General features: G+C 38.2%; 2 protein-coding genes and 1 long non-coding RNA gene across 6 annotated transcripts; 2 read left to right on the top strand and 1 right to left on the bottom strand.

The window, feature by feature from the left end:
- Positions 1–28,014: 28,014 nt before the first annotated feature.
- LOC148132100 (uncharacterized) lies at positions 28,015–77,535 on the bottom strand. 2 transcript variants are annotated; one of them, XR_015747585.1, is made up of 4 exons: positions 77,259–77,535; positions 69,909–70,097; positions 57,736–57,887; positions 28,029–28,088 (listed from the first exon to the last, which is right to left on the bottom strand). It is a non-coding gene; the product is annotated as an uncharacterized LOC148132100 (long non-coding RNA). The 2 variants fall into 2 exon arrangements; XR_015747586.1 differs by lacking the exon at positions 57,736–57,887 and having other exon boundaries at positions 28,015–28,088.
- SLC25A48 (solute carrier family 25 member 48) lies at positions 70,396–109,252 on the top strand. Its single transcript, XM_026686989.2, has 7 exons — positions 70,396–70,686; positions 75,967–76,010; positions 82,762–82,833; positions 92,879–93,131; positions 94,685–94,942; positions 102,251–102,384; positions 108,773–109,252. Exons 1-7 carry the CDS (start codon positions 70,569–70,571, stop codon positions 108,890–108,892), a joined length of 999 nt encoding a protein of 332 aa, XP_026542774.1. The 5' UTR covers positions 70,396–70,568; the 3' UTR covers positions 108,893–109,252.
- A 9,967-nt stretch (positions 109,253–119,219) lies between these two features.
- On the top strand, positions 119,220–137,599 carry LOC113425004 (F-box/LRR-repeat protein 21-like). 3 transcript variants are annotated; one of them, XM_026686980.2, is made up of 7 exons: positions 119,220–119,326; positions 121,277–121,383; positions 124,433–124,560; positions 129,900–130,359; positions 131,622–131,744; positions 132,977–133,148; positions 135,835–137,599. In XM_026686980.2, the coding sequence occupies exons 4-7, from the start codon at positions 129,988–129,990 to the stop codon at positions 136,476–136,478; spliced, it is 1,311 nt and encodes a 436-aa protein (XP_026542765.1). In that variant the 5' UTR covers positions 119,220–119,326; positions 121,277–121,383; positions 124,433–124,560; positions 129,900–129,987; the 3' UTR covers positions 136,479–137,599. The 3 variants fall into 3 exon arrangements, with proteins under 3 accessions (XP_026542765.1, XP_087811406.1, XP_026542764.1); XM_087955280.1 differs by having other exon boundaries at positions 119,220–119,645; XM_026686979.2 differs by lacking the exon at positions 124,433–124,560.
- Positions 137,600–144,179: the final 6,580 nt, after the last annotated feature.

Here is a 144,179-nt window from a genome sequence, read left to right as displayed (position 1 = left end):
TGTATACTGAATATTACTGAAATTGGAATTTAAATGGCAGGACAGTATTTTTATTCCTGATTGTGATGGTTGTTCCAAAGTTTTCTGTCCCAGGAACTCAGTAAGACTCAGTTTTATAAGAAAAACCCAAGAACTGCATTTCTGATTCTGTGTGCCAGGAATAATTTTCCTGCAGAAGACTAGCAGTCTTCAAGATCCAGTACTTATTTTCAAATTCTCTGGTGAGGTTAAAAGAAATAATTATATACAAAACAAATCTGAAGTGAAAATACCTTAAATGTTCCTTTTTTTCAATTTAGGTTATTTGAGAGAATTACACTTGAACTTGTCTTTCAACTGCACAAAAATAATTGAGAGAACATTCAAATATATATGAGGACTAGGTATTAGACTGCTCACTCAATCAAAGCATGATATTGGAGGTGAATGGAGTGGGGAAGTGAGAAGGTTGGGATTTAAGCGGTGTGGATGAATGGATGGGTTGTGAGAGAAGTTCTGAATCCTAGTCTTCGGAAAGCTTCATGTGAAGGGATAATTTGTGCTAGATTACTCAAGTATTTGTAAGGCATTGTAATATTGAGGGAACCTGTTTATTTAATAAACATTAATTAAATTCTTTGTTTAAATGTTACAAAGTAACTGTGCTGTTCTGTGATGACCCGGGACAAGGCATGAAGGTCACACAGTCAGCTGAGAGTCCCCTTTAATGCTCCAAATTCTTTCACAAATGCTCCCATATTCTTGGCAAGTCCCAGAGCAAAGCGTGCACACACACACACGGCAGCTTCTAGCTACACACAGTCCATGAAGCAAGGAAGAAGCAATGAATCCATGAAACAAGGAACAAACAATGAGTCCACGAAGCAAGGAAAAAGCAAGTAGTCTTGCAAACTCCAAATGTCTGTACTGGCACACCAAACTACAAATTCAGCATTTGTTCTCGACAAACGGCCCTCCCTTCAGCATCTCCTTAAATCTCAGTCCCCAGGTGTGCCTTGTGAGGGGTGGGGCGCTCTCCTCCTGAGTCGTTGGGTCGGCCTGCACTGTTCATGCCTTGTCTCCACTCTCTGTGCTCGGGGATTAGGAGGGGGTGGTCCTTGCTCATTGCCTGAGCTCCGTTGCTCCTCATGTCCACTGCTTGCCCTCTCTTGGTCATCCTTCCCCCATTCCTCCCTGCTAATAAGCCATCCCAATCCTGATGGGCCTTGGGCTGCCTCGTCCTGCTCCTCCTCACATTCCTCCAAAGCCAACAAAGCTGCCCCATCGATGTCCGTCGGCTCCAGCTCCAGCTTGTCCTCCTCCGCAGATTCAAGCTCCAATGGGGGCATGACACCCCCTTCTATTTAGTCACATTACTTCTAATATATAAATTGAGGAAAGAAATTAAAAAAAATATTTCCAAGCTAGGAGGGAGTTTGATGGTGCCAGGCAAACCAATAGACCCCCAAGAGATCTGTTTTATGGGATTATGTTTCAGTTTTGAAAAACAAAAGATTTATGGAGGGTGCAGTATGCCAGCATAAAATTAAGACAATAACCTTTTTTAAAATACCAAAGTGAACTTTCTGTATATGCCCTAGCCATATGGGAATGCCTGGGAACAGCATTCAAAGCAAAAAGGTACTTCATTCATGTTTCTTTGGATGCTGAAGAATTTCATATTTTTATGAGCCAATTCTGAGTGAGATTGAAAGATCTGACAAAGCAAAACATTGCTCTGAAGACTACAGAGATTGAATATGAAGTAACATCTGTTATTCAGTAATATGGAAGAGAGAATTTATTTCTAGTCCAAAGCTGCATAAGGGAAGAAAGGTGAGAAAAAATCTTTCAATAGAAGAGAATATATGTGGCTGATATATTGTTGAATTCTGGAGTACTTGGTGCTCTCTGAGCTTGGTAGTTTGCTTGCAGGTATTTTGTTACCCAACTAAGTAACATCAGTGCCTGCCAGCATCAATATCTACTGACAATCTGAAGTAAGTACAATATCAAAGGTTATTTAGATACAGTAAAAAGTTACATCTTTTTTTGCATTAGGAAACTACTTTTCAGAGTGGCATCAAAGTTGATGAAGTTTGTTTGAGACTTTAAATACTTTTCTCTAGTTATTTGCTGGTTATATTGTTACACTTTCCTCATATTTTTTTTCTCTTGGCATCTCTCTGCTGATAAGGAGAATGGAAAGGAGAGGAAAGAGATTCTCAGTAATCAATCTTCTTTCTGTAGGTCATCACAGCTTTCTAATTATGTTCCATATTTGAAAGACCTTTCAGAAGGCCATGGGCATAATTGATGGAAGTTTCTCTTATTGCTCTGAATTTAGAAATTTATCCAGCTTGAATTCATGTACATTCCTTTTTTCTCCAAGTATATCTTGGATTCTGCACCTCACAACTAATTCCAGAAACATAGCACTGCTGCTTGATACAAGGGTGGTTGAGTCCAGATTTCTTCAAGAAGTAAGACATTTAGGTGTTTATCAAATTAGATCCAAATTCCTTCCAACCTGGAAGAATACAGTAACTTTTCTTATTAGTGAAACTAATTAGCGAAACTACCAAGTGAAAAACTTGGAAATGTGGAAATCACAAATCTGCAATGATTATTGTGATTTGCTTTAAGTGGGTTATCTTGATCTTGATCTTGCTAGCAACAGTTAATAAAAATTAGAGTTTAGTTTCTTTTAGAACTTTACACATGCATGTCCCTACCTTAAATCTAACATGGCTAGCCAATATTCTAGTCCAAAATCAAGTACTTTAGTGTCCTCCAATATGTTGAACAACAATTCCAATGGACACTTGCCATCAGTCATGTATAAGTAACATTTGATGAGTATAGGTTGCTTTCAATTCCTTTGGGTCAATATTTGAGTACTGTCCAAGGTACTGAACCTGCTTTGCTCCAGCTTTGTAAGAGTTGCCTATCACTCCACTACACAGAAAAACAACCCTGTAAAGAATATAATTGTATTTTTGTATTAGCTGCTTTGAGGGTCTGTTTTGAGAAACAAAACATGATGCATGGACATGTTTGAAAATGAATGGGAAAATTTTGTTTTGACCTTGCACCCAACACAACACCTCTCAGCTACTCATTAAAGCAGCCACATTTCTCCCACAAAATGTTCTGCTTTAACAAATCCACTCATCAAACTCAATGGGATTCCTAGGGAAGTGGTACCATCTCTTCTTCCAGATTTCTACTGAAAGGGAAAAAGTGGGGCCATTCTAAAGAATTGTAGAGAATGCTTGCATTCATATGACATCATTTTTCCCCAAATCTTTTCCCTGGGTACTCGGCTCTAATAAATAAATACATAAATAGTTTAAAATATATAGTACAGTTTAATCTGTCTATTAAAATAAATATTTTAAAAAGAACTTTGGAATTTTCTGCTCATGCTTGCTTGCTAATTCTGCAAGTTCCTGCCTTGTGATGTGATGCACTCCAACAAGTAATTAGTTGGAAGAAATAATTTAACAGCTGATGCTCTTCAGATGTGCAGGCATATCAAGTTCAAAAAGGAAAGAATGCCCATCTCTCACTAATGAGAAGATCAATTCCCCTTATTTCCCCAAATTGTTGCTGAGACATTGATGACTTTGAGAAAACAACAGTTTAGTATGTCTTCGTTAAATAATTGAGAATATGGTGGACTTCTCTATTACCCAGCTGTTTAAATTTCAATCTGTCTGGTATACATTCATAAATTATTGATGCTTCATAAATCTCACTATTGTGTTTTCAGGCTTGTTATATCCTTACACAAATCAACAGACCAGCAAGCCCCAGTCTAGGCACAGCAAGTGATTACATGTTTTTATATCAATGCATCCTGGCTTATGGAAGTTATTAATGGTTTAAGTTTTTGCCTTGCCGTATGTGAAGGAACAAATCAAAAGATGACCAATCCAAGGGAGAATAGGGCAGGAAGACAAACCTTAACATTACAGCAGATATTACAGCAATTGATTAAGTAAATGTAAACAAGAAATATATCAGCCAATCAAACCTAGGCCAGAAACCTTCCTGTGGTTTTTGATATCTAATAGGATGTGACCATAGTCAAGGTTGGAGTGTTCTAATCCTGTGATGACCCATTGCCTTCTGGAGTATGTTCAGAGCTTCTCCACTACCATGGTTGAATAAGAAGAATCAAGAAGCTCATATCTCATGTGTTTTTTCTTAAGAAAGAAATAGCAGAGGACTGAGGCAATAGCATGTCCAGGATTTCTCTTCATGGTCCTAATTAAACTACCTCCCACCCCAGCTTCAATTAAAGGCAACTTCTGTTTTGGAAAGTCTAGCAATTTTGAGGTTGCACCTTTCATTAGGCTATGGACTGTTTTCTAAACCATGACCAGATACAAACGGGGTCACTAAAAGTCAGGCCCCATAGAGAATTTTTAATATAATTTACATTAAATGGTCATATTCATTGCCATTTTCTTCTAAATATTTCCTTAATTAACACATTACTTTTGAATGTGCCTAAGAGCAGTAACATTATCTCTAAATATATCAATAAAATGAAATACTGTCATTGGCTTATGGGGTTTGAGGTTTCATATACTCTGTGTATGTTTCTCTCTCTCTCTCTCTCTCTCTCTCTCTCTCTGTGTGTGTGTGTGTGTGTGTCTGTGTCTGTGTCTGTGTCTGTGTCTCTGTGTTCAATATATGTTTACAGCAAAGGAAGTAGGAATGTCATTGATTATACTGACTTAATCAGTGAACCCGATTAAGTAAATTTGGAATACATTAACAAATAATCAAGAAAAAAGTGGCAGAAAACTAACACTGAACAGGAGTTTTAATTTAAAAACAAAGAGGGGTAAGTCTGTTCTACCAATGTTCCCTAGGTGGTAAAATCACTTCTTACTGATGTAATAATTTGAACAAAAGATATAATTACTGTATGATCAATTGCAAGGTATTAAAAGGAAATCTGCTGCTAAATGGGAACTCTACTGATTAGGAATTTATATAAATCTATCCATGCAATCCAGAGGAAATGAAAAAGGGGGGATGAGATACTGACTTTTGCTTAGTAAAGCCATACATGGTTGGCTTAGAAATAGAGAAAGATGGAATCCAGTCACAAGACAAGACATCTTATTACACCTGTCTGTATGCTCAAATGAGGCTACCTTATGGGAAGTTCAGCCCAGGAGCAAGAATTCTGTGGACTCAGCACTTGTGATGTAATTTAGTAGACAAAATAAGCACATACATAGCACCTAATCTGGGTCACTTTAAGTCAAAAGCATCTTTTCCCAGGAATATATACCAGCAGCAAAGGGGAGCTAGACAAGTCCAGGAAAACACGTGGCTGCCTTGTAGCATTCCAAATAGATGCTCTGTGCAAAATAATATGGGCCTTAATCACATATTGACCAAGTGGCAACACCCAGCTGATTGATCTTGAAAAAAACCCAAGAAAGATTAGTGAAACTATTTAAGGAGGTGATCTGGAAACCACAAGACAGTAGACTAGACTGAGAAAGCAGTGTTGACAAGAAAATAACATGGGTATTAGGAGTTGCCAGGAGTCAAACAAGTCTTATCTATAACTTCAGAGATTTGGAAAAGATAATCTGAAATAAATACCTCAATTTAGTAGTGGAATCCCATGATCAATTCTGTGCTAATTTTTCAAGTAACATCGATCAACTATCATTTAGAATAAATTCCCTCTGCTTTATGTGTGGTCATATTATTTATTACAAACTGACTATGACTCTTTGATTCAAGTTTTCTACAATTAATAATATCTGAATAACTAAATGGCTTTCCTTACACCAAAGGAACCATTTATTCTGTTAGCGGAATAAATATAAAACCTTTTATGCAAAAATAAATCACTCCAATTGATGGTAAGAAACTGGACACACAGATAGTCATTCCATAGGAACCAGAGATGTATATTTGAATGTACACCTTAAACTCAATAATTGAAACCACTTGGGAGAAATACCCACTTCTCTTGACAGCTCTAATTACTACATGTAATTCTCTCTCAATGACTAGAGGTGGACCAGAGCCTGGGCCTGAATATGCATGCAATATTCCAAATGTTACCATAATTCTCTTTCAAAACATAGTACGTCATGAAAGAAAGGTCAACCATTATTTACCCAGTTTTTCAAATTGATAAAATATGTGTCCCACTCTGTGTCGCAGTGCAAAATTTCACAATGGGTTCACCACAAATATGCAAAAATGGTGACCTCCAGCTCTTCACTAATTATGCCACCAGAACTTTTATGATGTGATTGGGTAGTTGTTTGGAGTATAAAAATGTTAAAAGCACCAACTGTTTCAACGCATTCAGGCATATTCAGGAGGGAGATTTTTTTAGTTGTTACTGCAATATAGGTAAGGATATGAACAAAATATTCAGTGTTTGGAGGACATGGTGCCTCAATGGAGACGCCACCATTACATATGTGTTTAAATTGAATTTGCTCATATTGCCACAACATGTTATTTGAAGCAGTTAACAATTGTTTGGAGGGTGTATTTGCAAATTTGGTGGATTATATCTGTTGGTAACAGTTTCCATTTTTAACAGTACTAATACTGTTTGCCTATAAAATCTAGTTATGGAAAATTAAGAAACTGCAGGATAACCTGATTGCACATGCTCAGAATATACCTCAGAAATTAAACTTGGATTGGTAGTTGTATAGCTATAGTCTCCTTAAAGCTTTTGCAGTTCCAGTTGAATACCATTAGACTAAATATTCCACCCAATGTGATGCTCCTATTTAACCTGTTAAACTACTATATAAACTCTCCTATTACATAAGAAGAAAAATATGGTTTCCACTTTTTTTTCCTGTAAGTTTCTGAATATATTGCGTGTCTAAAACAGAGTGTGAAAATAGCAATAGAATTTAGACTTATATACTGCTTCACAGTGCTTTACAGCCCTCTTTAAGCAGTTTACAGAGTCAGCCTATTGCCCCCAACAATCTGGGTCCTCATTTTACCCACCTCGGAAGGATGGAAGGCTGAGTCAACCTTGAGCCGGTGAGACTCAAACTGCCAAACTGCTGGCAGCCAGCAATCAGCAGAAGTAGCCCACAATATTGCATTCTAACCACTGTGCCACCACTGCTCTTAATGGCATAATGATGAGATATATAGACTAAGAAATGTCAGTGGCCCAATGCAATAGGCATTGCCTCGGCATTGGCTTCTCTGCATATTAATGTGTGTGTTTCAGGTTTCCCCATTAACAATCCTACCTGAAAGACCAGATCTCATGGGTGAGTCAGAGTAGCTCTCAAAGAGGGTATCATCTCAATGAAAGAAGTTTAATAATAATGTAAACACCTGAGGATTATTTCTAGGTGTTAGAATTACACTTGTAGTGCAGGTGTGGTGCTTTTATAGTCAGTGCTTTCCTGTTTGAAAGAAAGCCCACTGGTTTGAAGAGGCTAAAATTTAGTTCCATATCTGGATGGCTCTGACTTGGACTAATTTAAAGATAAAAGGAAACAAGGAAAAGAAGTCAAACATCTTCATGCTGAATTGTAAGTTTATCTAATGTAAGCAACTTGGCTGAGTGGTACAAAGAGAAAGGAAGGTTAAAAAAATATGATGGTATTAAATGAAGAGGTGGCTTATGAAAACAGGAGCTGAAAGAAAAAGGAACAATGGTGACCTTGTCAGGACAGTGCAAATAGCTAAGCCACTAAGCGGGGAGACTAAGATGCTCAGGCTGCATCTGCCAGAAGAATCCTGGGTCTTCCTCCCTTGGTTCCATCACCTGATTTGGGATAGCAGCTTAGTAGTTCCTGTTACTATCATGGAGAGGCATCTTAGGTGGTGCCCTGGCATTTATGTGAGATAGAGTGCCCACTCACCCATAGAAAGACATGGTGGTCCCTCCAACCAGTTATTTAATTTACATAGGTTTTCCAGGTCCACAGTACCACAGAAGAACAGCAGCCTTGTGTGAGAAAAGAGGGGAATATTCATGCCCTGTCTGTATTATTTTAAACATTGCAATAATCTAGGAATAGATCATAGGAAAACGGCAGTTCCACAGCTGCCTCAACGTAAAACACTTCTAATCTAAAAGTTTTGTCATTTTGATAAGATCAGAGATCTTTCCTTAATGCTACTTTGAACAGATTTAATCAAAAACCAAAAATAAGAAAAGGAAGAAAAGAATTGATGGAAGATTTACAACTCATGCAGAGTAATTTTGAGTTGCTAATACCATGCAATTAAAATTTGGGCATCAGTTATTTCTTTGGAAGCTTACAGAAGAGCTTTCAATAGACCTGTCATTTCAGCAAAGATCTGGTTAGTAATTTTACAATTAGCTGACTCATAGAAAATTACCAAATCCTACACCCTACATATGATTCTCAGCAAATTTCTTAATACCTGTTAAATGTTTATATGTTTAATTAATGTATTTGTTTTATAAAACATATTCAAGGTGTGAGAAGTAGGAAACAAGGCCCTTGCTGTATGGGCTTTGTTGTATCTGTTAGTTGTTCCAGTCCTTTTCCTTTGAAGTTCCATAAAAGCAGAAAGATGCTCAGGCTTGTACATTTCTCAATGTTCAAGTTAAAATTAATAATGCCAAACTGTGGAAATGATTGTTTTTCTTTTTCATAAAAGGTTCTTTTAAAATACTTTGCGGAGACAGCCCCAAACAATATTAATTCTCTGAACAGTCACATTTCTTTAAATACTTCTTACGACTGGTAAGCAACAAACTGCTAGAATTTCTTACAAATTATACGGTCGTAACATATTCTGCAAGTAAACAATAATTATAATCAACTATTTTCTCCTAGCAGAATAATTTCCAGTTTGGTTGAAGAATTTAACTAATTACTGGTAGATAGCTGCATTTGGCTTCTCTTTTTACCTCAGGAGAAATTGAATAAATGTTTTAACATCTTCACCCTCACTGTCATTGTTTTAGCTTTTAAGAGCCTCCTGCTGCCCATATCATGTAAATTATGACACTGAATGTAGTGGCTGTGTGGAAGTGTAATGAATATACTTATAAATGTTCATACCAATCACATAATATTCAGTTTTCTATTTTAAGCCATAGGAATTGTTCGTTTCAGCATATGTTCAAGAAAATTACTTTTTTTTTTCTAGCCTAACTTTAAGCAAAACACTCCCTGTATTCTTCATATTTTGCTCTTTGTGCTTCATTAATTAAAGAAGTGCTTATTGTAAAGGATTTAGATGTAGTCTGTCAGCAGTGGAAAAGAATCTTCTTAGTGAACCCTTAGCTCAAAAAGTAATTGTGTAGCTACTTTGCACTGATTCGGTAATTCTTCCTCTTTCCCATTTTTGCAGTGTTACTCTGAAAAACTGGATATTTTTTTTTCCTCTGGGTAGAGTTTTCCCATTATGAGAAAAACATAAATATCGAATAGAACCTATAACTGAAATAGACTCTCTTTCTACAATGTTCCAAAAATAAAAAATAAACAAAACGAAACAAAACAAAAACATGCAGGTGGGACAACCAAACAGTTTAAAGCAAAACAAAACTCAGGGCAAACCTACATCTAGCTTGTCTGAACTAGAAATCTTGTCTCAAACTCTTCCTTGTTGTCACTGATTTGTATATACAAGACTCCTTTTTGAATAAGAGATCTTTCTGCTACCCCGACTGCTATCCTATACAAATTTACATGAGAATAATTCTCCTACTGAATATGGTGTGGTTTACTACTAAGTTAACATGCTTCAACTGTGCAAGTCAAATTCTTTGTGGTCAAAGGAAAGATCCTATGGGGTTTAGGGAGGAAGTGAAGGGAGTGCTAGGGAAAGTAACAGATGATTAGAAAACAGCTGTGGTAGCTATTGGCACATTATATGGTGCCACATTATAGTAAAGAATATATGGCATGCAGAATGCCACCAATGGCTCATGGCTCACACAGATAACCTACTGGTTTAACGTTTAGGTATATATTGGTGACTAACCTGAAGGGCAATAATAGAAATGAAAGTGTCATCTTGACCAATGACCAATGTAGCTTGACCTTTAATTTTCTGAAATTAAAGTAAAGAACCACATGTTCATACCATCTGCTTTTTCTCCCTTGCTAGCTGAATATTATAACAATCTGGAATCTCTTACTACTACCTCTGAGACGGAAAGACAGAGAACGGCATGCCCAGAAAAGAAGTAAACAGGACAGCTCTTCTGGTTTTTGTTTTCTTTAAAATAGGATATCTTGGAAATCTGAGTCTCCTTCCTGAAAACCAGGCTGTTTCTTATTTAGCAGGAACATGGAAGCTTTCTATTTGTTGCATTTTCTGAATTTTGCTATTCATCCTAAATGTCACTAATTGTTTTTCCCTACATTTGTGACTACTTGAATACACAAACCAAAAACAGGCAACTCCCTGCAGACCTCTCTTAATGCTTGCTAAGGTTCATGGTCAGATTCATCATCTGATAGATCCAGGACAGATATAATCTCATCTGGAGCAAAGGTAACCCACCTTCATTCAAAATTCCATATTTTTTTTCTGAGATCCACTTGGGCTAGATCCATGAACTATATGGAATGAATGTGGATTGCACAGAACATAATTGTTATAATTATATTTGTTAAATTTATTTAATGGCCTATCTTGCTGTGGGGCTATACTTAGGCAGCTTATAACAATAAAAAGGAAGAAAAATGAAAAGAGATTAACCAAAAGTAAAATAACAGAACAATAAAATAAACAATGACAAAGGAACACAATCATTGTTATGGAATTGTTAATACTTATGACAACACAATTGGTGGCTGTGGTTAAGAGTCTGATTAGTGACCCTATAGAAAGAACAATTGCTGCTTGAAGGATGTGGGCATTTGAGATATATCTTCTGGCAACTTGATAAGAATGAGATTTATGCCAAAAAGGGGGGAAAAAGAAGACTAGTAGAGCAGCTATGGAAATGAAAGCTCCTTAGGGTGGGAGGCAGGATCGAACTACAAGTTCTTAAAATGATTCTGTGACATTGCTGAAGGATGATTGTCTGGGGATGATTTGTTTTTTCCTGTTATCTAGTAACTGCTTTCTGCAAGTAAACTGTCTGAGTCAAATGAAGCTTCTTTCTAGGTTAAGTAAATCTAGCATTGCAGATTTAGACTAATTTCTTCACATAATTAACTGAATGTAAATCTTGGATGCTTACGAGTGGCCTTAACCACTATACCAATCTGCCTCTACTGATTGCACTAGACTCCAAATAACTGGATTGCTTCTCCCAATAGCTCAATATAAATATTCCAGGGAGGAGAAGGGGAAGAGAATAAGTTTCTCCACTACTTAAAAGGGAGCAACCACTAAGCTGCTCTTTTTCCTCCAACTGACTGTTACTATCCTTTAAGGCAGGGGTCCTCAACCACCGGGACCACTGCTCTAAGGAAGGGTGTCCATGATTGGCTAGGAAATTCTGGAAGTTGAAGTGTACAAGTCTTAAAGTTGCCAAGGTTGGACATCCCTGCTCTAAGGAAAGAGCAAAACAAACAGCTGATCAACAAGCCAGAAGCAGTGACTTCACACCTGTCGCTGGTCCTCCAAATAGTTTCTTCCTTGTTATCCCCAACTCATTAGACAATATACCCCTTAATGCCTACACTCAAGATAACCTCCTCTCCATTGACCCACCCTTGATGTCCCACTAATATGGATATGGTCTTATTGGAGGCAGATGTGGAGCTTTCCAACAACAACTGAGACCAGGTGTTCTGACACCAGATACCTAGGATTAGAAAAGGAGGTAAAAAAGGAATTATTTTGATGATTTTTCCTCTGTTTCAAATATCCATAAATAGAAATATTTAGACCTCTTTTGTGAGTTAATATCAGAGAAGAGGAAAGGGATGAGAACTTGGTTTTGTATGTATGTATCCTCAATGTTTTAGTACGTAATTTTTTAAAATAGATAACACATAATAGAAACACAACTGCTGTCCCACAAGGCATTTACCAACAATAGACTTTTGTTTGCCACAAATCTCCATCTTCTGTTTCTCTCTTGGGTGATTACTCATAGACTTTGTGTTCTTCAGCCAGGTTTTACATTCTTGATATTGAATACATTTTGTTAAGAAGCAAAACACACATTGGGACTTGAGATCAAAGTCTAGGACTTCTAGCATTTGGGTGGTCATTTATAACCATTTAAGTCTTCAGGTATTTAAGACTTCTTTTATTAAGTACAACATTCTTAAAGATGAATGAAAAATGCAAGTGAATATTAATATTACACTGCTCAAATGGGTGACTTCTGGGGATTTAGTGGAGCAAAGACCCAAATGCCGAGGGCTTTAGGCTGAATTTGGAATTATAAAAGAAACATCCAGAAATTAACAGTAGACTTGGCCCAGTTTATTTTTAAATGTTCAGGTTTCTCCTCTTTAAAATTATGAATAACTCAAGTAAATGACTGATAGCTCATGATGGAATTCAAAATAATAGTTTTGGGTCAGCTTGTCCTTGATATAAAGGTCAGTGAGTGGAATGTGACACAAATAGATTAGCACTTCAAAATATGTTGTGAAGAATTACATTGGGTCCTCTCTTCCTCCCTCTGCCTCAATATGACACAACATCTAAGTACTGTAGAACTTAGAATTACAATTATCTTTATAATGCTGGTTTTAACATCTATCCCTTTAGTCATTTAAACACACTTTGTGATGCATGAACCTACTTAAGGGCTCAAAAATATCACTAGATAATATAATGGTTAATACATGATTATGAGAAGAGCAGCTGTCATGATTTCTGGAATATATATATATATATATTTATAAATTATGATTGGTGTAGGCTGACATGTTAACCATAGGTATCTATTGAATTACTGTTGTGTTAATATGCATTGACTGTTTAACAACAGACTATAAATAGACTACACTACTAGAGTAGGTGTTTATAATTCTATTCACCCATTAATACTTAATATATGTTTTACTTTTAGAAGGATATACCTTATGTGTGCATGTGCATGAATGCAAGTGTGTGTGTGAGAAGTTATTGCCCAATGAAAACACAGACATCTAGAAACATTAGTGGTTACTTAGAGATCCAATTATGCTACTTCAGGCATGTTTTAAAAAGTCTCAAGAAAGTAGGAAAAATGTAAATGCTGTATGCCTTCATTCCTTTTCTGAAGACTGTATTATAGTTTGTCATTTGTGCCTGATAAATAAACATTAACCAAAAATAAGTCTATAAACATCTTCAAGATGATTAAGACTGGTGACGTCTGAAAATGGTTTATTTTGGAAAAACAAATGTTATGCTATTTGAGGATAGATTGTTTCTAGGTGATAGGAAGACTTGAAAAAGTCTTTAAAAAGTAACTTGGGCATTCAAAATCCAGCACAATAGGGGTTTGGTTGTGTCCAGCTTTAGCTCTTGTGCAAAACCATCACTAAATTATGCTGGTAAATTGAAAAGTGATATAATACTGACAAGCCAACAAGGAGAAGCCAAAGGACAGCTTTCCTAGCTGATACTCACAAGTGAAGCTGAAGCTCTTTTGACTGTTATGTTGAAAACACCCCATGTGTTCATATGCTATGGATGTTCATGGAAGTGGCCTTATGACAATTTGACACATGCCCAAATAATGCACAGGCTGATGCATCTTAACAATGGAATTAAATTTGTGCACAAGCACAAATTGTTATGATATACAAAATAATGTATTTCTTCCTAAAGAAAGCAAATTTGGAACCTAATGTACTGGGGCAAATTTGAAAAAAAAAGTGGTTGCTGTTTTAAAAAAAATGGCTGAAAATGTATTGCGTTGATGTTTTTTTCTTCATAGTGATTGTTTATGTGCCATTACATCAATGCAACCACATAGATTTTCCCCACAATAATGTATTCCTAAACTGGTTCTCCAGGAATTCTACAGCTATAGTTTTTCTTGCAAAATTGGAGAACAAATTTTCTAAACAGTTAGTCCTCATCTTACGACCACAATTGAACCCAATGTTCCTATTGCTAAGCAAAACTGTTGTAATGTGAATTTTGCCCCATTTTATGACCTTCCTTGTTCCCGTTGTTAGGTGAATCACTGCAATCATTGAATTAGTAAACACAGTTCAGTGAATCTAGCTTCCTCGTTGATTTTGCTTGTTGGAAGGTTGCAAAAGGTGGATCCCCTGATCCTGGGACACTTCAAATGTCATAAAATACATGACAGTTGTGAAGCATCTGAATTTTGATCACATGGTACATGTCAGCATATAAGAAATTATGAGCTGGGATAGTGTTGTGGTTAGCTGGCAGCAGGTGCAGATGGCTGAGGAGAGTGAGGAGTCAGATGAGGGGCCAGGACCATTAGGGAGTGGACTGCTGCCTTTAGAGATTGTGGGGGATGGCAGCAGTGATGAGGAGGTTCCCAAGGAGCCTGTGCCAAGTGCGCATGCGTGCAGGATTGCTCGTAGGAAAGAGCAGTTGCAACAGCACAGGCGACTTGGGAGAAAGGCTGCAAGGTAATGGTCCCTCCTTCAAGAAGATAAAAGCCAGCTGTGAAACGAACATACTTTGCAGAAGGCAAAGACATTTTGAAACTAAAGCCTCGTGGACATTCCAATATCCTGAGTTTGTATTTGAAGATTCTTATTTTGCAAATTATTTCTCTGTTATCTTTTGGCAAGTCTCGCTCAGTTTGGCAAGGCTTGTGCTTATCACAGCTAATTATTTTGTAAAAGCATTACAAGGTTTCTGTTCTTTTTGAATTGTGTTTGATATGTTGGAATAGGGCGTGGGTCAGAACAGATAGCCATAACAACAAGTCAGCCAATGGGAACCGTTTGGTGACTAAGAACCAGCTCCTGTTGCAAGCCAGACGGCTTGGACCCTGGGCATGGCTTAGCTTACTGATCTGTATATAAGAGTTAGTTTGTCCTTGGATCTTTGCTTCTGTGTTTATATTGCTTCTGTGTTCTGGATTCTGAGTTCCAGTTCTGGGTATTGTATACATGCATCATACTTTATATTATTGAATATAAACAAGTTTCTTCTGTAAATGAACCCTGCTGAATTATTTACTTGTGTGCTGGTTGGATTGTTGCAAACTCTGACAGCACGGGGATGCTACAACAGTCATAAACATGAGAAATGGTCATGCCACTTTTCTCAGTACCGCTGTAACTTCAAATGGTCACTAAATGAATGGTTGTAAGTCAAGGGCTACCTGTAATGGTATGTGTTGTGTTAGAAGACGGACACACGAGGCAGCAGTGTCTGTTAGGCAGCGCCTGTCTCCTCAGCTGAGGAGGCTTTTTAAACTTGGCACGCGCAGAGATTGAAAATGTTGTTGCCCAGGACTTGGGTACAATAGACAGTAACCAAGCAAAGGGAACTTACATAGATATAAGGAAGCAGGATTCTACCCCTTCTTCTCTCAGGGTGACAATACAGCATAACATTCAGGCCATGGGGCAAGAGAACCATCATTTCAGCAGCCTCACCAATCAGTCAAAACATTTGCTTCTCCTGTACACTTATGAATCACATGAATAGAAAACAACTGCTGTAGCATAAGGCTTCAGCCAGAGGTTTAATATTTAAAGGCTTCTTTCTTTTCTCTCTTAGCAGAGGATCGGCTTTAGGCATTGATTAAGAGTTAAGAGCTGTTTTGATTTGATGCCTTTGAGTCCGTGTTGATTCCTGTCAACTACCAGACAAGTCCCTACAGTTTTCTTGGCAGGATTTCGGAAGTGGTTTGCCATTGCCTGCTTCTTAGGGCTGAGAGAAAGTGAGTGGCCCAAGGTCACCCAGCTGGCTTTGTACCTAAGGCTGGATTAGAACTATTTCGGTAATGCATGAAGCAAATTAAGTTGTATTTCCTGTCAGTGAATAGATTGACACAAGCAGATCACAAGCCAAATGGTGCAGGTGGCTTTTCTATTCACAGGTGATATTTACTACACATAGTAAAAGAAGAAGAGGGAATGTGAAATCCCAAGAATGCCAAGATTTGGATCCATGAAGATGCTTTTCCTGACAACATGCCATGTCTCTTTGATGTCTTTGTAATTCCACACTTACCTGAGATGGGTGGATTCCAAAGTTTTCAATGGCTTTGGAAAAGGAAGGGCCCCAACTATTTACACCTATGTATGGTTTCATACTGTGGGAATTAAAGATGTAGATTATGATCTGGAAAAGTGGGATAGTACACTGGAAACAGTATGAATTAGAGAAGTTAAATGACAGAAACAGATATATGCATAGTCAATCTTGGGTGGCAAGATTCTATGGAGATTCTTAGTCATCCAGGTCATGGTTGTCCCAAAGGTGCTTTTTCAAAAGGCAACTGGGCTTTATTTTTCCTTGAAGACATTTCGCTTCTCATCCAAGAAACTTTTTCAGTTCTGACTGAATGACTATTCACTTCAGTCAGCCCTGAAGAAGCTTCTTGGATGAGAAGCAAAGTGTGTTCAAGGAAAAACAAAGTCCAGTTGCTTTTTAAAAAGCACCTTTGGGACTTGGGTGAGAAGCATCAATCTAGGTCCATAATATTATATGCAACCATATACCATAACAGTATATCAAATCAGTAGTCACTTTAAAAAATAAAGATTCCCTCCTCCTCTCCTTTCTCCGTTAGGACGATATTTGGATTAATGAAGGTGACATCTTTCTCCTCCATCTCAGTATCCATGTTCTGGTATGTTTATAATATTTTCATTTTCACTGTCATGAACCCTAAGCACAAGGCAACTAATTTTCTAAAGAATAAATTAAGTATAGTGGATACTAATGAAAGCAAGTTTAAGGAAAACAATACCGTGTTGCCGGCGTATAAGACGACTTTTGCCCGAAAAACATGCCTCCAAGTGGGGGGGTCGATCTTATACGCGGTATATCCACTGCCGGCTTTCGGATGCTTGTTGGGCCGCAGCGAAGCGCCTCTGGCTTCCTGGATCCCTGCGTCGCTTCGCTTCATCCGCTCGCCTCGCTCCGCCCGAGGCTGCAGCCTTCCTGCTCTTCCCACGGCCCCTGGCACTCCGCCCTGCCGCTGCAGCCGGGGATTTCTGGAGCGTTCCGGTGGTGGTGGGGGGTCGTCTTATACGCCGGTCGTCTTATACGCCGGCAAATACGGTACTTTCAAGGTCCCAATGCATTTCAGATAAGCATGACCACATTTATTTGATTGTCCCACAAAAGAGGACTGATTTTAAAAGGCAATTATTACGGTAACTTCTTAATTGCCAGGTTCATATCTGGTTTCCTAAGAATAATATTTTTATTAATGGAATTGGCAGTCATAAATACAGATCTACTTGTAAGTTTAAAAAAGAAACCCTTCCTCCTTTTCTCTATCCACCCACCACCCACCTTAATTGATATCAGATGAGTAATTACTTCTTTGATGTTAGAGTTCCTTTGGTCCACTTGCCAAAGAGGTGAGGAGCAGTACAATCACTTTTCCGCCTACACTCTGCCACTCACTCACAATCTCTTTCTCATGTACTATATTTTCTTTGAATTTGTTTTTTGGCAGAATGCCATTTTGTTATTCATTGATTACGGTGTACTTAGTACATCATACCGATACTGGACAGCTGTGTAAATACAATTAAACATTTTACTATATAGGATTATGCTGGAGAAGCATTCATTTCCACAGTATTACAAAACAAAATGATTTTGGAGGATCCATCATGTAATTGTGGGACAACCCCCCCCCCCCGTAATACTATTTTTGAATTTAATTTGATTTTTTTCCTCCTCTTCTTTTAGCTCCTTGTTCTTTGACCAGTAAGTTGAACATCTTCTGGGTACAGCCAAAATTAGGCAGAAAGTGACCACCCAATCTGATTTGGTCATCCTATCTGAAACTCCAGACTGGGATAGATGAGGTTGTAATTGTAGTTGTAGTTCAGCTGACTCTGGAGCCAGGTTTGGGAAGGAAAACTGTAGCACCTTCTTGGAAACCCCTTATGCTTTCAGAGTAATTTATTAAACTGTCCCAAAGTATATCAAGTAAATGATCAGCCTTTCATTGCCTTCTGGATGACAGATCCAGTTCTCAGATTTTGTATATGATCCAGTCCCTCCTAGGTGCGGTTACTGCCAAACCACATAGAACAGGTTCTTAAGTAAACAAAGACAGCTTGGGCATTTGAGCATGGTGGCGCAGTGGTTAGAATGTAGTATTGTAGGCTAATTCTGCTGACTGCCAGCAGTTTGATTCTGACCGGCTCAAGGTTGACTCAGTTTTCCATCCTTCCAAGATTGGCAAAATGAGGATTGTTGGGGGGAATATGTTGACTCTGTAACTGCTTAGAGATGGCTGTAAAGCACTATAAAGTGGTCTATAAGTCTAAATGCTATTGCTATTTCTTGGGGTACTTGTCCATTTTACATCTGCACCAGAAGGCATTTAAATCCTGGCTGAAAAGGGTTGTTTGGCATGAAGGAATGCTAAGTCAGGCTGGCTTTTCTTTTCGTTCTCTGCTGATGTACATTGGTCCTTCGAAATTACCATCCAACAAGGAAAACCAGTAGAAGAAAGAACAGTATTCAGACAGCTGCAATTTTAGTAAAGGGTTCTACAAAAGGACTAGGTCAGTATATGTCCATAGTAATTATTAGCAAAAAGATTGAATATTGCCGTACAGATACAATGTCCTTATTAGGCTGGAACTATAACCTATAACGAATACATGGATTTGCAAAAGCAAATTGCATGAAGTTTGCAAGAGCCACCACATCATCAGTATGAACTAAATAAATGAATAAAACTAAGCCAAATATGGGATATGATCAAATTGATCATCAACTCAACTTCAATCTAATCCAAATTTAGCCATAAGAGAGACATCCTTTCAAGTTAGAAGACATTGTAACTATTTTTGTACGGATAGTATAAATTCTCATCCAGAAATAGTTGATATCTCTGAAACATAATATTCATATGTACATTGCATACATTTATATATTGATTCATATACATGTATAATTGAAGAGTTCAATGTCATACTTTTTCAATGAAGCTCTATAAAAGTTTTTATAAGCTTCTATATATTGTAATCAGTTTCCTGCTGCAATGAGAGAAAACATAACAATGTAACAAAATATTTCTGGAGTTAGCCAGTTCTTTAAAGCACCCCAGTGCAGACTCCATTATGAATAAACCAAGAAATGCTACAGGTTTTGTTTTTGCACACAGGGCATGTAAACACTGGTGGTTTATACAAGTGCTACCTTGTTTTGGTAGAAGCTGTTCCCATTGGTATCCATTAACTTCTAAAAATGTTAACCTAATGTAAAATGAAGGCCTACACTTAAAAAAAAAAACCTGTGGTACAAAGGCCAAAAGCTATTCAGCTATGTTTTTATAGGATTGGGATTTCATTATATATATATATCAATGATACTCCAGAGAGATTCCACCAAATGCTGCTATAGGTATCTCTGTCACCAGTTTCAATCCTTCTGTCCACACAGAATACATTTTGAAAGTTTGGAAAAGAGAAACAGAAAAATGTTTACTATACTGAATGTTAGCAGTCAAAAACATTTTTAGGGAGAGTGTATTCCATTTAAACCGGATTTTTTTCTCCTAGGAATAATATCAGAAAGATGTAGGAAGGATTTAATGTATCTTATAGTACATGTATTGACGGCGGCTAGAATAATATATGCACAATACTGGAAAAATGAAAACATACCTCCAGAAACAGACATAATGAAAAATAATGGCTTGTGCAGAATCAGATCGGTTAACTCTAGAAGTAAAAAACAAAGGAGAATCTAAATATTATGAAACATGGAATAAATTTTATCAATGGTTACATAGAAGAAGGCATGGTTGGATCATTAGTAGATATGATGATTAGAATAATTAGTAAATAATATATCAAAAAAGGAGATTATAAATGATGAAGTACAATGCATATATGTATATCAATTGTAATGCTAGATTGGCTGCACCATGTTGTATTCTTATAATTAAAATAAAAAACATTTTTAGGGTTCCCATTCCACTGTGGCAGGAGTCAGTTGCTTTCATGACAAACTGAACCTACATAAGCAATGTCTCATTATTCAAAATATTTCAAGGTTTTGAACATTTGCTAAGTGAGGTGTAGCAAAGGTGCAGAGGAATCCTCAAATGCAAACAGAACAGACAGGGCCATCAAATACAGGTCAACACATTTTTATTTATGCATTTATTCTTAAAAAAAGAACAAACAACTCCACTATCCTCATCACCAGCAACAGTTTAAAGGCATTTGGAGCTCATGTTTTTACAAGGTGCTGAGAAACAAGCTACATTTTCAACTGAATTGTATTTAAAACATTAAGACGTAGCATGAGGACCATCTGTTCAAAGAATAAAGTGAAAATAGCCTTTAATATTTTAGATCTCTGGGCAGATGAAGCTAATCTTTAGAAGCCAATCTCATTAATGTTCTGTTTCACAATGATGGAGAGATGCCAAAATACTTAAGAATAATGAGATATATAACACTTTTCTCCTACAAGGAAAGATTGAAGCAGCTCAGTCTATCTTTGACTTATTTGGAAATATATTCAGTTGGTGCTCTTGTTTTATTGCATTACTCACTCAAATTTGTATTTGAACACAGATCTTTTTAACATTTATATTTTATTGTGTTTGACTAATCTAGGTGAAATGTTAATATACAGTATATTACTAGATCATGTATGATATGCTAAATAAATAAATGAATACTTACACAAAAAGACCCCAGAATAATTTATATGTAAACAGTGGGAAGGGAACAAGAAATAATTAGAAATCTTAAAGTTTATTAGTCATTCTTACCAGTTAAAGGTAGAGGAAACATTCAAGAATCCTGAACTTAAAGCAGAAATGCTCTTTGTGGCAGTAATTTGAAACTTCTGTATCACTATTCTTTCCTATATCTTTCCTGGAAGATACTGGCATTTTAGGCCATCAAAAGCATTATCAAGATCAGCTGAGAGTATTGACTTGGGACTGCTAGTTATCATTGTCACACTACTGTGCTTTCTTCCAGTCCTTCAACTGGTAGAAAAACATGCTGGAATAAAATGCTCTGAGTGTCAAACGCTAATCTGCCCCAGCAATAAGAGTGGGCATGGCACTGACCTTATTGCCTGAAACAAAATAATAATTGAAAGTCAGTGAATGGCAGATTCCTCAGCTTCATTGCCCAGTTGACCCAGCATAGGAAAACTATTGGCTGTTCTGTAGAGATTCTCAGTCATCCCTGGTTGCCCCAAAGGTGCTTTTTCAAGAGGCAACTGGACTTTGTTTTCTCTTTGAAGATGTTTCGCTTCTCTTCCAAGAAGTTTCTTCAGTTCTAACTGAAGCAAAGTGTGCGCTCACTGAACCGGTTGTTATGCCGGTAGGATACCACCCCTCCCTCCACTAGTCCCAAAGATGCTTTTCAAAAAGCAACTGGACTTTCTTGGTTCTTTTTTTCTTTGGAAACATTTTGCTTCTCATCAAAGAAGCTTCTTCAGTGGATGAGAAGCAAAACATTTTCAATGAAAAAAACAGGAAAGTCCAGTTGTCTTTGGAAAAGCACCTTTCATTTTTAATCAAATTCAGATTATTCACACATATCTGCCTACCTTACCTAGAAAATGTCAAGAAAGAAAAAAAAGCTTTGTGACAATTGGGAGGAAATGGGAAACCAGAAAAGTTGTCCCAAAGGTACTTTGTCAAGAGGCAAATGGACTTTCTCATTTTTCTTTGAAGACATTTTGCTTCTCATCCAAAAAGCCTCATCAGGGACTTCAGCTCAGGGGAGGATAAACTAGTTCTTGGCAAGTCAGGAGCTCAATTGATGACTCTGAGCATCTGGCTTCAGCTGGCGAAAGCATGTAGTTGCAGATGTCAGTGAGGAGGAGGAGGAACTGCCTTCTGTACCTGATCCAAGAACACATAGGGCAGAGAAAAGGCAGGAGCAGAGAAGGTCAGCCAGACTACTCGAGAGGAGAAAGCCTCATCCTTCTTGATTGGCAGCACTAGAAGCTGGTTATTTAGCACAACAGAGACAGAGGGAGGCATTACTGGGAACAACATGCCTGTTTCCTAACTGTGTATTTTCTGGTCATTGTGATTCCTGACTCACTTTGGATTGATACCGTACCATGACTTGAATCATGCCTTGGACTTTTCTTGACTCGTGAGCTCTCTTATGCTGTGGGTTTAAGTTTGCTTGGGGGATTTATTTTGTTTGAGAAACTTCCAAGTGCTCTGTCGACTTTTTGGATGTCGCTCTGTGGACTAACATTGGCCTGCTTGTGGCTGGACTTATTTGGGACAGTTCTGGTTTTTTTTTGGTGAAGGCAATTATTGGGGAATATTAATAAACTCATCAACCATGGGTGTGTGTGTGTGTGTGTGTGTGAAAGGGGCAGCACACTATTAAGAGACCTATGCAAACAGATTCATTGGGGGGGGGGGAGAAAAGGGGCAAGGGGAGCCAGACTCCAAGACAACCGCCTTTGCTGCTTCACTAGTGGTATAATTCCCATTGAGTAGACTGGACCCAGATGTAGAAACAATGTTATGGTTCCCTTCAGATTTATTTCCAATGCAGCTAATAAAAAAAGATAACAATCCCTATATATTAAGTTCCATGTCATTTGAATGCTTGCAATATATTATAATCGGATAATGCTGGAAACATGTCTTCTAAATCTTATAAGGGAGTATATAAATCTCTTCTGATTTTGCACATGTCTTTTTGGGAGTGGGTGGGGAGGGGGAAAAGTAACATGTTTTTACAATTTTTTTCCCCTATCTCAACTATCACCTGGCCCTAACCCCGAGCTATGTGAGTCCAGAAACACACACATGAAACAGCTTGTATGGATGCATCTCCTTGACATCCAGGAGACATATATTTTCCTCAAGTCATCAGGACTCAGCATGCACTTTATCACTGATCTTCACAGAATGCCAACTTTCATAAAGTTTTGTTTGGAGTCAGCAGGCTAAGGCACTGGGGCGGTGGGGGGGGGGGAAGTAGGATCTGAATGATAATCATACAAGAAACATGATATAGAGCAGTAGAAGACATCATATTAGCACAGCTATTATTAGTCCCCTTCTTTTTCTTTGGGCCAACCTTAAAGATGGAAAAGAATCCCAGGATAGATCAGAGGCTGGGTTGCGTGAGGGACCTGGGAGGCAAGGAAGTCCTGGGAGATGCAAAGCCAACAAACACTGATTAAAATATTTAAAGCATCATTACTTTGCACAGGTGAGTAATGGAATCCATCCTCTATGATAAGGGTGTGAAACTGGTGGCCCAAGGACTGGATGTGTCATGTGCAGGCCACGCCCACCCCAGCTCCGTGAAGGGAAGAAACATTGCAATGTCACGTGATGGCAACGTGATGCCGTGAGTTTGACACCCATGGTCTATGACCAATAATCTTTGCTCTTGCTGTTTTCTTTTGCCTTCCTTTAAGTCTTGGCATGTTTGCTTATTCCCTAGTACAGGAAGTCCTCAACTTACAACCATAATTGAACCCAACATTTATGTTGGTAAGTGAGAAATTTATTAAGTGCATTTTGTCCCATTTTATGACTTTTTTCACCACATTTATTAAGTGAGTCATGTTCTTAAATTAGTAACAGTGTTGTTAAGTGAATCTGGTTTCCCCATTGACCTCGCTTGTCAGAAGGTTGCAAAAGATGATCCCATGACCCATGCAACCCATGCAACATAAATGTGAGTCAGCTGTCAAGCAGCCAAATGTAAATCATGTGCCCATGGGGATGCTGCAATGGTCATAAGTGTGAAAAATGATTATAAGTCACTTTTTTCAGTGTGATTATAACTTTGAATGGTCACTAAATGAACCGTTATAAGTTGAGGACTACCTGTAATAGCATCTGACTTTGAGATATACAGTGAGGTTTTGTCATTTCAGAGCCTGCTCTGGACCTGTGAGATCATATGGCAATACTATAACTGTTTTTGAGACCTGAACCAACCAACTAACCAACCAACCAACTAACCATCCTTCCTTCCTTCCTTCCTTCCTTCCTTCCTTCCTTCCTTCCTTCCTTCCTTCCCTTCCCTTCCTTCCCTTCCCTTCCCTTCCTTCCTTCCTTCCTTCCCTTCCTTCCTTCCTTCCTTCCTTCCTTCCTTCCTTCCTTCCTTCCTTCCTTCCTTCCCTCCCTCCCTCCCTCCCTCCCTCCCTCCATAATTTATATGTATTTTGAGTTTGAATGGAAGTTCTTCCTTTTCGCAACTGTTTGTGGGGGAGTTTTTGTCCAGTCAATGATAATTGGACCTTTGAAGCCAAGTTGAAGGAGTTAAAGGGACTTCACCTGTTTTTGTGACTTTGTTGCTTTTGTATCTCACCCTGGGTCATCACACTCAGCTTGTAGTCATCTCTTTCTGGAATTCACAGCTATTAAAAGATCCAGCAGGATTGACAGAAACAGACTTTTTCTGCAAGAAGTTATCTGTCAGGATCACCATAACTTTTTCTTCCGGGATGCAACTGCTCTAGTAGAATGTTCAAGATGAAAGATCATTTGATGCATTTGCAGCTTCCGTTCGTACACTGGTTGTTGTTGGTTTTTTTTTCATTCATTCAAGCATAACAAACTGAGGAGAATTTGTAACAGTGTGTAAGTACCCTGTGTTTGCTGTTCCCTTGGAAATTAACCTTCTAAATTGTTTACAGTGATCATCACGTATACAAACATACCAGGAAAACCCTAACAGATTAAACACAATGTGCTATAGAAAATAATAAGGGACAATTTAACCCAAATTTTCTGCCCATACCTTAAATACTATCTTCTGGGAAACCACCCAGAGATGGGATGCTGCAGGTTTGCACGGGTTCAGGCAATCCTCTAGCTAAGATTCTGTGTGGTTCAGTAAACCCACAAATCCCACCCCTGGCTGGCCCCACCCGTCCTCCCCCACCCCTCCCAGGAGTCCCCACACAGCCGGTTTTGGATGCCAGGTAAGTACAGGGCCTGCGTGGAGGCTCAGGGAGGGTGAAAAATGGGCCTCTCAAAAGTTCCGAAGGCCAAACACAGGCCTGTTTCTGGCTTCTAGGCCAGGGAGGCCGTTTTTGCACTCCCAGAGGCTTGAGGAAAGCCTCTGGAGCCAGGGGAGGCTAAAAATACCCACACACACACACCATAGTGCAGGAGGTGACTAGGCCACATTCACCATGGTCACACCCATCCAAGAACCTGGCAGAGAACCGGTTGCTAAAAATTTTGAAACCCACCCCTGAAACAACCCCTTCCTAAACATGCAGCTCAAAAGCATCTGTTTAGAAACACCATGACACAAAATGCTGAACTAGATGATGCATTTAAGTTGATATTTTTGTTAACAGCTGGATAGACAACAATGGGGAAAAAAATCTTCCCTCTACTAGCCTCATACCTGAATGCAAGTTCAATCATTTCTCTGGCAACCATTTTTCAACTTTTAATGTAACATCCTAAGTATATAGAAGAAAATAGAGTCTCAGCTGTAAATTCTGTGTTTAGTATTCAATTTATTTTGACTAAATCAGTTCTTAAATTGAGAAGGATTTGTGGACTAATTTATTTATTACCACTGTATCTTGATGAAACTGGAGCAACTCCTATTTTTACTCTCACCACCATCATTTAGATAATACAATACAGTCAAATTGTCATGTTATGTATTTAAGGAGCATAAGGTTTTGGAACTGTATTTGTGGTTTGTCCAGTTACTTGATAATATTCAGCTTGGGTCAGTATGTCATTTGTTAATTTTAGCTATACTCACTGAATAGTTAATTTAACAAAGTTAGTTTTAGTGATGCAAGACAAACGGGTAGACAGCGGATGGGTAGTGGATGTGGTCTAAACAATAAATGTTTTCCCTTAAAACATCTGGTATTCAGCAAATGGTTTTCCGGGAAACCATTTCCATAACAGTCTAGAATGCCTCTCTTAATTCTCATTGAGAACCTTAACATGTTGTGGCAACAATCAGAGTTCAGTGTCTTTTTAAAACAAAAAACACTGTTGTATAGATAAAAATGGCATTCTTTGTTAAAGTGCATGTATTTAAATAAATAGCATGATTTAACATGGAAAACATTACTGGAATTTATTGCAGCATGGAAAAAGTCAAACATGACAGTAGGATTTAAGGCACCATTTCAAGGAACAATTTGCGTACAAATTTAATATTTAAAGATCCAGTGAATTACTGTATTTTACAGATTAATTCAATTGGAAGTATTCAAATGGGCTATGGATAAAGCCTCCCTAAATATATACATGGTAGAAGCTAAAGTTACTTTGATGGATAACCTAAAGAAAGGGTTTCCCAATATCTATCAAATGGATAATAATTTTATGGCAAAATGACACAAAAGATTTTAAAAATGTACCCAAAGTTTTCATCTATGTATGATGTCTGCACATCAAAATCAGATTCAAGTTGTTCTGAGTAGTTGTTTAGAAAAAAAGGTTATACAATGATGTTCTGAAACATAAAGGAGTGTGTATGATTTCTTAGAAAAACCATGGGATGGCTTCCTCCCAGACTTGGGAAGTCCTCGTGGCTACTTTAAAAATTCAGGAAAGGGTGCTTTATTCACATTCCTGCATTTTCCAAAGCATCTTGTTCAAATGTTTTTCATAACCATCATTAGAAAGATGGGATACATATTTGTATAACAATGAATAAATACAGAGCTTGTAGACTGAACAGATTAGTCATTGGTAGGTTTTTTGATGTCAGGTTCTACCAGCAAAGACAAAAATAATGGGTAACTTTCCTCTCTCACTTTTGAAAATACAAAAGCATGTGTCCCCTTTTGTCTTCTGTGCTGGCATGACAGCATAGAATATGTTACTAGATGAATAGGTAAAGATTACAATAGAGCGAGCTGATTTTTTCCAAAGTACTTGATTGCTGGCTTTGTGCATGCAATATTCTTATACTTGATACTTGAGTGGTGTTGACAAATCAATAGAGCTGCCATAATTCCTATAATGAAGTTCTTCAACCACAACTCTAATCCAGCCTTTTCCTGCCTTTAAAAAACATTTTTAAATAGGTAGTATGTACTGATTTGTTCCTTTTCTTAACTCTCTCTGTCTGAAGCAAATTATTCTCTCAATACCTGAAGAGTTGACAGCATCCACCCAACTTTGGATGATCCCCAAACTCTACAACTCAAGATTTAGTACTGAGATAGGGTTGTTGGCTAGACTGGGAATCAAAAATAAAATAAAATGGAAATGGAAAACCACTTCTGTAATGCTGATGGGAGCACTGTATGGATGCTGTTCCCAGGAGTTGAGCTTAACTTTGTAGGATCTTCCTTTTTAAAATAATCATGGCACTAAAGAATCAAACTCTGTAGTGTGTGTGAGGCTATCACTGCAAAAAAGCTTCTTGAGAAGTAGGCATTCTACAATTTTGTTCTATTACTTGACTTATGGTGACTGAGGTCTAGAGTAGACTAGCCTGGTTAACATTGTTTTGTAAGAGTTTTCCCAGTATAGACATACTATACTAATTAATTAATTGGATCTATTAAGATTAAAACATTAAAATCACTTGATGCAAGTGCAGGCAAGTCTCAATTCTTTCTGAAAGACAATCAAGCAGATTTAAAAAAAGAATAAGTAAAGAAAAGAAATAAGTAAAGAATTCCTTTAACAAAGAAATTTTCTAAAAATATATCAGGAATGGACATTTGTTTAGCTGACTTTTTTGTATTGGTCTTTTATTTACAACTAATGTTGATAATCTCCTTTGGATTCTGCTTGACAACCCCTTGTTTCTATTTCTAGGAGTTGTGTGTGTCCATGCAAGCATGCTTTTGAGTCAGTATTGACTTCTAGCAGCTAAAATCAATACTAACTATCCCTTAATAAGAGTTTTGAATGGAGTTTGCCATTGATACAAAAGCAGAAACTAGAGACAGTTTAATCACAGACAGAGAGTGAATAGAGACTGAATTGCAAAGCATATTTATTTATTTGTTGCATTTATATGGCATCCATCTCACCAATAAAGAAACTCTGGGCCTTCTTAACATCTGAAGAATGAATGAGTCTGGAAAATTAAAAAGACAAAAAACTTTTGAGGGTGGGAATGGAAGTGGTAAGGCAGAAGAAAGAGATAAGAAGTTTAAAGAACAAAAGACAATTGTTCCACCAATACGCTGTGAAAGCAGAGATAATGAGGATAATGAGATAGATGAATGGGTGTAAATTAAATATAGTTATATCTCCTTTTCTTTTTCTATTAAATACCTTTATTTCTAGAGTTTACAATACTTCACTCCTTTTCTGTAGCTTGCATAACATGGCTTACCTTAAAAAGGAGTAGAATGTATGTGTGTGTAAATTGTAATTGCAGTTATTTGAATCTGTTTTTAAGCAAACTGCTCATATCATTTTGTAGGGTTAGAATTCCATCCCTATTCATCCAGATACCAGTTAGGTAAAATATATATTTTAGATATATAGATGGAGGGAGGGAGGGAGGGAGGGAGGGAGGGAGATAGATAGATAGATAGATAGATAGATAGATAGATAGATAGATAGATAGATAATCAAAATATATCATCTGGTATCAGTTATGTAAAATGTCAAGATATTCACAATATCAGTCTTGTTAGCAACTAGTATCATAGTTATGGTCAAGAAAGGAAGCTTGTGATGAGGAAGAAATGGAGGTACAAATTGTCTTTCTCTCAGATTCTAGTATATATGACACAGCATAGAATCTGAACAGCTTCTCAAATTATGCTTCATTTACAATGTGTACTTTTTGGAATGAGCACAATGTATCTTGCTTAAAACAACTTTGTGCCAGACACTGTGATGTTTTGCCACAAGAACAAGTTTCCCCTACATTTCTATATGTTGTGAGTGGTTTAAATGATGGACTTCATATAGAAGAATATCTGTTCAAAACAAGATTTATGTAAGAACTCATAAAGCAAAACAGATGTTATAGATTCTATAAAAAATTACAAGCCTACATCCATATATTTTTAAGAAAAACCTTTGTTTTAAACAAATGATTTAAGCCAGAAAAGTTGTCACAGCTGGCGAGAAAAAGATTACTCCCATATATCTATCCTGAAGAAAAACACCTGGATTTAGAGACTTAATGACATTTTTGAAAGGAACAAGAGGGTGCTTGAAGATTTAGCCTATTATTGATATCTTATGCTTCCTTGACAAATTTTGCAGAATGACCTTTATTACATTATTCTATAAACCTGTAGACTAACATTTTGGAGAAAACAGGTGTTGATTTATTCCATTTTCAAATATAATTTGTTCAATATTTCTTATATTTTTGTGTTGCTTAAAGACAGACAACAATATTTTTATTATAAAACATTAACAACCAATAATTGTATTTGCCCCAAAGGAAACCTACCGTATTTGCCGGCGTATAAGACGACTGGGCGTATAAGACGAGCCCCCAACATTTCCACTCAAAATATAGTTTTTGTTATATACTCGCCGTATAAGACGCCCCCCACTTGGAGGCATGCTTTTCAAGGCAAAAAGTCGTCTCATACGCCGGCAAATCGGTAAGTTGTAACACTTGGGGTATTCTGGATATAATTCTTGATTGACACCCCAACCCCTTTCCCCCAAACTTACAAAGCCACCAAAATGCTTTAGAGAGGCAGCTTCGCCTTTCTCAGGCTGGCACTCAATTCCTCTCCCTTTCTTTGTGACAGCCCCGCGTGCGTGCCATCGGGACTCCAAGGGTGGGGGATGGACAGCTGCCAACTCACTCACTCTCTCTCTCTCTCTCTCTCTCTGTGTGTGTGGTGTGGAGGGTAATTCGCTATCTCTGGCCTCCGCTCGGTTTTAAAGTCGCTTGGCCGGTTCCCAAGTCGCAAGCGCGCGCTGGCCGGAGACGCGGCGCCGGGTGGAAGCTCGGTGCAGGGGAGGCAGATCTTTCTCTCTTAAGCGGGGGAGGAGGAGGGGACAAGAGGAGGGACGGGACGGGACAGGGGGCGGGAGGAGGGCGCTCACCTTCTTCCACCGCCCACGGACCCTTTTCTTCCCAAGGGGACCCTGGAAAGCAGCTCGGGAGCTGGGTGGCCCTGCCCAGCAGGGTCCCATCAGGAACTTCCTGAGGACATCCCCCCCGCCCCAAGCACAGCCCTCCCGGTCTTTCAAAGAGGGAGGGAGAAGCGGGAGGAGCAAATTGCCGCCCCGCCCGCTGCCCAGAAGGAGGGGCGCCACAGTCCACCCCACCACCTTCTCCCCCCACTCCCTGGGCCATTACGCGGCTCGGGCTGGCTGGGCGAGCGCCCCGCCAGAGACCCTCCCGCTCCACCCCCACCCCACCTCCAGAATGGCCTCCCAAGCGCCCGAGCCAGGCGGAGGTGGGTGGGTGGGTGGGAGGAGGAGGAGGAGAGAGACTCCGGCTGGGCTTGAAGGGGCTTCGCAAGTTGCGGAGCTCCGCCCCGTCGCTCTTGCACCGAGTGACAATGTATTTACCGGCGTATAAGACGACCCCCACTTGGAGGCATGTTTTTAGGGCAAAAGTCGTCTTATACGCCGGCAAATCACGGTATTCATTGTTTCTGATTTTCCTCTATTGCCTAGAACACACGGAATTGTCAGCTGCTTTTATCTGGCTATTGGGCTAAACTCAAAAGCATTATGCAAAAAAAAAAAACAGCTCAGGACTTTCATAAGAAATTCCTGTCACTTGTCTGCATCTGCTTGACAGAGAAAGTTGTTTAGAAAGAAAATGCAGGAGAGGAAGAACTCCCCTTGGAATCTTATTTATGACCTCACACAAGAATACAAACTGCTTCTTTGATGTCACAGCTGAATCTTTCCATTATTCACGGGTCTGTGGTTTAACAGAAGGTAAGCATGGAAAGAGACTACCTACTTATCTCTAAAGCTTCTGATTTATGGACAAAATTTCAAAACATGTAATTAAGGTTTCTCTAAAGAAATGAAATGAAGATTTGTGATATTTATTTAAACCTCCCAACTCCTTGAGCTGAAATTACCTTTTTAACTTTTCATCTCATGATAAACTTTAAAAAGTGTGAATTTTTACTGCATACTAAAAACTTTACAGGATTAATTGAAACACCTTTCAAGGAAATATTGCTCCAAAAATTATAATTGGTTATTTAGGACCGGATATAGGTAAAACTCTTCAAATCAAATGCTATGTGAGAAAAAAAAGGGTCTTTCAATGTTCCTCTCAAATACAGTGATATATTCCAATTATTGTTGTAGCTGAATCAAGATCAGATTCATTTTGTTACCACTTAGAAAATAATATAGAAACTTAGTAAATGATTTGAAGATGCGTTGAGGCTGTGCACATTTCTTAGCCTTTGGTTCATTTAAGCTCTCTCAAATGCAAACATAATGGCTACAATAAAAACACCGATCTCATTAAACACTGATTTAAATATCTGCTAGGTTAAATCAATGGGAATGTTTGACCTGTGGTAAACTATGACTTGCTTTCATTGCAAGTACACTTATGAGATGGATAGGAAAGCACCAAAGAATCTAATTTCCCTGCATACCCTTTAGAATATTAAATAAAATCTTTTGTAGGGCAAGGAAAAATTACAAACTGGATTAAACAAAGAAAGTATCCTGGAAAAAGTTATGGGATAATGTTTATAGGCATGGGTAAAACTATTGTAAATAAATGAGCAAACAGAATTCAGATAGAAAGAGCAGACAAAATTGCAGAAAATTCTGGTAAAAAGAAGAGAGGAGGCTTATGTTTATATATTAACAGTCAGAGTTATATCCAGAGATATAACTATACTAAAGAAATTCTGTGATGTGGAATTAGAGACATTAATTATCAATTGTAAACCATTCTATTCTCCACAAGAGCTTTCCTCGTTTCTCCTAATTGCTGTTTATGGTACTCTACAAGCTTGTGTAAACAGTGCATTATGAACGCTAGCTGACCAGATTATGTGGGCTGAAGTTAAATACCCAGATTCATTTCAAATTATTTTAGGAGATTTAAATAAAGCAAACTTAAGGAAAGAGCTACCAAAATATTTTCAGCATGTCAATTGTCTCACTAGAGCAGTGATGGCTAGCCTATGACACGCGTGTCACTCGTGACACGCCGAGGCACTTTGACTGACACGCCTGTTGGTGTGGGGAAAACCTGCACATTTGGAGGCTGCCTGTGCTCTGCTCCAATCCCTGCTCCCTGCTTGTTGCGTGGAGGCGTGGTGTCACCGCTGCCGCAAGATCTTTGCAGCAGAGAACCAGTTTTAACCGCCATAAACTGAGGTTTGTCAGTTTCATTACCTCAGGAACGCTACAGGAGGAAAGGAGATCCATGAGGTTCACAGCCCTGTAAGGTGGCCTTCCGATCCCCACATCCTGCACCTGTAGCCCTGAGACCAGGGAGACGAGTTTCACAGCCCTGTGTGATCACCCCAGCCCAGTCTGTCATAAACCAAATTATTGATATTTCTTGAAGTGACACACGACCCGAGGAAGGCTATACTTTTTCCCGATTTTCGACACACCAAGCTGAAAAGGTTAGCCATCACTGCACTAGAGGCAAGAATACTTTAGACCAGGGGTGTCCAACCTTGGTAACGTCAAGCCTGGAGGACTTCAACTCCCAGAATACGGCTGGGGAATTCTGGGAGTTGAAGTCCTCCAGGCTTAACGTTACCAAGGTTGGACACCCCTGCTTTAGACCATTGCTACACAACATTAAAAGATGTTATCGGTCTTTACTAGAGCAGCTGTGGGACATTGATCATTGTATGAATCACCTACTTACAGACAAAGACTTAAAGTCATGAAACCAACAATTAAATCAGTGAGGAATTGGACTGAGGAGGCAAAGCTAAAGCTACAGGCTTGCCTTGACTGCACTGATTGGAATGTGTTCAAAGATGCCTCTGCAACTTGGATGAACTCATAGATACTGTAACATCATATGTCAGTTTTTGTGAAGACCTATGTGTGCCGAGCAGAAACCTGAGAATATACAATAATAATAAACCTTGGTTCACAGCTAAACTTAAGCAGCTACATTGTAGCAAAGAGGAAGCTTACAGAATAGAATACTGTACAATCAGGCCAGAAACGTATTAACGAGGGTGATCAGAGCAGTGAAAAGAAGCTACTCTGAAAGCTAAGGAATCAGTTCTCAACAAATGAACCAGCAAACATGTGGAAAACTCTTTAAAATATACAGCAAACCTCCTTCTCATGCTGAAGGAAATCAACAACTGGCAGATGACCTGAATGTGTTTTACTGTAGGTTTGAGATAAAACTACTGCCACCCATCTCCACAATCCCCATCTCAGACACACCAACAACAGCCAAGCCTCCTACAACCTACCCCATCCCATTGGGCCCACCACCTCTGGTGATTACAGAGAATGAGATGCAAGGTCTATTTCACAGACAAAAGCCAGGAAAAGCACCAGGCCCAGACAAGATAACTCCTTCTTGCTTAAAAGCTTGTGCTGATACACTGGCCCCCATCCTTCACCCACATATTTAATAAACCACTAGATATGTGCTATGTTCCTTCTTGCTTCAAATGCTCTACTCTCATCCCAGTGCTGAAGAAACCTTCCATCAAGAAACTGAATGATTTGAGACTGGTTGCTCTAACATCTGTAGTTATGAAGACCTTTGAAAGGCTAGTGCTGGCCCACCTGAAAACCATCACAGATCCGCTGTTAGACTCCTTACAATTTGACTACAGAGCAAATAGGTCGACAGATGATACTGTTAATATGACTGTGCACTACATCCTACAACATCTTGAATTTCCAAAGACCTATGCAAGGGTCCTCTTGGAAAACTTCAGCTCAGCTTTCAAAACCATCATTCCATATATTCTTCTAACTAAACTAAATCAGTTAGCTGTACCTGACCACGCTTGTAAATGGATCATAAGCTTCCTAACAGATAGGAAGCAGCATGTGAAGCTAGGCAAAATCACATCAGATACCTGTACAATTAGCACAGGAGCCCCCTCTCCAGGCTGTGTGCTTTCTCCACTTTTCTTATATTTATATACCAATGACTGCATCTCAAAAAGATCCTTCTGATAAAGGGCTGAAGTTTGCAGATGATACAACAGTGATTGGTCTCATTCAAGACACCAATACATCTGTATACAGACGGTAGGTTGGACAACTAGCCTAGTGGTGCAACCCGAACAATCTTGAATTAAATACACTCAAGACCGTAGAAATGGTGATAGATTTTAGTAGAAGCTCTCCAATACAACCACCTCTTACAATACTAGACAACACAGTATCAACAGTAGAGACCTTCAAGTTTCTAGGTTCTATCATATCTCAAGACTTAAAATGGACCTCTAACATCATAAACATCATCAAAAAAGCACAACAAAGAATGTTCTTTCTGCGCCAACTCAGAAAGCTCAAACTGCCCAAAGAGCTGCTGATTCAGTTCTACAGAGGAATTATTGAGTCTGTCATCTGCACCTCTATGGTTGGGCTCCGCAAACAAGACAGACACAGGCTCCAATGGATAATTAAAATTGCAGAAAAAACAATTGCTACTAACCTGCCTTCCATTGAGGATCTGTATATACTGCACAAGTCAAAAAGAGGGCTGTGAAAATATTTACAGACCCCTCACATCCCGGACATAAATTGTTTCAACTTCTACCCTCAAAATGACGCTATAGGGCACTGCACACTAGAACAACTAGACACAAGGACAGTGTTTTTCCTGAATGTCATCACTCTGCTAAACAACTAATTCCCACAACACTGTCAAATTATTTACTAGGATTGTATTACTATTCTTCTTCTCATCCTTCCTAGTACCTATCTCTTTCCACTTATGACTATAAATGTATTGCTTGTATCTTTACAATTTATATTGTTTTATTTGTTTCCTAGTATGAACTGATTGCTTATCAGTAACCTATGACTATCACTAAGTGTTGTATCTTATGATTCTTGATGAATGTATTTTATTTTTTCTTTATGTACACTGAGAGCATATGCACCAGAGACAAATTCCTTGTGTGGCCAATAAAGAAATCCTATTCTATTCTATTCTATTCTATTCTATTCTATTCTATTCTATTCTATTCTATTCTATTCTATACCATAAATACATTTACGCACACCTGATGGAGAAATGGAAATCTATAATATCCTATTCAGAGTGCTTTGCATTCAGTAACCACCATTTCCATTTAAGATTGAATTGAGCGCTGGAAAGCTAAGAACAATGATGGAAAGAGCAACAACAAATGGAAACATGAAATTAATTTAGAGTTAACAACGGCTGTATATTTTTCTGCTTTGCAAGAAATGATCAAGAATTGAATCCAGAAACATTCCTTGGTTGAAGTAGCAGGACTTAATTTCATGAAACACTAAACAAAACACACACAGAGATTTACTTTTTAGATGCTAACAAGCCTTCTGGTTTGACCATATTGTATTCCTTCTCTATTTCACGAGGGAGTCCTGCTGTTAAATCTTTATATCACTTAGATCAAGGGTATCAAACTCAAGACCAGTGGGCCAGATCCGGTTCATAGGGTGCTTAGATCTGTCCCATGGGGCTGCCCTGGAAACAGCGAAGAACTGGCCCATGGTGCCTGTGCGAGTGAAAATGCAGCTCTGTTTTTGCTGGCAGAGTGCTGGGGCCACCACAGGTGTCCCCAACACGAGTAACGTCGAGCTGACCATGCCCACCCTGACCAGGCACCCCCCCCCAAGTGCCAGTGAAAATGCAGCTCTGTTTTTGCTGGCAGAGCACTGGGGCCACCACAGGTGTCCCCAACACGAGTAATGTTGAGCTGACCATGCCCACTCTGACCAGGCACCCCCAAGTGCCAGTGAAAATGCAGCTCTGTTTTGCTTGGCAGAGCACTGGGGCCACCACAGGTGTCCCCAACACGAGTAACGTCGAGCTGACCATGCCCACCCTGACCAGGCACCCCCCCCGAGGTCAAACACAACCCTGATGCAGACCTCAATGAAATCAAGTTTGACACCCCTGACTTAAATATTCTTTGCTTATGTGAGGTTCACACTTAATTCTGGGAGCAGAAGCCGTCAATAGAATATTGTCACTTATGACCTTCTCAACTAGATGGCTTAAAAAGTGATTTTAAAAAAAACTATTCCCATGGAGCAATTGTATTCTTTTCTAAAATAATGTTGCTTCTTGTTTTTTAATATTGTGAAACTAGTTGGGATCATTTTGCAGTTGGGTGGCTTAGAAATTTGATAAACAAATTCAGCACCCGAGATTCTCATCCTATTCTTTCACAATTTCCAAAGACAATGTAAAAAAAAAAAAAAGACTTATAGCTACAGAATCAACTCTTCTCCCAGATCTCTACTAAGGACTTAGTCCAGGGGTTAATTTTGTGCAATTGATATAAAGTTCACAATGAGATAACCCCATATAGAATAGCAGATATAATCCTTTCAATTGGAATGGATATACAAAGATATTACATATCGTGGAGCCTCCAATATGGAAGTCCTTTGAAACTAGGCAATACATTGTTATATCCAATATCCTGGCTTTTAGAGCTGTACTGATTTCTGAATAAATTATTTTGTTTTGATTTTTTTTTTTCATCTTAAAGCTGGTCAGGATGAAAAAGGAGAATAATAGAGAAGCAAATGTGATGATCCATGAAAAGGCTTATAGCAAAAAAATGAGATACAAATTAATGAAGAGGCAAACAAAAAATGGAATTTCTCCATGGCAGAAAACTGAGAATAGAAAGGTATGCCATATAGACTCTGGTTCAGTATTAGAAGTAGGTCTTTATTTTTTTAAAATTTCTCTACCAGCATTTTAAACATTTGTTAGAATAATAAATGCTACTTTACACTCCTGCCTTTCCTTCAGGAGTGTCAGGTAGCATACTTAGCATCCCCTTCTCTCACATTTTTCCACAACCATCACACTAGTTAGGCTGGGTTGAAAGAGAGTAACTGGTACCCAGTCACTTCCTGATCTCCTATGGCTGAGTCTAACCTGGGGTGTCATTGAGGCCAATCTAACAACTCCATTTCTATCTGGCTGTTGCTTTCTTGCACAAAATGCTGCATCCTATTTATTGAATTACTGACACTTATCAATAGACAAAAGATAATCTTTTTAAAAATGAGTGGGAATTATTATATGTTCTTCTGCTTTAATTTTCCAGCGTACTTTCTCTTGTGTTATCTGTGTAAGTGTGTGTGTGTGTGTCTCTCTCTTTCTCCAACATTATGATTATAGATGATATTTGCACGATATTCTAAATAAAGGAGTGAGGGGAAAAATAAAAAAAAATCCAATTTCTTTTATACCTTCCATTAGAATTAAATGCAGGTAGCCCTCAACCACAATGGACCCCCAAATTTGTGTGGCTAAGTGAGAAATTTGTTAAGTGAGTTTTGCCTCATTTTACAACTTTTCTTGCCACATTTATGAAGTGAATCATGGCAGTTGTTAAATTAGTTAAGTGAATCTGGTGTCCCCATTGACTTTTGCTTGTCAGATGGTCGCAAAAGGAGATCATGTGACTCCAAGACACTGCAAACGTCATAAATGTGAATTACTTGTCAAACATCCAAATGTAAATCATGTGACCATGGGGATGTGTGTGAAAAATGGTCATAAGTCACTTCGTTCAGTGCCATTGTAACTTCAAACGGTTACTAAGTGAACTGTTGTAAGTCAAGGACTAACCTGTAGATCATATTTTGATACCCCTCAGTTTCCAATCAATCAAATATTTAGGATTCCACTGAAGAGAAATAACTGCACCAGCAGTATATTGCAAGTAAACATTCTAGATTCTGTGATTCCTCATAAAAGCTGAAGGAAAGTTGGCTTTTTAATCAACTAATGCTGGAGCCTTCATCCATGCTAGTGAACCAAGTCATTTCTGCATTTATAGAAGGGCACTCATCATTAAACTAAACTAGATTTCCATTTGGTTTCTATGGGGAAAATGATACATAAATTCATTTTCTATCCCACGGATCATCCTTCACACTTTGAAATAATACATTACAGAATTTTGTCTTCATTTGTCAATATCTTCTAGAATGGCGTCCACAGTCTTCAGGAAAGAAATGAAAGCACTCCAACATTAATTCATCCAGAAACTTCAAAACTCCTACCTCTATCAACTGAAGATGGTGTTGAGGATTTCAATACTGAGTTGACACATTTTAATGATCTGGTGGTAAGGTGCAACCCAACAACCTGTTCTGAATACATGCCTTATTATAGAACTGATACCAATCTTGTGGAAAGCCCTTCCTGCATAAACTCAGAAGTGAACCAGAACAGCCCAGAGGGAGAAGACAGAGTTCAAACCAACTGCTGTGTTTTTATGCTAAAATACAAAGAAGAGTCTACAAATGAAAGAGAGCTCGACACTGAATATTTCCCATATTATCGAACATATGAAGAATGTTTGAACAGCTCAAATCCCTCTGAAGAAATGAAAAGTACAGAGGAGAATGAAGAGGTTGATACTAACAGTGATGAAAAAATAAACAGGGAAGCTGTCTCTAATGCTGAGACTGAATATGCTAATACAGTAAGTTGCACGAGAATGGCAAATCTTTTGTATATTTGATCCAGTGGTGTAACTTTCCCAATGTGATGATCTTCAGATGGGTTGCTGACTGGAAATTCTAGAATTTCCAGTCAGCAAAATTGCAAAATTGTATTATAACTACTTTTTTCAAAGATCCAATATGGAAACTGTACTTTCTGTTCATTTGGGGAAATGGAATTAAGGCATTTAATTGTTTTTACAGATAATTCTTATATTCAAATTTGGTAGTTATTTTTGTTGTTAATTGTGAAGTCAAATCCCATCGCAACACCATGGACAATGTTCCTCCAGGCCTTCCTGTCCTCTACCATCCTCCGGAGTCAATTTAAGCTCACACCTAGTGCTTCAGTGACTCCATCCAGCCACCTCATTCTCTGGCGTCCCCTTCTTCTATCGCCCTCAATCTTTCCAAGCATTAAGGCTCTTCTCCAGTGAGTCCTCCCTTCTCATTAGGTGGCCAAAGTCTTTGAGTTTCATCTTCAGGATCTGGCCTTCCAAAGAGAAGTCAGGGTTGATCTCCTCTAGGACTGACTGGTTTGATCGCCTTGCAGTCCAAGAGGGACTCGCAGGAGTCTTCTCCAGCACCATAGTTCAAAGGCCTCAATTCTTTGGTGCTCAGCCTTTCTTATGGTTCACCTTTCACAGCCATACATTGCAACTGGGAAAACCATAGTCTTGACTATACACACTTTTGTTGGCAGGGTGATGTCTCTTATTTTCAGTATGCTGTCTAGATTTGCTATAGCTTTCCTCCCCAGGAGCAAGCGTCTTTTAATTTCTTGGCTGCAGACCCCATCTGTGGTGATCTTGGAGCCCAGGAAAATCTTTTAATAATTTTCATAACTATCACAAATTCTTTCAGTCCATTTAAAAATTGATCAGTTTTCGTCTAATGTGGGTTTGATAGCTGTAGTTTGGTAATCCTTCTCTCTCTCTCTCTCTCTCTCTCTCTGTCTCTCTCTCTGTCTCTCTCTCTCTCTCTCTCTCTCTCTCTCTCTCTCTCTCTCTCTCTCTCTCTCTCTCTCTCTATATATATATATATATATATATATATATATATATATATATATATATATATATATATATATATATATATTTGAAAGACTGTCCCATTTTAATTTTAAAACACATATTAGGAACTAGTCGTTAGTTCACATTGAATTCATTTTGACAATTTGTCTATTTTTTTTTGTTTTTAGGATATTCAGGTAAACAATATAACCAATGAAGATACTGGCCAATGCCTTGAGAATTTTGATTTCACTGAAACCATTTTATCCACTAATTCCATAGTAGAGTCTGGTGATTCTGAGAAGTTTTTCTTAGAAGAAATATTAAGCCGGAATCAATTACCTTCTTCTTCCAATGGCTATTTTCCATACTATCGGACATATGGTAAATTAATTGTTACTCCAAAAGACTCAATTAACTTCAGCCCTAGTGGCAATATACTGGGATAATTTGCGATGAAAAGGAAAGATTTTAGAAAGGGAAATAATTCCAGCTGTTCAATGTGTTGACTCTAGTGAGACAGAAGTCACAGGCATTGTTTTAAAGAAGTTTGCCTTATTACAGGCCTAATTTAAATCTTGATATATAAAATTATTATTGAATCTCAAGGAAATGTTTTATCTTGAATGATCTTGGTCCCGGAATGGAGGATCTTTTGCAGACAGAGTGAAATGGACAACAGTGATTTTTTTTTTTTTTTAAAAAAAAGCACTTTATCAGAGACTATAGAAGGCAAAATATCAGTTAACAAGGAAGAGAGGTTGGTTGTTCTGATTGGGCATGTTCTCAGATAAGGATGATTTTGTTTTTCTAATTGTTTAAAATAATATGAGAGTCCAGACTGAAAGATTCCTTTCCTCTATACACACTCCATCCATGAAAAGGAAAGATGCTGTAACATGTTTTTTTAAATAATAATAATAATAAAGTTCAAATGTAAAAGATGGAAAGTGAGATACTGTAGATGAAAACTAATGTGCAATACATAATTCAGTAGCAACTGGTTTTATTTTTGTATCATAATCTACATTGTTTAAACTCGTATATCAATTCCAGCAGAAATGGTGCCTATCCTTCTCCGTAAGCCCCCTTCCACCAAATAAAAAGGAAACCAAAAATAATTTTCTTACATCAGCTACTTATTTTTGCTGACAAAAAGTCTCTGCTTCCATAGATTTTGAAGGTTTTTTTTTCTTATGTATTTTAACTTTGGCTGTCACAAAGGGAATTAACTTTTGGGGAGAGGGGTCTGGTTTCGCTCCTGACACTCAACCAGAGGCTTTTCTAGGTCTCCCAATTTTGTTTTTCCATCAGTTGTTAGTACCTGTTGTAAGTCTATTCAACCATATCCTTTAGGGCAGTATTCAAACTTGGGCTTCCTACAATTCCCCAACCGGCCAGAATTGAGAATTCTGAAGATTGAAGCTCACACATTTGTAGTTGAGGAAATCGTGCTCAACAGAAGGCTTTTCACTGCATTATTATTTGCATTTGTTTAGTTGTGTTTTATCCCTGGGATTTGCAAAATGTCCAGAGGAAATTTGGTGGGAATTCCAATAGGGAGGTGAGACCGAAAAGATACAGGTAGTCCTCAACTTAAAACCATTCATTTAGTGACCGTTCAAAGTTACAAAGGAATTGAGAAAGTGGCTTCTGATCATTTTCGCACTTAACAATTATTGCAGCATTCCCATGGTGACATGATCAAAGTTTGGACACTTGGCAACTGGAGCGTATTTATGACAGTTGCAGTGTCCCAGGGTCCTGTGATCACCTTTTGTTCTGACCCAAGCCTCGTTCAAATCAAACAAACGCAAAACATAAATAAAAGCAAAACCTTTTAAATGTCTCTATAAATTTTGTTCATTCACAGCAAAGCATTATTAAAACTAATTGTCCCAGATATGAGCAAGCCCTGTCAAGGTTGTGCAAGGCTGCCAAGAACACAAGATTAAGTGCAAGGAAATATTCAAAGTCAAAAGTTTCCGAAAACAAACCAGGATAGACCGAACTTCCACGACGACTTGAAGTGCAAGAACTTCTTTGCTTCCTGCAAAGAATCCCACCTCTGACGGCTGGCTTTTATCCCTTAAGGGAGGGGCCATCACCTTGCAGCCTTACTCCCAAGTCGCCCATGCTGCTGCAGCTGCTCTTTCCTTCTAGCAGCTCTGCGCACACACGCACTGGGCACAGACTCCTCAGCGTCCTCTGTATCACTGCTGCCAGACTCCACAAGCTCTGAAGGCAGCACCCCACTCTCTGATAGTCCTGGCCCCATCCCTGCATCCCACGCAGGCCCCTCATCTGAGTCCTCACTCTCAGAGACCTCAGCCATCCACACCTGCTGCCAGCGAACCAGAACACCTTTTGTGACCTTCTGACAAGCAAAGTAAATGGAAAAGTCAGATTCATTTAAAAACTGTGTTACTAACTAAACAACTGCAGGGATTCACTTAACAACTGGGGCAACAAAGACTGTAAAATGGGGCAAAATTCACTTAACTGCCTTGCTTAGCAATGGGAATGGTGGGCTCGACTGTGGTCATCAGTGGAGGACAATTTATCACCCTCACTTTAGGCTGATAAATATCTATATTCATCCTTCCCTTTAGGTTATTCTGATAGGGTAAGATGGAAACACATGTATTCTCTCATCTTCAGCTTCTACAGGCTGTCCATCTGCTACTTCAGTTTACTTAAACCCGAGTAAAGTTATGATCTCATGCCTTGATCCCATTCAGAAATGGCATTGAGGGGAAAGTTCTTTTGGGAAGTCTAAGTCCGGTGCAGTGCCGCACAATGGAGGCTGATCCTGAGTTGGAGCACCTACAACTGATATAGGGAAATCTTCCCTAGGGATCTTATAGCCTTTGAACTAGGATCCAGCCCCAACTTTGATCTTGTAACCTTTGAATCAGGATGCAGCACTGACTCCCCACCCCACCTCTTTTAACATACATGTTGGTCATGTTGAGGAAGGGAGATCAGCTCTTCCTCTTGCTGGTTAACCTTGTTCAGAGTTGTTGTCTTTTTTCCTACCTCACCCTGCTTTTGGGGTCTACCTGAAGACTTGAACTTAAGGCAATATTGCCTTTGCTGACATTTAATCAGGTTATCACAGATAAATAGCAGAATGTACTGGAGTAATTGAGATCTCATTTGGTAAGAGCCTCAGTGGCGCAGTGGTTAGAGTGCTGTTCTGCAGGGCTACTTCTGCTGACTATCGGCTGCCTGCAATTTGGCAGTTCAACTCCCACCAGATTGACTCAGCCTTCCATCCTTCCAAGGTGGGTAAAATGAGGACCCAGATTATTGGTGGCAATATGCTGACTCTGTAAAACCACTTAAAGAGGGCTATAAAGCACAATAAAGCAGTATATAAGTCTTAAGGGCTATTGCTGTTGCTATCTCCATTGGGACTTCAAAGATGAGGTGGAAAAATCATACTTGTGATATATGTTGCCCTTGGGATAGAGACTTCAATTTGGACACCAGGGACAAGAGATGCTTTGGTTGTTTACCTGAGTTGCCAGGTACATGGAGAAATGAGGAGGGCTAGCTTATACAAGCACAATCTTTCTGGCAATGTCTGCCAAACTTTCTACTTTCTGGGGATAAGCTCAGATTGTTCTTGTGGAAGCTGCAATCCATTGTGTGAAGAGCTCTGCCCAAATTTAAATCCTTACTATATACATTTGCTGTTGATGTTCTGTTATAGAGTTTGGGCTTACTTTCCCACATCTTTGAAACATTAATTCAGTAGCTAATATTTTCATTTCAGGGCAGGACAGGACATGACTTCTTCCCCTTCTGTATTGCTTAACTCTATCCTTAATTTCTACTCCTCTTTCCATTCCTTTTTCTGCTAGTTCAACTCCTCTTTGAAAAACAGGATTTTTCATTGCCAGCTTTGTCAATGGAATGAGTTCCAAGGTTCAGACATTTTGGTGTGTGTGTGTGTGTGTGAATGGACCCAGAAATAACTACATATACCTTAAACTGTCTACTGTGGACCTCACTCCATTCGTAAGAGATCTGTAAGGGGGCGTGCATAAGCGCATCAGCGTGCCTACCATCCTGTCCTACTGTTCTTATTTATTCATACTCATTTATGATGTATATGCTTATACCTGTTTATACTTGTTTTCTCATACATGCATGGCAAACTAACTAAATAAAAATAAATATCTTTTAATAAGAAATCCTGATAACAGCAATAAATGTAAATATATGTTCTTTTAGAAGCATATTTAATTATATTTTAATATAATGTATAAAAATAAAATATTTATACTTTAATATAAAAACCTATAAAGTTTACACTATGCAAAATTAGTCCTATTTACTAATTTAGCTGTTATCAAACAGTCTAAGAGGTTCAAATCAGATTGCATCTGGTTTGAAAACTATTCTGCCATCCAAATATTGTATTTGGAATAACCTCTGCATAAAATTTAATTGTGTGCTGTAAACAGATCATTTTCTGATCACACATAATATGTACAACTAGTTTTAAAGTACTTGCCCATTCTTATAAAAGAAAACATGAAGAGGAATTTGAGTCAATATTGTTAACTAGTTGTTTTCAATTATTGATTCCCAAACCCTTAGAGCTGCTCCAAAATCCATCATACAGATGACCTAGAAAAGCAAATATTGCCTATTCTCACAACATATTTCAAGGAGCTAATCATTCATGCTTTTATTACATGTTCACCCTTTTTAGTAGCCCTTTGTCATTTACAATAGCAATAGCACTTAGACTTATATACTGCTTTACTAACTAAGCCCTCTCTAAGCAGTTTACAGAGTCAGCATATTTTCCCCAACAATCTGGGTCCTCATTTTACCCATCTTGGAAGGATGAAAGGCTGAGTCAACCTTGAGCCTGATGGGATTTGAACTGCCAAATTGCAGCAGTTGGCAGGCAGCAGAAGTAACCCTTCCTATAAAATTTGCATAGGTTCAAATACATAAGGACAACCAATGAAAAAAATTGAAACCTATGTGAAGACTGTACTGTATCAGGGCAGTTCATAAATCATTATGATTTATGAGGAAGATTGTGCAAATCAATCTTTGATAGTGAAGACATCAGCCAATTGATAACTATGTGTGTACACACACACACACACACACACACACACACACGAATTCAAATGAATTAGCACCTTTACATTTAAACTATTAAATCCACTATTTACATAAAAATATACATCTGTTCAATAATTTTACTGTCTTACAGAACTGTTTTGTTTTAACTAATCAAGAAATGCCTATCCTGTGATGGAAAGTGAAAATGACCTTGGAAGACATGGAAGAAAGATTAGAGATACTGCATAGGGAATGATTAGATAAAAGGGAGTGGAGACCACAATTTAGTAACAAACAGAAAAAGAAAGTTACAAAGGACTCATTCTAACTACCAGGCAATTCAAACAGGCAAGGGAGATTTATACTTTCAGACTTGCAAGATTCTGTTAATGAAGCCTTATAATAAAGTCAGATTAGCTAATTTATTGGATTTCCTGTCTGGTCCACTTGGGAGGCTGACACATTCTTATCAATAGTATTTAATGTTATTGACATTCTTAATATCATATAATCAATTAATCAATAGTATATTCATGACCTGCTTTGAAATAATAGCAGCAGCAACAGTAATTTATTATCATTGTAAGCATTGCAATTAAGCAGTGAGATTGGGTGGAATGTGCAATGCAGTAGAAACATAGAGTTTAAAAGAAAGGTAATTATTTTCATTGCTACTGGGAAGAATGAAAGCATATTTTAACTCCTGATAAATATGTCATGTCTTTCAGAATGAACTAAAACTTGACAAAACATATAGACAGACTTTCTCCCCTAATATTAAATGTGTTTATCTTGGCATTTGAATAGCATCATAATTTATGTTAAATGGGCACTAGAAAATTAATTTTGTGTTCCTTAACAAAACGATCAGCAAAATCATTTAGCAATGACAGCAAGACATGGAGGTTCAACCTCTTCACTTTCAGCAACGTTGAATTTGTAGAGCCAAAGTTCTCAATTTCTCTCTTCTTGTTTACTGTATGTATTTACAAAACCCTTTAAAGAATTGGCAGTCCTCATCAGAAGAATTGGCAGAAGGCAACTGGTAGGGCTGCAGCCCTTGGTCTTTGGGGCTGGATTCCAAGACCAAGCTCATCTAATTAATTTCTTTGCAGAATTTCTTCACCAGCTTTCTATGATCAAAGGCAATTTTTCTATGATCAAAAAACAATTTAGGAGGGGGTTTAAACTATTTATTTACCTAGGGATTTTAATTAGTCTCATGATAAATGTTTTTAACTGTTTTAATATTTACTGTTGTGTAATAGGTGGAATAATTTGAATGTTTTAATATTTGGATGAAAGTGTACTTTTGTTTTAATTGCTTTTCTGGAAGCACCCTTGAACCATTAAGGCCATACACATGTTCAAAAGAAATCAACTAACCAACCTGTTCTCCCAGTTGTAGTAGGAGTGATACCAATATAAACCGAGGATGCTGACTCTGCTTCTCACTTCTCCAGGTTTGTTGTAGTTGAGGACTATTTTCAATGCTCAACTCTTAATGTATTAAATACAAGGACTGAGGGATCTGAAACCAAAGGAGAATTATTTATGTAATCAGAGACTCAGAGTCCACCAATTCCATTAAGAGAAATGCCAGTATTTCATAGACTTGAATAAAGCCTAGAAACTGGGGTTTTGTCTCTTAAGAGATTTAGGTCTATGCCTTCATCTCAGGGGATTTGATTTTCTTGAGTTAGATCTTAATCCAAGTAACAGAAGAATTCAGGATTTTTAGAGTCCACCTTCCATCCCCATTCTTGAAACTGTTCTAAATTTAATCCCATAATGTACATTTGTTATTTTATCTTCTGCATAGCACAATAACTAATCAGTAGTTCCATTTTCAGATCAAGCAGTGAAATTCGATCCTGCTTTGCTCTTAAGTTGAACTTAGGCTGGCCAAACTATCCTGAAGATAACAAGATAATATGACAACAATTCCTTACCCAACAGAAGTCAATTACATGTGCTCAGCATTCATACAACACCAGTTTGCCAATTCCAGTTCGGATTATGACACGAGATGGTTTATGCTTAGCAAATTGTACTAACTATACCCTAAAACAGTTTGGATTTGCCAGAATACAACCTTGTCAGGGCAACTGGAGCCAGCAAAAAATTGTTGCACTGTATCTTCTGTTCCTAACACAGAAAGAGTGATGTATGATTCTCCTAATTTGGTGAAATATGGCTTCCAGCTTAATTGGTCAATGGTAGGTGTGGCTGGGAGTTGTAGTTTAAAGCCACATCTGAAGATTAGTACTTCATATGTTCTTCCCCATATTTTGGATAGCCACAACTTTTTCCAGGATCCTGCAAGTCACAGTGAGCAGACTTTTGGTAATTAATTGTTTTAGAAGCATTATAGCTTTTGCCCGTTTGCTGAAATTTCCTTCTTAAAATCCCATTTTTAAAATTCCTTTCTCAGTCTGTAGGTTATGCAAAAATATGAACATTATAATGCAATTTTGTATTTTTCTGCTCCAACAACATCAAATAAAAATATGTGTAGCTGTGAGATAGATCTAAAATTAGCTTCCCTGCACCTGGAGTTAAATTTATTGCTATTTTTCTCAATTAGGAAAAAAAGTAGCTCTACAATATAGAGACCTCTACAATATAGAAGAAGCTATTCATTTCGCCTATAGTTATACAATGGAAGAACAGAAAAGTAAACAAGAAGGTGCAGTAAAGTTCCTTATTTTATTATCTAAATGTATTTTTATTAATATTCCCTCTCCATTGTTTGTTACCTTCCATAGAATTTATGGAGAACAAAGCCCTCAAAAATGTCTCCATTTGTTATGTCCAATCCAAAAGAATATGATGTATCTTTTTGCCAAAGAAAATGCCTCATTGAGGGAATGATAAATATTTTGGTAAAGGCTTGCCAGATGAAACATATTTACTTTTATGTTTCTATCTGAAATATCTACAATTATTACTCTGAGACCTCAATATTTCAATATGGCCCTTTCATGTTTGCAAAACAATCCACAATTACTTAGGTTTACCTCATGTTGTTTTCATTGATCTTATATAATCCTTTAATTTTAGGATTCCATGAAGTTCATTCTTCAAAACAAGCCTAAACAAAACATGCTGTTTTAATAATGAGTGGGACATAAGGTTTATTCATATTTTAATAATGAAATTATTGGTGTGTATTGATGAATGTGTGTATTGATGAATCGTCAGAGATATTTCTCAAGAAGTTACATCAGACCATATTTTGAGGCATATTAAAAAATCCATCACATTTTTTGTTTCTGTATTTGATAACATTTTAACTAAACCTATCTCAACTCCCAGAATTCCCCAGCCAACGTATTGGCCAGAGACCTCTGGGAGTTGCAGTTTACACATCTTAACGTTGCCAGGGTTCGAAAATACTAATTTAGATGCTCTCTACAGCTTTCAAACTGAGTGAAAAATTCCAATAAAGTACTGCTTTCCTACCAAAAAAAATACAATCAATATGACCTTTACCACCAATATATAATCTTGGGGCACTGAGTTTTCAATGTTGATATTATCCATAGACTATGTGCAGAAATTGACTTATAACTTCTGTTGAGATATAGTATTTCTAATGCAAGGTGGCATTGCTCCGTATTTTATATCATATTATTATATATACAGTATAACACACACACACCCAAATCCTACTGGACTGCTTCATTGTCGAATAGGGGTTCCTGGGAGGGATAAGTGAAGAATGTTGGAAGTGTATACAAAAAGTATATATTCCTGGCAGAGTCACCCAAGGTGTGAAGGTCATCCCAGCTATCCAAGTAAAGCAAGTATGATGGAAGCAGACAATCAATTTAGAGATAATAGCAAAAGCATCCATTCACACTGTATGGGGGTAGGCAATGGTAACTCAGTCCTGTATTTTTACCAAGAAAATCACATGTCACAGAGCCAATCGCTTTCTCTCAACCCTAGGAAGGAGGCAATGGTATACCATTTCTGAAAAACTCTGCCAAGAAACTGCAGGGATTTGTCCAGATTGACTCTGAGGATCGAACAAAATTGAATAGGGAGGGGACGACAGATATCAACATGGACGATATTTTAGAAGATATTCCTTACTTAAAAGAACCTTTAGTACTAGAAGATGAAGTTAGATCAGCACTCCAGTCATTATCAGGTTGGAGGATTACAAGGATATCCATTGAAATATGGCAGGGGTGTCAAACTTGATTTCATTGAGGGATGCATTAGGGTTGTGTTTGACCTCAGTTGGCCAGAGTGAGTATGGCCAGCTCAACATCACTCATGTCAGGGGCACCTGTGGTGGCCAACTGCTAAGGCAGAACTTTCCTCAGATCCTCCCTCACTCTCATTATAATCTTCTTTCCTTCCTTCCTTTTCTTCTTTTCCCTTCCCTCTTCATTCTCCTTCTTCTTTCCCCCCTTTCCTTATTTTTCTCTCTTCCCATCTTTCCTTCTTTTTCTTTTTCTTTTTGTCTTTTCTCCTTCCCTTTCTCCTTTCCTGTCCCTTCTTGCATGTTCAAATGCAAAAGGAGAAACCTTTCTCCCTTCGTTTTGTTTTTAGTTTGTTTTGCCAGTGAAAAGGCAGTTCAGAGGGGCTGTGTGCGGCCCCCCTGGGCCCCATTTTTGGCCATGACGGCCTCCTGCAGCCCTCTGCCAGTGAAAATGGGCTCCATTTTCATTGACAGAGGGCTGCAGGAGGCTGTCGCAGCTGAAAACAGGGGCCAGGAAGGCCACATGTGGCCGCCCTGAGCTCCATTTTCACTGACAGAGGCTCCAGTCTTTTGCTGTTTCCAGGGCAGCCCCGCAGGCCAGATCTAAGCACCCCATGGGCCGGATCCGGCCTGCTGGCCTTGAATTTGGCACTCCTGAAATATGGCAAGCAACAGAAGAATCAGTCAAGATTCTAACTAAGTTATGCCAGAAAATTTGAGAAAGTCACAGTGACCAACTGTTTGGAAAAGGTCAATCTACATTCCAATATCAAAAAAGGAGATGTAACGGCATGTGCAAACTAACATACAATATCCTTAATTTCACACACTAGCAAAATAATGCTTAGGCTCACCCATCACAGCTTAGAGCCCTACATGTTCAAGCTGGTTTTAGAAAAGTCTAAGGAATACAAGACATTGCTGATGCCTGCTGGATAATTGAGAAAGCCAAAAGACTAAAGCATGCACTACACAATGATAGAAAAACCATTATCTGTGTCAATCACATCAAGATGTGGCTCTAATATTGGAAAAGGTGGAAAGCAAGAGGATGTTCAGCAGCCAAGTAGATGGACTCAGTTACAGAAGTAATGCCTGCAGTGTTGGAAGACCTGAAAAATCAGGTATAGAGATGGGTTGTCATGGAGAAAAATCTATGTTGTTACTAGGAATAAAAAAAAATGGCACATAATCATTGATATAAATAAGAAAGAGGAAACTGGGAACCATTGCAATCAAGATATAGCTTGTTGCTTACGGATACAGTAGATGCCACTGATGTTCATCAGATTTACCAAGTCTTTGCCAAAGAGATTTTAAGAACAAAAGAGATTCACATATTCTAATAAGCTCTATAGCGGTCTGTTTGGATTTAGTTTAGCATTGCATATGCATCTAGACAATCATGGGCTATTGAATAAACTGTGGTTTAAAATGATGTGTTAAGTCAGCAGATCTGTGGCTTGGAGTATTTACCAAAGGAAGGAAGTTCCCTCCAGCATAAACAAACTCTACCTAGTCAAGCTAATCACTGTATTACACAGTGAGAAAGTTATGCATTAGACTTAGATTGACATTTAAACTGAGCAAGAATTGGTTCCAGTAGAGTTTAATGTAGTTTTCATTCTTTGGCACAACTGCTGAGAGTAACATAGGGAAGGCTTTGCTTTGGAATCACACACAACTGAACCACTCAGCTCAGATTGGTTGTGGCTCTCCAGGAAGCAAGAAGAGATTTCATTCTGACTCTGAAGAGCAGAAACAACTTTAGCTCTTCTGTGTAAAGTCAAACAAGCTGTGTGGATAATAATGACAAATATTTTAAAAGCTTTTTTCTTATTATAATAGATTACTTCCTTCAATTACTCTCCCTCCTGAATAGCTCAATCAGCTTTTCCTAAACTATTGCCTTCCAGATGTGCTGGAGGATAACTCAATCACCTCCAACTCTGCATAGCTGCTGGGATTTGTAATCTAACGTATCTGGAGGATAGGAGGCTGTGAGCGGGATATGGGCAATGCTTCAGTGTATTGGGGCTTGAACAAAGCACCTGCTTCCACTCCTTAAACAAAAGGATTTCTCAGGATTGTACAGCAGCTGAGAAGAGCAGGCATACAATTGAGGAAAGAAACATGGCTCCTTGAAGGACTTAGAGGTCAATAGTATGTTTGCATTCCAGTAGATGCTGAAGCACCTTTTTCAGCTTCAAATTGTTTCATGGCCTTATTAATTCATTTCAATATTTATAGACTGTCCTTTATTAACAGAGATGGGGTTGTGTGCAATAAAACAGTAAAATGCAATCTCAAAACTTCATGAAAGGATATTAAATATGTTACAGAACAAGATCGGTATCTAAAGTACACTTATACTAATGTAATTTTCCCCTTCCCAATTTTTTATGACTTTTCCCTTTCTCATCAAATTCTGGATTCCCATTCTAAGCAAACTTCACTATCTCTGTTCTGAATTAATGACATGTCTCCCTCTCTTGTTCTTTCATAATTCTTCCTACTTATTGATCTTTCCTATCATCTCCACTTTTGCCCTCTTGTTTCTGGGAGACATGATCATGCCTGTTGCAGATATGTGAGTTTATTCAAAAGCAACTTTATTTTCAGTAATGTCTCCAGGATATGACACAGTGTGTCTGCTCTGTTTCCAATCATTAACGGCTATATATGTTTTTTGGTTGACATCCTTAAACCATATATCTAGAAGAGCATATTTCCATTCCAATATCTACTGGGGTTAATCCCCAAAGCCTCAATTTTTCCCTCTTAACCCACCAAGTTTAAAAATTAAAAGCATAAAGACAATTGCAGAAAATTATATTAAAGGATCTGTTGTAAAGCAATTTAGACAACAGTCCTATGCCCATTTACTTGGGAAGAAGCTGCACTGAGCTCCACAAGACAAGCTGGGGCGGGACATTTAACATTGTGCCTCACCTGCTGAATCTGATTTAATGACTTGGCTTTGAACTCTTCTTAGAAGCTCTTCAGCTTTTGGCATTTTGCATTTATCACAGAACAACAGAACTTGACATTTAACAAAAGAAGCTTATAGAGATTTTGCCTTATCATTTCATGCAAAAATGAAAATGATTCATTCTAAAGGAGTTAATTTGCTCCTGGAATTTTCCTTCCCAAGTTGATTTTAGAAACTCGACAAGCTGGTTTTTTTTTAGGTATATTATTTTATACATTCACTTATCCCTGAAATGTCTACATTCAGAGCATTTCTGGCTTTCTTCACTAAGAGCTGCTTGAATATTTAAGTGAAGTACGTACTGACATATTCAACAAATTCTCAATTTATAATAAAATTCCCCTTTCAGTTCTTGTTCACATGAGTGATTTAGGCTTTCTCCTGAGAATGGTCATGCAAATGGCTACAATTTGTATTTAGATCTGAGCCATTCCCCATATACATCTGTATGGAAAATCTGGCCTAATTCCCTATAACCCTCATTAGGAAATAGAGTTATTAAAATAGCACATGGTCATTATTCCCATGAATGTATTATATGCATAATATGAAGAAAGGTACAATTACTAATAGAAGAGAATATTTGTTACTCATGGTTGAATTGTGGGGTCCTCTCTAAACTCAGCTGCTTACTTGCAGACATTAATGCACTGATGATGTTACCTCGTTTGGTAATGAAATGTCTGCAAGAAAAAAACCAAGCTCAGAAAGCTCCAAGAACCCCATAAGGTATAATTATCCACAAAATGCAGATAAGCAATACACTATTTGGATTAAATAATATTTACTTTTAGGGCCAGGTAGGAATATAGGACCACACATTTGAGTTTCCATTTTCTCTTTTGCTTGTGTTGTTATTTCAGAGAATGAATCATTGCATCTCCTAATCATGTATGATATGCCTATGTAACCATTTTTATACGTCACCAGAAAACCCGTGACCTGAATAGAATAGAATAGAATAGAATAGAATAGAATAGAATAAAATAGAATTCTTTACTGGCCAGGTGTGGTTGGACACACAAGGAATTTGTCTTGCTGCAAATTCTCTTAGTATACATAAAAGAAAAGATACATTCGTCAAGAATCATAAGGTACAACACTTAATGATAGTCATAGGGTACAATAAGCAATCAAATCATACTAGGGAACAGTCAATATAAATCGTAGGGATACAAGCGACAAAGTTACAGTCATACAGTCACAAGTGGGAGGGGATGGGTGACAAGGAGTGATCAGAAGATTAACAGTAATAGCAGTGAAGACTTTGTAAATAGTTGGACAGTGTCTAGTAGAACCTAGAAATTTGAAGGTCTCTACTGTTGATACTGTTGGGTCATTTCAGAGATATTTCTTTACCATAGTCCTCAGTGCCTTCAAAAATAAGAGTTCCTAATACACTTCCTTCATTGGAAAAGGGAGGGAAAGATTTATATTTATATTTATATTATTTATATTAATATTTATATTTATATTTATATTCTTAAGTTTTCGCGGGTACATACAGGTATATGTGTGTGTGTGTGTGTGTTTTCTTAAGTTTTCGCAGGTACTTACATGTATGGTATTCAGCTTTGTTTGGGTATTTTCCCACGTCATTATAGTTGTGCTTTTAAAGTTGTAGCAACGTTTCGGCAGAATCTCATCTGCCATCATCAGGCTTCTGTATTGTGTTCGTCTGTGAGTCAGACTTTTACAGTTGTTTCAGTTTTAAATTTGGGGCTAGCCTACAGCTGTGCCAGAATGGTTTTTTCTTCATCCTGATTGGTTGGGAGTCTTGGTCTGTGTTTATTGGTCTTGGAGTTTGCTGTGTTCTGCTTGATTGGTGTTTCTAATATCTTCTGTCTGTTTTGTGGCTTTTTTTGTCTTGGTTGGCTGGCAACATTGTGTTCCTGTATTGGAGGCTTTTAGTGCAGCTTGGCTCCGAGTAAATGGATGGCTATCATTTGTTAGGAAGCTAGGTTTCATCTGGGTGCCTGGTTGGGGTGTGTTTGAGCTGGAGGTATCAGGGGGGTTCTGTTTGTGCCCAGGTGTTTGCCTGGCTTGTGGTGTGGAGATTTTTTTGTTTGTGAGTGCAGGCTTCCAAATAATTGACAGTCTGGTGGAATCATCTCTTCTATTCATGCTTTCAGGTCTTTTTTCAATCTCTATGGCTTCTCTGATAATTCTGTAGCTGGGTTTTCTATAGTGGCTAGGGTTTTGGTGCCATTGAAGTTGATGCTATGACCTGTGGCTTTCATGTGTTGGACTAGTTAGGAAGTGTGTTCCAGCTTTTTTACTGCATTTTTGTGTTCATCCAGGCGGGTACTTATTCTTCTATTGGTCTGTCCAATATATGTGGCCGGGCATGATGCACAGGGGACTTCATATATGCCTTGGTTTTCCAGGTCAATTTTATCTTTGGGGTTTCTAAGGATGGCTGCTATTTTTCTGTCTGTTTTGAAGGCAGTCTTGATGTGATGCCTGTGTAGTATCTTACTGATTTTGTCTGTAGTACCTCTTATGTAGGGCAGGACAGCTGTTCCATAGGTCTGTTCATCTTCTAGGTCTCCATTATGTCTCAGTGTGTTTTTGTGGATCAAGCCGGTGATTTTGCTTTTGTGGAAGCCGTTGGCTGTCAGTACTTTAGTCAGGGTGCATAGTTCAGTCTTTATGTGTGTCTTGTCTGCCAGGTTCTGGCGATTAGTGTTTTGGCCACGGAGTTTATCTGTGCTGGGTGGTGGTGGGATTGGGCGTTGAGGTAGCGGTTGGTGTGTGTTTTCTTCTGGTATATGGTATGTCCTAGTGTGCCATCTGTTTTTTTTGTAGATTAGTACATCTAGGAATGGTAGTTGTTTGTTTCCGTTTCCATGATGAACTTGATTTTGGGGTGTGTGCTGTTTAGGTGTGTTAGGAAATTGTTTAGGTTTTCTTTTCCATGGGGCCAAATCACAAATGTGTCATCGATGTATCTTAACCATAGTTTGGATTTGTGGGTGGCGTTAGCCAGGGCTCCGGATTCAAATTCTTCCATGAACAGATTTGCAATGACGGGTGACAGTGGTGATCCCATAGGGGCTCCTTCAATTTGCTTGTATCTTTGTCCTTAGTATATGAAATATGTGTTGGTTAAGCAGTGTTCTGTTAGTTCCATGAGGTGTTTAGCTGGTTGGTATTTATTTTTGATGATTTCAAGAGTTTCTTTTATCGGGACTTGAGTGAATAGTGAAACCACGTCTAAACTTACAAGCAGATCTTCTTGTTCCATGTGTCACCCGTCATTGCAAACTACTGTCAGCCGTCATTGCAAACCTGTTCATGGAAGAATTCGAATCCAGAGCCCTGGCTAACACATTTCCCTCTAAGGCTATTTTACTATGACTATGGAAAAGATCAAATACAAATGCTCAATGGAATGGGGAACCTATTATCATGTGTGGTGGAGCTGCAAAAAAGTACAAGAGTTTTGGCTCAGGACGGGGAAGTGGTTGGAGGAAATGTTGGCTTTTAAATTAGATCATGTACCAGTATGCTTTCTATTAGGAATCATGTCAAAAAATACAATAAGGGTGAGCTATATTTGATTATACATATTATCACTGCGACAAGGATAGCATTTGCCCAGAACTGGAAAGAAACAGACATACCGAGTGAAGACGAAGTAATAACCAAAACCTTGATAGGCGCTGAAATGGACAAGCTAACTTTAGAGATGAAAAATAAAGACGAGTCGGCATATTACACAATTTGGGATAGATTCTAACACTGGTGGGAGCAGAAAGGAAGGTCTTAAGTTGGGAAAGGAGTTCCTGAGAGGGTAAATGAATGTATGAGATGAAAATAGGACTAATGGTGTTGGAAAATGTAATATATGAGTGAAAAAATGTATATATGTATATATATTTGAATAATTGTATATAGGAAATATGCGATACTGACCAAAAGTTATGTCAAACTGACTTCACTCTGTTCAATGTTTGTAATTGTTTATTCAATAAAATATTTTAAAAAAGAAAAGAAAAAAAGGAAAAGATCAAATACCTAGCCTCTATAGAGTGTAATGCCTGACTAGTGTTTTCTGAAACACTTGGAAACACTTGTTAGGTCTTGGGTAGACTCCTTATACACATAGATTTAGTGCTGTTTTGAAAGATATCTAGACCTGTTTTGTACACTTAGTTTAGTGATCTTGAAAAGAGAGTACTAGTTCTGTGCTATACTGAAGGTTAATTTAAGTCAAGAAAAAGGTCTGGGTTCTGTAAACTGCACATTGCTGCTCCTGTCACCAGGCTTTTGTGCTGCTTCTACCAATAAGGTGGTTCACAAAACCATAGCATACAAACTCAGTGTCCAAGGCTAAAACAATAGCGCCACTCACAAAGAAACACCTCAACAGTAGCAGAGCTCACCCAATCTGTCCCAAAGAATGATGTCCCAAAGAAATATTTTTTTAAAAAAAGATTTTCTTCATTGTTAGCATCTACCTCTAAGATTTGGGGATTTTAGGCTCTCTAACCATCAGGGATTGCTACCTGCTCTCATTTTGGATTTTCTGGAATGCTCGCGAAGGGCATGCTTTTCACTACATTGGATACAAGGGAAGCTTACAATTTAATTTGAATGAAGGAGGGCATGAATACTTTGCAGACTTTGACCATAGTCAAGGATGAAGCTTGCTATTGGGTGGTTGATTGCCCCCCGCCATTCAGCCTGTTCCCCTTTGCCATGTCTGTTAGCCTGACTGACAGCACACAGGCTTGAAGGAGGAGAAAGTGCATCTGAACCTCTTGGCCAACTCCACTTCTGCACCTGTGACCTGTCGGCTGGGCTATTCCTAAAATTCTTTGGAAAGAATGCCAATCCCCCATCCAAAAGTGACTATTTGAAAAGTACCACATATAGAAGTGGAGAGTGGGATGAAGTTAGGGCTCCAGACATAAAGCTATGACTTGGGCACCTTGAAAGATGGCTGTACCTTCAATTCCAAGCACCCACCCTCTCTAGTCCAATACTGCTCTACCTCCCATTAAAAACAAGAATTGGTGGTTATTTTCTAGCTGGCAGGTGATGTTTGGTGGGAGGGGAACCCAAGCCAGGGAATCTGCCAACTGCTTTTCTTAACTTGTTCTGCTTTAGAACAGTAAGGATCGCATTAGTCACCAGTCTCATTATTGTGGCTTGGCAGTCAAGGCAGTGCAATATATTCCAACTCAAGGACTGGAGGATAGCATGTTAACATGGACAGCTGGCTGTGCCCGTACAGAAAGAACTGCCAGTTTACACTTGCTCAGCCACAAAACCAAATGGAATCTGCAAGAACAGTACTATTGAGCTAAGATGGATGGCAACCACACAAAAAAGCAATTGCCCACAGGTTGCTTAACCCTTGTTGTTTTGCTTTCTAAATAAATAAACTCTGGTTCTCATGGTTATTGGGAGAAAAATTACAGCCTTATGTCGATCAGTCTTCATGACACTTAATCCATGATGTTATTGCATACTTGAAAAGAAACAACTGAGGAAAACATACTTTTCTCCCACTGCACCATTCCATAGTCAAGATCACATCTCCATAACCTCAGTATCAAGGCCTTCTGTCTACCCACAGACTCCAGTTCATGATCACTCGTTGCTTGTGTAATACACATATGGTGTATTACCAAAACTTAGATAACTTGAGGCAAAAAAAAAAAACCTTCTGCATTTTGGATCCTGCCACAGTCTTGAACTATTTACTACATGAGGGGAAAAGGTTTCAGTGAGGTTACCTATTTTATTTGTTACTGAGGGCCTGCCCCCATGATGTCAGAGAAATAAATACCTATATTGAACTGTAAGACAAGCTGGATATTCTTCTGCTATTCTGGTGGCCTTGTTGCCCAGTGGGAACTCTCTTGGGGCTCCTGGACTTTGTCACTTGGCTAATATTTAGTTCAGATGTCCTTTGGTGATGAGTTACTTCAATCCCATGTCCTGAGGGAAAGATAAGGAACAGTTATGGAGTTCAGGACCTTCATGGTAGCCATGATTTTGTATAGATAATATCTGGTTCATCACATATAGGTAGACACATTTTGAACCTTATCTTCTGCTAGTCCATTGCATGGTCAGATAACTTTCTCATCCAACTGAGATTGACTGCCACCTGAAAACTTGGTAGAGTTGAAAGACCTGTTAGGAGGATTCTTTTCCCTCCACTTGGGGCAGATCAAATTCAAAAGAAAAAGTTGAAGTTCTATTTTCTTACTTCAACATCCTTACTCCTCGAGTGATACATGTGTTATTGAAATACTGTAAACTGAATGACTAATCTGTGAACAGTGCTTTTACTATAATATATAATCATTCCTTCAATTAAAAAATGCAAATAAAGAGGATTTTTTTCTTTTTCTTTTAAAAAAGATGAAATTTAAGCACATACTGCTGCCTAAAGGAAATACAAGGAATGACGCAGAGTTATGGAGAAAGAAATAAGGTCATCTGGAAAACTAAACATGAGAAGATTGATACATCTGCATGTCTTTTCAGAAATCAAACATGATGCATTTCATTATGATAATTACACTGTGTTTAATTATTCTACCTGTGTGTTCAACTGATATTTTAATTACGATAAGCCTCGGAATGTATGGAGGCAATCTTAAATCTGCATACATTTTCCCTCAAACACTGACTGATAACATTTCCAGAGTGTATAACACTTTATCACGTGTTCTTGAATGGTAGTGTTCTGGTAAATCAATACTTTTATGTAAAGCAGATTTTTCACTAAAAACTGAAGTACCCTTCATGGGACAGAATATGAGAAAAGCTTTTTGGAACAGATCAAAATCTACCTAGATCAGAAGTCCTTCCCACCCACCCCCAATAGTGGCTAACTAAATTTTATGGGATTTTCACATTCCCTCCCCTCAGTAACTAATATTCAGGGGGGAGGATAGAGAGAAAAGATAAAAATATCCCAACTGCTTTGGGAATAGACAATGATAAATCTTAACTTTGTGTCTATGTGTTTTTGTAAAAATCTGTTTAAAAGTAAGGTAAACTACACCATTATCCCTAGCTCCGAATTTCAGGAAACAACAGTCTCTAATTGTAGGAGGTGATCAGGCTGAGCCTGAGACAGGGGTCAAATATGTCATCAGTCTCAAGTCCCTTTGTGCCCACAAGAGATCTAAGTCCAGCCCACCTTAAATTCTACTGACTCTTATCTACTGCCAATTTGCTTGGACCATTAGTAGTTCAGATTCTTGTAGAGAGCATAAGCTTGCAATAAACCTTTATATTCATTTGAACTACCTGGAACTTTTGATTTCCCCAGTGCTTGACACTTTAAAACTTGAAAACTTTAGGCTAGTATTTACTCACTCAGATAATGTAGTACAACTACCTTTATCCAGAGATTTATCTAATACCCTTTCAAAGCCATCCAAATGAACAGCAGCACTGCATCTTATTAAATTCTGCAGTTTGACAATGTGTTTGTGAGGAGATAATTTTTTCTCTCTATTCTAGACTCTCCCATTGTGCATTATTGGTTATTTCAGGACAGTAATCTTTTGAAAAGAACAGACTGCAAACAAGAAGTGAAACTTTATCTCCTTACATTGCTGGCAAGGTGTTTTTTTTAAAAAAAATAAAAACCTGCGATTTTTTTTTCCAAAGAAAATTAAAGATTATATCCATTTTTTCCCCAACCTATTTCTTGATATATCTATTTCTAAATTGTATTTTACTATGGATTGTATTCCTTTTGGTAGATATATAGGTTCTTAGGGCTAGTCTCTACAGAATTCTCTCTCTTTTTCTGTTACAGATAGGCTTAAATTGCCCAAGTTGGTTCAAATTATTTTTATTATTAAAGTTCACTGTTATCAGGGCTTAGCTAGGCCCATCTTAGTCCAGCTGAAGAATGTGAAGAAACAAAAAAAATCCCCCCCCCCTCCTTAGCTTGAGTCCCAGTCAGTCTTCAGCCTGCAAGGTTTCACTGACACGGTTGTTAGTTGGTTTTTCAGCCAAGTTGCCTCAGCTGCTGTCCATTTCTGGTTGGAAGGGGAAAGCTTGTTATGCTGTTGGCAGTGCTGCAAAAGCTGGTGTGGCTGCAGAGCTCTGTCTCTGCCCACAGTGCAGCTGCTCTTCTGAACTAGTATCCCCTTCTTCCAGGCCTTCGGTTGTCTGCTCCCCACAGGCTCTGACCTCACACGTTCATCAAGCCAGCTTTATCTGGGACATCCTTTGCACTGATCTTCTCTCAGCTATGATGCTCTCTTTCCTGCACTCTAGTGCAAAACTATGTAACCCCTCCTCCTCCTGACACACCCATATCCCAGCCTGCCAGTCTCCGGCTTCTGTAGCTTTTTGAGGATAGGTGTGGTACAGCTAATTCAGGTCTGGCCTGAAATGGAGGGAAAGCAGGACAGACTGCTGCCAGCATCTCTTCCCCTGCCTTTATCTTTATCGCAATTGTTTATTCCCTGCATAATATTTTTTAACCCTTTATCACGCCTCAAATACTGTAACCTTTCCTCATAGGAAAATTCTTCCAATCTCGTGATGATTTTGGTTGCCCTTTTCTCTGGACTTTTCTTGTGCAGCTTCTCAATTATGTGTAGAGTTCTATACACAATAGCAATTTTGGCAGTGCGATGGTGAATGGCTGGGTCACATTAGTTTAACAGCAAGAATTATGATCATTTATATATGCCTGGGATCCGAATGATCCCCAGTGCAATTCCGCTTTGTATTTGTATGGAGCGTTTCTTCCCATGGACTGTAATTAAAGTAATACTTTTTAAAATATGTCAGTGCATTTGTATTCTAAAAGTTTTTCCTTTTCTTTTTATTGAATTTGCAGTAAATTATCTCCAAATGTTTTGTCATGGTTCACAAACCCTGAGTACTTCAGCCTGCAAAGCACATATTATGCTTTGTGGTAGAAATTAACTCTAAGAAAATAACACAAAGCTTCTACCAGGAGCATTTCTTGTTAAAATTTCACACATGCACATACTTCTGGTTTTGCAATCCCAAGAAAAAGTACTGTTTCATTTGATGATGTATAATCTGAAATAATAATAAAATATAGGCAGGTACAATCTGAGATAAGAAAGTTATGTGATTATATAAAGCAGTAATTGGTGGTTATTGTTTTTTTTTAGGACAGGAGATGTTTAATTTGGGATTGTATAACTCTCCCTAAAGGAAACATTTCAAAACATTAGTTGAAGAAAAGGCATCTGAATGAAACAGATTTGTAATTAAAATTTGGGGGAAGTTTAGAACAAATATGGAGATTTGGGTTTTCAAAGCAATGTATTAGCATAACTATTCCCTTTGTACTTACAAATAGTATAAAAGATGAGCAAAACCATCCTGCCACAACCCAAAACTTCAAGGAAAAGAAGCACACTACTTTTATAGCAGCCTTCAACACAATTAGTACCCATACAACTGAAAGGTGCCTTTCCATATAACCAATTAAAACAAAAACCCATAAGAAGAATACTTCTTCCGCACACCAGAAGTATTTGAGAAACAAATTGGCAGATTATTTCAACAACTAGGCACCGTATAGCCCTCAAACAAGGGGGGGGAGAGGGGGGAAGCTAAATTAAATACAATAGGCAGTTACAGATATAAAATGATATTAAAGGTTTTAAGCAACCAATTGAAACTTAACCACACAGAATCTTATTGCTCACCTTTATGCTGATAAAAACTTCCTGGTTATTACCTTCATGACACAGGAAGAGGTGGTATTCAGCCAGTTCTGACAGGTTCTGGAGAACCGGTAGCAGAAATTTTGAGTACTTTGGAGAACTGGTAAATACCACCTCTGGTTGGCCGCGCCCCCATCTATTCACTGCCTCCCGAGTCCCAGCTGATCGGCTGGGTCTTCTTTGGTTGCCCTGCACAGGAGAATGGAGCTGGAAAGAAGGTTAGTGGGGTGGGGATGGAATGGGGATTTTACAGTATCCTTCCCCTGCCATGCCCACAAAGCAACGCTCACCAAGCCATGCCACACCCACCAAGCCACGCCCACAGAACTGGTAGTAAAAAAAATTAAATACCACCACTGGGCACGGGGTCAGTTTATTTGTGAGACCACTTCTCCTTGAGGGATCCACCATCCCACTAGGTCCTCTACCTTAAATGTTTTCACCTGATGGGACTTAGCTGTTTTTGGCAAATCATATTCATTTTGTGATCTTGCAAACATTTTAAAAGCATCACTAGGGTAGCTGTTCTGTTCTCATTCTACATTTATCTGCCATTATTAAATACAGTATACCAATTTTGAGGTGATTCTAATGTTCACTATATTCATTCTTTCTCAGAAGCTTATGGGTACTTTCAACCATCTATTAATTCTACTATCAATATACTGTATATACTCGAGTATAAGCCTAGTTTTTCAGCCCATTTTTTGTGCTGAAAAATTCCCCCTCGGCTTATACTCGAGTCAGATTCCCCTCTGAAAAAAAATGGTGTGGAGTCGCGCCTCCGGCGGCAGCGACTCCCAACAGCCAGCCGGGAAGGGAAAGGCAAAAAGCGCTTTGCCTTTCCCTTCCCGAGGCGGCGGGACTGGGGCCGCGCCGGCGGTAGTGACTCCTGACTCAGGGGGCCTCCGAGGGAGGGGAAGAGAGTGACTCCTGCCTCCCGCTGTCATCATCATCTTCTTCTTTTGGGTTAGTGAATCAATTAAACCTTTCATGATAGTGAGATCGTTTCCCAAATTAATTATTTTTATTTTTGAAATTTACCAGTAGCTGCTGCATTTCCCACCCTCGGCTTATACTCGAGTCAATAAGTTTTCCCAGTTTTTTTGTGTAAAATTAGGTGCCTCGGCTTATATTCGGGTCGACTTATACTCGAGTATATACGGTACATTATCCAAGTGTGTCATATGTGTGTGGTGGTTTTTTTTAAAACAACACTGGCATCATTATTTATTGTAACATTTACTTTCTCTATTAAAATTGCTCAGCAATTAAATGGCCTTTCTAATTGTTTTTTTTTTCTGTAAGGCATTCTTTTTCCTCATGACTGTTTGCCAGGGTCTGTGAGTAAACAGAAACATTTTCCTTTAAAACAAGCCAGTTTCTCTTTCTTCAGCCATTATTTCAGAGTACAATCATGCCAAATGTTGGCACTAAAATAATCCCATGCAACAAAAGCAAACCACAGGATAAGACGGATAGAAGAATGCCTGAGAGATAAACATGGATGAAACTGTAATTAGCTCCCCAAAACCTCCCACAAAAGTTGAATGAAATACATCAACAATTTAAAAACAGGATTTGTGTTAAGTTTCAGAAATCCATGGCTCTAAACTTGTGAATGTTAAACTACTTTGCCAGAAAAACTCTAATTCACTTCCATTTTTCCTCTTACCAAGAGACACCGAGAAACTAGCTGCATGTCATATTTGCATTTGAATTTTGAAAATATAAAATAGATGGCTATTTTTAATCAGGACCACTGCATGCAGGAAGCACTATGGTCCTGAAAAGGACTTGTCCTGGACACAGCAATTCACAATTGAAAAATACCTCCCTCCAAACACCACTACAGCAATAGGAGCTTTGTTTTCCATCAAAAACTGCAGCACAATGAATTGGATTGGGGTTTTTTAAATCAAAAGCGTAGAATAATTAAACTTACCCTTTCTTTACATTCTGATCATACCATTGTATTTTAAATGCTATTTCATTTTTACAAAGGGAAAGGCACTGTGGGCAATGTTTATAAACATTCTGAGTAATTAAAGCCCTGTGTATTTTAATTACATACACTTATTGTTTTTAGCCACAAGTACTGTAGCAGTCCTGCCAGCGGCATTTGCAGAAAGAATAATAAAAAAGATTATGATGCAAACCACAATTCCATGATTGAATCCCCACAATTTTTATATCAACCTTCTATTTTTTACATGGGGGCATCCATTATTTTCCTCATCTTCCCAAAAATCGCTAAGATCAGCAATCATCTGTACACTTCAAGTAATCAGTTCTACTTTCCTCTTCTTGAAATATAACGAGAGGCAATTATCCTCAGGACAGCAATATGAGAAAAATAGGGCCAATTCTCCAACTGTTGCAGTTGTATTTAGAAAAAAAGGGAAAGCAAAGTAAATGGAAAGACGGTATTATGTAGAGAAGGTCTGAGGGAGAGGGGTGGCTAATAAAAGCTCAGTAGTTTCTCTAACTTAGAAAGTGCATTAACTGCTGTTTTTAGTATGATGGGAGCCAAAAATTACTATTTATGAGTTCCAATCTCAATTAATAAGTGCTAATTGACATGCTGGAAACGAACACTGACACTAGTGTTTTGATGAGAATTATCACAGCTAGTTCCCATATGGAGTGGAACAAATACTTTTTATTGAATTGCAATTCTATTCAGGTGATGTGCAATAAATGGAATTTTGCAACTGTTTGAAAAGGATATTTTTCTTTGATGTATGATCATATTGCAGTATGATGTAACCTTTTGCTTGTTAAAGCAATGTGTTTGTGTTTTATCTCTTTGTAATCTTTGTGTTTCTCCTTAGAAAGAGAAGATTACTCTGAATTCTGCTAGGCACAAAAGGTTATATTAACCTATGTATGTGAATCTGTACAAGGAATGCTGCCAAAATTTGAAACAAAAAAAGTTCTTTAGTGTTTTAACTGTGAAGGTGGTGACTATGTTCATGGGATGTGAATAATCTTGTTGCATTAAGCCACAGGCAGACAAGAATGTTTCTGATAGATGAATTGGGGTTCTTGTTGTTATCCAGGTGGCTTGCTTCTTCCACTCTTGTCGAAATTTCCAGTTGCCAACTGACTTGAGAGCTTCTAGGAAAGCTGCTCCATTATAGCAAAAGGTATTAATAATGAAGATAAACGCATTGTTAAAAAGGGGGTTCCAAAACAGCTAGAATTCAAAAACCTTATATTGAGGGCCTGGAGTGTGCTCACTCTATAACCTGGTAGGATGGTACATACCCTCAAGGAGAAGTGGTCCCACAAATAACCTTTATAGTCCTACATGATCCTGTGCCATGCAGGACTATAAAGGTAATAACCAGGAACTCTTTATCAGGATAAAGGTGAGTAATATTACATTTTATGAGGTTAAGTTTCAATTGGTTATTTAAAACCTTTAATAGCAGTTCATAGCTGTAACTGCCTATTGCATTTAATTCATCACATTTTAATTACATTTCCATTTGAATTTCATTTAATTGTTTTGTTCTGCCAGAAACAAACACTAGCGTTGAAAGACAACCCAATGACTAATTCTCTGCTCTGTGAACCTATTTCTCTCGATCTCATCTTGAAAGCTATTGTTTCCCTCACTACCTCCATTCTCTCCTGGAACTAGCACAGATCAAGTTTTGTAACAAATCACCCCCAGCAGGTAGATTTTATTGTTTCAGTTTTCCATGAGCACAATAGTCTCCGCATAAGGTAACAGTGGCTGGAAGGACATAAAATGTTAATTGGAAGGCTACAATTGCCATAGCCTGAGAGGATCAAAGAAGTAGAATAAGATATTTCAAAGTCCCAAGTCATCTCAGTTGGAGCTCTTGCATAGCAACTGCCATTTCTTGACATGAGGAGATTTCCCTCCATTGTCAGCTGTGTGAATTTCAACTGTTGTCCTGCTTTCTTCTCCCAGAAAGTCTAAGGGGTATTAATCCCTAGGAGTTGTGGAAGCCAAGAGATTGTGGAAAGTTGTGGTGTTCCTTAAATGTGTGCATTTCTGGAAGCAGGAATATGACCTGACCAAGAGATAATGAAGCAGGTGTTATTATTCTATCTGAAAGGAGATAGGAAAAGCCTAGCACCTTGCTAGCCATATCCTACGAAGAGAAGTCAGAAGCATTTGCTCTGTGCATGTGACCCTGGAAAAAGGAAATGGTCTTAAATTAGCAATCTCTTAGACAAAGATTAGAATGCTATACAAAGAGTTGTCACAGAAAATCCTTCCTGTGGTCTTAAGGTACTGTTGGTGGCACTGGAATTGGACCTCCAATAAGGTTTATTTTGGAGATATGAAGAAGTTGAGTAAGAAATGCTGCCAAAAGAATGCTGGCCTTTTATCAGGATCATATTATTTTTATTGATATTACATTTGTACAGAAATATTTTTGCAGTAACTAATTCTTGCACTGTTGCTGTGTGCCAAAGCTATCAACTACCAAACCTGCAAAAATCAAGATTATTTCTAAAAAGCAGCAGTTAGAATTTTCTCTATCTCTTTGTTTCCATCTAGTGGTTATCTACATTTTTGCATCCTAGGCTGATAATCCTACTTTGTTTCTCATATCATGATAGAAAATGTAGCACCTTGTTAAATATTAAAGTGTTAAATATTTATCTCTATTAAACCATTTATTGGAACTTTTAAGGAAAAAAAATAACAAGTTATAGCAATCATGAGAAATTCTGGAATAGCAGCATTAAGAGGATTTAATACTCTGTATGCTGTTTGCCCTGATTAATAGTAATGGAAAGATTTGATTTTCTCAGACTAACATTTAAGAATTGTTGCTTTAAATTCCTAATATCTAACTGCAGAATCTTTTCACATTTCTATTCTCAACTATTAAAGGGATGGTTAAACTCAAGATAAATTGATCTTGCTGACAGCAGATGGCAGTGTGATAACATTCTTCCTTTTAAAACAATTAATACGTGGTTCATGTCAATATTCACAGAGGATTCAGAGCATTTGGCTGAAAGTGAACATTCAAAACATTCACCGACGACCTTTAATCTGTCATCATTACACACAATGATTTCTTATTCTAGAAGTGAATCATAAACTAAGGTTACAGATTCACACAAAGGGCAAGAAACTAACACCTAACCCTTTCTCTTTTCCTGGTTTTGAGAAGGAGAGTTGGAGATTAGTGGCTGGTGCTAGTTCGACACATATTTTTAAGGATATCTTGAATTCTTAATTATCTGTATGCAGAAAAAGTATAATCGAATTTGAAATACAATTTTAAACTATCTATATCTATATCTATATCTATATCTATATCTATATATATATCTATATCTATATCTATATCTATATCTAATCTATCTATCTATCTATCTATCTATCTATCTATCTATCTATCTATCTATCTATCTATCTTTCTTTCTTTCAGGATGTATACATATGTTAATTACTTAACAGGTTGAGTCTACATGTGATGCATCTGGCCTGCGGGCCACCAGTTTGACACCCCTGTCCTACACTTATTTTTGCAATTTCCACACATTTAGTTAGGCATGGAATGAAGAATGCGTGCAATGTTGATATCACCTCCAGTTATTACCCAGCCAGTACTCATGCCCTATTCATGTCCCAGGCTTTTGGTGTTCATATGTGGCCTGTGCCAGGCCTCCCAAGCCCTCATTCAACTTCATTCATGGCCTGCACCAGCCCTTCTAAGGCCTCCCTCAGACTCCCAACAACACTCCCTCATGCCCCTCTCTAGCAGCACTCCACATCTCTATTCCTTACCTAGGATTCATTTTACTTCCTGATTAGTGACCCACACATCTTGTGATTAATGATAGGGTTACATTACATCACACTTTACAGCCATTGACCTAGTTCCAATTGCTATCTATGTCATCCCACAGGAGGTATATACATTAGAGTGGCTGCTGTTTATCATAACATAATATGGCCATGTAGTGTTTCACCTTTGATGACAGATAGGTGCAAATTGAGTTCAGTTATAGAACTTGTATCCATGGCTTTAAAACAGCTATTTCCAGTCCTATATCTCATAGCAAGTGCAGAGAGTAACCTGATAAATTTGCTTTAAAGAATGAAGATGGATATTATGTTTGCATTCCTACCTGTACTGTAGAATCTTCTTAGAATCAGATTTAAAGACAGCACAGCCTATTATAGAAGGTATTTTTACTTCTAGGTCAATAAGTTTACAGACTGAGTCACTTACAAAATACAATTGAATAACAATAAAGGAATACTACTACTAGTGGTTAAAAAAAACCTATGTGTGCCATGAGGCTTGATCCAGATGATAAATTCATAAACAAGATTATGTATGATATTCTGCCTGGAGTTAGATATCACAAAAGATTTAGGGCATGGTAATTAGAAATCTCTGGGAACAGTGGAAACAGTTTAAAAGCAATAGTAATAAAGTAATAAAGTATTGGGAGGTGGCTGCAATTAAAAAAAACTATATTACTACTATATTTTAACCACTTGCTTTTATCCAAAATAAAATAGCTAAAATATAAGTTAGACTGTTTTAACTTTGTTTTTGTATCTAACTCTGCTTTTGTATCTTAGTTGAAAAGTATTTTGTTTCTGTAGATGTTTCAATATCATTGTTAAAATCATAATTATATAATTACTCACAGGCAAGGCTTTCCGATGCAAAGAAGAATTATCTCTAGTTTAATAATTCTTTCAGACTGAAATAGGTTACCTTTGGGAAAAAGTATATGATGGAGATGATCATGCTATGAAATTCATTATCCCTATTAATGCACAAGGAGCTGTGAATGAGATGATGAATAGCTTGAATAGTTTGTTATTGTTACTCACGCATAGACAGGACTTTGCCAAACTAAAGTACACTCTGCATAACTATCAGATATATCCTGTGAAGCAGAGGTGGGTATTCAGCAGGTTCTGACCAGTTCTAGATATACCCGATTTTGTCACCTTTTCTGCTGTGTTAAGCGAATAACTAAGGTTGTTAATTGAGACATTATGTGATTGTGAGTTACGACCTTCCTTGCCAGCTTCCCCATTGACTTTGCTTGTCAGAAACCAACTAAAATGGTCACAAATGGTGATCATGTGACTGCAGGATTGTTGTAAGTTCAAACTGATTTCCAAGATTCTGAATTGTGATCACATGACTACAAAGATGCTGCAACGATCATATGTGCAAGGACCAATCATAAGTCACTTTTTTCAGCAGTTTAAATGAATGGTCATTCCTTTGAATGGTTGCTTAAACAAATAGTCTTAACTTGAGGACTATCGGTATTAATGGGCTTTCACACAAAAACTCACATAGAACTCAAGTAACTATAAAAGTATTTCAAATTTTATACATTTATAAAAATTAAAATATGGGGATAATAACTAAAAGCTCACTGGAATTAATATCCATGTTTCTGATACGTTTTCTACTATATTTTCTTATCAGTTTAAAATAAATTTCCTTTACAACAGAACTCCAACTCAGAAGCATGGAAGAATATGGTGCATTAAAGTTAGTGAGCTGGATACAAATGTCATAAAACTCAGCTGCAGAAAATGTAATGGAACTTAAAATATGATTAACTTTTTTCACTGTGATTAAAGGATTTGATTCAACTCTTCAGCCCAAATAACCCTGAAGCCAGTTTATATGTATAAAAATCAACACCAACAGCAAGGAAACACAAATCTTGAGTTTACAAGTTCACAACCTATAACTATACACTTGGTGAAAGGGGAGGACAGAGCAAAGTTCAGACCCCAGTTTTATAATGAAGTATGTTAAATACAGTGGCAATCTAGATATAACTTTTGACAATGAAGATATTGAAGTGGTAAGTATCTTCTGCCTTTGACAATCAGTTATCAATGGTAAAGGAACCAACATTCAAGAAATATGACACAGACAAGCATTTGATTCAGCACCAATGAAAGTCTGGGAAAAGTTATTCAGTTGCCAAAAATGTGGCTATACCTACAAAAATCAGAATGACACCAGCATTGTTTTCCCTGTGAATCTATGGAAGCAGGACAGAAAGATTATTCCTGCTTTTGAACTTTGGCATTAGAGAAACATTTGAACTTTGGAATTAGAGAAAACTCCTGAGAGAGTACAATGGAGAGCTAAGAAAACAAATAAACCCATTATTATTTAACCCAATTTGTCTTGATATGGCTATTTTCCACTTCAATTCCTATGAAAATACTACTAAAATATCACATCTTCTCAATGTTTTTGGTTACATCTTCCATTACCCAAGAAATCTTCTTTTCATCTTTTTTTCTCCTATACTTTCAGGTTCTTGGTGATTCTCCAAATCTGCTTTAAAGGATCCTCAATTCAACAGAACAGTTTCAAAGAATGCAGGCTCACTCTTTTCCAATTGCAGATGCTGTTCCATCACTGGATGAACCCAGTTCTATTTCATCCATTGTAAATTCATCCTAGGAGGAATATCATAAAACTTTCAGGTTATAATATTTTTTCATCACCATTCTTCTGAAATACTGTGGTCACTTGGATGCTTTCACTCTGAACAATTTAGTTTCCACATATACAATTTTGGTTTGGTTTGGTTTGGTTACAAAACCAAATATACAAGACATAAAGTGTTCATTATTTTGTATGTTGACCATAGATTAGCTATTTGCCTTTAATTAGTAACATGCAAGAGTGACTTCTGGAATCTGTGGTTCTTATTGTACTGTCCCTTTAAGCTTTGTGACTATGAGGTCACTTTGTGCTTTGAAGGCACTTTTGCAGGGAAGAAAGACAGAGACTAGAATCGAGTTGTTTGAGTTCTGAGGCTGTTGAAAGTTGTCAAAGAAACCACTGCTCTGCAGTCATAATAGGATAAAAAAATAACCACCCAGATTTAAAAGAGGCACATTGAGACTCTCTTCTTTGCTTGCCTGATGCTGAAGGAGATGAATGTAACCACATCACCCAAGACTAAAACTGAACAGGACTGCTTAAGATATGGTAAAACGGGCAGCTTTCAGTTGGATGATTTTATAGCTGGATGGGTAGGAGGTAAGTGTTTCATGTGGGAATAATATGAAAATACAACAAAGGAGCATTAAAAAGGGGCACAGATTTAGCTGGATGTTGAACAATTCTGAATGTAACAGTTTGCACACATAAAGTTCAGTGTGTTTCTCAGCCATTTGTACGGTTCCATGAGTATAATTTACCCAATTACTGAAGAAAACATCCTCTGAATTAAGCAGTAATTGCTTGTTATGAACACTCAGACCTGTGATCTTTCAAAGGTACTAGATCCATAAATCACAGTTGGTTCAGGAGAGGAAAACACAAGCAGGGTTAAGTTTAATGAAAAATTACTCAGGTTCCTTCCCCATTTTACTCATGCCTCTAATAAATATTTAATAGAGATCTAATTAATTGAGCTGTGGAGTCAAATCCTGATCTTTAGACAGCTGGTCTAATATTGGCCAGTCAGAAACCTCCGTACAGCCACTCCTTTCATGAACTGTTGGTTTGACTAGAGATCAAGATAAGAACATGTGGAAAAATACCAACATTGTCTATCTATTTCCCTACTGGTCCACAACTTATTGACAATCTAACGCTCTTATGGTTTCAAATACTCTAAACTCCATAACTCCTGGAGAATGACAACAGAGTGATCATCTGGCAATCACAATTCATCTTCTGTAGTTAAGGTCTGTGTGTTGAAGAAAGAATTAGAAGACATTTATATACTCCTTATATGATCTCCCAGCCATAAACTCATCTATTATGAAGTACATTCCTTCAGAGTTAAGGTTATAAATGCGAGTAGCAAGCAGCAAATACTGTATAGGAGGTGATAGTTTCTAAATTTCCAAGTTATATCATGGTTATTAAATAACTGAAAAAGATAAGTTGTGTATTTATAGATCGTCCAGCAACTCTGAAGGTCACAAAAGGCTTTGGAGAAGAAGACACCATCTGCCCAAAGATCTAAGCATGGCAGATGCAATGGTTCCACATGATTCATGTGCTTTTCAAAATGCACAAGTATTCTGGCATTTCCACTGCAATCCATCCTTGCCCCTTTCAAATTTTTCTCTTTTATTGCCTCTTCTTGCTAGAATAGATTCTGCATCCTGGGTTTATAGCTTTTGGATCTTAAAATATACTCAGAGTATTAATAGGACAGTTAATTCAAAAAGTAATACTACAGAATAACACGCCAAACCATTTTCAGTTTGGAAATCCATCCTGCATAGATGTTTCACCTATGATGCATGGTAAGATGATTCTGGGTTATTCTGACAAGTTTAACTTGTTTGTTGTCAATTTTTAATACATTTCCTTTATCATTTTAGTTTTCCAAACAAATTAGACTATTTGCAACACTAGATTCCATGGGGAATGAGAAATTCTACTCCTCCACTTACATATTGATATCTTCAATTTCATATGAAGAAAAAAAATAATATTCCACGGTGGTGTGGATTGAGAAATATGACACACTCCTAAATTGTAATTTGGAAGTCATTCTATTTTTTCAGTTAAACACATCCCCTTCTGTTATCAGTGATTCAGGGGAGACTTTTGTGTAACTGGGTCCATACACAAATGGAACAATTAAAGATAATTTGCAGAATCCTCAAATGGAGCAGCATCCATGGGATAGAGACTTTTTTGGAAAATCCCATTTAATTCCATGGGATGGTCATAATTTAGCCACTCCTGATCGCTAAATGTGAATTAAAATTACCATTTTACTACATTTAGAAATAGGAGGCATGGGTAACTTTATGACCAATCCTTGAATTTATTACTTTTACAAATTGGTAAATCAAAGGAAAACTAAAGTAAGATTGTAAATACAGTTGCGGTTTCATTTAGTGACTGCTTTGGTTAAGAACTGAGTTGCTGGTCCCATTTGTGGTCACTAAACAAGGACTAACTGTAATGTTAAGTTAAAATTATCTATTACTATCTATACATCTTGTTGAGATATAGTGGCCTTTTATAATATCTACTTTTCTGTTATTGAGCCTTGGTTTTGGTATTATGATCTAGTGATTCCATTTTTTTTTTGAGGGCTTCTATTTTCTAGGGAATTAACTATCCTAATTTTAGTCCTAACTATCTACTATGTTTTCTGAATGTCTGCATATTTCTTCTCTTCAACTCAGAATTATACATGGGCATCACCCATGGAGTATATTGAGTTATATATTGAGTTTCAATGGTGTATATGTAAAAAGTAGAGCTGTACATGGTGACATGATAAATAAGTCTCTGCATAGTTTCCATTACTTGATGAACTTGCTCTCTTAATAAAATAATTCTGAAGGGAGAAGCAGTTATTAACACATGTATTTGAATAAAGTTTATATATAAAATATATGGTTATGTTCACTTGATTCTTAATCTTTTCACCTGGGAATTATTGTATCTTGTCGAACATGCTTGGTCGAACATGCTTGGTGTCACTGGTTATCCTTTGCTTTTTAAAATAATACTGGTAATAATAATTTACTAGTAATAGCAAAAATAATTTACCAGTAATTTACTGGTAGTAGTAATTTATGCTCTTTATCTATAAAGATTGACATTAAGATCTTGTTAGTGCAATTTAAATGACCAATACAAGACTCATAGTTGGCTTGTGGGTTCATGATAGCAAGCGCAATAGCTCATTCTTTAATAGTACCTGTAAGACAATTTCTTATAAATTGCCAGTTGCCTTTGGTTGCAATTTGTGTAGAGTTTCTAGCAGAAATTGTCAGAATATACTTAGGTTTGACTGTAGTGGGTGTAGAAGATAATTGGGAGAGAAATCTGGAGTGATGATAGTCTTAGCAAATGAAAATTTACTACTTTTCTGTTTCTTCTATTCATTCAGCAGATGTCCCATATACAAGTATGGAAAGTAGGAATTCAAAGGGTCTTTTGCTTTTTTTGGGGGGGGGGAGGGGAGAAGAAATTAATATTTGCATTTTCAGACTCAAGCTATATTACACACAGTGGTCTCAACTGCTCCTGGTTTGTATTCATGCTGGTTTAACTGTAAGCTGCTTTAAGACAATGCTGTCTACTCTGAGATACTTTATCAACATTCTTGCAAGGCAGTCAGTCCAGACAGCAGATTACCATGCCCTTCCATTAGATCAGGAGTTTCCAAACCTGGTGACTTGAAGACTTGCGCACTTCAATTTCCAGAATTCCTCAGCCAGTCTTAAAGTCGCCAAGTTTGGAGATCCCATGCAGTGTTAAAATACATGCAGGCATAATAGCCAATCTGATGTTAGTCCCTGCTTATCTGGGTGTTATTTTTTTGGAGAGAATGTATTGTGGTCTGTTTCTGTCTTAGCTGTTTATTGTCTCTTTTGAATGGTGTGCAAATGTGGGTTTTCTCTATGTCTGTTGATTGTTGATTTGAATGTCAAATGTTCAGAATGTCTGAATGTCAAGCTTCCAGGTATTCTCTAGCATTTTTGCACTTAATTTTGTTTAGGATACTCACAATTTCCCAGTTGAAACTATGGTTGGGTCTATCCATGTGTTATGAGATTAAGCAGTTTTTCATTGTGTCTTTTGATTGCTAGTTGATGTGCATTGATGTGCTCTGCTAGTCTTCTGCTTGTCTGTCCTACACAGTGATCGTTAAAGTCCTTATATTGTATGTGGTACATGACTCCTGTTTTTATTTCTTGGGCTACTTAGATCTTCTGACTTTCTTAATATATTTTGAAGGTTTTAGTTGGATTATGTGCTACAAATGATGCTTTGTGGCTGTACAATCTGTTGGTAGTTTCTAAGATGCTTTAAACATATGGCAGTGTCACCTTTTTCATAGCTCATGTTAGTTGTGCTATAGTGGGTTGAGTTGTCAGGAACTTTCTCATAAAGTTGTGTGCTGCCCATTTTGTTGGAAGTTGTTGTATAGGTGGCCTTTTTCCTTTTTCTGATATTCTGGGTTGTTGCTAGGGAAATCCTGCTCAGCATTCAGACAAATCAGCCATCAAGCAGAGATTATCACCAGACAAACAATCAAGGAAAATACAATACTCTAATCAATGAACCACCAAGGAGGAAACTACACCCACCACCAATGCTGGCTGGAAAACTTACTGTATACAAACAGGAAGCCAGCCCCACGTTCACAAGCACTGATGGATTTATGTAGTTGATGAATGAAACATATGCAACCAAACAACCTGTCCATCTAGACAGGTCACATTTCTTAATATCTGGTGACTCTTTGGACAATAATACTGTCAAACTGTAAAATGCTATGGAATGAATACTTTGGAAGATGTAAATGACCTATCGCCTTTCCAGTACAGATAGCAACAGTTACATTGATCAGTCATTAACAGCAAACGTTGTTTACTCATATAGCCAGAATTAAATCTCTCCTTTTCAGAATATGCCTTATGATAGAAATGTATCTACCTTGATGGTTATCCTTTATACAATAAACATACTATGTTCCCACATGAAAAAGTAATATACTATTACAAATCAGATTAGGAAAAGCTAAATAAATCAGTTAGATTCTTTAATTAAAATTATGGGTTGTCATCTCTAAAGCTTACTAAATATTAAACATTATCCAGCAAATTACCTGACTCATGAATCCAAGAAAAGAAAATTTAAAGAACAATGAGTTAAATTAAACAGTGGAATTTTATTTAGGGAAATTTCCTGCAGTGAATTAAAATTGGCCATTTGTCCTTGATCATCAAATGAACACTGGAGGTGGCAGAGAATCTTGTAGGTGGAAGAAAGGATCAATTAAAATAATCTTCCTCCTTGTTCCAAAGTTTGGTAGTTGAAGTCAGTATCTAATTTTGTTTAATTTTCAAATCATTTTGAGTAGCAAAGTTGCAATTATTTTTTAAAGTCATGCTTTGTGACAAAGTGTCTGAATCTAGTTACTGACACTGTGTTATTGGACTCTCTGACTGGAATAATATATAAATGTTTCTGGTAAGCAGAATCATAGAGATAACATAAAAAGAAGAAACAAGCTCGCATGGTTCCTAAGAACAGGCCTTAAAAGCCACAGGTTTCCTCATAATAACAACTTCTCCTTCTTTCCTATTTCTTAGAACTTAGGTGGAAACTACTGATGGGGGGGGGGGTGACTTGCAAAGTGGCTCCTATGTGCTTCTCTACTGGCCATCTATGGTTCCCATTGTTTCATCGGTCACATAATTCTGACAGTGGGAGCTGAACAAGGAAGAATTGTGATTAGTTATGGTGACACAAGTGCTGGGAGTCAATAGAAAAATGTTCTTTTGTTGTTTTCTTTTTCATGAAACTATTTTTTTTTTTTAATTTCAGGAGCTGCAGGTGTTATTGTGGGACATCCTTTGGACACAGTAAAGGTTAGTGTATAGTTAATTGAAATCTTACATATGTAAAAAAAACCATTTAGCATGAGGGAGAATGGAGATACTTTCTCTGGTAGCGTATATTTTGTGTAATTAACACCACCTACAAAAATCCCATCCTGGTTTAATTACAGAGCACATTCATAAAGCTCACATGTAGTATGTGATTGTGCACATTAATACTTTTAGGCAGATTGGGGGGAATCCGTTAGTTAGGCAAATACTTAGGACTATTAAAAAATATACTGGCAATGCAGAGTACAGATAAGCCCAGAGTGATCTTGCATACATTCTAGCAAATTAATAAGCTTTTATTTCCCCCTTTCTTCCAAGCGGATTATGTTATATTGTTTATATAACATATATAAATTATAGAAGTTTATGCTATATTAAAACTGGGATTTTAATGTGGAACCTTATTCCTTTTGGGAAGTTATTGTAGTTATGTGGGGAAAAAAATTAACACTGGTAGTTATAATTTAAATATACACATGAAGAAACTGACTTCTGAATAAGTATGTTCCATCAGAGTTCAGATTCTTGATTTAGCACCCTGTCCCCAGCAGTTTATTTGGATGTATTATGGTACAAAGTGAAGAATCGCTTTGGTGCATTTGGATGGCACAGCCGATTCGAAGGAACCCTTTATTAATGTGGGAATAAGTCCTGACATTGTAACAAACAGTTTATTTTCTTCATTCATGGCCTCATACACTTCGTGGTGCACATTGATGCAATATGTAACAATTACTAGGTTCCCATGAATAGCATTGCGGTTCTGTATGCTTGGAGGATTTTAAAGACAAAAGTGCCAAAGTACAGTGTTTGGTTGAATGCTCCCCTTTCCTGTAATAATGGTGCCAAAGAACTAATCACATTTGTGTATTTACAATTTGCTGTGTTGTCCGTGGATTTGTCTGGAAGTGAGGTCTGAAGGAATATGTGCTTTCCAGTTCTGCCAAATGGATGCCTTTACTGTCATTGCTGGTAGCGCGTGCTAGGAGTCAACAATAGACCTTGTGGGAACATTTTTGCTACGTTTCCTACTTTTGCTTGGGCACAGCCAAGAAACAAGCCACACATCGTTCAATACAACTGTCAAGCTGGCCCCTTCTTTACTATTGGATCTCGATGCAGCTTGGGAATGGCAAATAGGCAGCTTTGTTCCATTTCCAAATCAGCAAGGGAAAGATCTTAAATAGTGAATTAAGAAGCAGAGTCATAGAGCAATTCAGTACTTACTGATTAAGTAGCAAAGGTGCATCCTGAGGAATAAGGGAATGAGAGCGGAGAGCTGTGCTGAATAGCGCAGTGTATTTGAAAGTGGATTATGTCCTAGTACAGTAAGTCTCTTCAAATCAACAAATAAGGTACAGAGACCATGCTCGAAGTGAGTACTTTGACTCTTTGCAGGAAACTGTGAGCCCAGTTAGAAACACATCAGATTTCAATAAACAAGAAAATAACATGATGGTCGGGGAATAAGAATAATTTGAAAAGCAGTTTAAGTATAACCTGGATTGCTACACTGGATTGGTTTGGAAGGTGGATGAGTGAGTGGGGTGTTCTGATTTCACAATTATTGTGCTGTTGATCTGATGAATAACCAACCTGCTTCCTAAAAAATGTACTGCTTTTTTTGGCATAGACCTCAGTGCAGTAGTTAATGTTTACATTTCTTGTAGGTCATATGCGACTACCCTATACAGACATTCTGTGAGATCCTCCTCTCCCACATTAAAAAAAGGGGGAGGGGCGATGGCAGTGGTGGCGATAAGTTGACTTTTTCCAATATTGTGTCATTGCAAAAGCAGCAGTGTACAAATAACATTGATCACTAATTAATTAGTTGAGTTAGTGCCAGTATCTGTTTAGGCCTGAACCCAGACCACCCACCCTGAGCAGCGAAGCCCCTTGGCGCTATTTCTCCTCCTTTGTTGCTGAGATTTCCTGGCTGCTTCTCTCTTTCAGAAATCTGGACAGTGAGAAAGGCATAGCCCACATACATTCTCCTTTATAATGCAAGAAGAGGGTTCAGGGATAGGGCAACAAACTGAGTGAAAACAAAAGGAGACAAGTTTGCTCTCCAATATCTCAAACTGATTTGGCTGCTTAGTATGTTTTCCTTGTCACTTCTGGCCTCCTGCTAATAAGACTTATTAATGGATTTTCTCTTCATAGATACATTGTGGTATTTCTTGATAAGGTCCAGGAAGACATTTATATGTCTAAAACAACCATTTATACTGACTGATTGACTATCTCTGTCTGTCTATCTGTCTGTCTATCTAACTTTCCTCCAGGGAATTCATTAAGTTTATATCAAATTTTCTTATCAGAACAGCCATCTAGGTCCAAAACATTGTATGTATTTGGATTAGTATGGTAATACACCTCAGTATAGGTATTTATTATAAAACCAATGAAATGCACATCTGCTAGGTTAATCCTCCCAACTGTGATGGCTACATGGCATTTTTGTACCTATCACAGTGATACAGTGGTCTATATGTAAAAGGAGGGATAGAAGTTTGCAGGCTTTGCAATGGCTGCTAGTGAAGTGATTTTGCTGAGAAAACTATTCTTCTTTTCTTTCCCACAATTTATCCAAGGAGTCTAAAATACATAGGCCTCCTTTTTGTCCTCTCAATAATTCTCTAAGATAAATTAGGCTGAGAATTGGTGATGAGCCCAAACTCACTAAAAGAGTTTTATGGCTGAATAGTAACTTGAACTGGGTCTCCTATTCTAAATCAAACTTTTCTAAAATAGCCAATTTTGCACTCATTGAAAGGATCGGCCTTAACTTGTAATTATTTGCCACTCAGAATAAGGAATTTGTTTTCAGAATGTCCAGGATAAATGATTCCTGACTATAGAGGTCGGAGAGACATTCTGATAATGAAACTTCTGTCTAACCCTTCCAGGCTCAATTTCAGACAATATTATTGAGCTGTCCCTAACCACTGCAGAAACTAGGATGCTTAAGAAAGAGACATTTTGATGCCAGCCAATCCCCTCTTCAGTAAGAAAAAAGAAACAAAACATTCTGGCAGTATTCTGCTTGCTGACTGGCATTTCTTCATCCTCTGTGCTGTAATCATTGCTGATATATCAGGAGTATTTCCTTTCAAACCAGGGCCCCATGGGAACCTGGGACTTGGGGAGCCAGATTCTCCAACGGTGAGAGCACAGGCCATTTCTCATTATCATTGTTATTCTGCATATGACAAAAGAAATAGGGGCAATAGGCATTTGCAAGAATAATCTGATTGGCAGGGCTCATTTGCATTCTGTTATTGTGTTGTGGTTCGCCAGTAGCAGGTGCGGACAGCTGAGATCTTGGAGAGTGAGGACTCAGATGAGGGGCCTGCGTGTGAGGCAGGGATGGGGCCAGGACCATGAGGGAGCGGAGTGCTGCCTTCGGAGATTGTGGAGGCTGGCAGCAGTGATGAAGAGATCCCCGAAGAGCCTGTGCCCAATGCGCGTGCGCACAGGGCTGCTCGAAGGAAAGAGCAGCTACAGCAGCACGGGCGATTCTGGTGTAAGGCTGCAAGGTAATGGCCCCTCCCTCAATAGATAAAAGCCAGCTGAGAGACCGGAGTTCTTTGCAGGAAGCAAAGAAGTTTTTGCACTCAAGCCTTGTGGACGTTTGGAATATCTTGGTTGGTGTTTGGAGACTCTTTGTGTTTGAAATATTTCTTAGTAACTTTATCTAGTGTTCTTGGCAGCCTTGCACAACCTTGGCAAGGCTCGTTCTTATTAGAGACAATTAGTTTGAAACAGCCTTTTAACCGTGCAGGAACAGAATTTGTAAAGAATCATTAAAAGGCTTTGCTGTTACCTCTGTTTCGTGTTTGTTTCCTTGGATCAAGGTTTGGGTCAGAACAAATTGAGTTGAAATACCAATTTGCAAGTGCTTCAAGATTTTTATGTGATTCTTGCAGTTAAGAAGACTTATTTATAACTGTACTATAACTTTATACCTTACTGATCATCTAACACAGAGGTGTCGATTTCATTGAGGGCTGCATCATGGTTGTGTTTGACTTGGGAGGCTTGGGTGGACATGGCCAGGGTTGGCATGGCCAGCTCAACATCACTCATGTCAGGGGCACCTGTGGTGGCCTGAGTGTTCTGCCAGTGAAAACGGGCAACCCTCTGCCAGCAAAAATGAAGCTCGAGGGGGCCACAAGCAGTGGTGGTATTCAAAAACTTTTACTACCGGTTCTGTGGTCGTGGCTTGGTGGTCGTGGCCATGTGACTGGGTGGGCGTGGCTTTTTTGCAGCCCCCACCCATTTTTGGGAGCTTCTTAGCCACAGAGGAGCCTCTGGGGGGCGTTTTTGCTCCCCTAAGGCTCCTCTGGGGCTCTGGAAGTCAAAAAATGGAGGGGGGGGGGCTGAGCTCCTCCCTCCATTTTTTGCCTTCCTGGGCCTCAGCAAGGGGAATCCAGGCACAGCTGATCTTATCTACAGCTGATTATCGGGAGGGGGAAAAAAAGAAATACATACCTTAGGCGAATGTCAGGCAGGCGGGCGGGGTGAGCGAGCATCAGGCGGGAGGGCAACCGGGTGGGGGACGTGGCCAGCCAGAACTTACTATCGGTTCAGCGACCCATGCCAAATTCTTGCTACTGGTTCGCCCGATCCGTTGCGAACCGGCTGAATACCACCACTGGCCACAAGGTCTGTTTTCACTGGCAGAGGCACCGCAGGCTGATCTTTGCTGTTTCCATGGTGGCCCCGTGGACCAGATCTAAGCACCCTGCGGGCCAAATCCAATCTGCGGGCCTTGATTTTCACACCCCTGATTTAACAGGAAGATTTTTTTCCCCCACCATTTATGTTAGCTTTATAAGCTTCCACCTGACACCGTTTTCATATTTCCAGCTTTTGCTGGCTGTTTTCATTTTCACCAGTTCATTTTTAAATTAGGACTGCATTAATAGTAAACACATTTCTTTGTGTTACAAATAAAACCAAACATGGTATTCAAGCATATTATCAATTCAAGCTATGGGGTAGGGCATATTGAATGCAAGAATGGGAGATGAATTTCTCATAACCACTTTAGTTGTATTTCTTTCGATAATGTGCCCCACTTGGCAGCATTTGATTCTTATCTTTTCCTTTTGTGTGAGGGCATATTTTATTTTCTGCCCAAGTAAGGCAATTATTCTTGTTTAGTTTTGGAACCAGCTGTTTAGAAGGGTTTCCTATTCTTCCTTTCAAACCAATACATTAAACAGCACTCATTTTGGCACAGGGCTTTGGCATGCCCTGTGAGCTCTAACAAAGGTATTAGAGCTCTTGGCCACGAGCAAAACTCAACAATAGAGCATAAGATTTGCCTACAAAAAGTTGCAGGTTCATTCTTAGATTATGGCTTGGAAAGACTCATAGCTAGAGGTCCCCTACTAGTTACTATAAAAAGTAGTGAGTTGCAAAAACTAGTGATCTAGTCCAATACAAATCATTTCCTATAGGACCAATCATAATTTGCACATATAGTGGAGAATATATATATAGCCTGAGATAGACACCACAGGGTTTTTAGTTGGGCTTTTAAAAATTCCAGAAAACTATGTCTTGACTTTCTTAAATAGATTTTGATAATAAATAATAGCGTTTTTTCCTCATCTGAATTTTAAGAAGCATGGATTACAATAGGGAACATCTATCAGGTGATGGCTAGGGATTCAAACCGCTAAATTGTCAACCTTTCTGATTGACAGGCTCAGCATCTTAGCCACCGAGCCACCGTGTCCCTTCGAATCCCTAGCACTTTGTAACGGAGTGAGTTCCTGTTACTCGTCCCAGCTTCTGCCAACCTAGCAGTTCGAAAGCATGTAAAAATGCAAGTAGAAAAATAGGAACCACTTTGGTGGGAAGGTAGCAGCATTCTGTGTGCCTTCGGCTTTTAGTCATGCCGGACACATGACCACGGAGACCTCTTCGGACAGCGCTGGCTCTTTGGCTTTGTAAAGGAGATGAGCACTGCCCCATAGAGCCAGAAACAACTAGCATGTATGTGTGAGGGGAACCTTTACCTTTACCATTATCAGGTGATGGCAATGTGTATAGAATATGAATAATTGTATAGGATAATAGAATCATTGGAAAGGTTCTTGAGGTCTTTTGGTCCAACCCCCTGCCCAAGGCAGGAGTCCTTAGACAAATAGTATCCAGACCTGGTTTTCCAATACAGAGATGACTACCTAGATAGTTTCAGACCATCAGATGTTTGCAAGGAAGCTGTTTCTGTAAAATTTAATTAAATGTAATTAATCTGGATATTCTATGCAGAAGTGTACCCATGGAGTTCTCTAAACCTAAAGATTCTACAAAATTCTACATTGCAGAAGTGACATTGTTTTACTAAACAACTGCAGAGCTACTTACCAGTCATAAGACGTGTTTAAGCATAATATTTAAGAAAGCTGAATAGATTATTCTGAATCAGAAGTGTGCATAAATCATTTAGGAAGATGACAATCATAAATCAAATAAATTTGCATAATACTCAGAGTTGTTGTTTTTCATTTACAGAGTATGCTGACAGTGAATATTAAGCTATTATATACACTTTTTATCTTTGGCAGATACTTGAAAGAATGCAAGTTTTTCTTTTATTTTCTTGTTTTCTCCACTTTTGGAACAAAGCATAGATTGGAGTAAAATACAAGAGTTCTTTGTTAAATCTGAGCTCTCAGTAATTGCATTCTATTATTGTATTCTTCTGCAGACTCGCTTACAAGCTGGGCAAGGCTATGGAAACACATTTAACTGTGTCCGCACTATATACAGAAATGAAGCTGTAAGTATGCTCTTGTGTCTGAAACATACCCTGTACAAAGAACAAGGGAAGTTTTTGATGTGCATTAATTTATAAGCATTGTCTCCAGACAAGTAATATTCAACTGGGAATGAGATTCCTTTAAACCAGTATCACTTGTACAAATGTTTAATGCTGGGATTTCAAAACTGTTTGAATCTATGACAGGAATACAGTCATCTAAAAGATTTGAAGAAAGCTTCAACTAAAATGGGTTAATACCATCTCCCTATTTTAATGGAAGACTTAACCTATTAATATTTTAATCAACAAATTTATGTACTGATAGCACACAAGTACTCAGATTATATAGCGAGAACACTTAAAATCGATTCTGATTTGCTATTTTGCTTGTATATTGTCTATCAAGTAAAACATTTATGGCCTAATCTATGATGGTATAGAAATACAGTAAGTCAAGCAATCTTATCATTACAACTGTTAAGAGAGATTATGACTTATTGTATGGGTAAGTAGGATTTTGAACAGTGTTGTCTCAGCTCTCTTCTAACATTGTTACCCATGCAGTAAGTACTCTGGCATGCATTTTGCAGTGCAGGCTGTGGGCTCTCCCAGACAGGTGTTTAGATCTAATCAAGGGAATATGATGTTTCCCCTCCACATGCCACTATTGCTGGGTGCAAGCAGTTTTTCAGGTTTCAGGTTTCTCCTGCTCTAGTTACAATAGATTTGGCCAATAGAAATGAAAGGAAGATAGAATCCACTCAAAGATATTAATAATAATGGTGTATGTGGAGCCGTGGTGGTGCAGTGGTTAGAATGTAATACTCCAGGATAACTCTGCCCACAGCCTGGAGTTTGATCCTGATGGGGCTCAAGGTTGACTCAGACTTCCATCCTTCCTTGGTTGGTAAAATGGGGACCCAGATTGTTGGAGGCAATATGTTGACTCTGCTTAGAGAGGGCTGTAGAGCACTATGAAGCAGTATAAATCTAAGTGCTTTGCTAAGTGATATGTGTCTGTGCAATAATGTCACATCTGAAAGGCGCCTAACTTTTCCTCATTATTGGGTAACTAGTATTTTAGAACAAGAATTAAAAACTATCATAGAGTTGAAGAGCATCCTAAAGATCTTCACTATTTTCTGAGCAATCTGCTCTACCATAAACAGTTGAGAGTGTTAGAAAGATTATTTCTAAACTTGAGATGAATTACCCTTTCTTAATGTTTGAAAGTCAGGGGCAGCAAATAAATTCATTCTGTCATCCATGATTTCTTACTTCAGATAGGAAGATATCTATAATAACAATCCTTGACAATATACAAAACACAGTCAAGCTTCCCACATAATGTAAACTCAACACACTGTAGTTTAATAGTTAAATATACAAACTTATCCTCTATCGTATCATGAACATCCATAAAACATTTCCCTTTCCAGTTTAGAAATATCATACAATGTACCTATTGTGTTTTTGTCTTCATTTTATGCAAAAGATAGACTTACTGATAAAAGGGGACTTCAAAGCCTTTTATTTTACTTTAAACACTATTACTTCTCCATACATATTTGGTCCCCCCACCCGATATTAAAATGCATCTATTTCATTCTTTTTGCTTTTTCTTTTTCTTTTACTCTTAGAATATTTCATATAACTAAGCTTATTCTCAGGTGAAACTCTCCTGACATGTTCTACATCTTTCTGCTATCAGATTTTCTTTATGTTAGACAGTTTGTTCTTCCTCACTGGAATGGAATTGTACATTCAGTATGTATTATATGATTGTTTTTGATTGATTGATTGATTGACAGGAAGATATATTTTTCTGCTTAAACAATAATAAAAAGAAAAAGCTCATCAAAACAAAATTAAAACATAGGAAAATAAAAGTGTAAAAATGAAAGTAAACAAACAAAACAACTTTTCCCTAAGAAGTTGTCCTGAGAAAAAGTAATGGAAGAAACTAGGAGCATTCAGTCTTGAGAAGATTGTGATGGATGTAATAACGCACTTTGAATACCTAGAAGAATTGACATAGAAGACACTGAACATCTCTATGGTTTCAGAGCATAAGACATGGAATAGATTATCCGATTAAATGCTATAAAATAAATTCTTAGAAATAAAATCAATTTCCCATAAATAAAGTGGACTCCCCTTTACTGAATGAGTTCAAGTAGAGGCTAGGCATCCTTCAGGAATTTAATTTGAACTCTGCTTTCAGCAGGCAGCTGGACTTGATGCCTTAAATTGCCCCTTCTAATTCCATGATTCATACCTCAGTGACTTCTAAAGATACAGTCTGCTTTTCATTATTGATACTGCCATTCTTTCTGAAAGTTTGGAAATCTTGTTCAATATGACATCGTTTTGCATTTCTTAGTGATCTTTGGTATTCTACAAACCACTCTCAAAATGTTCCATATTTAGATTAATGCTTTTAAGTGTATACATCAATATCTCATTATAACATTAACCCTTCCTTTCCAACTGACCTATTCTTTTTTAATATCTCATACGCTATTATAGGATTCAATTTCTATACTCAAATTCTACCTCTCATCCTATCATCTTCCTGTACTTATTACTGATGTATTTATAAACCATTTGTCTTATTTCAAACACATTGCATGCAGTTGGGTGGAGAGATGTTGGAAACCACGTGTGTTTATTACGTTGATTTTTCTTGCATTTTGGGAGTTCTTCCACTGTCACTCTGGTTTCATACATGTTTCATTTTCCACCACTTGGAATCATGCTGGGGTAGTTTTTGAAATTTCATTGCTCTTGATCAGCTCACAAAATTCACACCAAATGCATTTTTCTGCTGCTTGTAAGGAACAATTCAGGGGTGGGATTCTACTGGTTCGCACCTATTTGCTAGAACCGGTTGTTAACATTCTAAGCAGTTCGGAGAACCGGTTGTTAGAAGAAATTACTGGCCTAATCCTGTAAGGAAGGCAGGAAGGAAACATTCTGGTGTTGCTTACAGAAACTGCCTCTGTTTTAACCCTTATTACATTCTTCGCAGGACTAGACTTCCTGTCTCAGGAACTTCTCTGGAGTTATTTTCCCCTCCTTTACTGGTATTTTGCTTGTGTGGAGTGACCATTCAAAGTTACAATGGCACTGAAAAAAGTGACTTATGACCGTTTTTCACACTTATGACTGTTGCAACATCCCCACAGTCATGAGAGGCCAAGCGAGGAGATGCATGCCTCAATGTGAGTAATGTTGAATTGACCACGCCCAGCCAGTCACATGACCACCAAGCCACACCCACCAATTAATCCACGCCCACAGAACCGGTTGTTAAAAAAATTGAATCCCACTCCTGGAACAATTCTTCTTATGGTAAATATTTTTCATCACAAAAATAGAAACACATCCAAGAATCAAAACTTTTTCAAACAATATTATTTGTGTAGTCCTCTACTCTGAGTATTTCCCTGTCATCTTAGAATATGCCTATAACAGTATATTCAGAATCTAAGATAAGGTGACATTCTGGCCAGTGGGATATTCTCTTGTCAATTAAGATCATACCCTCCTTGACAATTTATACAGATTTTTTTGCTGTTAATAAAAGACTGAAGACTATTTTAACTAGGTGACTATAAATTAGATTTTAAGGTAAAGCAATCCAGTAGCTGAGATCTCTGTAACCTTGTTCTGTTCTCTTTCAATAAATCTTATTAAAAGAAACTCTGGGAGAATCTTGCTTTCTATGAAAGTGGATTGCCAAGAGCTTGACAGTGACCTTCAACAAGAATGTCAAAGAATATGATTTCTGGAGTACTACAAAAAGAATTACAAAAAGAATTCAGAAAGATCTGCTAACATTTCAAGTAAGAATTCCTGGTGCTTAACAAAATTAACAGAAGTCTGTTTTCATGCTTTCCAGTTTTAATACCTATATATTTCTAATAGATAATATTTGTAATGCCAGAATGTACTGTATATAGAGATAAGCATATGTATTTTTCCCCTTCTTTTTCCCATCCACTTCCTTTCTTCTGGATCTCTTCAGAAGAAGGCACAACTGATGAAGATAAAAAGGAAAGTCAGAGAAGTGCAAGAGCATAAATGATGCTGTCATATAGTACAAAAGGGTAGTTAGTGATTGTGTAAAGATCATCAATGCTATGTTCTGAGGTTCCCCCTCTGGTCCGGTTTCCAGCAGGGGGCGTCTAGCCGCAACCTGATTGGCCAATAGTTTAACAGTCGACTATATAAGGATCTGTCAAATAGGCCAACAGCTGTTGCCTCACAGCTGAGTGGTTTATTCGCTGTTAGCGCGCGAATTCAATAAAGCCTGAGCAACCAATTTAGCCGTCTCACCTCATTCTGTTGTGCGTTCGTTCCCAATACGAAGCACTGGTGATGAAGGTGGGATGTCCATCCTCAAGGCATTAGGCGAGCTTGAAGTCCTCCTGTGGGACAACCAAAAGAGCTGATCACTGTGGCAGAGAGAGCCAAACAAGCCAGAAGGGCATACAATAAGAGCAAAGTCACGCTGAAGGAGCTCGATAAAGTCCACCAGCCACCTGCCTAAGGATCAAGGGTTCTGTGACTCTGTTCAGAATGGCAGCATTAAATTCATTTGCGCCATTTGATGCATCCACAGAGACTTGGGAGTCATATATCGAGTGTTTTGACTGTTTCCTAGAGGCAAACGATCTGGTGGATTTGACAGGCAACCAGCGAACGGTGCTGTTTCTAAATTTCTGTGGCAAACAAATGTTTGACACAGCCAGAGCTCTGTTAGCACCTCAGTCCCTGAATTCTGTAACCTAGGAGGCATTAATGGCAAAGCTTAAGAACCATTACTTTCCCATTCCCTCACAAATTGCCTGAAGGCACGCATTTCACCGGCGCAAACAAGCTGAGGGGGAAACTGTTAATCAATTTATGGCGGGTCTCCGAACAGCTGCTCTCAATTGCGAGTTCAACGAGCTGGATGATGCCTTGCTGGATTGGTTAGTCTGTGGGTTAAGAGACCTCCGAATCCAGCGCAGACTACTAGCAAAGTCTGACCTGTCGCTATAATCGGCATTGGACGAAGCCTGAGCTGTGGAGCTATCCAACAAGTCAATGGTAGACATTCATGGCACGAGCAGCCCAGCTTTGGGAAGAAAAACCTTAGCTGTCCACCAAGAAGAGGCTACAGAGGAAGACATCGATCTACCAGGGGATGATGACATCCACCGGCTGAAGACTGCGTCAGTAATAATTGGCAATCCACAAAAACAGCCCAGGCACAATTCTGCATAGGGTGTGGAGGTAACCAGCCACGAGCAGCCTGCAGAATTAGAACTGCAAACTGTCAGCTAGGAAGTGCAGAGCTATCCTGCCTGATGACAGAGTCCAGGCAAAACAAGGGCAAATGAAGGGGACCCCTAGAAAAGTTCCTAGGTTGGGGGAAGAGTGTTTCATCATCCAAAGAGATAATTGCCACAACATCCCCAGAGTAGGGCAAACAAACTTATCACTAAAGAATTTTTTTTTTCTTTCAGTGAAAATTGAGGGACAGGATTGTCAAATGGAGGTTGACACAGGATCTTCTTTGTCATTGGTCAGTTGGAGCACAATCAAAAGATTGGTGCCCAAAATGGCAAAGAAAAGATTAAGACCCTGTTCCCTCACATTAAGAGACTATCAAGAGAATACAATTCCCATTTTGGGTCTCACTAAAGTGACAGTAGCTTTCAAAAAATTCAAAGGCCATCTCCCACAATAGTTGTGGAAAGGGCATTGCCAAGCTTACTGGGCCTTGACTGGTTCGAATCCCTAGGTCTGGCCATAAGTGGAGTGCATGCCACAAATGGTCAAAACACTGACACCATAGATGTGCATCTATGGCAAAGGAATTTGCTAGTGTTTTTGACAATGACCTAGGTAAATATACAGGGAAACCTATTTCACTGCATTTAGACCCTACAGTTATGCCTAGGAGATTGAAAGCCAGGCGAGTGCCTTTCGCACTCCGCCCAAAAATCGATGCTGAACTTGATAAGCTTATATCACAAGGAGTATTAGAGCCAATAGATCACTCTCCCTGGGAGACCCCAATTGTCATGCCACTCAAGGCTGACGGATCAGTCAGGATGTGCGCAGACTATAAGGCAACCCTGAATTTGGCATTACAGCAAAGCGCGTACCCAGTGCCTGTGGTGCAACATCTGTTGCATTCACTGGGTAAAGGAATTTTTTTTCCAAAGCTTGACATGGTTCAAGCATATCAACAGCTGCCTGTGGACTCAGCCATCGCAGAAGCCCAAACTATAGTAACACATAGAGAGGCATTTAGATGCAATAGGCTACAATTTGGCATTAGTGCTGCCCCTGGGATATTCCAGTCTCTAATGGAACGACTCTTACAAGGTATCCCTGGAGTCGTTCCATACTTTGACGACATTATTGTGTCAGCTAGAGATGAAAAGGCACTTTTAAACAGCCTAAGGGAAGTTTTTAAGAGATTCCAGGCAACAGGTTTGAAACTAAAAAAAAGCAAGTGCCATTTGGGTGCCATTTGGGCATACCTAAGGTGGAGTTCCTGGGGTTCCTGATCGATGCTGCTGGAATTCATCCCATGACAGCTAAGGTCCAGGCCATAAAAAACGCTCCCACTCCAAACAACAAAACTGAACTGCAGGCTTTCCTAGGCCTCCTGAATTTCTACGCCATTTTCATTCCTCACAAGGCATCAGTAGCTGAACCCCTATACAGACTTTTAGACAAAAAATCTCCTTGGGTTTGGGGCAAGAAAGAGGCTAGCTCTTTTAAGACTGTGAAGGACTTGTTAACTTCAGACTCTGTTCTCATACAGTTCAACGAATGTTTACCATTAGTGTTGGCATGCGATGCTTCTCCATATGGAGGAGGGGTGGTGTTGAGTCACAGACTGCCTAATGGCTCTGAGGCCCCTATAGTGTTCTTTTCTAGGACCCTATCTCCGGCGGAATGCAATTACAGCCAAATATATTGTAAGGCCCTTACTGCCATTACTGGCATTAAATGTTTCCACAAGTATGTTTATGGACATAAGTTTGAACTTATCATGGATCATAAGCCCTTATTAGGCTTATTCGCTGGGGATAAACAGACTCCTCAAATACGCTCCACTCGAATGACAAGGTGTTGTTTTTTTTTGGCAGCATACTCATACACATTGACATATCACCCGGGCAAACACCTCAGCCATGCTGATGCCCTCAGCAGGTGCCCGATTCCAGCTGCAGCAGAGGACCAGGAGGCTGAGGAATCCATCCTCCTCATTGACCATCACCAGAACTTCCTATTGACCGCTGCAGACATTGCTGCCCATTCAGCTAAAGACAGACTCTTAAGGCAAATTCTGGACTGGGTGAAGAGGGGATGGCCACAAGGGTCTGTGCCTGCTGATTGTCATCCTTTCAAAATAAGGCAACAGGAGCTGTCTTGCAGCAAGGGTTGTTTACTATGGGGGAGCAGAGTGGTAATTCCCTCATCCTTACAAAAGCACGTACTGGAGGCAGTCCACAAGGGTCACCCGGGCATAGTTCGTATGAAGTCCTTAGGCTGAAGTTATGTGTGATGGCCAGGGATGGATCAAGCAATATCTGAATGGGTGTCAGGGTGTCAGCAGTGTCAGGAAACTAGGCCATTACCCCCAAAAGCCCCAGTAAGAGAGTGGGAAGGCCCCAGAGATCCATGGTCATGCCTGCACATTGATTTCGCAGGGCCCTTCCAAGGCCAGACCTTTCTCATCTTAGATGCTTTCTCCAAGTGGGTTGAGGTAGTTTTAATGACCTCCACAACATCTGAAGCTGTTAGCTTGGCTTTACAAAAGGTGTTCGCCACCCATGGTCTTCCTGATCTAATTGTATCAGATAATGGGCCACAATTTACTTCAAGAAGTTTTGAGCTGTTTCTCATTGGTTTAGGCATATGACATGCATTAATTGCTCCTTTCAATCCCGCTAGTAGTGGTATGGCAGAACGAGGGGTAAGATCTGCAAAAGAGGCTCTAGCAAAGATGGGCCCAGGGCCATGGCCAACCAGAGTATCCAAGTATCTGCTAATTCAGCATTCTACCCATGTCCATCCACAAATCATAGCCCAACAGAATTATTAATGGGTCGAAGACTTAGGACAATCTTAGATAGGCTGCATCCTGCCTATACACCAGACAAGTTCCCTCGCATAGCAGCACCAGGGAGTTTGATGTGGGGGACCAGGTATTCGCTAGGAATTACACTGGTAATCCCCTGTGGCTACCAGTGTCCATAACTAGCATAACTGGGGCATGTTCGTACATTGTGAAGTTAGAGGATGGCCAGACCTGGAGGCACCACATTAATCAACTAAGGGGGCGAGGGAACCTGAGGCCAGGAGCTGTATTAACTAGGGAGAACTATGAGTTCTCAGGAACCAACACAAGAGCATCTACACCAACAACACGCCAGCAGCCACACTCGCCAGAGAGGCCATGGGTCGAGGAATCACCGGCAGAGGTCAACTGCAGCAGTCGGAGGTTCCGATCGAAGAGGTTCCAGCCGAGGAGGTTCCTGCCATGTCCAACGAGCCATTGCTGCGCAGATCAACTAGGATCTGGCACCACCCGGCCTACCTCGAAGACTACGCATGCACTGTCGAGGTGGGAAGGAGTGCTATGTTCTGAAGTTCCCCCTCTGGTCCAGTTTCCAGAAAGGGGTACCCGGCCGCAACCTGATTGGCCGATAATTTGACAGCCAACTATATAAGGAGCTGTCAAACAGGCCAACAGCTGTTGCCTCACGGCTGAGTGGTTTATTTGCTGTTAGCGCGCAAATTCAATAAAGCCTGAGCAACCAATTTAGCCGCCTCGCCTCATTCTGTTGTGCATTCGTTCCCAATACAAAGCAATCAACATGGACAATTAGGAACATGTACATTTTTCCCTCCTCTGTTGTTGAAAACACTATAGTTTCTAGCCCTCAGCACCTCTTTCTAAGTACATCAATGCTTTTACGGAAACCTTACACAAAAACATATGTTCATACCAACATCTGCTTTGTCATAAAATTAATTATGTTAGGGAAGTTCTTAGATAAGCTCTTCATTGATTAACAAGTTAATATATAATTCCTCAATACAATGTATCCCCCAATATAATTAGGGGATGTCTGGATGAAAACCAGAAGTTCTCTAGTAACTACATAATCTGCCTTTTTACTAGAATCCAAGAAATCTGTTTCTAATATCCTCTATGTTGTTCCTATATGTAGCTCACAGTAAATTAATTCATTATACTTTTCTATATTTCATCAATTTTCCACATACCTTTTGTTCCTATTAACTCCAGCCTGTTGACAATGGAGCAGATCAGAGCAGAATTTCTTACGCAACACTCATAGGCTACCTATTTCTGCTAGATATAGAAACTAACTCAGTTAACAAAACTCTGCATTGGGGACAGGAAGGGTATCTGGCCATTAAAACACTCTGCTAGCTCCTTTCAGTTGTTCAGACTCCACTCCTAACTCGCAAGGGATTATGGGGTTGTTATATGATGATGATGATAGAAACTAACTCAGTGCTGTCTGCCAGTTCTGTGCAGTTCTGCCAGTTCTCAATCAATCCCTTCAAGATCTTTTTACATGTTTACCTTTAGAAATAAATTTCATGTCTAACTATGTATATTTATTAAATTACTTTTTTCTATTTTAATGTAAACAACACCTTCTGTTTTAAATGAGGGAAGAACTGTAATTAATCAATTCTCTTACATTGTTAAAGTGCATTGACTGCAAAATTTATCTAACATCTGTCATTAGCAATATTCAGTTCTTAGATTTTATATGTATTGTGCCCTTCAGAGTCTCCTCTAATTTGCTAATTTAAATCTTAATGAGAATACAGATAAGATTTTTAAAAACTAAAAATATATGTGGAAGACAAGTTTTCCAGCAAAAAAAAACCTATTAAAAAGCTGTCATTTGGATCTTAAGGAGGCAATGAAACAAATGTTATTTATTTAAAAGTTATTGGCTGCCCAACTCCAGTGGAGCCGTATTCACATCTTATTTTACTTTTCTTGCAGGTTACTGGTTTTTTTAAGGGAATGTCTTTCCCATTAATCAGCATTGCTGCTTATAATTCATTGGTATTTGGTGTCTTCAGCAGTACTCAAAGGTTTATTTGCCAATACCGTTATGGGGAACCTTACCATCCTCCTGCACTTACAGATATAACTTTAGCAAGCATGGTGACTGGGGCTTTCTCAGTAGGAATTGGTTGCCCAGTTGACCTAGTAAAAATAAGGCTACAGATGCAGACACAGACTTTTCCTAAGGGTAAGTCCAGAATGTACCTTTGCTGTTTATCATACCAGTTTAAAAAAATCTTCCTTTTTACCAGCCTGGAATTCCTAAATTTAGGGTAGAATCAGGGCAAGTGGATGGAGCTGAGCATTTACTGGCCAGATGCCCTTCCTGATCTCATGCGGAGTTCTCAGCAGACATTTTTTCTTTGTGTCCTAGGAGAGAAACATCTGCCCTACCTAGGAGTGAACTCTCAACTTTCCGAATGGGAGGCTAGGCCATCTTCCCCACTAGGCCACCACACTACTCTTGTCTCATACCAATTATGTATAATATAATGATAGGATAGGATAGGATGTAACATGTCATGACATCATGATAGCAAATCCAAAACTTATATATTTCTATCCAATGGCAGGACACAAGTCTGCATGGGCAGAATTTGCATCCTAATATCACAAAACATGCGCCACCTTTTTAATGCAACCTTACTTTGTTCTTCACTTGATTATTCCATATAATTATTCCTATAAAGCAATAATACAATTATCTCTGAAAGAATTGACTTTAGCAACCCTCAGTATATAAACAGTATTGCTGATCTTATTAAATAAACCTTTATGTCATAAAACACAGTTGCAATACAGTAACAGTTGTTCATTCAGTATGAATATTTCCATATTGGGTTAAAATCACCTATCATTTATAAAAAAAGTTTATTGACCTTTATTTAAAAATATTCACCTTTTTTTAATAATATGAGCCACCAATAGCATTGTACAACACAAATGTTGATGGTTCATGTCCAGGTCAAGAGTCTAGCATCATTTTTCACAGAGATCACAACCAGATTTCTTTGGAAAGCAACCAAATAAAGCATGAGAGAAACAGACATGGAAAAAACAAACATAGCATCATCACTTGCACGGGTACAACTGATCCATAAAGTCAAAAGGAAATTGTTTAGTTAAAAGCAGTTCTGAATCAAATGAAAGAGATGAAAGGATGAAATGTGGGTGTTTGAATTCCATGAATCATTTTCATTTTTCTGATTTCTGGTGACACCATACTAGTGAACCTAGATCTAGGAAGGGTATATAATTTGCTGTATAGCCGCTGGCCATTCCACCCATTTGGCATGGCCTCCCCTCTTGCGGAAGTATCCCTACCCTTTTAGGTTTCTGGTAGGCTGTAAAGACCAGGCATCTTCCCTTCCCACCCACAACCCAAGGATGCTAGGATGGGATTTGAGCTGGAAGCCTAGTTGGTCTGGCCCTGGGAAGAAGGGTACTTAAGTTTTCATCCTTGTTTATATAGATTGTTGTGAGCTGCTTAGAATAATTATATGAGATAAGTGACTAGATAAGCAAGTAAGTAAATAAATAAGCAAACCAGCTTTCAGGTATTATAAAGTGGTAGTATGAAAGTGCTTTTGCCTCCATGGGTCTTAGACAGAAAAAGGAAAGCAATAGGAAAGAAGAAATCCAAACAAATCCACTCTCTGCCCCCTAAGCCAATATACATAGCAAATCTCTGATGAATTATTTGTATCTGATCTTGAAATCTCCCTTTTGCTTCTTCTCTAGCCAACCTGGAAATGAAGCACAAAGCAACTGGCATCTCAGTACAGGCTGCCTACCGAGGTCCAATTCACTGTGTCGCTACAATTCTTCAGCAGGAAGGTTTGCCAGGCCTCTTTCGAGGTACGACCGCCATGCTTCTGAGGGACGTCCCAGGATACTGCCTCTACTTTATCCCTTACGCGTTGGTTTCTGTCTGGATCACTTCAGACGAATGTCTTTCTCCCACTCCCTTTGCTGCATGGATGGCTGGTGGCATTGCAGGTATGAACTTATCTAGTGGTGGGATTCAAATTTTTTTTACTGTGGGCATGGCTTTGTGGGCGTGGCAGGGGAAGGATACTGTAAAATCTCCATTCCCTCCCCACCCCACTTTCCAGCTCTTTTCTCCTGTGCAGGGCAACAAAAGAAGACCCAGTCGATCAGCTGGGACTCAGGAGGCAGAGAATAGATGGGGGCGGGGCCAGTCAGAGGTGGTATTCCAAACTACTCAACATTTCCACTACTGGTTGTCAGAACTACTAAAAATTTCCGTTACTGGTTCTCCAGAACTGGTCAGAACCTGCTGAATACCACCTCTGAACTTATCACTCCATATGTTATTTGGCTGGGTTCACATCCTGATATTGGGCCTTTATATGGTTGGTTTGCTTTTGCATTGGAATGATAAATAAACGCACTGGCTATATAGGCTAGCATGTTAAACTAGAAAAAAATAAAGTATTATTTAAAGCTCTTCGCATAGCATTATGTATATATGAATGTATGTATGAATGCGGGTGCATTCATTCATAAAATCAAGGACTGCCAAAAATTGTCACTTATTTTGGAAGACTGGTTTTGGAAAGGGTTCTCCATATCTTTGAAAATCATTTTTCCCCTTTTTTCTTCTTCAAATTATAGTAATATATCACCACTAAGAGTCACTGCAAGCTTTCCTTTTTCTCCAAATCCCCTTAAATGTTGTGTGGGAAGAAAGTCACAATTTTAAAGTGAAAAAGAAAAGGATATGAAGAAAGAGAAGAATCCTCTGACCTTCCTCAGAAATAGAAGGGTGTGAGAATGGCAGGTTTTACATGACATATTGTTTTTAGTTCCTTTTTTCAGAGGGCAGGCAGCACCACACTTGTTAAACATGTAAATTTATTTAATTTTTTTTCCAAGGCCTGGATTGCTCCATGCAGCACCAGATGCTTTCAGTGAAGTTTTTTCTTTGCTCTTAAGTGTTTTATTTTGAATTGGTCATTCAGAAAGAAATGGAAAAAGTATCTTTTCACCCTTCTGTTTTCTTCTTATCTCCTTATTTTAATGCCTCAGCATCCATAAGCCTTGCTCCATTTTGCTGCAATTTATGCACAATATTCTTCATTTTAAAAAGGAGAACCTACTTATATTTTCTTTTCAACCACAGGATTTGGGGGAAAAAAGACCTGAGTTTCAGTTTTTAATATGAACTTATAAACAGCTTTTCGGAATGTAACCCATTTATAAATAGAATAATGTCTATACAGTATTATCCCCTAAAACACAGAAGAGTTTCTACTCTTACATCCTGTAATGTCCTCCTTTCTCTTTTCTGAATGGAAGGTTCTAGAATACACCAGAAGATCCCTTTGTCCCTGATCCCTTTGTAGTGAAGGGGAAGTTGATATTGTGGATCATGTGTTGATGAACTGTTAAAATACATAATTAGATCTATTTTTCTTTTACTAGAAAAGGGGAAGAAGTATCTCTGAGGTCAAGATTTTAAATCTGATTTAATGTTATCATGGAATGCATTATATCAATGTAAATCAAAAATTGATATCTTTTTAAAAATTATTTTTTAACGATTGGCTAATTTTTTAAATACAGAAATGGGGAAAGACTTTTAATGTTTTTTTTTCTCACGTAACAATTTCTATTGAGGGATGGTAATTTCTGATATGTGCCATTGCAGGTTGGTCTACTAATTTATAAAATAATATGAAACTATTTGATTACCCCTCTCTCTTACTGTGTTTGCTGATTTACTTTCAATGATCAATAGGAGTTCCACTGAAGTCAGTATTTAACCTGTCCAATTATTTTCAAACCTTGGCATTGGCTCACATAAAAGCAAAGTCAGTTATTGGTTAACATGAAATAGATTTTTCCAACATTTCACAAGAGTAGCACAACCTAACTACATTCCTCTAAGCCAGTGCTCTGTAAAAACATTCACGGACATAGAGCAATGTGCAAAACATAGATTAACCTATAATGTACAATCCATTTATCTGAAACTCTGAGGCAATTGTGTTTGAGGTATGCAAAATTCTAAGATTATACCATGTTTGACTGCTACTTATTTATTTTGAATGTATCACCTTTACAGGTAGTCCTCAACTTACAATCACAATTGACCCTAAAATTTCTGTTGCTAAGCAAGACAGGTATTAAGTGAGTTTTGTCCCATTTTACAATTTTGCTTGCCATAGTTTTTAAGGGAACCACTGCAGTTGTTAGTAACATACATGTTAAATGAATCTAGCTATCCCATTGACTTTGCTTGTCAGATGGTCACAACAGGTGATCACATGACCTCAGAATACTGCAACTGTCAAGTGTCCAAATTTTGATCATGTGTTCATGAGTATACTGCCACGGTCACTAAATTACTTTTTTCAGTGCCATTGTAACTTCGAATGATCACTAAATGAATGGTTGTAAGCAGGGGTGGGATCCGACCGGTGTAACTACCAGTTCAGTGATTTACATTTTGTGTGTGCGCAGGTGTGTAAAACATCGTCAGCTTGCTGCCTGGACAGCTGAACAGCGCTGTGCGCAGGTGTGCAGTATTTGAAAAGCCACTTTTTTCCTGCTTTTTCAACTGCAGCTGTGCCGCACAAAGCAGCTGAGGTTGAAAAAGCACGAAAGGTAAGAACCCGGGTGGGCGGGTGGGCCAAAACAGCAGCAGACACCGAACCAGTTCTGTCTGCTGCTCTTCAGAGCTACCGGTTCTACAGAGCCGGACAGAACTGGTAGAATCCCACCCCTGGTTGTAAGTTTTTTTATTTATTTTATTTGGTTTGTCAATTGCTTACAAGATAATAGGTATAAGTAAAAACATAGTTATGAATACATGGATGCATATAAGAAAAATAAAAGAAACAATAGGACAGGGACTATAGGTACATTGGTGCGCTTATGTACGCCCCTTGAGACCTCTTAGGAAAGAGGTGAGGTCAATAGTAGACAGTCTAATGTTGAAGATTTTAGGGTTTGGGGAAGAAACCACAGAGTCAGGTAGAGTATTCCAGACACTGACCACTCTGTTGCTGAAGTCGTATTTCCTGCAATCAAGTTTGGTGCGATTAACCTTGAGTTTGTATCTATTGTTTGCTCTTGTATTGTTATGGTTGAAGCTGAAGTATTCATTGACAGGTAGGACATTGCAATGTATGATTTTATATACTATACTTAGATCAGACCGAAGGCGGCGTAGTTCTAGGTTTTCTAGGTCTAGAATTTCAAGTCTGGTGGCAAAAGGTATTCTGCAACGAGTAGAACTCTTCTTGTGAAATATTTCTGGACTTTCTCAACTGTGTTAATATCAGATACGTAATATGGGTTCCAGACTGATGGGCTGTATTCAAGTATTGGTCTAGCAAATTTTTTTTTATGGTCTAGTTAGTAGTGTAATATTACCAGAGAAAAAGCTACATAAAATTAGGTTAACAACTCTTAACGCCTTTTTGGCTATGTAGTTACAGTGGGCTCTAGCACTTAGATCATTAGAGATGAGTACTCCAAGATCCTTGACAGAGTTTGGATCATCAACAAGGTCTTGACTATTCAGCTTGTATTTTATTTTCTTATTTTTTTTGCCAATATGTAAGACAGAGCATTTATTTGTTGAGATTTGAAGTTGCCATTTGTTTGACCATTCTGATACATAGTTGAGGTCTTTTTGAAAGGTAGCAGTATTGTCGGTGATGTTGAATAGCTTTACATCATCAGCAAAGAGAACGCACTTGCTCTTAATATGATCAGAGGTCATTTATGTAGAGTATGAAGAGAGTTGGTCCTAGAACACTGCCTTGGGGGGCACCACTGTTGACAGGTACAGAATTTGATAGGACGCTCCCAATTTTGACCATTTGTTGTCCGTTTGACAGGAATGCTTCTATCCAGTTATGCAGGTGTCCAGAGATACCATAAGATTTTAGTTTTAATAGTAGTTTGTTGTGTACCACTGAATCAAAGGCTTTACAGAAGTCTATGTAGATTGCGTCTATTGCTTTGCCCTGATCGAGTTGTGTAGTCCATATGTTTTTGCAGTGTAAGAGTTGCAGATCGAATACTAACCCTTCCCGTTACCTGTCACCAGTGGTGGGATTCAAATGTTTTTACTATGGGTTCTGTGGGTGTGACTTGGTGGGTGTGGCATGGCTTGATGGGCGTGGCTTGGTGGGCATGGCAGGGGAAAATTATTGCAAAATCCCCAATCCCTTCCCGCCCCACTAACCTGCTTTCCAGCTCCGTTCTCCTGTGCAAGGCAACAAGGTAACCTATGGTCACAAGCCACAGTCATCCCCATCTTCAAAAAGGGAGACCCAAGCCTAGTCGAAAATTACAGGCCAATCTCCTTATGCTGCGTCACCTGCAAAGTCATGGAATCAATTATTAACCAATCCATCATCCTCCACTTAGAGACAAACAACCTACTCTCCAATAAACAATTTGGTTTCAGAAAAAAACTATCCTGTAATCTGCAACTCTTACACTGCAAAAACATATGGACGACACAACTCGACCAGGAAAAGCAATAGACGCAATCTACATAGACTTCTGTAAAGCCTTTGATTCAGTGGTACACGACAAACTACTCCTAAAAATAAAATCCTATGGTATATCTGGACAACTGAATAACTGGATAGAAGCATTCCTGTCAAACAGACAACAAATGGTCAAAATCGGGAGCGTCCTATCAAATCCAGTACCTGTCAATAGTGGTGTCCCTCAGGGCAGTGTTCTAGGACCAACTCTCTTCATACTCTACATAAACGACCTCTGTGATCATATTAAGAGCAATTGCGTTCTCTTCGCTGATGATGTAAAGCTGTTCAATACCACAGACAATACTGCTACCCTACAAAAAGATCTTGACTATGTATCCGAATGGTCAAACAAATGGCAACTTCAAATCTCAACAAATAAATGCTCTGTCTTACATATTGGCAAAAAAAATCAGAAAATAAAATACAAGCTGAATAGTCAAGACCTTGTTGATGACCCAAGCTCTGTAAAGGACCTTGGAATACTCACCTCTAATGATCTGAGTGCTAGAGCCCACTGCAACTACATAGCCAAAAGGCATTAAGAGTTGTTAACCTAATCCTACGTAGCTTTTTCTCTGGTAATATCACACTACTAACCAGAGCATACAAAACATTTGCTAGACCAATACTCGAATACAGTTCATCAGTCTGGAACCCTCATTACGTATCTGATATTAGCACAATTGAGAAAGTCCAGAAATATTTCACAAGAAGAGTTCTCCACTCTTCTACTCGTTATAGAATACCTTATGCCACCAGACTTGAAATTCTAGAACTAGAAAACCTTGAATTACGCCGTCTTCGGTCTGACTTAAGCATGGTATATAAAATCATACATTGCAATGTCCTACCTGTCAATGAATACTTCAGCTTCAACCATAACAACACAAGAGCACACAATAGATACAAACTCAAAGTAAACCGCACCAAACTTGATTGCAGGAAATACGACTTCAGCAATAGAGTGGTCAATGTCTGGAATACTCTACCCGACTCTGTAGTCTCTTCCCCAAACCCCAAAAACTTTAACCTTAGACTGTCTACCATTGACCTCACCCCTTTCCTAAGAGGTCTGTAGGGGCGTGCATAAAGCGCACCAACGTGCCTACCGTCCCTGTCCTATTGTTTCTCTATTCTTTTATTTTTCTTGTATGTACCCATTTCATGTATTCACAACTATGTATACACTTATGCTTATTATCTTGGAAACAATTGACAAATCAAATAAATAAATAAATAAATAAAAAGAAGACCCAGCCAATCAGCTGGGACTCGGGAGGCAGAGAATAGATGGGGGCAGGGCCAGTCAGAGGTGTTATTTGCCAGTTCTCCAAACTACTCAAAATTTTCACTACCAGTTCTCCAGAACTGGTCAGAACCTGCTGAATACCACCTCTGCCTGTTACCAAGTTTACAGAAAATTGGTCTAGGGGATAATTAAATTCATCTTGTTTCTCATTTTTGTCTGTCTGCTTCTTCAGACTAGGAGGTTCTAACCGAAAAGCATGCTGATTGAGTTTATCATGTTAAACCAAGCAGGAATGGCGAATGGCAAAATATTTATAAAGTGGCATCTGCAGCAAACTGTGACAATACCAAAAGGATAACATATATGTGGTGATGTCATCATGAAACTACTACTCTTGCATACTTGTGTCTTGATGTCTGGTGCAAGTATCTAAGTTGTAGTACTTGCATCATGACATTGTTGTGTGTGTATCATTATCATACTATCTCAATTTAGTTTGAATACCACTTTTTGGATTTTTTTTAAAAAAACTTTGAAAATGCTATCCTTAAACATTTCAGGTTGTGTCACAGCAGAAAACAACTAATACAAAATAGTGTGCTCAATAACTTGGAATCTGGAACAAACAAGGTTAAAGTCTTGGAAAGATGGTCTTTGTGATAAAGTATTATCTACAGAGGCATTGTTGAGATTCTAGAGAACTTTTAACTATATTTTCAGTACAAATTAAGTCTCTATTAATTATACAGGTAGCCTTTGCTTATTGACCACAATTGGGACTATCAATTTGATAGCTAAATGATGTAATCAGTAAGCAAAAACATCACTTCACTATGATGGACTCATCTCATCTCCTGTCAGAAATGCAGGAACTAAAAGGGAAATATTAATTTACATTTTAAAACATTGAAAACTGTAATAAAAACATAAAGTTACATAGTTCTAGCATAATGCCGAGGCACATTGATGGCAGGAATATTTCAAATCAGCAAGTCATTAATGGTGACCTTGATGGACTAACTCACTACTCTGCAGTCATTAAATGTGTCATCTACTATCATATAATTGCAACTTGCAATTTTATTGCCGTTCTCCATTGATTGACAAAAGCCAGCTGTGAAACATGCAAATAGTGATCACACCATTGAGGGTCACTACAATGATTGAAAAAGTGCCCATCAATTGTGAGGTGCCCAAATGATGATCACATGACCATGGGGATGCTGAGATGGTTGGTTGTAAAGTAACTTTTTCATTGCCATTATAACTTTGAATGGTTGTTAAACAGGGCAATCATTAACCAAGGATTACCTATAACAACTTTCCGCCACTCTTTCTCCGCCTTAGCAAAAATGCTTCAAAAACAAAACATTTTGCTTTTACAAATCCCCTATGCCCGATTTTTAAGAATTTCTCCAATTCCTTCATCCCAAAAGATACTAACCCAGCTATTCAGTTTCCTAAACGAATTCAAAATGTATTGTCTTATCTAATGACTAACGTCTACCAATTTCTCCCTAGGAATCATATCTTGGGGAACAGCAACTCCTATGGATGTTGTGAAATGTCGTCTCCAAGCAGATGGAGTTTACTTAAACAAATACAAAGGAGTCATTGACTGTATTTATCAAAGTTACAACAGTGAAGGTTTAAAAGTAAGCACTAACCGTAACAAATTTAATATGAATAAATTATCCATGGGAAGTGGAAAAGCAAGTAGGATCGGAATGACAAAAGCAGCATCACACCATAAGCTTTAGGCATGCATGAATATCAAGTAGAAAAAGGTGATACAAAAACGCTGCTTTCATTAGTCTGATTCCTTTACCTTCCAACTCACCAAGGGATATTGGTAAATATAGACAGGGGCTGGTTTCTACCGGTTCTGTCCACCTCTGTAGAATCGGTTGCTCCGAAGAGCAGCAGACATAGAACTGGTTCTATGTCTGCTGCTGTTGTGGCCCACCTGGCATTTACCTGACCTTTATTTCCTGCTTTTTCAACTGCAGCTGCTTTACGCGACACAGCTGCAGTTGAAAAAGCAGGAAAAAAGGGCTTTTCCAACCACTGCGCACTTGCACACAGTGCTGCTCAGCTGTCCGGGCAGCTCAGAAGGTTGTAAATTGCACTCACACGACTCACGCGACTCATGCATGTGCGCGTGACGCTAATAGACAGAACCAGTAGTTATACCAATTGGATCCCATCCCTGAATATAGATATACCAAGAAAATTTCAGTAAAACCATACCATAACATTTCTCGTCAAAATATAAGGGTTAGAATTCTGGCCATTTTCTCAGTTGTTTTTAAAGGGTAATTTAAATATACTTTATATGGATTTAATTTTATTAATGTTTTTCTAGTTTATATTTAAACCTTTTATTGTAAGCTGCCTTGATGATCACATGCATAGAAATGGAAGACATAAATTTAGTCATTTTAAAAAGAGATATATAAATATAGCAGAACCTGTAGGATAGATCTAACAGCAGCTATGAGACCAAAATAGCTAAATGGAATCAGCACCACCAAGAAGTCTCATTCATTATCTCATTTGAAGCAGTACTATCACACCATGTTACTCAATTGATTTGTTCAATTGCTGCACCTCAAGCAAAAATATATTTCAAGGTCGCTGACACACAAACAAACACAGCACTTTAGAAGAATACTTACTGCACTTTAGGCAGATAATAACAGGAATGCGATTGAAGCGCTTAGTATAAAATGCTTGCCTGAAGGAAAATGAACATAGCCCAAGAAGCAATAGAGTTGTCCATAGAGATTCCAAGTCACAGGACTCCAAATCAGTAGTCAGGTGGTCCAAGGATTAAGAGCCACAAACAAGAAGCAAGAACACAATTCAAGAGCTAAACAGACAAATTGTTTACAAGAAGGACTCAAGCACAGGAGCTAACTAAATCTATCTGCAGCACTGGCTTGCAGCACTCATGCCTTGCTCTTTGTTTCACTAGAAGTCTCATTGAGGAAAATGGCTTTGCTTGCTTCTTTATGTACCAACACCTGGGCTTATGCCTCATCATTGGATTGGTGCAGTTGAACAGGAGATGCCTGTGAGTGATCAGGCTCAATTGAATCCTGGCTTATTGATTCTTGAGGCTGACAATTCTGAAGCATAGGCTAAGCTGGAGTAACATCTCCAGAGTCAAGTTCAGACTCTGAATTGTGGCTCATAACAATATATTAATTTTGAAGGTGGCAACAAAAATATAAGCAACTAAAAGTAAATCAATAGGGATGTCTCACGTGTTTTTACTCTTCTGGATTCCCTCTTTTTGTCTTACAACATGTTACTGGCAGTAGATCAATAGTTTCAATTCAGTCCTCCTGCTATGTTGGGATAATTCCTGGAAGGCTCAAGAAAGTCATCTTAGTTAGCTGAAGACTTCATGCAATTTCATATATCAGCTCACAAACTCGGGTATAGCAATGAAGGGTGGGGGAATGGTCCATTAGAGAACTTCCTCCTATGCAACAGCCACCAGTATTTTGAGCATTATGGTTCAATGAGATAGTTGGTATCACAAAATAACACAATTCTCATCAAGAATAGAATGCATCACTCTGAATCCTCTCCCAGCAACCCCAAGAAGTACTGAAAGTAGGTCAGGGGGTTGCTTTGGGAAGCAACTTTCAAAACATGATGTGCACAACCCTTTATTGAAGCAAAACACCCTTTCAAAGCTTCACACAACTCTATTGGGCAAATGGAAAAGCCTGATGACTATGTGTTTGAAGAAAAGCACTGGAATATAGTGATCATAGTTCTCTTTGTCTTTTGAACTTACTAACAGAAATAAAACTCTCTTTTTTTGTCCAAATATAAAAATAAGACTTTTCTATTAGGATGCATATCATTTTCCAGTATCATCTTCTCCTGTTTTTCCCCCTTCTGTAATTAGTAGTTGATATTTCTCATTGTATATGTGTCCTAAATATTCCAATTTCCTTTTTTATGAAATTCATAAATTAGGTTTTCTTTTTGAGGAAGTGCCTCATTTTGTATACATTCAACCATGGTATTGTAAATAATCTGCAAATCCAAGATTTCTATTCTGCTAATAGCATCACTTGGCAAGACCTTGTACTATCTATCAATGGAGTTATGGTCTTACAATCCAAAAACTTAATAAATTGACTTATTTTTCAAAAAGTTATTCTTGTATTTTCAATCCTGCTCCATCTATTTAATCTTGCTATGAACCCATTTATAATTCAAAATACAGGTCAGACATTTATACAGTTACACTCCACACTTATTTTTCTGCAGGCATAGTAGTTGGTTCAACAGTATCAATATGAATTTATTTACATTGAAAGCCTCAATGTTTGTCTCAGTCATCACGTTATATCAATTTACGTATATCAAATCTTGCTGTTGTATCTCCAGGGGCATTTCCAAAGCCAGTTTCTCACTGCCGCAGGCATTCACAAGATTGTTTAATCTTGTTCTTGGTAGAAGAATGCCATTTCCCTGCTAGACAAATCCTAACATGGGATATGATAGATTGTCTAAAATAACATGATTGTACTTGTTTGGCAGTCAGTGGCCTTGAAAAAGTTAAGTTTAATTTTGGATGGATGGATGGATAATCATGACCATTCAAAGGTGTACCAGATATTTGGATTCTAGAAATCCTTTTCAGCATGCTTATTTTGGAATTCTAAGTAGGGGAAACCACCAAGTTGAGTAAAATTGGTATGTACTTGAAAATACAGCTGCCCTCTTCCTCAATTCCCACAGGAGAGGGAGAGAGAAGGAGGGGGAGAGAGAGGGAGGGAGGGAAGGAGAGAGAGAAAACAGGTGACCAGCTTTGTATATGGAAGACAAAAGTGCTAATCTTACCCTTTGCAGCATCGTGGTTTTAATCTGAACCTTTTTGAGGGCAAAACATTGCTTTCTGGCTCATATTTTGGTTACAGTGATTCATCAAACAAGTCACAGCAACAATATTTATGATGTGGTTTACAGAGTTATTTCTAATATTATGTCTACATCTGATTTATACTTGCTCTGCCCTGAGGGTAGCTGCTTCTCTTTTTTATCTTCATTTCACTTCCCCTATGCCCTTAGGACCTCACAACCTTTTGATAATTAGTCTCTACTGAAAATCAGAAACATGAAGACATTGCTTCTTACAATTTTGAGGCAGTAAATTAACTCCTGCACACATACATGCACACAACTCCCCCCCAAAACAAGAAACACTAGAAAGCAGGCCCTAAATATATGTTTTTTTTTTTAAAAAGAGAATGACTAAAACAACTCTCCTGAACTGTAACACCCTTTCAAACATTCCACCCACCCCCCAAAAAAACTTGGCCTCCTTCACATCTGTGATCAAGTCCTTCTCTTCGCTCAGCTTGTGTTGTTGTGACTCTCACCCCTAAAAACACCCAACCCTAATCTAAAGGATATTTTAGAGAAAAACCTGAGCAAATAATTGCTGATATATTCTGCTTTCCCTTTCATTTTTTAATCAGTAATTAGGTATGGGCAATTCCCCTCCCATTTATTTGGAATTAGATCAGCAAACATTTTTCCTCCAAACACTAATACCAAGGAAAAAAATTCAATCTATTTTAGGCTGTTTGCAATCCTATTCATGAGAACATTATATGAACATAACCAGGGCAGGAAAATAGGAAAGAGTTTACTTGCATCTATGGAGGGAAGCATTATGGGTGCGGGATCAATCAAATTACAGTAGTGATAGCCTATAGAACAAAAACCAGCCATCTCTTTTGCATTTTTACAATAGTAAAGTATTGCATAATATTTATGCAACTCTTTTACTTAGAACTACTCTTTCCATATATTACTATCAAATATCACAATGTTAAATCTGCTGATATATAAAAGGAAAGGCAATTGATTACTTTTTGCTGGAAATTAATTTAGCTATTCTGATCTGTAAATAAATAGGATATGAATACACACATATTCTTTGGGTTCAAAGGCGACATTCTATTGTGCAGTTCATCTGTGAACAGAAGTGGTTTTGCAATCTAAGTCTGAAAGCACAGATTCTATAGCAAAACGGGGACACTGGAAGGCCATTGTTATAATAACTGTGGGTGTTATTCTGTGATGCTGCGTGCCCCCCCTTTTTATATCAGTTTTAGGCAGTGCCTAACTTCAAAGCCAGTGGAGGCTTCATAGCATAGGCCTTGCCAGTGGGTTCTGTCAGCAGTCAGCGCTTCTAGTTCCTTTGGCAGAATGTCACAGTGGCATAGGGTCCTTTACGACATCTTTGTAATGCTTGCATGGACTATGGGGTTAATATGTGCCACAGTCTGGTAAAATACTTTTGTCTTGTTCAGGCTGATAGTTAGGTCAAAGAGAAAGGCAGCACCTGAGAATTTGTTTTTCATCAACTATGCACCAGGATCACACAGTCATCAGCTTCAATTTAAAACCAAGTTAGTTATCTAAACAATAAAAATATTATAAAATAATATATAAAGCAGAAATACATGCTAACAATAACATGAACGCTATATTAAAGTTTCTGGACAGATTTCATTGATGCTGGAATAGCATAATTAGATGTGCACTGGTTCTTTCTAGAGAGAGTATTTCATAATCGGAATGTTGTAACTGAAAAAGTTGTCACCACTACCATCTTCAAAAAGGTCTCTTGAAGAAGGACTTTTCACCTTGATGTCACTATTGAGCTATCTAGTCAATGTCTCCATAACTAATCTTCTTTCAATTCTACAAAGTCTCCATGTGAATTCTGAAACCAACTTTTTATATATAAATGTTAAAATATTTCAGTTTTATGCATTGTTGCACCTCTACTTTTAAGCCCAGAATGCTTATGATTGTTTCTCTCAAAGGTGGTATATGTGTACACACACACACTTGTAAACAAATGGGAAAATTTACTATAATAGGTCTGATATGAGAAACAATTATTCACATTTTTACAAACACTGAAATGTTCCAAAGCTTCCCAGAAATGTTCCAAAGCTTCCCACATTTCCTCTTTTACATAAAAAAAAACTGTGAGTTGTGAAATGAAATGTTACTATAACAGTAATTTTGTAACCAACTCTTTTCCAAATAATTAGGACTATGGGTTTATGTTACTATATCAGTTGGATTTACTATATTTCTGGGAATAAAAGAAGAAGAAAAGCTTCAGGTTTAGGATGCTGAATTACAGTACAAGAGGAAAAGAGAGAAAGAAGGAAAAAAGTAAGGCTAGCTTGAGCCAGTACCTGAGAAATAGGTTATGGCAACAATTCACACTGTTAGAAAACCAGAGTACAAGGTCTGCAGACAATGTAGTGTTACAGTGATTTTTGATTTGTACAGATTTACTGTAATAAACTGGAACCAAAGCAGAAATAAATGGATTCTACATCTCACATAAGTTCTGAAGCTAATCCTGAAATGGGACAGAACATTGATAAGGAAAATTCTTTAAGGAGACTGAACTTTATGAAATCTGAATACTGCTCAGACAACAATTTCTAAGCCTGAAGACAACAGCCTTGGACTGCCCAATATTGAGAGAAAAAAAAGGAAGCCTAGAAGAACACGTTATTGCAGAATTAATAAAGAGAAAGTATAGGTGAATATAGAAAGGTACCATCAAGCTTGCATTCCCATATGCAATACTGGCAAATAGTCATGTATCCACAGTATTTTCAGATCCTTGAGTGTCTGAGCAATCGGAAACCTTGTTTGGGAACCTTTGATCCTGATGTAGTTCCACTACATAGAACCTATCAACTGGCTCTCATTGTATTCTGCATGTAGGATCATAGGTTGCATATTTTCATCTTGTAATTGTAATATTGGATGTTAAAAGGACAGGGATTAATGTTAATGCATACAATGCAGAAACTTGTGGGAAATCATTTAGCTGAGCCTACTCTTTGTGTTTCTTGTAAAATAATGACGAGAAAATACACATTTCTCGATATCTGATTTTTCTTTCCTGTTCAAATAATATCTTCAAAAAATATCTGACAGACACAACATTTTCTTTCTTTTTCTTATAATCAGGTCTTTTTCAGAGGTCTTACAGTGAATACAGTGCGAGGATTCCCTGTAAGTGCTGCCACATTCCTTGGATACGAACTTTCACTCAAAGCCTTAAGAAAAGAAGCAGAGACAAATCCTTGAATTCCAGGTCAGTTTCACAGAACCTTGAGCACTTCCAAATATGCTCCATTAGTACAGTCATCTGAAAAAGAGGAATGATGGGTGGATATCATGGACAGTATCCTTTTGTTCTGCATCTGAACAAACCATGTTTTTGGCACTTTAAAAAACTGTTTAATTGTTTGAAATTCTGTTATTTGTGGGGAAAAACACACAAAGATAATTTAACAAGAGTTACTTCTAGGCACCCTGCCCGCCCTCAAACATTTTTTAAAAAGTAATATATGAAGGTTAATGAAAAGCAATGTCTCTGCTTTCACAATTTTAATTTAATTAGTGATACTGTAATTAATAAAACAGACAAATTATTCTTGAAATGAATCCTTTGTTATCAGTATTTATTTCTTCCTGCAATGACTACCATTTGCTGCATACTTCTGCCACCAATGGGACAAGCTGCTTAAAAAAAAGGAACAAAATTCTTTTGTCTCTTGAACCAGATCCTCACAGTCTTTTCCATTTCTTGAGACAAACAGATACCCACTGTCCCTTTGATTTGGGGGCGAGGGTGGAAGTCAAATGGTACTAAATCTACTCTGATATGAATACCAGATCCAGAGTGTAACCACTATCCTGCATCAGGTTCTGGATGACCTAGGATAGGCCCACGACTGTCATGAAGACCATGAACTCCCAAGCCATCTCAGATCCCATTCGTAGGGAAGGCAGATTAAAGTTCCCCCCAAAACTGTAAGTCTGAAGAACTCCCATCACCAACCCAGAAATGGACTCAAGGAGCAGCAGGTAAAAAAGCTGCTAAGTGGAAGAGAGCTAGTACAACAGTAACAATCTCGACTGATTCCTAGAATCCAACTTAATGAACAGGGTTTCAAATCTGGAAATCTATAGCATAGCACCCATGAAGACCGTAAGGGATTCCCCAGATGACCGTCACCTCACTTTTCCAGGGGCTCAACAGAATCATTACCTGTAACTTCTGTCACAACCTTATCAACTCAATCACATTTAGGAAAATCATTTATTTGTTTGTTTCTTTGCTTGTTTTCAGTTATTCAGAACTAAACTAGCTATTTACATACATTTTTTTCTTCCAAACAAATATTTTTGGTTTACACAAAAAAATAGCAATCTTCTATAAAACACCTTAACTATTTTAAAAGTTATGATTTTGGATCAATTAAAAAAAGCAGCAGCAAGGTCAGATCTCATTTAAAAAACAGATAGTAAGAGGCTTGTCTCCCCTACTACAATGTGACAAAAGACTTCAGTGGAATACAACTGATAAAACTGAGCTTCTTAAATTGGCACCAGTGGTGCCACATAGTATGACACCTAACCATAAAATGTTTTTAGCCAAATTTGTGTGACATCTTATGGATTAGATATGTACAAACATGTTGATTATATCCTTATTCTTACACTGCCTACAGGTGCAATACATGAAATATATGTAGTTTTCAAGTTATGACTGTAATGGAGCTTGTCCATAACAGTTGTAAGTCATTACAGTCTTGAAATGGGTTGCCAATGTGCCCAACCCAATTTTACAATTTTTTGTGGCAGTCATTAAGAAAATGTCATTATCATTAAGTGAATGGTTTGAATAGTTTGCGGAAATCCAGAAGTATCTGCTGGTGTTTGGCAAAACGATTGTAAAATGAGTTTAATGTCCCTGCGGGATGTTGCAAGCTGCTGTAAATGTTTTTATGTTTTTACAGAGAAGGTTAGTTATCAGTTTACTGTATGTTTTATATTGCATGTTCATCCCATATAATGTAACACCTAGCACACTACATCAGTCTTTATCCAATCCACCTTCTGATCTCATCAGGTGTTTTAGTTATTTGCATTATTCTGAATTTCTTTTTGATTTAATGATCGGTCTAGTTGTCACAAAGAATAGATCAATTCCAGCTTCCAACTTTTTCTTAGTGGTTATAAAGCAAAAGCAGAATAATTGCTAGCTATAAGTGTACTAACTTAATAACATAACACTGACATCTACTGGTTTCCAGCTTAATTACAACACTCTTTGTTAGAATTTGGCAATTAGAAGGGGTGTTGGTCCTACCTGAATGCTTCTTCTCGGGGAACCGAAGGGAGAATCCAGGATGGGTAGTCTCTAGTCTCCTAGCTCTGCAGACCTAGTTGAAAAACTGAGGACACACCCCCTGGTAACGATCCCCAGTTCTGAACGACGTTGAAGCGAATTCAGCTGCTCCTTGTCTTCAAACAGATCGTTCATTGATACTGCAAAAAAAGGGACATTTCCTCCCTATTCCGACCAGACAGAATACAGGGTGGGACTGGATTCCCCCTTCAGCTCCCCGAGAAGAAGCGTTCAGGTAGGACCAACGCCCCTTCTCCACTGAGTCGAAGGGAGAATCCAGATGGGACATACCAAAGCTGGGTGATGGCTGTCCTACGGGTGGGAGCTGGATTGGTCGGAGGTCCCCACCTGTACATGCACACCACTGGGCCATTTACCTTTGGCACTTCCATAATGTTCAAAAGGTCTTTGTCCACATTAAATAAGGTAGACTCAGACCCACTGGGGCAAGTGTACATCCCAGGGGACTCCCACTGCTTTTTGATCAGGTTCAAAAACATCTGGGGCACAGGTACAGCGTCCACCACAGATGCTTTCTTAGTGAACAGGAAATCTTCCTGATCCTCTCTCTCATTGGGAAGGTCCTGAGTGACCGTGTCCTTTTTGAGATGAGCCGTGCTCTTGGCCTTAACCAGCAGAGTCTTGAAAAGAGCCAGCTGGAAAAGGCCCTTAAAGGAGGGGGACCTGCTACCTCCGACTCCTCATCCGAAAAATCCCTTTCTGGAAGGAGGTCCCTCTCGGAGCCATAAATTTGGCTGCTTTCTGAAGGGGAGGCCGAGCGCTCTGAAGTGGACCGGCTGTTCAGCAGAAGCCTGCCCCTGCAGGACTCCTCTGCTAGGTTCCAAATAAGACAGCTGGCACAGCTGGTTGACCTCTGTCTGCAATTCCTGTCTTATTGTCTGGGAGATCCAGGCTTTCATGAAGGATGGCATTTCTTGCATCTGGGTCTCCTCTTGTCGTAAGCCAGCTGCTGTAGGTGTAAAGGTGGCTGCAGGCACAGGTCTGGTTCCACTGGAGACTTGGTCTGCAGGTGCCACCATCAAGATCCCCTGAGGCAGCTCAGAAAAATTGAGAGAGGTCTCAGCTCTGATTTGGAGGTTACCCTGCAAATCATGGGTACTTGAGCAACCAGGAGACCAGGCAGTCATATACTGTCTATCTGCCAGTTGGTCTGGCTGCCTGTCATCTTGAGGAGGCAAAGTTTGAGGGGTGGCTCTGTATTCAGCCATTCTGGAATCTCTCACTGCCCTGTCAAACTGTTTGTCTATGGCTTTTTGTCTACGCCTGGCCTGTCTATCCTCAGCCCTAGAGGATCTCTTAGGGGCTAGAGCCCTGGCTCTAATCCTAGCTGCTGCCTCTAGACCAGCAGACCTGGGCTTAGGAGATCCCTTTACAGCCTTCTCTCTACCCTGCTGAGGAACTGACAATTCTTGATCAGCTCCCTTGGTGGCCATCTTTGAGCCCGCCAAAAATAACTGTTACTTGACAGGGGTGGAGAAAGAAGTAAAAATAAAATAAAATAAAAAATATTCAGCCTAAACTGTCAGCTACAGCCACAGTAGCTGTCCATCACTTCAGGAGGCTAGTGGGACCTAAAGTGGTGAGCTCAGCCCAGCTCCGCAATTCAAAGGCCGAATCAAGGGAAAAAAGTTGGGAAAAAAATGGCTGCCTCTTTGAATTGCAGCAAGCCCTGACAGGTCAGAGGCTTGCGAGCCTGACGCTGGCTGCACCGCAATTATCAGGCAGACTCAAGCATCTCGCAGCTGCCACGGTGCTCTGGGGACTGGATGGGGGGGGTCAGGATTTAATCCTGATGGCCAGAACCCCCCCCCAAGGGACAATCCTGGAGATGAACTGCAAGATTGTCCCCAAACGAAATAAATGGCTGCTGCCGCCGAAAAGGGACAGAAGCACTTAGCGGTAGCTGCAGCTCGTCCCAGGCAAGGGAAAGTGGATCAGGAGGAGGAGAGTTAAATAAGACGCCAACTCCCGCCCCAGCCCGGGCCACACGGGCTCTCAGGGTCACCTCCACTCCAGTTTCGACAGAAAACAAAACAAAAACCAGTCCATCAGCAAGGAAAGTCAAAAGTTAAAATAACAAGCAAAAAAACGCGAACCGGAAAAAAGGCACAAAAAAAATGAAAGTGCTAAACTGGCAAGCCGGCTAGCTGTCAAACCTGATCTAAGCCTCTCTGCAAAAAAAAAAAGCTTAATCCAGGGGGTGAATATTCTTCTACAATCCTAACTATTCAGAGCCCTTAAAGGGTGGTCTGAACACACTGAGACCGAGTGAAGAACTGGGGACCGTTACCAGGGGGTGTGTCCTCAGTTTTTCAACTTAGTCTGCAGAGCTAGGAGACTAGAGACTACCCATCCTGGATTCTCCCTTCGGCTCAGTGGAGAATATGGCAATTTTAACATTTGTTTTACTATAGTAAAAAAAATGAATTTGCCAGCAGCTATGGAAAATTAGGTGATGAGAATTCCCTTTAACAGAAAAGGTGAAACAAGAGAAGACACTATAAATCAATTTGGCTGCTTATGCAAAGCTGTTTCATATAAATATTTTGTTGTCTTGCATCTGGAATTTTTTGTTAAAAATTACTCATGTTTTTACTGTAGCAGCATTGAAAAACTGACTAATTGCATTAACAATATGGCAGTACCCTCCTGTGGCATAACACAGCATTACTATTTGTAACAGGAAAAGAAGAACAGAAAAATAACAGAAGTGTTGAATAGAAGAAAAGTTAAGAAACTTTTATGAATATTCTATGCCAGATTAAAGCAGTTCTGAATCTCTGCATTCCCAATATCAGAACTGAAAAGCTAAGATGGTTTATTTGAAAATAGGGCAGAAGACATACTGAAATTTAATCAAAAATGCTTCTGAACTGAAATGAGCATAGCATCTTTCAGATTTTATTGAAGCAGTTGTGTCTTTTTTGTGTGTGGCAGATATCTATTTGAATATGATTAAAACAGCTACATCTCTTTTCAGGTCATGTGTTAATTAAGTGGTCCCAGGCTACTGAATACTTTCCCCCTTTTCTCCTCTCTTTTTAAGTTGGAGGTGCAAGGCTTTTTATTGCTTCTGAACCTGAAGTAGCTTGGGCCAGGGAAATAATTTACATTATTCTTGATATTTCAAGCTAACAGAAGACAATTAAGATTCAAAGAACTTCTGAAGTTTTCAAGAATGAAAACAATGGCAGTGTGGAAGTTCCCTCAGTTAAAGTATTAGACTCTAATAGAGGACAGAAGAGACTTAAACATTATTGAAGAGAGAACTGTATAGACCAAAGGAAAACTCATCTTCAAGTTAAATGAGAAACAACTTAATGTCTTGACTTTAAATGAGAAATTCATTCTCACTTTGTCATGTTGAGAATATTGCAAGGATTCAATGTGAATAGCCTGGGTAAGTTGCCACAGCTAAAAGGCAAGGGATGCAAGGCCAATCTGACTTGATTGGCTATTTCACATAGATGGAATTGGGGCTGGAAGGGACCACGGAGGTCTTCTAATCTAACTCTGTCTTTATTCTTCCATCCCAGATAAATGGTTGTTCAATCTTTTCTTGAAAACCACCAGTGACAGAGCACCTATAAACTCTAAGAGGCAAGGTGTTTCATTGACTAATTGTTCTCATTGTCAGGAAGTTTTCCTTACTTTATGGTTGGATCTCTCTCTGAACTTCCATCCATCGCTTCTTGTTCTGCCATCAGGTGCTTTGGAGAATAAATCAATCCTCTTTTCCCTGTGGCAGTCCGAGTATTGGGAAACAACTATCCTTATCACTTTTATCTTGGTTAAGTTAAACATACCTAAGTTTAGCCTCCAAAATCCAGACCTCTCATTATCTCTGTTGTTCTCTGCACTCTTTCTAGGGCCTCAGCATATTTTTTGTATCATGGTGACCAGAACCAGATGTAGTATTTTAAGTGTGGCCTTATTAGTACAATACAGAGAGGTACTATCATTTCTTGTGTTCCGTTATCCCTATTGATGCAGCCTAGGACTGCATTGGCTTTTTTGTCAACTGCAACATGCTGCAGGCTTACTTAAGTGGTGGTTCCCTCTCACAGATATTACTGTTGAGCAAGGTACTGCCTATTTTATACCTATGAATTTGGTTGTTCCTGCCTAAGTGTAGGATCTTATTTTTCTTATCACTGAACTGCATCTAATTCTATGCATTATTGAATCAGTTTCTGTGCGTTTGCAAAGGAATGTTTGGATGAGTAAAGTGTTGGGTCAGTGCCCCCAGTCAGAAGTAGGGTCTACAGTGCTTACTTCGGATGCTCTGAAGGAGTTCTTTCCTCAAACTGTGACTTTAAACACACATTTAAAGATTTTCATAGCCCTAAAAACTGCTGAGTACAGATTCATTATCCATATACCCATGATTAAGGCAGTTACCATAGCATCTTCCTCTGCTGGATATAGAAAAGTTTTAGCCTATTTAAAACAAAGAAGAGATTTCTAGGGAAAATGTGGGATTAAGGAATGGGGCTGACTTAATTTGAAATCTCCAGGAAATTAGAGAATATGTTTCCAATGCTACTATTAAGTCCTATACTTTTCCAAGCCAATTCTGGTTCCTCTATAACTTTCTTGTGTGCCTATTACTTAAAATTCAGCTCTGCAGAATTATACCATTTAGGATAAGAAACTCTGGCAATCAAAGTTGCCTTGCAACTTGGTGTCACCATCTAGAAAAAGCCTGCCATCAGGGAGAAGTACATATTGATCATTGAAATTTGGGAGTATTTACAAACTGCCATAAGCTCAACTAGCATCAGATGATAATCACTGTTCCTATTTCAACTTCTGAATAGCCAGTAGCCACAACAAGCTAATGCCCCTGAAAACAGAAAATTGTGATTGCAAAATATGTATCTTCCCTCAATAAATACCATTTTCTGGAAAAGTTTTCATAGTCATTGTGGTGGTTTTGGATCAGGAACAGAGCACATGATACAAAATTGTCCATCATGGAATTGAAAGATACTCCTAGAAGATATTTTCAAAATTTTCATCAGCTTCTTGCAGATGAACAGATCTGCATATTGTTTATTTAAAGGCAGATTTCAAAACCGCATTTTTGATACAAATATAGGCACCACTGTTAACCATCTAGATACAAGCTTCCTTTATATGCCAGTCATTTCCTGTTTTTCAGTGCAGACGCTAATGGTTCAAATGAGTGTGCTGTATTTTTTTTTACTATTACTCTAGAATGGCAAACCTGTTGTTTTAAACTATGATAGCACCAAACAAGAATATTTGTATAAAAAAATAATTAAAAGCCAGTCAAAAATTAAATAGCTTCTCACGTGTTTATTAATTATATTAAATTAATTACTGTAGTAGGCTTATAATTTGCTGCATAATTTCTATTCACTTTTGATTACTTGGGAATAACTATTACCACTGTTAATTCAATAAATGTATATGACACCGGGTATAATCTCATAATCTCATAAGCATGATTCAGGACAGCTAACAGTAAAAAACAGAGAAAAACCAAGTTTAAAACAATAAAGATAACATAATTTAGTAGCCAAGAATACTCAATTAATACAAAACGGGCTCACCCATACTACAATATCAGGTCTCCAGCCTTGATGCCAAAGCCAGGGTTTCAATGCTTTGCAAAAGACCAGTAGAATAAGTCTCATCTCTGGGGGAATGATTTTCCAGAGGGTAGGTGCCATGGCAGAAAAGGTCTTTTCTTAGGTCCAACTGCCTGGCACCTTCTTGTGGATGGGACCCCGATCATGTCTTTCCTGCTGGTTATGGCCACCTGTTTAATGTCTTATGTATGGCAAATACCTAACATTTCAGTTGCCATTCTCCCTCTGATTGTTGTGCTTAGTCACCATTCTATATTTATATCTTGTTTATTATTATATGAGTTTTTCACTTCTTTTTTGTTTGCTTTTATATTATATGCCTCCCAGAGTTATCTATCTGAGTTGGGGGGCATTATAAATCTTAGAATAATTAAATTTACTCTGCCTTCTGTGAGTGAAGAGACATCTTTCACATATTCCTAAACTTCTTAATTTCAAATGCTGCATTTCTTGCACCAATATACTCAAGAACTATGTTATTTGCTTGCCAACCTAATCTATTTTAAAATATGGGAAAGTATGGCAATTATTTTCAAAAACAGGTCAAGATGAAATAACATCAATTTTACACATAAAACCTAACTTTTTAAAATAAAAACCTATACAGAAGTACCATAAGGTTGGGTATTTTAAATCTTGACAAGCAATTCAAGTACTTGAGTAGGTGATTTTTTTTAAAAAAGAAGCAATTGTTTCTTCTAAAAGTGAAGAACAAATCAAATTGCCTAAACCACTTGAAAGAATATTTATAGTCACACGCTCCTGAAAACTGCTTGGTGATGAATAAATCTATTAGCACCTACTTGAATGTGACATACTAACCTACTTCAAAGATATTAATGTTGTTCCCATTTCTGTCTCTTTGGCAATTTTAACCCAACAGAACTGCAGTATCTAATTATGGTAAGATTGTGAATTATAATAACCAATAAAAAAAAAAAAAAAAAAAAAAAAAAAATAAAAAGGGGTACCCCCCCCCCCCCAACACAAAAAAAGAGTAAAAAAAAAAAAACCCAAAAAAAACCCCCCCCCCCCCCCAAAAAAAAAAAAAAAAAAAAAAAAAAAAAAAAAAAAAAAAAAAAAAAAAAAAAAAAAAAAAAAAAAAAAAAAAAAAAACACAACCAAAAAAAAAAAAAAAAAAAAAAAAAAAAAAAAAAAAAAAAAAAAAAAAAAAAAAAAAAAAAAAAAAAAAAAAAAAAAAAAAAAAAAAAAAAAAAAAAACAAAAACAAAAAAAAAAAAAAAAAAAAAACCCCCAAAAAAAACAAAAAAAAAAAAAAAAAAAAAAAAACAACCCAAAAAAAAAAAAAAAAAAAAAGCCAAACAAAAACCACCCCCCCCAACCCCAAAAAAAAAAAAAAAAAAAAAAAACACAACAAAAAAAAAAACCCCAAAACAAAACCCCCCCCCCAAAAAAAAAAAAAAAAAACCCCCCCCCCCCACCAAAAAAAAAAAAAAAAAAAAAAAAAAAAAAAAAAAAAAAAAAAAAAAAAAAAAAAAACAAAAAAAAAAACCCAAAAAAAAAAAAACCCCCACAAAACCCCCCCCCCCCCTCAGTAGGAATGTCCAGTTTATGCAATGTATTTTATATTTTTTCACAGAGGATATTTTATAGAAGAAAGCATTTTATGTAAATGCATTTTAACATAAAGAGGCAAACTTATTTTAATTATTGAATACCTCAATTCTAAATGTCCTTCATACAAGTTTCATTACCAGTGGATCTTATTCCTTAAGGCAAATATCTACAGCCTCAAATTTTTGAGGGGTGCCTATAAATTAGGCCTTACTCATGGCAAGAAAACTGTGGTTTTCTTGGTAACGTTTTTGGAAGTGGCTTGCCACTGCCTGCTACCTAGGGCTGAGAGAGGGACTGGCTCAAAGCCACACTAACCACCACCACCTCCTCCTTTCTAGTCTGACACCAAACTGGTTCTCTTATATAACCTCAATTACCAGAGATAATTTTACAACTGAATAGCACAACGCTTGCAGCTAATTCATGAGTAAGCCCTGGAACTCAATGGGATTATATATTCTTAATTTTTAAAAAAGCAATTTAGTATTCTTTATTTTTTATTTTTAAAAAGCCCTGCCTTTCAAACTTGAGAGTCGTCTTAACGTTTTGCATTAACTCCTCACCATATTCCCCTTTCTTCCCATCTTTGCTTACAGACTCTACCCCCTACGTCCAAAAAAAAATAAAATAAAATAAAATAGCAAGACTGCCCGCTAAATTTCCCGACGTGATAAAATCGCACTTTCTACCATCTTAAACGCCCACAAAACCCGCTTGGAGCCCAAAATGGTAGCAACGGTCACGTGAGGATCTTCTTTTTTCCCCGACGCCGCGAGGTCCGCGCATGCGTTATGGTCTTTTCCCACCTTTCTCGGGAGCGAGGCGAGATGGAGAAGGTAGTTACCTTCGCCGTCCGCAAGGGAGCGGAAGCGAGCGACGAGAAGTTCGAGCTCCCGAATCTGGGTCAACCAGGTGCGTAGCAGGCAAGCGCCTGCGCGGGAAGAACACGTCGGTGGGCGGGGGGAAACTGCTGTCAAGCGGCAATGCCCACTCTAGTCCGTAGTCGCGGAAGTGGGTCTCGGTGGCGTCGCGTGCGGCTCCTCTGCCCGCCACCCTTCGCAGCCGCTGTGCTGCCTGAATCCCGGCGGACTGAGGCGCGGCGATCGACGTAAGTTTCGGGGAAGGGGAGGGGGGCGTCTATCATTTAGGCGAGATCTGGCTTCTTCGCCAGAAACTTGGGCCTTGCTCTGGCTCTGCGGAGGCCGGTGAGGTCAGCAGAGATTGGAAGGTAGAGAAAGAGCCTCGGGAAAAAGAGCCAGTTGGTTCGGAGATCCGGACTAGCGGCGGGGACATGTAGAAGGGGCTGAAGGGAAGGACGTACCGGTAGATCGCCTTCTGATGTTGACCAGCCTTCCTTGCCAAGCTCCCCGACCCAAGTACTTTACGTTGCACTCTGGCTTGGCGGCTGTCGGTGGATGGCCGGGCAGGTAAGCTATCCCAAAGAATAGCTTCAGGGGACCAAAATACTTTCAAAGTCGTGGTTTTCCAGGAGAGGGTTGGGACGGTTGTGTGCCTCATCTGACGCCTGTCTTTGGGAGGATTTCTCCCCGCAAGAGAAAGATTTGATGCAGGTAAAACGGTAAACTCAAAAGGGAGGGATGAAATGGAGATCTCTCGCCTAGAAGCTCTTCCTGGATACCTGTTGTTTTGTTTCATCGCTGTTAGGTCACTAAACGAAAAAAAAAAAAAAAAGCAAAGAATAAGGCCAAAACCGTGAGTTTTGAGTGCGGTGGTGACAATATGCACACAATAAAGCAATTATAAGTCTTCAAGAAGGGTCAGGGAGGCCTGAACCCTCCCTGGGGTTCATGGAGAAAAAAGAAAAAGAAAAGTCAAGCGGTAGCCTAAATAAGTAATTCTCAGCAATTCATCCAGAGTCTGTGATTCATTATGAACTGAAAATCTGTTTGATGTAAAATTCCATGTGTCTGGCTGTGCTTCCCACAGCTATTTGTAAACACTGGTATAGCTGCTAGACATAACTGCACCCCCCTCCAACATCCATGTAAGTCCGGTCAGTGCATCTTGAAAATGGGTCAAGATGACACTTTGGGTGCTTTCGTTTTCTATGTCTTTTATTGCTAGCATGTTACAAAGGTTAATGGTCTCACCAGGCTCAAAGTTGACTCAGCCTTCCATCCTTCTGAGATGGGTAAAAATGAGGACCCAAATTGTTGGGGGCAATATGCTGACTCTGTAAACCACTTAGAGAGGGCTGTAAAGCTTTGTAAAGTAGTATATAAGTCTATTGCTATTAATGGTGCTATCTCATTAACAGTGCCATTGTATTATTTTGACATATGTATGTATGTATATATGTGTGTGTGTGTGTGTACACACACACACACACACACAAAGACATGGACATATACATCGTGAAAGAATACATCTATGATGGCTACTGTTTGTTCTGGCAGGTTTTGAAAAGGTGCAAATGCAGAAGTCCTCATTGCAAATTGGAGTATGCAAACAGACTTCCAGAGAAAATTGTGCTTAGTTTATCAGACAGCTGCAGGAAATAGTGTCAATATATAACTGCATGTAATTTGGTACATATGTATATGTTTTAAAATGCATTCTCTAATTTTTTTTACTGAAATTGCCTTTTTAACACAATTATAGTTATTGAAGATAAACAGTTACTACAATAATCCATTTAGTTTTCCCCAAAACAGAGTGCCAGAACAGAATGAGGCCAGTGACATGAGATAACTAGGGGGCAGTACAGTTTATCAATCTGCTTACCTCCTGTCTCAGATACAACAGGATAGCATATTAACCTGGCTGTAAGGAAGAACTTACAGAATTTATTTTTCCAAACTATGGCAACCTTAAGACTCGTGGACTTCAACTCCCAGCTATATTGGCTGGAGAATTCTGGGAGTTGAAGTCCACAAGTATTAAAGTTTACAAGTTTGTAGACATCTGCTCTATGTAAATGAGACTAGAGTCAGTTGTAATGATGATTACATTCTTGCATTTTCTGAAAAGTTGAGAAAACTGTTCTGAAGTAATGTTTTGGCAGATTATAATAGAATTTCTTTACTGTTTTATATAGCCTAGAAGTGCAAGCAGGCAGATGCAGGTAATTGCCTCATGGCCACAATTAACCATTGGGATGAACATCGTTCATCCAGCATTGTGTAACGTGGACCAGCATTTTAGGTAAGGAAATACTCCTACAGAAAGATGTTTCAAAGCCTCACTGTATTTAATTTTATCATTCTAATTAATACTAAAACATTCATAAAAGTTTGCTTATATGTTTTTCCCCAGAAATATGTATTCTGAATCTAACAATCATCTTGATTCTGTTTTATTGTTACAGGTATATATTGTTTTATTGTTATGTAAACCAAAAAGTTATCTTCTGCAAGACTATCATATATCTTGGAAAATATTGAAATGGAAGAGTCCTATAATGAAATTATATTAATTTAACTTTCTATGACTATTTCTGGTTAATTTAGCATTTAATATATTAATAAATATTGCATCCAAAATGTCATGACAGCTGTATAGCTAGTTTCTACACTTAGGTATATATTTACTCAAAATGTATGTGATTTTTAGTCAAATATTGATATTTGTTTTTTTAGTTATTAAAATAACTGATCTGCATTTAATAAACATTTTTAATTAGTGTGTATCTTTTCAACCCTGTGCTCTAGTATGAGTAGTTTCTTTTTGCCAAACCCATTGGTAAATCTTGATAAATCTCATATTACTCAGAATTAGGTTCTCAACATTGATTTCCACTGGCAGGGAAAAATATCATGTCTTATAACCTAATTCTATTTTATTATTAACTAGATTTATATTTTGATTTTTTTTATTCAGAAGATAAAGGCAAAGTATTATAGGTTTGCTTCCTCATTTTTAACTCCCATAACAACCTATGGGTATAAATTCGACAGAGATAAACAGAGAGTAATTGATCCAAAGTCACCCAGTGAGCTTCTGGGGCAACTCTGTATCCCCAGTGGAAGTCTAACATCTTAGCCACTTCACAACACTGGTTGTATATAAGTATCATGTTATGAATACTTATATGGTATAAATCTACATTTAATTCACTGCAGCTTAGTGTTTGATTATTCATCAGGGCTATTCTTACATTACTAACAAACTTCAACATCTTGCATCCTAGAATGCTCTAGCATCCACATGGATGGCATAAATATAACCAGCTTTTTCCTTTCTATTCTGTACAGATATTCATTGGCATATTGCCGATGGGCTTAGATATTAACATGGCCATAATGATTACTAGCTATTGACATACTTAATTTGTCTAATTGTCTTTAAAAGCCATTTAAATAATGGCTACTGCTGAATTTTATACCAACAAAATATGCCATATGTATTTTTTCCTTTTTTTGCCTATTCTGAATTTCCTGCCAATTGGCTAAAATTAATTGTAAGTTCTAATGTTTCATGGAGAGATCATTTTCTCATCTTTTTTTCCTCAGTGCCTACATTATCATTATGTTAAATATTTTTTTGCAATGTCACTATAAAGTAAAAAAAGACATATATTTGAGGAATCCTATTTTTTACGTTGCTCAAATTTTGAAATGCTTGTAAGGTTGTAGTTTTAGTCTCCTCATTCTTATTTATGCTAGAGCAGTCTGCTTAGAAAACATGAGCATTGGAGCCTCATTCATGCTTTCAAAATGTAACCAGATGAAGATAGTTGGTGAAAATCAATCCTACAGGATCTGGACTATAAGCAGCCATATTACTGTTAGATAACAGCAATGAAATTTGGATACTCACTTTGTTGTCATGTACAGTTGGTCCTCAATTTATGACTGGTCGAAGATACAACCAACCTGAAAAAGGAGATTTATAATCTCAATCTGAAGCTATCCTTGTTGGAGCCTCCCTGCCATCATGTGACCACATTTCAAATGCTTGGCATCATGGTCAAATTTACATCCGTTCGCAGTATGCTGTGATCATGTGATTGCATTTAACAACAGTTTAACTGAAAACAACAATGTTGTTAATGCTGCATTTGCTTAATGACCACTGCAAACAAGTCATAAAACCAGGTTGATCATCTGTCTGACCTGTTTTATAACCACTATGCAGGCTTCATTATGGTCATAACTTGAGGACTACCTGTAGTGAATGTTTGAATTTTTTAGCCCAAATCTGATAGCCATATCCATATCCATATGCTACAAAGCTGGCATTCTGTCATAAAAGCCTTGAGAGCTATTTTCTAGCTATTTGTTTTTGCTGTTGCTTTTGCACATAAATGATTACAGTTTAATGTTATCAGATAAACGTTGTTGAGTTTAAATGTGTGTATTTACTTTTTCATAAGTAAAGCCACAAAGAAATTGGAAATTTTCATTTCCTTTCTTATGAAAGCTTAGATTTGGTCAGTTATTATTGGTTTTCAGGCTAAGATTTCAATAATTGTAATTAAAATTCACAATTTTCTGAATTTGGATGCAATAAATACTAAATTGCATTTCGCAAAAAGCGAAAGCTGAATCTTCCAAAGTGGATTACTCTGAAACAGGTTTGCCAAGTTGGTTCTTATAATGCTAAATGAGTTTCTTATGCACAAATGAAACTGTTCTTTCTCTCTTGCTTCAGGAGACAAAAAGATGCACACAATATAACTATAGCACTACACTGTACTCTCACAGCTTGAGAAACACAGTACAAAGTGCTGAAGGAAGGGTGCCATTCAGCACTCACATAGTCAAGAGAAGGGGAGTAACAAATTGCTTGGGTGTGTTAAGTTATTTACAAATTATCCTAAACAAACATATGTATCCATGGCACTCTCCTCTATGTAGAATACGTTATTGGAAGATGAGTTCTGATTTTACAAATGCATGTACAAACATGTATACTTTGTAAGGATTCCTGAGAAGGATATGAATCTTGAACCTCATCCATAGTTCTGCTTATCATGATCCTTGCAATATATCCTCTGCCAGATAGTTGCTTGTATGTATTTTAAAAAACGATATCATGAGAATTATAATTTCTTGAATTTAATAATGTCTCCTCTTATTGGTAAGTTTTCATATGTCCATATAAACTAGTACAAACTTTCATACTAATTCTCACCACAGTATATTGTTAATTACATTCTGTGACTTATTTACTAGTCATTCTAATTTAGTAGTATTAATGTATATATTTATATACTTTTCAAATATAATATTTTCTTCAAAATATTTTTAAGTGAACTTGGTGTATGCAACGGTTGCTGGAGTAACATCCCTGGTGGCTGAATTCTTCTGACCACAGAAAACATACAGCAGTGATGATAGCAGTAGAGATATCTTCCGCAATGTTATCCCTTGATTGAAGGTAACTGCTTTTCAGAACGGTCTGAACCTTTGGATTCCAGTCCATCTTGTCTCTAGAAAATGCCATGATTTTGGGGTGAGAGGATGGGTGGGAACATCTTTAATATTTCAAAAATATTTGGCTACAGTGGTCCAAGCTTTAAAAAGGATAACAGGCTCTGGTGATCTAAAACATTGTTGAGCTCTGTTATTAATCAAATTTAAAACATTTCTCCCTACCCCACTCAAACACATAGTAAAAGACTTTTATGTATCTTTCTTACTGTTTCTACAACCCACACCATATTATTTTACTTATATCCCTGTATTCTTCATGTGAGAATAATCTGTTTAAGATTTTCACCCAAAAAGAGATTTAAACTATGAAACTACAACTACTAATCTTTTAATTGGCACGCTGATTTCAGGAGGAGAAATTGCAGCTTTGTTAAGAAACTAATAAATTTGTGTATGGCAGTAGTTGGGCTTAATATACTATAACATTATTTTTATTTTATTTATTGAATAAATAAATGTATGTTCTGCCCATCTCACGAGAAAGTGACTCTGATTGCTTAGATTGAGTGTCAGGTATCTTATATCCCTGAACTTGTTCTTTGTGAAGGTTCTTTTATAGAAGATAAGGTTGACAAAGATAACTAGTCTATTGGTTCTATTTGTTATTTATTATTTTCTATTATTAGTTCTCTTATTAATAACCCTCTGAATATTGGTCTGTATTTGGGGGTGAAGATACCTTATATGAGTAGGAGGAATGCCATTTCATGGCCTACAGTAGGTGTTGGACTAATCATTTGTTCTGTTCCTAGGCCATTCTTATTTTTAAACTTCTTCACTAGTAATCTCAATGAGACAAATTTAATGGATCTGGCATCAAACAATTAGGCTTACAATTGCCCTTATCCAGTTTTTGAGAAAAATGAATTTCAGTTGTAGCACTTGCACTAGTTCAATGTATTTCAGCTTACCTTAAAGATAATTCAGTGTCCCAGAGATAAATGCTTCTTTTCAATAAATCCTATTATACTGTCAATTCTGTTTTGCATTTTCTTTACCTAGACCCAGGAAAGGGTTACATGATAGTAAATTAAAGAAAAGGGTAATCCAGACTGTCTTTTGTCTGATGACCAGAAAAATTAATGATTATCATGGTTAAGATGCTCGCCTGAAAACCAGAACTCGGTTCTAGCCCTGCCATAGGAATGAAAGATGCTGAGTGACTTTCGGTTGGTTACTCTGTCTTAGCTTAATCCACCTCACAATGTGGTTGTTGTGGATAAAATAGAAGAAGGAAGGAATATTATGTGTGTTCACTGCTTTGAATTATTTTTAAAGGCAGAATAAAAATCTAATAAACATTCTCACTTATGCATGGAATTACATTGTTGGAGACATTTTATGTAACATCAATTTGTACTCTGAAATAGTATGCATTGAATAGTTTTAGAACCTGTACTGTACAACAGAATTTCTCAATATATTTCATAGGTCAAAGAGATGCAGATAGGATTATGTATTCAGATACAACTTTTCCATTCTGTTTTACCATGTGCATACATATAAAGTTTTACTGTAATATATGTAGTCTTAATCACTTCTTTTTGTTTTATTCCTGGATTTAAGATTCAGACTAATTAATTATGCTATAACTGATTAAACTGATAATGAAAGTCCAGTATAGTTGACAAAATGATAAATTTATTAAATAAATTTGAAACCATTAATCCTAATTTTTATTTCATTAAAAGCTTTCCATCAAAGGAAATGAGAATGCCATTTTGAAGATTTTACTTGCCAGCTGCAATTTAACATGCAATTAATTAGACAATTTTTAGTTAGACATTCTTACTTAGTCAATTTAACAAGTCTCAAAAGTCCAGGGCCAGACCAAGGGTAGAACCACAGCACACAGCCCCCTCCTCCCCCCAGGTATGGCAAGTCCCGGATTGGGGCTCAACAACAAGTTAATAATTGCTGGAGCCTAAAAAAATATAATTAACATAAATACTATAAAACAGATGTCTCTATTACTAGCAGCTTTGTACATTTTAATTATGAAGGGGGAAAGAGGAGATGAACACTTGAATAAAGAAATTTACATAGTAGCTTTTCAACCAATCCAATGTTGCCCTTTTTAATTGACATTTTTCCCCTTTAGTTTTTATATCTAGATTCATAGGTCTCTAGTAGAGTCTTTCTATTAAATGTTCTTTGGAATCTAGAAACTTTTATATACAGGGAATGAGTTAAATATTTCATCGTATAAAATTAAGCATACTTTAAATACTTGATTGAAGCTAACATTATTTATCCATTCAGTATCAGTAGCCTCAGCTTCATGGTCAAAATTTCAAATTGTTGCCAATTAGAGAAAAAACATAAGAAACTTATTTTTTTAAATGGGTCTTTTTATGATATGTCTTGTAAACTTATTTTCTGGTATTAAGCAGTTTCTTTAAGTTTCAATATGCATGTATTAATGTATTGGGTTTATAGGCTGCTGCAGTCTGCTGGTTCTGGTTGTATGGAACAGTTAAAACATATAATCATGTAAAATAGCAACTAGAAATATGATTCAGGAGTCATAATTAAAAATATTAACAGTTGTAAAGAAAGTCTCCCAAACAAGAGGCCAATGGAACAATCTACCCTCCTTGACTTTATTGATTATTTCAATTTATATGGTTGCCTATCTCAAATTCATGACTGGGTAGCTAACAGTCTTAAAAGAAAAAGAAAAAAGCATCCTGTAGATCAGATTTCAAAGCCTAGCAAGATGGGTAAACCTCTGCATTGATAGATTTTGCCATAAATATTAATGAACTGGCCAACTCTTCTAGTCTGGTCAACTATCAAGAGCCTTAGATTTTCTCTACTATAAATTCAGTTTTTCCAGTTGTCTTCCCAAGTCTTCGGAGCTCAGTTTTAGCAGCACACAGAACCTGGATCCCAAACCAGTCACAACATCTTCTGATCATTTCTTATAATGTTGAGCCTATCCTTCCGTTGCACCCTAAACTCCCTGTTTACAAAAAGCATCTCCAAACTCACTTGGCCATCACTTTCTGGACATTGTTAGCATATAGTGTGGGGTTCACAGCGGCAGCGGCGGCAGAAGCGGCGGCGGCAGCAGAAGCAGCGGCGGCAGAAGCAGCAGCAGCGGCGGCGGGGGCAGAAGCGGGGGCAGCGGCGGCGGCAGAAGCAACGGCAGCGGTGGGGGCAGAAGCGGCGGCAGCGGCAGAAGCAGCGGGGCGGAAGCGGCAGCGGCGGCGGGGCAGAAGCGGCGGGGCAGAAACGGCGGCGGCACAAGCAGCAGCGGCGGCGGCACAAGCAGCAGCGGCAGAAGCAGCGGTGGCGGTGGCAGAAGCAGCGGCAGAAGCAGCGGCGGCGGCAACAGCAGGAGGTGGCGGAGCGGGACTCTTGGGCTGCGGCTGCCTCGGCACGAGGAGCGCTCTGACGGCACCTGCCTTTTCTGTTGCTGCTTGGCTCGCGCCGCCTCGTGCCTGCCTCTCCTCCTCCTCCTCGCTGGCTCTTGTACAAAGGTTGGGGTGGGCACTGGGCCGCATTACGAGGTGACCTGGGCCGCATGCGGCCCGTGGGCCGCGGGTTGGACAAGCCTGGTCTAGAGGATTCAGAGGACTAAAGCAAGAACTCCCAAGCTGTGAACTAAAACTGCTCAGGGAAATGCAAAGTTATTCAAAATTAATAATGGAATCTCCCAGGAAGCAGCTGACTTTCAAACCCACAGTGACTCCCATCTTGCTGGATTTGCATGTTACTCTAATTCTCCCCATTTAAAGAGACAGCTTCTATGCACCTGAAAGTATTTCAATAGTGTCACTTACTCAGCCAACGATTAAGAGGTACAGGTTGGTGTTGTCCGCAGACTGATTAAATCTGATCCTATGCCACTGGATGATCTTGCCATGTAGTTTCATTTACCTAAAAGGAATGGGAGAAAGTGTATGGTTCAGGGCATCCCTCAAGAGGTTTAAGGTTTGATTTCTTCCTCAGTCCTTCCACACTCCTTTCGGGAAAGAGGAAAACTATATAGATAATTATGCATATTCTTTTTGGGGGAAAAACATACAGTGGTAAATTAATTTTCTATGAAGGAGCCTGAAGTGAAAATTAACTTAAGAATCTGTTATGCCATGGGTCCCCAACCTATTGGCCAGCAGGTTACATGAGTGGCTGGCCAGAGTGGCTGGCTAGCATGCATGTGCATCACTCCTCGCTTGCGCTAGCATCACCACAAGTGACATGCGGGTGCTAGCATCGCCATGGGTGCTACCATCTACGCAGCTCACAGCCCCATTTGTACACGTTCATGTCTCCCCGGGCCACCAACCCAGAAAGCTTGGGGAACTCTGTATTATACTATGGGTGCAGCAGTTTAACTTGCAACTACTTTTGTGGCTCCCTGGATCTCTGAGATTGCACTGCCAAAATTCAGTGACAGAATAGCTGAATTTGATTGCCAACTTCCTAGAAAGGAATGAGGACAGGAACCTTCTGACAGGTAAACCTATATTCTATATTCTCACCCTCAGTACCATTTTTAGTACAGTTTTTAAGCCTTTGTAAAGAAGAAAATAATAAGGAAGATTTATGAAGATGAATAAATCAAGTGTGATGGAATGTAATCTGGATTTCTTGGAAGGAGGAGGTGGATTCCAAAGGAATAAGAGGCAGCTCAGTCCAAATACTTCATGTAAGAGAAAGAGGGTGAAGATAGCCACTCCCTAATAGTTCTCAGAGTGTATGCTTCATATTGAAAGAGTGTTTAGTTTGGCAAGATGTCAAAAGTAAGAAAGACACGTGATTCTTCCAAGCACATTTCTTTATTGTTCCACACCTATAAGACAGAATCTTTCGAAACTGATTCCTCTGAAATGCACCCCTTTCCTCCTGGGAATTCAGACTGCTACCTGCCATCATCTAGGAATCACTGCTAGACAGTTTTCATTTTCAAAGCCCTGAAAAAAAATCCTAAAATTGGCATTTTCAAGACTCACCTTAAATATAACAGTGGAATTTGGAACAAAGAGTCGTGAGATGGGCAGCTATATAAATGAAATAAATTGCTTTCCAAAGGCCTATAGTTACCACTTTACTAAACCCAGAGAGGGAGAAGTAATCTTTAAGTCAGCCACAACTTTTCTTGGATGTCAGCAGAAGACATCTAACTGACCAGTGTAAAATTGGGGATTTGAATGGCTTCCATTCACCCCTCAGACAGTGTGTAATCTTTCTAAAAATAAGGATTATATAAATATTGATTAATATTGTCAGATTTTGCATTCTGAAAGTCCTTTAACTCTGTCCCTATTTCTGTAGAGATCAGCTGTATTTCAAAACTTACAGAAACCTTTGTCAATTCTACACAATTCAACAGTATTTGACGTGATTTCTTTTTGTCATCGGTATGAAGAGGACCAAGGAGACAGTTAAATATGAAAATCCCATCCTTCAAACACTAGAAAGCAAAAAAAAGCAAAAAACTGGTTTTTATAGCTCAATGTTTGCTGCATCTCATTCTTTCAACTTGACTGACTGGGGAAACCTGCCCATCCATGTAGTATTGCAAATCTTTCAGTATCTGCCTCTTGTTGATCGTGCTCGAGCCTCTTCAGTTTGCCGGAGATGGAATGAAGTATTTCATGTCCCTGATCTTTGGAGAAAGTTTGAATTTGAGCTGAATCAGCCTGCTACGTCTTACTTGAAGTCTACTCATCCCGATCTTATTCAGCAGATTATCAAGAGACATGCTAATCATTTGCAGTATGTAAGCTTCAAGGTAAAGAATGTTTTAATAACTCTGCATTTTGTTATATTTTCCCCCCCTTGGATTGCATTTTCTTGGGGAGTTTTTTGTGGGAAAGCTTATTTTATATATTGCCTACTTGAAGTATTGAAAAAATGCTACTTAGAAGTGTTAAAGTAGATTTGGGGATTCCAGCTCAATCATTCCCTTACACTCTTTTCCCTTCAACCCTGATGTGATTCACAATATCCCCCAGTTCTTAATTTATTAATATATGCTAATATATATTGCTAGTACGTGTATGATATGCCATACACTAAATAAATGAATAAATCCCCCCAGTCCTTCAGAGCAGGAGGTGTGGGAGGAATTGCTGGCAGCAAACAATATACATTCAGCACAAGTTAATAGACATATTTATATACAGACCAAACAGAAGCAGAGTGAAATATAGATCATTATTTCTCATCACATCTAACTTTAGAAATCTGGGAATAAACATGTAAGGGACTGTCTTTTACTGTCTCTTGAGTGAAGTCTTAGTGTATTTTCTTTAAAAACGAATCAATCTTGATCACCTGAATAGTATGTCAGGCATATCCTATGCACGGTTATTCCTTGTATTTTTTATATTTTTAAATGTACAAGTAGAACTTGCTTAACAACTGCCTGTTCAGCAACCTGTTTAGCAAAGGTTGAAGTTACAATGGCACTGTAAAAGTAAATTTACAACCAGTTCTTGCTCTTGCAATCATAGCAGTATCCCTGTGGTCACATGATCAAGATTAAGCAGTAGGCTTTTATGATTGTGGTAGCATCCCTCGGTCATGTGATCACTATTTGTACGCTTCATAGCTGGCTTCTGATTGGCAGAATCAATGGAAAAGCCAATCTTAAAATTGTAAGTTGTGTTCACAAGATGTCTCACTAATGACCCATGTCATTACTTAACAACCAAATGAAAATGGTGTTGTAAGTCCATTGTGGTCACTTGATGTTTTGCTTAATGGCCATATTACTTAGTTGCTAGGCCCAGTTGTTGCAAAGCAAGGACCACCTGTGTTCAATTTATACATGCTTGTTTGAAATCCTGTATCAGCTTCTATATATATTTGGGCACCTTTCTGTTCAAGAGTTGCAGGTGATGAGTGGTTAACCTTAATTACCTGATGAAAAGCTTAAGTAGCCCTGAGGATCAAAGGGTTCCAATATGCTTTAAAGCTAGGAAAGAAGTATGAAAGGAATGGCAGCATGAGATAATCTTTATCTTGATGAAATACTGTTTTTTTTTCCAGGTTGATAGTAGTACCGAGTCTGCAGAAGCAGCATGTGATATTCTTTCTCAGCTGGTGAATTGTTCTATCAAGACGCTTGGCTTAATTTCAACAGCAAAGCCAAGTTTTATGGATGTTTCTAAGGTATTACTTGCAAAGATATGAACATGGAAAACTGATAGTTACATATATATTTATGCTGCATATATATTTGGAAACACAGCCTATAGAATTCCCACACGCCCCCACCCCCATGTGTCACCTTTGAAAATAATTCATTGATTAGTTTTGCTTTAAGAACAAAGTTCTGGTACAATAGGAACATTTACAAATTGAGAGAAAAAGGACTTTTTGTAGTCCTCTCTTTCTGTTGCAGTCCCTTGTCATTTCGAGAAGATCCATCAATCCTTGGGAACAAAGTGAAGAAGTAGCTACAGTATAAAGAAGGGGATGAGGTTGCTGAAATAGAATCCTCCAAATCCATATTCTTTAAAACATGTTGTATATATCCTGTATCATAAAATAATTTTGTAAGAGCTGGAATATTCAGGTGATATATTACCATTTCAGTTGCTTCTGAAAATCTTAGCCATTTGATGATTCATTATCTTGCAAATGTACTGCATATTTCTGCTAAATTAGATAAATAAGCATTCAAGTTTGTATACTATAATTCACATCACTAGCCCCCAGGATCATACTGACTAGAGTTGGGAAAGTTTTAAAGCACCGTTTCTGATAATAAAATCTACAAGAAAAGTGTTTTTTAAAAAAACTATCCTCATGTCATTGGACTCCTTTCAATATAATTACAGCGAACATCCACTCAAACTGTATTTCTTCACAATTATTTCAAATCGGTTATTTCATAAACCGATGTAATTAAGATTATTTCACAGTAATTCCCTTTCCACAATTCATTTTCTGTGTGCGTCTCAGATTTACTGCAGTCGATGTTCAACTCAGCAGACAGGGTGAGGGGGAGTAATCTATTGCTCAATGCTTTTCTTTCATCTAAATTACATAAGTGGTTGTAAACTTTTGGCAAAATTATGCTATTACCACACTGTTTGAATTCGATCTGCTGAGTAGTTGTTATTGCATTCAGGCCTGGTGTACTCATAAATAAAGAAAATTCTTTGATTGTTAAGGGTCTATTCTTCAATATTAATAGTTCTCAATCATCTACCTTATGTGTATTTTATGGTAATGACTCATTAAATATTTCTAGATAATCATCCCTTCTGAAAAAGTTCTCCTTAAACAGCTTTTTAGAAATATGAACTGACAGTATTACCCCTTTTAATAAAAATGCAGTGAATTTATAACTATAGGAGATATATATGAAATGTTTCTTTTCTAATTTGTTTGAATAGGCTCATTTTGTATCAGCGCTGACAGTAGTGTTCATCAATTCCAAGTCATTATCTTCCATTAAGATTGAAGATACACCAGTAGATGATCCATCCTTGAAGGTCCTTGTTGCTAACAATAGTGACACTTTAAAATTGCTTAAAATGAGCAGCTGCCCTCATGTGTCACCTGCTGGTAAGTAATAAACTCAAGTAAACAAAAATACAACACTGCGGCAAGAGTAATGAACTATTGTTATTGTATTGCCTTTATCTTTTGGTTTCAAAATTATCTTGCTATATAGAATTTTTTTCCATGCCATTTTTTACTCTTGTCATTGCAGCTCATTCTTAAGTAGAAACTTAGAGCAGCTTTTTGGATGTAGCAACAGAAGCTATATATTATAAATGAAGAAGCAGGTTTATTATTTGGTAATGTCAATCTGCTGTGGAGTGCTCTGAATTTCATAGAATCATAAAACATAAGATCTGAAGGACTTTGCAAATCATCTAATCCAAAACCCTGTACCATAATGGCTTCTTAAATTCTCCCATCTTTCTTCTCATTGGAGTGGTGTGTAGTTGGTCATATTCTGGGAACATTACTGACTCTCCTATATCTTTTAATCTTAGGATAGCTGTCCATGGGGTTCCACCTAGTATTGGTGGGATACTATCTAGTATGGGGTCCCATCTAATATTCCCACCTAGAGTTTGCTGACATTAGCTTTCCTGAAATATTGTGTATGCGTGTGTGTATGTATGATCAGCATATTGAAAACCAGTATGTCATGTCACTTTCCCATTTAGAGCTGTACCCCTCAGTGTGACTGTGGTGCTCCTTGACAAAATATCCATCACACTGTGTCCAAATGTCCATCAGGAGCTTATATACCGGCCCTATATCTGATTTTTTTCAACATAGACCACCCTGTCTTTGAATGGCTGGGTGAACTGGACATTAACATTTGAACCACTATAAGTCCATGTATGTGCCATACGCTAAATAAATCGGTGTTCCCATTCTGTTTAGCTCTTCAACCAGCTCTTCCCTGTTGATTAAAATCAAATATAGGAGCACCAGCCATCTTTTTTTGTCCCCTTCAACCTTTTGCAAAAAAAATAATCAACCTTGGCTGATTTGGTTTTCTAGCTGATGTCCAGGTAATTGAAGTCTGCCATTATTACTAGATCTCTCTTCCACATGTCTTTGTAATCTTCTGCCTGACATGCCCGTCTGTAGCACAGATTAGTACAATACAATAATATACTTGTAATTTCATGTCTCAAAGACACTTTTTCAAAAGGCAACTGGAGTCCCTTGCTTTTTTTCTTGAAAACATTTCACTTCTCCTGTTTACAATACAGTCCTTTCCGCAACCCCAAGAAAGTTCCCTGCCCGTTTGCACTCTAAGTCAGGCGACTCTCAGGATAGAGATAGATGATCTATATTTTTTTAAAATAAGTTACACTCTTCAATCTGTGAATTCACCTATGTATGCATTCTTCAGGTAGTTTCTTTCTACCAGACTTAAATAATGCTTAGTAAATTATGTTGGTTTTTCTGCATTAAGTTATCTATTCTTTTAGTTTGGTCTCCATATATCTCAAAGAATCAGAATCCAAACCATTTCCATTGGCACAACATGTTTAACCAATTATTTGATTCTTGTAGACTTTCTTGTAAGGTCATATCATTCAACAGGAAGTAGTTTAAAATACTGTTGGTACCTCTAGCTTCATTGCTTTATTGCAGAGAAATCCAGTCCCTTGCAATATCTTCAGACTATATCAAGCTGGATCATTTGTTTCAATGTGTCTCAGTAGAAAGGCATAGTTAGGAACTTTTCAGTCATGTTCTGAATGTGAGACCCAGGAAAGAAGTACACTTCTCTTCATAAGTTAACAGGTTGCTTCTTCAATATGTTTCAATAGGGTGTCTCCAATTTTCATCACTTAATCACTTCATCCTCTTCGGGGCAAAGAAGATAAATCTTTTCCTTTCTAGAGCCTGTATGAGTCCTCCTCCTCAGCTCTGTATCCAGTTCTTTGCTAAGGAATCCAGAAGCACCATAAATGGAGAGGCTCTGGAAATCACCTTTTCATCCAAGTGGTCACTGGCCTGCTGCAACTTGCAACACATGTTCTTTTTTTAAAAAAAGATGACAACAAACATAGTTGTCCTGTGAGAGTCAAGAGAGTCACTATTTTGATATGCATGTTTTTCAGATGAGAAGGTGGTTGGAGAAGAGTTTTGCTCACTAGATGTGCTGTTTTTTTTTTTTTTATAAATTCCTAGTTAAGTAGGCATTTAGTTTATTTTTAGATCAAATTAGGCAAAATTACAAATTAATGATTGTCAAAAGATTTCACAAAAATATCTTCATTATGCAGAATTAAAACTGCATAAGCAATGGAACCAAAAACCCTCCTTGCATCACATTTTTGTCTTCCTGGTAGACAGTATATCTTTCTGTGACCAATTATTTTTTTGCAGCTTATATCTATCATGCATGGTTTTGGACTGAAGCTGTATTGAAAGAAATTTTATTGACTTTAAATATATTTTTTCTAAACGATTAACACTGTATATCAGTGTTTTTGATTAGAACTTGTCACTGTGGGAGAACCAACATTTTAAATGATAAACCCATTGAGACATTGATAGTATTTCTTTACTGAAATTGCAGATTTCTGAAATTGTTTTCTGAACAAATAGAGGAAATAATGTAGAACTTCTTCCCATCATTTTTATGATTTCCCCCCCATTCAGAATACATAAAATTATTTGCAACTTTGCTGGGCATATAAGCACTATAGCATAAAAAAAATAAATTGAAGTATATTTTATACACATATGTTAAATTTTCTGTCTTTTTTAGGAATTCTTTGTGTTGCTGACCAGTGTCACGGCCTTAGGGAGTTGGCTCTTAACTACCATCTACTAAGTGATGAACTGTTGCTGGCTCTTTCAAGTGAGAAGCATGTTAACCTGGAACATCTCCGTATAGATGTTGTAAGCGAGAATCCTGGACAGACTGAATTTCACACCATCAAAAAGCAAAGCTGGGATGCACTGATTAAGCATTCCCCTAAAGTCAACATTGTGATGTACTTCTTCCTATATGAGGAAGAGTTTGATGTATTCTTCAGAGAGGAAACGCCTGTAACTCATCTTTACTTTGGCCGTGCAGTAAGTAAATCAATGCTTGGCCGCATTGGATTGAACTGCCCAAGGCTTATTGAATTGGTTGTCTGTGCTAATGGTCTTCAGCCTTTGGATGATGAACTCATTCGCATTGCTGAACGTTGTAAGAATTTAACTGCCATGGGACTTGGTGAATGTGAAGTTACCTGTCGAGGCTTTATTGAATTTGTAAAGATGTGTGGAGGCAGACTCACACAACTATCCATTATGGAAGAAGTGCTCATTCCAGATAGTGACTATAATCTGGATCAAATTCATTCTGAAGTTTCCAAACATCTTGGAAGAATGTGGTTCCCTGATATGATGCCTACGTGGTAAACTCATCAAGCCATAAGACTATACTGGTCAGACCTGGCTATACAAGGATGCTGATTTCTATGCAAATAAGGAATTCTGAAGCTGAGATGTACGTAATTATGTAGTGGCAATAACATGCCCCTTGAGAAGTGGAATATGGTCTGCGCTGAAGTATATAGATTGAAAGTACATCTCTTTCATCTCAATTAAGCGCTTAGAGTATTCTCCAATTAATTAGAATAATTTAAAATTATGTCTTCAATTGTCACGGACATCATCTAGTGCAAAGTACTACAGTGCTAGTATTGTATCTGATACACTTGACTTTCTTTGGTGTCCCAAATTTTAAACTAAAGCTTGTTTTTCCTTTTCCTCTAATGAAAACTGATGGTAATGTACAAACTTGTAAAAAGCAGCAGAAACACTATTAGAATTGTGGCAAATGTATGACTGTGCTACAAAAGCTAGTGTTATAAAAATCTGCCTAAACGTTCTGTATAACAATAATAATCTGCTTCTTGGCTGCAAATTGCAGGAATGTAAAACTCCAGATATTGGGGTTCTGTTACTGACATGTTAGTGGGAGAGAAGTATAGTTCTGAGAATTAAGAGTTCAGAATAAAGGGAAGAGTCTGTATCCCCTGATGAACTTCTTAAATTTCAAATCTTGTAATTTGCCTTACCGAATTACTGAAAGTAACAAGTTTTTGTTAAATGAAAAAAATATACTTGAACAATTCTCTAAAGTTCAGATAAAGCTATCAGGATGTAACATTCTGCATTATGGAAAGATATAGCAATGTAATTGTTAGTGTTTAAAACAATCCCAAGTAAAGTCATCTCACCAATTTTTTTGAGTGGGCAGTTTTGTAATAACCAGATCATAATACTGTGTATAAAATAATGTCAGAATGTTGATGTACATGTACAAAAATAAAAAAGTCTATGACATTAATGCATTTTTATTACTATCACATATGTTAACGTATTTATCCGGGTGATAAATCTGAAATATTACTAGGTATAAAATAAAAATAAAAACTATATATCCCCTACAGTTAAGATGTATCAAACCAAAATGCATACCTTTACATTTGAACTAGTTGATACAGAAATAAAATTAAATGCAGTATGGTCCTTTATTTATTTATTTATTTATTTATAATGTAGCTGAACCTGTCAAATAAACAGTGCCACCTTGTGGGAATCAGGAAATATGTCTACCCTGTTGCCATTTGGAATGATCTCTCTACAGACATTTCTGTGGCTCCTACTCTTCTGTTATTAAACCTGGCCCTGGGGTCAGAGTGATTATATAGCTCCTGATTTGGTTTTATTTGGTTCTGGTAGATTTATGATTGATGTTTTGCTTTTCTAGTCAGCTCTTTGATATATTATAGATTTAAAATTGTGAACAGCTTATAATCATGGAGTATGATCTTTGTTTGTTTGGTGGCACAGTGGTTAAAGTGAGTATTGCAGGCAAACTCTGCCCACAGTCTAGAGTTCAATCCTGACCAACTCAAGATTGACTCAGCCTTCCATTCTGCCGAGATTGGTAAAATAAGGGCAAAATATGCTGATATTATAATCTGCCAGACAGTTATGTAAAGCACTGTGGGACAATATATAAGTCTATTATTGCTATTTCTGTTCATAGCTGGTTTAAAATTGAGCCAATTTTTATATTTCTATTTTATTTTAGGAAGAAATTTAAATTTATTGGGAATTTCTTTTGGTATTTGAATTTATTTTAATATTGTCCTTGTATTATAGTCTATTTAAATATAAACTTTTCAAAAGAATTAGACCTAACAAAAGGGGAGGTGGAGTTGCATTATATGTAAAAAAAATTCACTACATCTCTTCAGAAATGCATAAAACCAAGGATGAAAGCCTCTTTGAATGCATACAGGTTAAAATAAAAGGAAAAAAGAATGGCACAGGTGTGTACTACAGGCCATCCAATCAGGCAGAGGAAAGAGATAACTTTTTGCTAACTAGTTAACTAATGTGTGTGGGAAACACATCACATTAGAAATGGGGTTCTTTAATGACCCTGACAACTAGGAAACTTAGCACTTAGACTTACTGCTTTACAACCCTCTCTAAGTGATTTACAAAATCAGCATATTGCCTGCAACAATCTGGGTCCTCGTTTACCAATCTTGGAAGGATGGAAGACTGAGTCAACCTTGAGCCAGTGAGAATCAAACTGCTGGCAGTCGTCAGTCAGCAGAATTACAGTTTATAGACCAATCAGTTTGACATCAATACCTGGGGAGAACCTGGAAAAGATAATCAAGCAACAGGTCTACAAACACCTAGAAGTAAGCAAAGTTATAACCAGAAGCCAACATGTGTTTGTCAAAAACAGTTCATGCCAAACAAATCTTACTCCATTCCTTGATAGAGTGACTAAATTAGTGGACCAGTGAAATGTTTTGGACATAAGTATACTTGGATTTCAGTAAGGCCACAACCTACTTCTTAGTAAGTTAGAAAAATGTGGGATAGACAGCATCATCACCAGATAGATTTATAACTGCTGACAAACCGTACTCAACATGTAGTCTTTAATAGAACTACATCTACATGGAGGGAAGTAAGCAGTAAAGTGGCCCGAGAGTCTGTCATAGGCCCAATATTCTTTGGTATCTTCATGAACGATTTAGATGAGGGAGTAGAAGGGGAACTCAAATGTGCAGACAACACCAAGCTGGCAGGAATAGCCAATACCCCAGAAGACTCGAGATCCAGAAGGATCTCAACAGACTTGAACATTGGTCCCTACCTATCAAAATAAAATTCAATGTTGAGAACAATAAGGTTTTACACTTGTGCAAGAAAATGTACAGGTATAGCATAGATGGAACCTAGCTCAATAACAGTAATGGTGAGGGGGATCTTGGAGTCCTAGTGAGCTATCATTTAAACTATGCACCAGCAGTGCACTGCAGTCACTTGAAATGCCAAAGCAATCCTAGGCTTTATTAACAGACAGACAGAATCAAGTGTTAGTACTGCTTGGCTTTGGTAAGACCAAACTTGAAATATTGCATCCAGTTTTGGTTGCCACAATATAAAAAAAATACATTGAAACTCTGGAGAGAATGCAGAGAAGAGCAACAAAGATGGTTAGGGGACTGGAGTCTAGAACATGAGAAATGGTTACGGGAATTGGGTATGTCTAGTCTAGTGAAAAGGACTAGGGGTGGAACCATCAGGGGTGGAATGCTTCCGGTTCTGCCTGGCTCTATAGAACCGGTAGCTCTGAAGAGCAGCAGACACCAAACCGGTTCTGTGTCTGCTGCTGTTTGGCCCACCCGCTTGCCTGGGCTCTTACCTGTCCCTTATTTCCTGCTTTTTCAACCTCAGCTGCTTTGCGCGGCACAGCTGAGGTTGAAAAAGCAGGAAATAAGTGGCTTTTCAAATGCTGCGCACCCGCGCGCAGCGCTTATCAGCTGTCCGTGTGGCACAGCTTAAGGTTTATTACACGCGTGCGCAGCAAAACATAATCACCGAACCAGTAGTAACACCGATTGAATCCCATCCCTGGGTGACATGATAGCAGTGTTCCAATGTTTGAGGGATTGTCACATAGAAGAGGGAGTCAACCTATTTTCCAAAGCACCAGAAGGCAGGACCAGAAGCAATGGATGGAAATTGAAGAGAGAACTAAGGATAAATCTCCCGACCGTGAGAACAATTAACCAGTGGAATGGGCTGCCTTCAGAAGTTGTGGGTGCTCCATCACTGGAGATTTTAAAGAAGAGATTGGACAGCCGTTTGTCCCGAGTGGTATAGGGTCTCCTGCTCGTGCAGGCAGTGGGACTAGACTCCAAGGTCCCTTCCAACTCTGTTATTCTATTATTTAACCCTCCTACATTCTTTCTGGCTATCATTGTTTCCTGGTGTGAAAATGTCCTAATGGAGAAATTGCCTCATCATATAATCCACTGCAATTTCTATTAAATCAGGGAAGGTCAATGAGGGAAGAAACTTGGTGGGAGAATGAGTTAAATGGGAATATGCTGCTATCACACGCTACTCATCCATCAGAATTTCTCTGAAACTGGGTATGAAAATACATTCATGTTCCTTTCTATCAAGTAGAGTTGTTGCAGTGGGGGAGGGGGGGAGGGAAGCAAAATAAATGTGTGGCAAGCATTGCACAATTCAAGAGGCTGCCATAAAGTTGCCAATAAATCACAGGGGGGAAAAATCTAGACAATATTTGATACAGTAATTCCAAACAGAGATATGATTTAAACAGGATGCCTTCAAAGGATTCTGCTTCATGGGGGACATATGAATCAGACTGAAAGCTTTACTATACCTCACTAAGGAAATATTTTCTTTTATCATGTACCATTTTTTTCTTAACAAGCGGCTTGTAGGTTTTCGTTGTTACCACTAGATGTCATATATAGAATCATTAGGGCACATTTTCAGCTTCTGAACACAGCGGTGCTCTCTTAGGAGGGTTTAGAGCTGAACTATTAGGAAAATTCCATAGATTGGGAAAAGAAAAGCTGAAAGGAAAGAAGTGTTGGCGTTCGGAAGACTCGGGAAATATTTGACAGTTTTAAGACGGCTTTGGCTTTAGATGTACTGAAGCATCATTATGGAACCTGGGCAATATTTTCAGATTCACCATGGGCAACCTACTTATTCAGCACTGTTCGACAGACGAATAAGCAATACGCATTTCCTGGTGAAGCAAACATGCTGATGTTGAGAAACAAAACTTTGCCTGACCCCAGAACTGAAAGTCGACCGGCTGTTTGCCATCTTCCCCTAACATCAATGCAGTCCGTTTGAGTTCATTTCATAAAAATAAGTGGTTTTTTCTGCTCTTTCCTTAAATGTGTTTAAGCAAAGCCTTTATCAGCTTTGCTGCTTTTTTGAAACCTTCCTGCTACTTTGGCCAATTGGTTTGGCACAAGATTTCAAGTGATGTTTTCATTGTTCTCAGATTTACAATTCAGTTTCCCAAACTTCTTGATTCCCATTTCTGAGCTGAATGGTAATTCAAAAGTACTTCTCTAAACACATAGCGTTTCCACAGTTGACAAGAGACTGATTGCTGTTGTACTTCAATTTCTACTCTATGGGAGGACAATGGTGCTGTTAATTTGCTAGATTAGTCCAATTCAATGTATTTGCCTTAAAAATTCTCAGTACTTTCTTATATACATGATTTAATTTCCTTACTTTCAACATGAATTAAGAGTTATCGAAGCTGATCTGCCTATTTTGCTGTGACAGGCCACATCAATTTTAGCCACAAACTGATTGCCAGGGTCTAAAAGCTAAATTATGACATGACGTGAATAACATATAGTGTTAACCATGTATGAGATCATTTCCAGGAATCTCTTGAAATGTAGTAATGTGAGAAACATCTGGCCAATGTACAGTTGAATTTGATTTAAATGTGGAAGGCTTATTCCAAGGAGACTATGTATTTATACATAAATCATGCTCCTTTTGGAGAGTTCCATTCAACCACCTCATTAGACATTGAAAATCCAGAATGTCTCCAACATTTTGATGCATATTAGTTATGCAATTCCAATTCTACTTTAAATTATTTCCTAAGTGGGCTTTTTCCATTTTCTTTTGATTGCATTACTCGAAGCCCAAATTATATTTTGTCAAAATAATCAAAGATTAACACAGGCATGTGTTTAACAGTGCCCTGAAAAGTAGGACCCAAACATTAATAAATATAAGGTTTCACTGATCTCTCTACTTCAATCCAAGGCAGTTGTGACATTACTTCTAGAGTCCATAGTGTCCTCTACATGCTGAACCAATTGCCTCATCTTTGCCTACTGAACCAAGACCATTTTTGGAGACTGAGCTAGCTTTGGTTTTTAAGGCAGACACTATGATTAACTGAGGAGAAAACTAACTGGATTTGATACATTCTATATCTAGATGTTCACTATAAATTATAATTTCAATATTTGTATGAGTATGTTGCAGATTTTCATATCTTATTTGGAAAACAACCTTATTGCTAAATGAAGTTTATTTTCATTTTATATTATTTAGAAGATTCAGAAGCCATCTTGCCTCAGAGTCTGTAGGCAGTGTTTAAATAAGATAATATAATAAACTACAAAAAGTGAGCCACAAAATAATAATAGTAGCAACATCTCCAGTGGCACAGAACTGACTTGGCTGTTCCTAAAGATAGGTCTTTAATTGTTCTTTGGATGTCCTTCACAAAAGATGCATTTCTTGTTTTGGGTGATAAGCCATTTCATGGTGCCTTACATCTCACCCCTCCTATTGTAACTCCTGATAGGAGAGGAGTTTAAACAGGCACTCTATTCATCTGGACTAGGACAGAATTTGAGACAGGTGATCTGTGACACATAGTCAAGGATCAGCCCACTATAAGGAAGACAGCCTTTAAAGTCAGGCATGTAACAGTTTCTAAGAATAACTTTGAGGAAAAGCTGAAGCCAAGGTACGGTCAAGAGAAATAGCCCAAAGCATGGGTGGACATTAAGAAAGCATCTTAGACTGGACCCTCCCTAGTTCTCTTTAGGATAAAGACAGGTAGGAAAGAGGCACATTCAGAGTTGCAAGATTCTGTTACGGTAACTCTATAATAAATATAGTTTTATTATTCATGACTTTGTGTTCACATCTGGTGAAAGGGCACTCGTTCTTGAACATGTTGTGCTAGCAGATCTATCGGGCCTAAACCATGTATATTAGATGAGCTTTTGGAGTAGATATCTGAGTTCAGTTGCCTGTATGGCTTTTGTTTTCTGTTTTAACTGGCTGGCTGTTATGGAGCCATATTGATGTAGGCCAGTGTTTCTCAGCCTCAGCTCCTTTAAGATGATAGGACTTCAACTCCCAGAATTCCCCTAGCCAGTATTCCCAGGGGGAATTCTGGGTGCTGACGTCCAGCCATCTTAAAGGAGCTGAGGTTGAGAAACACTAATGTAGGGAATGTGGCGGAATGGTTTATTGAAGTCAGTTTGCATTTTAATGATTTATTCTAAGGATTGCTTTGTGTCACACATTTTAATGAAAGGTTTTCATCTGCTTTAGATGGATTTTAACATAAGTCTATCAATCAATCCATTTGATGGCATTCTTCCAAACTGCAAACATCCAACCGCCTCTGTTGAGATGGTAAGCACAAGGCAATGTTATATCTGTGAATATATCTTTTACATTCATGGTATTTATTTTTTTAGCTGGGAGAACACCAAGGGATAGTGAAGAACAGAAAACACACCTACTCTTTTCTCCCTCCTCCAAAATAGCCTGTCTTTCCCCTTTCCCTATCTAGTTGGCTGGAACTATACAACCAAAGTCACACAATGGTCAAAGTACGTTATGAGACAATCTCATGAACTCAGAATTTTTCCACTTCTTTTTTTGGGGGAAGCGTCATTGACTCACTTCCCTGACTTCCTCCCCCTTCCTTTGACAAGCAGCAGCTCCCAGCCACAGCAGCCAAATAAGTAGGAGATGTCTCAGCTTCCCAGGAGCCAGACCATGCCTTTGGCCTCTTTGCAAACCAAGAACTGCAGGCCAGACTGGATGTGGACAGCGCTCTCCCTGAAGACATGCTTCTTGTCACAATCCCAAAGAAATTCAGTTCTCTTGATAAATGAACCCAACAATCATAAATTACCTGAACTCTGTAATTTTTTTATGTAGAAGAAACAGTTGACCTCCCCCAAA

This window comes from Notechis scutatus, chromosome 2 (assembly GCF_049901735.1).
Source record: "Notechis scutatus isolate UNSWTSFEM ecotype Mainland chromosome 2, rNotScu1.2, whole genome shotgun sequence".
In the NCBI taxonomy this organism is placed as follows: domain Eukaryota; kingdom Metazoa; phylum Chordata; class Lepidosauria; order Squamata; family Elapidae; genus Notechis; species Notechis scutatus.
The sequence above is the reverse complement of the archived record's forward strand: the minus strand, read 5'-3'. Positions and strand labels throughout refer to the sequence as shown.

What these genes read in the sequence shown, in the direction of transcription:
- SLC25A48 (XM_026686989.2), top strand. Translation starts at nt 70,569, where the DNA reads ATGCTGAAGGAGATGAATGTAACCACATCACCCAAGACTAAAACTGAA. An exon ending in GACACAGACTTTTCCTAAGG is followed by an intron (nt 93,132 to 94,684) that starts GTAAGTCCAGAA and finishes CTTCTTCTCTAG; the next exon opens with CCAACCTGGAAATGAAGCAC. An exon ending in GATGGCTGGTGGCATTGCAG is followed by an intron (nt 94,943 to 102,250) that starts GTATGAACTTAT and finishes ATTTCTCCCTAG; the next exon opens with GAATCATATCTTGGGGAACA.
- LOC113425004 (XM_026686979.2), top strand. Translation starts at nt 129,988, where the DNA reads ATGAAGAGGACCAAGGAGACAGTTAAATATGAAAATCCCATCCTTCAA. An exon ending in TGCAGTATGTAAGCTTCAAG is followed by an intron (nt 130,360 to 131,621) that starts GTAAAGAATGTT and finishes TTTTTTTTCCAG; the next exon opens with GTTGATAGTAGTACCGAGTC. An exon ending in GTTTTATGGATGTTTCTAAG is followed by an intron (nt 131,745 to 132,976) that starts GTATTACTTGCA and finishes TTGTTTGAATAG; the next exon opens with GCTCATTTTGTATCAGCGCT.